The sequence below is a fragment of the Adiantum capillus-veneris genome, chromosome 16 (assembly GCF_014529385.1).
Source record: "Adiantum capillus-veneris isolate H3 chromosome 16, ASM1452938v2, whole genome shotgun sequence".
Classification (NCBI taxonomy): domain Eukaryota; kingdom Viridiplantae; phylum Streptophyta; class Polypodiopsida; order Polypodiales; family Pteridaceae; genus Adiantum; species Adiantum capillus-veneris.
Window position 1 is genome coordinate 139643500 of NC_140946.1, and position 144179 is coordinate 139787678.

Consider the following 144179-nt stretch of genomic DNA (forward strand, 5'->3'; position numbering starts at 1 on the left):
CAAAAAGGCACTAGAAACTCTATTTCCTACTCTCAAACCATCGTTCAAATTTGCAGCTTGTGACCCTGACTGAAAGACAAATCCATTTGGTTGAAAGTGTTCTACCTCACTTGGCAATAATTATGTTCCTTGAGCTATATATAGCCCAAACCCCTAGAGCTAGACCAAGTGGACCCACTTCCATCTATGCATGTCTTGTATTGGCCACCATTTATGCATGCTACTCAAGTTGCAAAACCACACAAATGCCGCATCCAAGCCACCTAGAGTTGTAGCAAACGTAGGACACATTCTACATCCCCAAAAGCATGGAGCTTCATCCCCACATGTTAGATCAACATTTCCCTCATTAATGAATCTTACCACATCTAGCACTCTAATCAACCACCCATCCCAAAACAAGTCATCTTTTGACTAGTCTCAATCTTTCTTACTACTCAAATCATCTTTTGAACTTTCAACTCATGCCAATACTCACCAATTTTAAAAGGGAAATCACCTCCACTCATGAGTGTAGTGCATATTCTCCAATATCAGTTTGAGCTATAGGAGCATGGCACTATAGCCACAACTAGCTACCCAATAGACTGGCGCATGGAAAGCCTCTCTTGGTACTCTCTTCTTTAAAAGTGTTGATGTGGCCTTTCTCAAACATCTACTCCATTTTTCATTCATCTGGAGAATTTTCATCTTGTTTCCAAGCCCTAGCCAAGATACAATGTGTATGGGCTAGGAAAGAGCGCACACTTGAAGAATTGGAACTTGCAGGTTGGAGTGATGTTTTGACAAAATCATCTCTTAATGAAGTTGAACAAAACGAACAGACTTTGCCCATAGTTGAGGCAATTCCCAGTCTCAAAACACCTCATATGCACTAAACCTTTAAAGGATTCCTCATCTATATTGAGAACTTTGAACAAACATTTATTGGTAACTACAGTTGATTATGGTACAGGAAAGGCATCATTGTACATGCTAGTCACTCTTAGTCTGCAATCACGTCACAAGACATTACATTACCTAGTAGTGAAGAGGCCATCCATGCTACCACTATTGCTATTGTTGCTACTTTTGAGAGTTCTCAAGAGGTTGTGAACTCTACAAAGGATGCTCTATTGAGTGATCAGTTCAAATCAACCAAGGAAGCATATGAAGCCATGTTGTTAGGGATTGGGGATGTTGCAAACCAAGGCTTGTCCTTTAAAAAATAAGTGATAAAATCACGAGGCCTACTGACCAAAAAAAAAAGATGAGAAAAGTATAACACATTTGTCTCACTCACCAATATGAGCACAATTATTTTGAATGATTGATCAAAACAAACAAGAAAGAGTTGGGAATTATGGGTAGCCTACAACTTCTATTGCTCTGAATACCCATAGAATATTCTTCATCTTTGTTCCTCGCCTTGCTAGATGAGTAAAACTCCACGGCATCACATGTTTTGAACTCTGCAATTGTACGTAACACTTGAGAAGTATGATGTAGCCAGCTTACACCCGATTTGTTGGTTATTATAAAGTGTACTTCAAGCATTTTAAAAGATCTCCCCCCCCCCCCCCCCCCCCAACTCCATGTAGCAGTTCTGCTCTCTTGGGCTCGTGGTTTGCCCTAGACAACTGCCTTCCCCATCACCTATGCATCATCTCGTCACTCACCCACCCAGCAACTAAGAGGGCCACTTAAGTTATGACGACAAAATTTCTCAAAATTCTTGTCAAACATTTATTTTCAAGAACTGTAGGCACACACTTGAAGATATGAAACCTTTAGGTTTTCTTTTAATCCTTTAAACAACAAAGTATGTCTTCTCAATCTAGTGATAGAGGTATGCCTAACCATCATAAGAGTTTCACTGGTGTCTTTTACCCCAAGGAGACATCTATGTCAAATAGGGGTTATGTTGCAATAAGGCAATGACCATCTAAACATAACCTTGCACATTCATTTAATGAGTGGTAGATCATGTGAACACCCATGCAATAGAATTTACCATGAGGTTATGATATTGCAAATAGAGTTGATGCTGAACAAGGAGGCAATGAGCATGTAGGTAGCCTATAGCTCAATGAAGAAAGAAGTGACGTGACCAATTGGGTGAAAATTAAACAATCCCAATCATTAAATGAATTTAACTTTTGTATGGTCCTATGGACAGATAAGGAAATTAGGGGGAAAATAAACCCTCTTTGCTCTCTCTCTCTCTCTCTCTCTCTCTCTCTCTCTCTCTCTCTCTCTCTCTCTCTCTCTCTCTCTCTCTCTCTCTCACAGACACACACACACACACACACACACATTGTGATGCTATGCAAGGGAGCTATGTATAGGTCCTCAAAACCATAATAAAACCAAAATTATGGAAAAAATACACATGTGAAACCAAGAAAAAGATGGTCCATGGGAGTAACTAATAAATCATCCATGAGGGGTCCCTTCAATTGCAAAGCTAAAAATTAAAGAGAGTGTGGGGTTAGGAGAATTTATATCATTGTAGGAGCATATATATATATATGAAGAGAGAGAGAGAGAGAGAGAGAGAGAGAGAATAAGAAGAAAAGAATTTTTAATGTCGTGGGAAACTATCCCAAGAGACCTCAAAGATCTGTCCGACAACAGTGGAACTCAAGACTTGTTAGTCAAGAGAGAGATGGCCTTATGGAAAAATTTCCTGCACAATCTCTGTTTTCTGTCAATGTCTGCTTGCACATAATATTTTGCACAGTTAGTAGTTAGTGTGTTAGTAGTGAATGAGTGTTTTCTGTCAATATCCGCTTGCACACAGTCTTTACATAGTTAGTGAATAGCTTGTTTTCTGCCAATGTCTGCTTTTACACAGTTGTTTTTAATTTGCATAGTTAGTAGTTAATGTGTTAGATAGTGAATGAGTAAGCAGTTAGTAGAGTAAGTAGCTTCACTGTCAGTTAGTAGTTAGCAGAGTAGTTAGTTGTAGAGGAGATAAGGTTAGGTTAGTTAGGAGAGTAGGTAAAGGTGTAGTGTGTGTGTGGCCCAAAAAGGCCATTGAAATCACGCGCACGGCGAGTGTCTTTAAAAAAAACCAAAAATTAAAGCGTGCGTGTGGTCCACTAAATTTAGGATCGGGATCATCGTTTCCTAAGCCCAAGCCCAGGCCCAGGCCTCAGTCCTCAGCCTTATGATATATACTAGACTCACTCTTATATATATACCCTACCCCCATAAGAGGAAATGAGGGCATGTGGGACAAGTTCCTCAAGTCCTCCACCATCCCCTTCACACTCACCCTTTGGACTTATTAATTCTAGTCCTCTCCTCACCTAAGAGAAGACTAGTTTTAGGATTTCGAGGGTTGTACGTAACCGAATAGGGGGCTGTAAAGCACGGCACGTCCCTCTAGACAAGAGGCTTGTTTTGGGCTATTGCATGCCATATTCTATGGCTTGGTTTAAAAAAGGGACCAAAAATACAAAAAATTGGGTTGTAAACACCTAAAATACTAGGTGAGCGGCCTTCATGAGCACTCACCAACAACTCTAGAGTGTCGAGGTCACATGCACCTACGCTCTGGTCGTGTGCTAGAGGACAAAAACATTGAGTGTCTCTGTTTACACGGGCACTCATTATTCCTCTACCTTAGGCTTTAGGCCCTCAGCGAGAACCCAAGGTAGTACCACTCAGGACCCGCATATTGCGTCCAGTGACTCTTCCTTTGACTATGATGTCATGGAGGGTTACCCAATGCCTAATCCTGATAGCTCAAGCCAAGGCATGCATGCGATGGTCCCACGGTCTGGGCCAAGCGTGCTTAGCCACTTGAAGGAAACCTTTAGTAGAGCCACTCACTCCGAACATGGAACTAACGATGTAAATGAGGGGGGTGGGGAAGTAAATTATCCATTCATGACCAACGTAGACCCTATGCCCTTAGAGAGTGTGCACATGAATACTCCATTCACTGCACCTCCTGACTCTTCAGAGCTATTCCCCTCCAAGGTTATATTACATGATGGTAGAAGCCTTACCGAAGTACAAGAAATTGAGCGGTATATCATTGTGGCTAGGGAAAATGAAATCGAGAGCTTACACAAGGTAGATCAATGAAGAGAGTTAAAATCAAAAGCCCCTATGTCAATATCATTGCTAGGAGAGTAATCAAGTGCTCTTGAATTAGCAACCACTAAGGGTCAACCCATAGAGAGACACATTGCATCTACTTCAAAGGACACCCCTAGCATCTCAATCCTAGATGGAGAGTTCCTAAATGAGAACTGGGAGTAGCAATCAAGTGCTCCTGAATTAGCAACCACTAAGGGTCAACCCATAGAGAGACACATTGCATCTACTTCAAAGGACACCCCTAGCATCTCAATCCTAGATGGAGAGTTCCTAAATGAGAACTGGGAGTACGAACTACAAGTAAAAACACTAACCGACCTATACACAAGTCACACCTATCACGTGGGTTGGTTAGATATCCTAAAATCCACAATGGGTGCTACTAGTGTAGAGGATCAACAACAAAGAGTTTGTGAGGTCATCCATAGGGTCATTGAGCTGGAGAGACATAACAAGGGGATCCACATGCCTTCAACAGGTCTCATGAGATTCTTAGATACAGGGAAGGCTAAACAACCGAACTTATCGCAAATGGAGACTCCTTTAGTAAGTCCAATGGATCCTCCATATGTTGTTTCGCCAGGGGTCTCAGTGCAATCTAAGCCCACAACAGATAGCTTTACCTTTCCAAGTTTAGCTCATCTCTCTCTTGATGACACCACGGCTACCATGCCTACCCCAATGATGGGCATGCCAAGAAACACGTCATGGACCTCATTTTTTAGTAAAGCACCACTACATGGTAGCTCAATGTCGACAACAGCCCCTACAAGTGTGTATCAATCGTATGCACCTATGGGATCCTCGTACTCATGTAGTTCCTACCCCTCCCATTGTTTCAACAACCTATTCTCCACAACCACAACACACGAGCTCTTATTTCCATGGGACCATACCGGCTAGCATTAGCATGTCACATCCGACACTTGCTATGCCTAGGGCCACACATATGAACTTTGGGTCGCCATATGACACAACACCATACCAAACGTGGAAACCAAGGGCTTCCTATGCACCAAGCCCAATGCCAATACCTACTCCACATGTAGTCTCTGGAGAGCCTTCACCTACGGTGCCTGCTCACTTAGGTGACTTGGCAACATTTGCTCAAGCTATCGGTCGATCTATTGTTGAGAATATGCGTAACATGCCTGATAGAGAACCTAGAAGTAAGGCAGTACAAATAGCCAAACTCGCACAGAAATTTAGTGGAGACGGAGATGTGAGAAAGCATATCGAAGTGTTTGAAAAAATATGTGATTCTCTAGGAGAACACAATGACTTGCATAAGAGTATTGCTTTAAGCCTAACCTTAAGTGGAAAGGTTGGGGACTGGTATAGAGCCCTAAGGGTGGAAGAAAAAACAAGTTACCCTACTCTTAGGAGACTGTTTTTGGAAGAATACATACTAGAGGGAGTGCTTTGGGGTGTAGCCTCTCAGCTCCAGAAAGCCCAACGAGAGGAAGGAGAGTCGGTGAGAGACTTTATTAATCGCTTAAAGCATTTGAATTCTCGTTGTAATCCAAATGAGCGCTTCATTAATAATCAATTTCTTGATAGACTCATTAGGGGATTACGACATGAGGATATCTACAATGGCCTAGTCATTAGAGGTATCACCATTTGGGAAGCGGTCACCACCAATGCAATCCACTTGGAGGACAATTTAATGATTCAAGGAGAAAGAGTGTCTATTGAGCCTAAATCTATTAGCTCGCAAGCATCGGGGCATCAACCAATGACCCTAAAGCCTATTGTTAAGGAGCCAAAGATGTTTGAGATGACTTTTCAGATCTAACCAAGGCCATTCAAGAGAGTTTTAGAGACAATTATGCTCCACAAAACAATCATATGTATCCAAGAAGGGAGAGACAATGGTGCTCAATATGCTATGGTCTGCATAGTACCAGTGAATGCCCCACCTCTTGAACAAACATCACAACACATGGTCCCTAGGTCCCAAAATGTTGTTCAAACAACACCCTTATCACCTCCAGTGCTAGGACCTCAACCACCACATCTGAGCACCACTTATGTGAATCAAGTGGGTTGTGAGTCATCTACTGCTTGTTTGGAAGGATGTGAGGAAGATATAGAGCCTAATATTGCCTAAGGGATGGATGCGCTTGAAGAAAGTCCACAATACTACATGGAGGACTATTGGGGACAAGTCAAACCTGTCTATCAAGTAGCTGCTCTTGCTGCAAGAGGCCAAAATATTAATTACACTGCTAAGAGACCACCTCTTCAATACTATGAGTGTGGAGGTCCACATCGTGTGGCTGAGTGTCCTATTAGGCTACAAAATAATGCCACACTAATGCAAACCAATCAAGCGAGCACGTCTACAATGTTGATACTCATGTGTAATCGATGTGGCATAGATCATTTGATTGCCCAATGTCTGAATAATCCAAATGCACCGAAGATCATGCCATTAAACTTGATTGAGGTTACGAAAGGAGCCATCACAAAGTACATCTGTGGTACCCGTAAATGTACTCACACGATCGATGCTCCAAAAACAAAATTATTCTCTTGAATAAAGAGACACGGCATCAATTGCCAAATCTCAAAAGAAGAAGAAAACACGAAGGAAGAGATCGCAAAAAGCAGCAAAGGTAGATCCCAATTCAAAGACCAACATAGGGACTGGTGACGACCCCGTATATATGAACGACGCTGAAGAGGATTCTGATTCAGGTGAAACCATGGAGACCAGAATGACCACTAAGAAAGAAACCAACAAGGAAGATCGTCATGAGCCACAATGGCTAGGATCTAAGAAAAAGATAGGAACTCATCATGGGGAATACACAATAGGGGCACCACCTAGCAAGATATGCGGCTAGGACGCATACATATATACAATGAAACATGCCATGGAAAACAATTTCAAGATCCACGCCCAAATGTGGAATGGGGTGGTCGGAGAATAAGGTGAGAGGAGTGGTGAATTAGTGAGAATGGGCTCGCTACTCGTGCATGTAGTAAGGAAGATAATGAGGTCGGGGAAACTTGCGAGTATGCTCACTTCTCATACAAGAGGTGGCGAATCCGCACACCTCAAGATGGAAGTAGCAAGATGATAGGAATATGAGAGGGAGAGAGAGAGAGAGAGAGTGTGTGTGTGTGTGTGTGTGTGTGTGTGTGTGTGTGTATGGTGGCGAATCCGCACACCTTAACATAAGCAGAAAAAAAATGGCAAGGAACAAGCATATACCATACTCACAATGAGATGTATCCAAAGCGACACAAGGTATGGCACCAAGGTGGAGTGTGTTGATTGCTTGCAAAAGATGAATACAATAGGTAGCGTATGGCAACAAGATGAGAAGGGAACAAGATCGTAGGAGGCATAATGGAGAGATAGGAGTTGATGGCGAGGAATATCATGAGTGTGTCCACCCTTCTTCTTCTTGAAATTGTGCCTTCAACCCTTAATTACAAGTGATGTGGAGGTGTGGTGCTCATCTTTTGTGCATGATGATGGTGATGGTGATGGTGATGGTGATGGTGATGGTGTTGTGATTATGTGATTAGGGTTCATTCTACAAGCATGTATCACAAGAGTGTATATGGATAGGTGTGTGTGTGTGTGTGTGTGTGTGTGTGTGTGTGTGTGTATCGCCCCCCAAGTGAGCTCTCATGGCCTCCTTATATAGGGAAGGAGGAGAGGATTTAGCAATATTTCTAATTGAAGTGAGTGATCCACTCTGGTGACTAGGAAAATGGGGTGCATGTGACTGTGGCTCCCATCTTGTCTCCTCATTATTTAAATACCAGAGTCAATAGAGAGAGAAGAAGAGAGAATGTGGGTAGGATGTAGAGGATAGGAGATATTTACAATAGTCTAGCTTTGGCTAGTCATAAGCTTATTAGGGAGAAAAGAGAGAGGTAAGAAATTTACAAGAGAGGTTGTCGAAGGTGGATAGTTGTTGATGAGGATGGATCCTCCAAAAATGGTGATAGAATCACTCTAGACTAGCCAAGACCTCATTAAAAGATCCTTGTCTCTTGTAATCATGCTTGAAGACTTGTAGAACCATAGCCATTCTAGAGGGAAGAAAATTGGGGATGGCCTGTGGCTGCAAAAGTCTTTTGGTGGTCCCCTTTGAGTGGACTTCTCTCTTGCCTTCAAGTGTAAGCTCCTTCATGTGTATGAAAACATGACCTAGAGTTTTGAAAAGATTGGCAATCATCTAGATGGAGGTATTATTGAAATTTGAAAGTGGGGTTGAGGTTTGAAAATGAAAACTAGTGAATAAAATATTTGGTAGGGTGGAATAATATATATACATGAAAAATATATTAAAAAATACTAAATATATATCATGTAATTTAGAATATATATATTTAATGCTTAAGGTCAAAAGAGAGATCAACAAAGAAAGCTTACTTATTTATGCTACATTGTGATTGATTAGCATAAGTCTTATTTATTTAATAAAGGCTAAAACGTTTGTGAAAAAGGGAAGATAAAATCAAAAGTAACTTATATAATAGGAAATATTTTTGGTAAAAGAGAAAAAAAAAATATGGGGGGTTCCCATGCATGGAAAAGCTTGCCTCACTAAGAGTGAGAGAGATAAATTTAGTTAAGGAGATGAGATTAGATATATATATATATATGTTGGATTAGAGATGAAAGAGAAAACAACAAGAAATCAAGAAAACATCAATGTAGAACACATCTTACTTGACAACCCTTCGGCACCATTATTGATGGAGAGAGAATAAGAGTGGAGAACTACACTTTGATTGAGACACCAAGTGCAAGACCTTCTTTGATTAGATTTTATCTTCCAAGGATAGCGTACAAGAATGGCTAGTCTTCCTCTAGGGGAAAGTGTAGGCTTGGGCTTATGTTAATGGCTAAGTACAATTAGGCATTACTACTCACTCCCTCAAGAATTCCTCTCATCAATGGCTTGAATGCTTGAGTTCTTTTCAAGGAAGAAAAGGTCTCCTTTTATAGGTGAAGGGAATCCCCAAGGGTTTACACAAGAAGAGAGGAGCCAGTGTGAATAGGAATTGGAAAAGTTGGAAATGAGCTGTCCCTGCATGATGTGGGCAGACTGGGGTCCAGTATTTTGATCATATCTCCTCAACCGTGGCTTGAAATAAAAAAGTAAAAATATGGGCAGAAATTTCAGCTCATTAGCTACGATTTTCATTTTAAAATTGTTTTCCAATTCGGATTGGAACCTTGTGTTAAAAAATTATCAAAATAGGGTCCATTTCTGGCAGCAAAAGTCTTCCTGTGGTCCCCTTAGCCTAGACTTTCATTGATTCCAAAGGACACCTCATGCCATATGAAAGCATGACATTGCTCCTTGATAAAGCTTTGTAATCATGCTTGCGATAATGCATTAAAATAAGTGTATCTTTGAAATCATGCCACCTAGTGTCCCACTAGGGTTTGATTCCCTCCTAGTAGCTATTTAAAAAGAAATATAAGAAAAATATGAAAAATACATAGAATATATATATATATATATATATATATATATATATATATATTGGAGTTTACCCTAGATGTAGGATCTAGCTAGGGTGTGAGATGATAATGAGATAGTAGAAATAAGAATCAATGCTTTTTGCCCCAAGTTAAAGAGGCGGAGCTATTGACGCTTTTCCCATAGTATTTTTTTTATGGTAGAGTAAGAATAGGTTACCCTTGAGATAAATAATAGGATGAGATAGAAGGCTTATTATTATACTTAAATATGCATATGTACATTATAGGAAAGATAATTATATATCTAAAAAATTACAAGATAACTATTGTAGGATGCGTTCCCACTATGTACGTGTCACAGCACAACATCCACCCCCTCTAAACCTGCACATCCTCCGGCATGTGCCAACCTCATGGTAACTTGTGAAAGCAATTGTATCCCCTGTCATCCCATGACCTCCTCGAGGATCATATGGGTAACTCAAAAACTTGTATTGTACTAAGCATTGAGATTCTCCGCATCTTTTAATTCCTCTCGGATCAGAAGGAATTGTTATATACATCTGTCTCCAAAACATTTGTAACAAATCTCCATTATGCACAAAATCTTCATGACGTAGAGACATAAGTTCCTCATCCTCCTCTTCAAAAAACACTTCAAGGCTTCCTCTAATATACTTGAAAGATTTTTGAAACTGCACTTCAACCTTCTCACCAACCTCTAAATCCATATGTAGCTCTTTCGCATAGAAGTCTGAATCTGCATCTTCATTCTCAAAAGAATCCTCTTGATAGCCTTTCTCAACATCGAGAGAAACCTCAGAAATATGCATGGTAAACCTCTCATCAATTATCTCACCTTTTACCAAATACCTCTCCAGCTTTACATCATAAAACTTTGCATACCTCTCAAATATGGTGTCTAATTCCCTTTCCAAATCATCCTGGTAGATATGCTCCCGGTCACTTGTAACCGGCTGCTCAAAAACCTCCTTGGAGTTAGTCTCTGACACAATATCTTCACCCCTTCTTCCTTTTTGATCCATCGCTAAATTATCTTCAACTGAATCATGTCTCCACTCATCTAGGGAGAACCCTTCTTCATTACATGACTCTGGTGTTAGCATAGAGCTAGCATCCTCTTCTTGCTTCAAGGCATCACCATGTATACCCTTCCTATCCATAGCAGATAGATGCTCACAAAGTTTCTTGCAATTTATACCCTATGACACAAGATTTAAATCCCTTTTATGCCTCAGATATTGTTTGCATACCTGCAGGCAACCGAAATTCTTAGAACCCTGTATAGTAGGCACTTTATGGCAAGCATCTTCATTTTCATCTTCACACAGATAAGAAATATCACCCCAATCACAGACCATATCCGAAGAGGTTTCTTGCTCTTCTACTCTATCCTCCGATGTCACTTCAACCTGTATAGCATAACCAAACACTTCTCTATCTTTGATTTGTGAATCTTGAAGGTTCATAGCTTCATCCGCAAAACCCCAATCCTCATGCAGAGAATCTGCATCTGTCATTCCTTCCTCTACCATGGAATTGTGAAAGCTTGCTGCATCTAGCTCTAAATAAGGCACAATTTCATGAGTCATCTGCATCACATCTGCTACCCCATATATACAAGACATACATATTACTCTGTCAATGCACTCCTCTTCTTCCACCTCGTCTAGCTGAGGTACTTCACAATGCGCAATGCTACTAGCAGAGCTATACTCACAAAGGAAGAGATTTTCAGTCACCCCCTCTAAATTAGCACTTTTGCAGCTAGGCATATCCATTTGGGTAGTACCACATGCATCAAAATCACATAGGAAAGCATTGATAATGGCTTCTTCATCCTGGTATATGTCTTCAGTATAGGTATCCGGCTCTTCTAAACTTGGTAAAAGTTCCTGGATCTGCTCAAAAGTAGATTGTAGCACATCACTAAGCCGTCTTCCACCTGTTTTCCCTTCACATCCTCTGTCAAAACCATAGCATCCTCATCCTTGTATATACACTCATGTGCATCTCCAAACGAATCAAAAGGAGCGTCCAAATCACCTATCATAGCCGACGAGTTTGCATGATCCTCTAAGTCGCTTTGAGCCGTTTCAGGCGCTTGGATAGCATCATTAGAGTCATTATCTTGAGATACGAAGGTTACAAGACCCAAACGTGCATAAATAGCTTCCACTATGTTTGCTTCATCTGCATACAATAAATTTGCATCTTGCAAAAGATATGCATCTAGTACTGCTTCTAAATTAGCATGTATGGATGTGTTGACACCTGCATGGCTTACAGGAGATACCAACTCTAGCTAGTCACACCCACTTCCACTCTGCTCCATCTCTTGGTCTTGATGTTCCAAGCATACCTGTGTTATAGTTGTAGAAAACTCACCCCAGTTGCTTGCATATACACTTGCATAGTCTTGAACTTGGTGCTTGAAATCATCACTCACAAGTTCAACAAATGCTGCAATCATCCGAGCTTCTGGAATTGCTTGAAGCCTCATCTCTGTCACATAGCACTCAAGATATCCTTCTGGATCATAGCCTTTGAATATATTAAGCTCATTACATACGGATTGCCTAGCGCTTTCAATCGCTTTTTGAATACGGTCTTCTTCTTCAAGCCATTTGCATCTGTCTATAAGCTCTTTCATTTCAGCATATAGCTGCTCCACTTTTGCTAGCCATCTTTATGTACTCTCACCCCGGCTTGTTCGCGTCGGGTTCACCAAAAATATGTCGAGAAATTTACGGTCTTGCCAAGAAAGCACCGGGCTTATGGCTGTGAGAGTTTGTGAGAGAACTCAAACAAAAACTATATGAAAGAGTTAAACCATAGATGCCATGAAGACGAGGGTTTGGAAAGAAGTGCAATCAAAGAAGCCCCACTCTTTCTCTCTTGCACTCACACACGCATCGAAAGAACACAAAAGAGAATGTCAAAACAACACAAAGATGAAAACATCAAGGCTATGGTCATATCGTATCATGGGTAGTATGAAAGGGTTAATAGATGAGTTAATGGCATTCAATCTTGGCTGACCAAATAGGCTACGAATTGTTCTTTGGAAGTGTAGTTTTGTGCTTACCATAATATATATATTTTGTCTAGTGATTGGGATTAATTGTGTGTACAAAACCTCTTGGTTCATAGCAAGATAACTACGCTTACGTCAAAAGAAAAGTTATAGTCTATGAGAGGTAGTATGATGGTATCCGGTGATAGAAGTATTTCATTGAGCCTTTCTGGGCCAAAGAGAAACACTATACGTTGTTGAAAGTGTATTTTACTGCTAATCCATACGTTAATTCTAATAGATCGTACAGAGTGAAAGTGATAGAAATTAGCATCATGTGGGTTATTCATCTTGGATAGTATGTGAGAAATGTAGATATGAGAGAAGTGAAGAGATGAAAAGTTTCCCTCCCAAGCCCTATTCTTGCCCGTAGGCAATAAAGATACTGCAGGGAGAGATATACCTGTAGCAAAGAGAACCTAGAATTTGTAGAGAGAGGATGAATTACTAAGAGTGAGAGAGATAAATTTGGTTAAGGAGATGAGATTAGATATATATATATATATATATTGGATTAGAGATGAAAAAGAAAACAACAAGAAATCAAGAAAACATCAATGTAGAACACATCTTACTTGACAACCCTTCGGCACCATTATTGATGGAGAGAGAAGAAGAGTGGAGAATTCCACTTTGATTGAGACACCAAGTGCAAGACCTTCTTTGATTAGAGTTGATCTTCCAAGGATAGCGTACAAGAATGGCTAGTCTTCCTCTAGGAGAAAGTGTAGGCTTGGGCTTATGTTAATGGCTAAGTACAATTAGGCATTACTACTCACTCCCTCAAGAATTCCTCTCATCAATGGCTTGAATGCTTGAGTTCTTTTCAAGGAAGAAAAGATCCCCTTTTATAGGTGAAGGGAATCCCCAAGGGTTTACACAAGAAGAGAGGAGCCAGTGTGAATAGGAATTGGAAAAGTTGGAAATGAGTTGTCCATGCATGATGTGGGCAGACTGGGGTCCAGTATTTTGATCATATCTCCTCAACCATGGCTCAAAATAAAAAAGTGAAAATATGGGCAAAAACTTCAGCTCATTAGCTACAATTTTTATTTTAAAACCGTTTTCTAATTCGGATTGGAACCTTGTGTAAAAAAATCATCAAAATAGGGTCCATTTCTAGCAGCAAAAGTCTTCCTGTGGTCCTCTTAGCCTAGACTTTCATTTGATTCCAAAGGACACCTCATGCCATATGAAAGCATGACATTGCTCCTTGACAAAGCTTTGTAATTATGCTTGCAATAATGCATTAAAATAAGTGTATCTTTGAAATCATGCCACCTGGTGTCCCACTAGGATTTGATTCCCTCCTAGTAGCTATTTAAAAAGAAATATAAGAAAAATATGAAAAATACATAGAATATATATATATATATATATATATATATATATATATATATATTGGAGTTTACCCTAGATATAGGATCTAGCTAGGGTGTGAGATGATAATGAGATAGTAGAAATAAAGAATCAATGCTTTTTGCCCCAAGTTAAAGAGGCGGAGCTATTGACGCTTTTTCCATAGTATTTTTTTATGGTAAAGTAAGAATAGGTTACCCTTGAGATAAATAATAGGATGAGATAGAAGGCTTATTATTATACTTAAATATGCATATGTACATTATAGGAAAGATAATTATGTATCTAAAAAAATTACAAGATAACTCTTGTAGGATGCGTTCCCACCATGTACGTGTCATAGTATGACAACGTCTATACGAAGAATTTGGGAGATGGGAAATTCATCATCCTAATGTTGTATGTTGATGACATGTTGATTGCAAGTGCTAACATGCAGGACATCAAAGACCTAAAAGAGGATCTGTCTAAATCTTTTTCAATGAAAGATTTAGGTGTTGCAAAGAGGATGCTTGGTATGAATTTATCAAGGGACAGGACGAAGAAGACAATAAAGTTATCTCAAGAGGATTACATCAAGAAAGTACTATAAAGGTTTGCAATGCAAAATGAAAAACCAGTTTTTACACCTTTGGCTGGTCACTTTAAACTAACGAAGGATATGTGTCCAAAGACACAACAGGAGATAGCGTATATGTCTAAAGTTCCATATCCTGCTGCGGTAGGTTCTCTAATGTATGCTATGGTCTGGACAAGGCCATACATTGTACATGCAGTGGGAGTTGTGAGTAGGTTCATGGAAAACCCAGTGGATACTTAGGTATCTAAAAGGGACAACAACAAATGCTTTGTATTTTGGAGGAACTGATATTGTTCGGGTATGCTAATGCAGATATGGCAGGTGACAAAGATACTCGAAGGAGCACTACTGGCTATGTGTTCACGGTTGGAGGCACAGAAGTAAGCTAGGCTTCAAAGCTGCAGAAAGTGGTCTCACTTTCTACCACGGAAGCAGAGTATGTAGCAATGACGGAGGCAAGCAAAGAAATTCTGTGGTTTCACAGATTCTTAGAAGAGCTTGGATTCAAACAAGACAATTGTGTCTTGTACAGTGATAGCCAAAGCGCTATCCATCTTGCGAAGAACTCAGCCTTTCATTCAAGGACAAAGCACATTGAGGTGAGACATCACTTTATACGCACTCTTTTGGAAGAGGGACAGCTAAAGCTAGGAAAGGTGCATACAAGTGAAAATCCTGCAGACATGTTTACAAAGGTGGTCAACAAGGAGAAGTTGAGCTTTTGCTCATCTTCAATCGGCATTCAAGGATAAGAAGCCAAAATGGAAAGCAGTCACAGGTTTGGTTTGGAGATCAGTCTCCTGTTAAGTATGGAGCCTGATTTACCCTTGTAATTTTATGTGGTAAAAGTGCACATTTGTAAGGCCCCCATTATGAGGAGAAGCCATCGTGCGTGAAGGAAAATCACTCACCGGAAACCAAAATTTTCACGGACAAGAATCAGGGGCAAATTTAGAGGCCTCGGGGGCGGAGGCCCCCGAGATTTTCTTTTCGCCGGAATATTATGGCCGGACGGCGGCCGGAAAGTGGTCGGAAAACAACCGGTTGGTTGGCCAGTGGCCGGTAGTCAATGGCCGATGGCCGGTGGTCGCAAGTCAATGGCCGGTGGCCGGTGGTCGAAAGTCAATGGCCGGTGGCCGGTGGCCGAATTCAAAATCGGACTTGTCTTCTCAAGGGAGGCCACACATGGGTGGATTGGAGGGTCCGATTTGGACTTATTCGCACAAGGGCGGCTACACATGGCTGTCTCTCATAAGAGAGGGCAGCCCTTTTGGCCTATAAAAGGAGGCCATTTTTACACACATTTCATAGTGTGAAGTTGATGCAACAAGGTGAGTGTGAGGTGGTGAGAGTGAAGCAAGGCGGGAGCTCTATCAAGGGTTTAATCCCTTTGTAAACTACTTCTTCTTTTGAAGTGTTAAAGCCATTGAGTGGCTGCTTTCTCGTGGACATAGCCCACATTGGGTGAACCACGTATATCGTGTGTACTCTCTCTCTCTCTCTCTCTCTCTACTCTATAATCTATTGTGTGTGAAATCTATCTCTCTCCATTAAGTAATCTACTCAAAAATCTATATAGCTACTGATAGCCGTTTTTCGGCTTTCCATAATTGCCATAGTAAGCTACCTCACCCTACCAAATTCACCTAAACACTATGGCTATCCCTACCATTTCATTGTAAATAGGCGTGTGTGAGTTAGGGGGCTTTTCCCATATCTTTTTAAAATCCTCAGCTAGCTAGTCACTGGGCTAGTTGAGTCAAAAAAATAAATTTAAAAAAAAAAAAATATTATGGCCCATTTGTGTGTAAATATTGCATTATATATATGGCCTAAATATAGAGATTTTTATAATTATTCTGGTATTTTATTTAAATATTTATACTTAGGTGTGTGTTTTATTAAACCTGTGTATGCCTTCTTTCATCCTCTTACACCATAAGTATATTTTTTGCCAATATGTACATACTCTAACCTTATATTTTTCCTTTATACAAATCACTCCCACATTTTCACCCTCACCCTCGTGAAAACAAAAAATTGATTTCTACTCATTGGTCACGTTTATTAATTTATTTACTTGCATACCTTTCCCTCTTTCACCCAAAATAATTCAAAGAGGGACCATATCATATGATTCCAATATCTTTCCATATCCATAACTCCTCCATATTTTTATTATTATTTTTACTCATTATTCTAACACCATGTGCTCATTGAGCTAAAGTCCATGAATAGTCCATACACTAGTCCCACCATGTATATATTTCTTTATTCACCAATAATCCTCCTCCATGCATGGGTCAAGGGCAACTTGAATTCTTTGTATTATAATATGACAAAGGAGGGGCTCACTCTTGGATGCATTGTACAAATTCAACAAAGGAGGGGGCCACTAAAAGACTTTTGCAGGCATAAAAAACAGGCTTTTTGGTGAGAATTTTGGCACCTATCTCCACTCCGAATTTGGAGCGGTGTTCAAAAGAGAAAATGTAGCCCACGCTCTGAATAATCACCTCAAATTTTTTCATGATTTTTGGAGCTACCAGCGGTGAGCTATGATTTTTTGAGTGGACCCCAGTCTGCCCACTTTTCTCATAAGTAGCCCTTAGTCTTCTCTCACCCTTCCACACTTCTACACACACACACACACACACATTCCTCTCAATCCCTCACTCAAACCTGCACCTTCAATGGTTTTTCTCACCTTCTTCACCATTAACCTCCCCTCTTACTTCCATAGCTCTCATATGAGCTCTCCATGTACATACACCATCTCTATGCCTCTCTCTATTATCTTCAAAGTACAATTCCATCTTAACCCTTATATATGTACATAAATTCAGCATGTGTACCATGCTTAACCTCTGCAAATCAAAAGATCTCATCAACGGAATTACCATTTTCATCACGATGATCAACCTTGGCGGCGGTGGCGTAAAGAAGAGAAGACGAAGAAGAAGATCGATAGTCATTTTGAGAACCTACACAAGTAAGTCCAAAACTTCTTCAAGCTTCACCATCACAAGGATTTGCTCACTTCATTCAACCATCTTACTCCAACCATCCACCCCATTCTACCCATTGTAAATATGTCATTAACTTTCTAGTGATTACTAACACTAACCACTAACATACTAACACAAAATAGCATTGACCTAACCATAAAAGACACCTCACCTCAATACATGTACAAAGTAACTCTCTCACTCTCTCTCTCTCTCTCTCTCTCTCTCTCTCTCTCCTTACTTACTTTCACCTTATCTACCATCAATAATGCTCTCTTTTGAGCCCACACCCATGACTCAAGCAGACAAAGAAGGCCCACAATGTTTTGATATTCAAAAAAATCATAATCCTGATTTGTTAGCTTGTAAATTAGGATTTCCAATAATCTTAATGAGGGGTCTCTAACCTATAAATAGGCCCCTCTCCTTCTTGTAAAACAATCTCCAACATCTCACATAGCACCCCAACACTCTATGCGTGAGGAGAGACTTGGGTGTAGCAACCACTTGTGAGCTTCACTCTTGGTGTGAGAGAAGCCTTCAAGCTACACATTGCAAGTGAGAGAGCGTGAGTTCCACAAATCTCAAAACCACTATTGTACATGCTCCTTCATCATTAATAAATTGAGGTTTGGTGCATCAAAGGAGTGATTCGACGTTCAAATCTTCGTCCTTCCATTTGTGCAATACGGTTTGGTGAATTCAAGGTGACTTGTGTATTTTGAGTTTTTTATCGGTTGATCTTGATTTTAGAAAGTGTTTTAGTGTGTTTTTCATTGCCAAATTTTGTCCATTGTAAGAGGGTATTGTGGTGAGAGGTCTCCCACACCCTAAGACAGTGTGTGTGTATTTTGGCAATGTTTAGCAATCACTAAGCATTGAGTGAGTTTTGTACAAGTTCTACGATAGCATCATAACGAACCATCTCCATTTGCAAGTCACAAATAAGGTATTACGCAAGATCCTTTCCTCTCTCTCTTCCCTTTGCTCTAGCTCTCTTTGGTCCATTTCATGTGTGTCTTGGTGTGAGGTTGCTTGTGTGTGTTGTGTGGTGCATCTTCTTGGTTGTGCCAAAATCTCTCTTGCGTCCTAGTTCGCATACCATAACTAGGTGGTGCCCCTATCTTGTTTGGGTTTGGCTGTGGGTTTGCTGTTTTGTTATGCTTGTGGTTGCCCCAGCCCCAATTGAGCAGCACGGGAGCCTTGAGGGGTGTTTAGAGGTCGCCTCTCTTGTTGCCCGCCCCGGACCGCCTCACTACGTCTTATTTCCTAACAACTGGTATCAGAGCAAGGTTTGCTCGTAGCTAAATTATCTCAAGGAAAGGATTCCTTGAATTGAGTGGGAGTTATGGTGGAGGAAGAGAAGCTCAAGATTGAGAAGTTCAACGGCAAAAACTACCAACATTGGAAGATGCAAATTGAAGACTATCTCTACCAGAAGGACCTCTATTTGCCACTAGGCGGTCTTGTGAAGAAGCCCGCAACAATGGTAGATGAAGCATGGATTGTCCTTGATCAAAAGGCACTGGGAACAATCCGGTTAAGCTTGGCATCAACGGTGGCCTTCAATGTTTCAGATATGAAGACCACGGAGGACTTGATGAAGTCACTTGACGACTTCTACGAGAAACCATCGGCATCCAATAAGGTATTTCTTATGAAGCGCTTGTTCAATCTAAAGATGGCAGAGAATGGTTCAGTTGCAGAACACCTAAATGACTTTAACACAAACATAAGTCAACTTCAATCAATGAAAATCAATTTCGATGACGAAGTGCGAGCTCTCCTTATACTATCATCTCTACCGGATAGTTGGGACAGCCTTGTGATGGCTGTAAGTAATTCTATCTCTGGCACAAATACTCTTAAGTTTGATGATGTTGTGGGTGTTCTCCTAAGCGAGGAAATGAGAAGGAGAAGCACAGGAGAATCATCAAGTGCTGCACTATCAGTGGAAACAAGAGGAAGGCCTAAGGAGAGGTTCAAAAACCAAAAGGGTCGTGATCGCTCAAGGCGGAGCAAGTCACGCACAAAGTCAGTTCTTGAATGTTGGAACTGCGGCAAGAAGGGCCACATCAAGAAGGATTGCTGGTCCAAGAAGAAGAAGGAGACAGAGTCTCAAGACAACAAGCCAACATCGGAGGCCAATGTGGCAGGTAAAGTAGAGCAAGATGCTCTAATTCTCTCATTAGACAATGTGTCTAATTCCTGGATAGTAGATTCCGGGGCTTCATTCCATGCGACACCACACAAGCAACATTTCCAAGACTACACCAAAGGTAATTTTGGGTATGTATACTTGGGAGATGATGAAGCTTGTGAGATTGTCGGCAAAGGTACAGTTTCTCTCAAAACTGCTAACGGAAATGAATGGAAGCTTAAAGATGTTAGGCATGTTCCTTCTCTTCGCAAAAATTTGATCTCTACAGGACAATTAGACGATGAAGGTCACAACATTGCATTCGAAAACAAACGATGGAAGATCTCAAAGGGATCTTTGGTGGTTGCCAAAGGAGAAAAAGTTGGTACACTTTACTTGTGTACTGTTAGCACGCAACCTTCAGCTTGTGCAGCAACTACAGAAGTTGACAGTACGGTCTGGCACTACCGACTTGGGCATATGAGTGCCAAAGGAATGCAAATCCTTCAAACAAAGAAGCTTCTACCAGGTTTGAAAGAAGTGGACTTAGAGTTCTGTGAAGATTGTGTTTATGGTAAACAAAAGAGGGTAAAATTTCAAAAATCAGGAAATGAAAGAAAAAATAAAAAACTTGAGTTGGTTCATTCTGATGTTTGGGGTCCTGCAAGTACACCATCACTTGGTGGCTCATTGTACTATGTAACATTCATAGATGATGCGACTAGAAAAACATGGGTTTATGTCATGAAGAATAAATCCGATGTATTTTCCATATTTCAAAGGTGGAAAGCCTTTGTGGAGAATGAAACAGGTACCAAGGTTAAATGCCTCAGATCCGACAATGGAGGTGAATATTGCAGCCAAGCTTTTGAAAGATTTTGTGCTAGCAATGGCATTCGGAGACAAAGGACAACCCCAAGGGCACCTCAACAAAATGGGATTTCAGAAAGGATGAACAGGACAATCATGGAACGAGCACGAAGCATGCAGCTACATGCACGCCTACCGCTTGAGCTTTGGGCGGAAGCTGTAAGTACGTCTGTGTACTTAATCAATCGGTCACCCTCAACGGCATTGGATGGGGGAGTTCCAGAAGTGGCATGGACAGGTAAACCGGTGAATTATGCATTTCTCAAAGTGTTTGGGTGTGAGGCTTTCATGCACATAGATAGAAGCTTAAGATCAAAGCTAGATGCAAAGTCCAAAAAGTGTTTCTTCATTGGCTATGGAGAAGGAGATTTTGGGTATCGCCTATGGAATCCTGAAGATGGTAAAATCTTTAAGGAGTAGGGATGTAATTTTTAACGAACAAAATATGTACAAAGATTACTTGGAAAGAAAACAAACAAAAGAAACAGGTGATGAGTACATGGAGCTTGAGGACGGTGAAGACTCAAGGACTGCAAACGATGAAAATGTGCAACAACGTCAACCAAATGAGGAGCCTCAACCTATTCCCCAAAGATCTACAAGAGCAAGTAGACCTCCAGAAAGGTTTGTTCCTTCCTTCAACCATCTCTTGATCTTAGATTCTGGAGAGCCGGAATCATACGAAGAAGCTATGCAACATGAATCCAAAGAAGAATGGACGAAGAGCATGCAAGTGGAGATGGACTCACTACATCGCAACCAAACATGGGATTTGGTTGAGTTGCCTAAAGGTAAGCGGGCACTTCAAAACAAATGGGTGTACAAGCTGAAGGAAGAAGAAGGTGGGAAGAAAAGGTACAAGTCTAGGCTTGTGGTAAAAGGTTTTTCTCAAAAGAAAGGTATTGACTTCAATGAAATATTTTCTCCTGTTGTAAAAATGAACTCAATTAGGCTTGTCTTAAGCCTTGTGGCTGCTCATGATCTAAATCTCGAGCAAATGGATGTAAATACGGCATTCCCTCACGGTGACTTAGAGGAGGAAATCTACATGCTTCAACCAAAGGGGTATGAAGTAAAAGGTAAGGAGAAAATGGTTTGCAGATTAAAGAAGAGCTTGTATGGTTTAAAGCAAGCATCAAGACAATGGTACTTGAAGTTTGATCGATGGATGTTGGATCATGGATTCACAAGATGCAACTCGAATCACTGCGTCTACACGAAGAATTTGGGAGATGGGAAATTCATCATCCTAATGTTGTATGTTGATGACATGTTGATTGCAAATGCTAACATGCAAGACATCAAAGACCTAAAAGAGGAGCTGTCCAAATCTTTTTCAATGAAAGATTTAGGTGCTGCAAAGAGGATACTTGGTATGAAAATATCAAGGGACAGGACGAAGAAGACAATAAAGCTATCTCAAGAAGATTACATCAAGAAGGTACTAGAAAGGTTTGCAATGCAAAATGCAAAACCAGTTTCTACACCTTTGGCTGGTCATTTTAAACTAATGAAGGATATGTGTCCAAAGACACAAGAGGAGATAGCCTATATGTCTAAAATTCCATATGCTGCAGCGGTAGGTTCTCTAATGTATGCTATGGTCTGGACAAGGCCATACATTGCACATGCAGTGGGAGTTGTGAGTAGGTTCATGGACAACCCAGGTAAAGAGCATTGGCAAGCTGTGAACTGGATACTTAGGTATCTAAAAGGACAACAAAAAATGCTTTGTATTTTGGAGGAACTGATATTTTTCTAGAAGGGTATGCTGATGCAGATATGGCAGGTGACAAAGATACTCGAAGGAGCACTATTGGCTATGTGTTCACGGTTGGAGGCACAGCAGTAAGCTAGGCTTCAAAGCTGCAGAAAGTGGTTTCACTTTCTACCACGGAAGCAGAGTATGTAGCAATGACGGAGGCAAGCAAAGAAATTATGTGGCTTCACAGATTCTTAGAAGATCTTGGATTCAAACAAGACAATTGTGTCTTGTACAGTGATAGCCAAAGCGCTATCCATCTTGCGAAGAACTCAGCCTTTCATTCAAGGACAAAGCACATTGAGATGAGATATCACTTCATACGCACTCTTTTGGAAGAGGGACAGCTAAAGCTAGGAAAGGTGCATACAAGTGAAAATCCTGCAGACATGTTTACAAAGGTGGTCAACAAGGAGAAGTTTAGCTTTTGCTCATCTTCAATCGGCATTCAAGGATAAGAAGCCAAAATGGAAAGCAGTCACAGGTTTGGTTTGGAGATCAGTCTCCAAGTGGCAGATTGTTAAGTATGGAGCCTGATTTACCCTTGTAATTTTCTGTGGTAAAAGTGTACATTTGTAAGGCCCCCATTATGAGGAGAAGCCATCGTGCGTGAAGGAAAATCACTCACCGGAAACCAAAATTTTCATGGACAAGAATCAGGGGCAACTTTAGAGGCCTCAGGGGCGGAGGCCCCCCAGATTTTTTTTCGCCCGAATATTCCTTTTCACCGGAATATTATGGTCGGACGGCGGTCGGAAAGTGGTCGAAAAACAACCGGTTGGTTGGCCGGTGGCCAGTAGTCAATGGCCGATGGCCGGTGGTCGGAAGTCAATGGCCAGTGGCCGATGGTCGGAAGTCAATGGACGGTGGCCGGTGGCCGAATTCAATGGCCGATGGCCGAATTCAAAAGCGGACTTGTCTTCTCATGGGCGGCCACACATGGGCGGATTGGAGGGTCCGATTTGGACTTATTCGCACAAGGGCGGCTACACATGGCTGTCTCTCATAAGAGAGGGCAGCCCTTTTGGCCTATAAAAGGAGGCCATTTCTACACACATTTCATAGTGTGAAGTTGATGCAACAAGGTGAGTGTGAGGTGGTGAGAGTGAAGCAAGGCGGGAGCTCTATCAAGGGTTTAATCCCTTTGTAAACTACTTCTTCTTTTGAAGTGCTAAAGCCATTGAGTGGCTGCTTTCCCGTGGACGTAGCCCACATTGGGTGAACCACGTATATCGTGTGTACTCTCTCTCTCTCTCTCTCTCTCTCTCTCTCTCTCTCTCTCTACTCTACTCTACTCTATAATCTCTTGTGTGTGAAATCTATCTCTCTCCATTAAGTAATCTACTCAAAAATCTATATAGCTACGTCTTATTTTCTAACATCTCCAAGTGGGAGATTGTCAAGTACGGAGCTTGATTTACCCCTTGTAATTTTCTGTGATAAAAATGCACATTTGTAAGGCCCCCATTATGAGGAGAAGCCATCGTGCGTGAAGGAAAATCACTCGCCAGAAACCAAAATTTTCATGGCCAAAATTCAGGGGCAACTTTAGGGGCCTCGGGGGCGATACTTTTTTTTTCTTTCGTAAGAATATTATGGCCGGACGACGGCCGAAAAGTGGTCGGAAAATGACCGGTCGGTTGGTCGGTTTTCTGATGGCCGGTGGCTGGTGGTCGGAAGTCAATGGCCGGTGGCCGGTGGCCAAATTCAAAAGTGGACTTGTCTTCTCAAGGACGGCCACACATGGGCGGATTGAATGGTCCGATTTGGACTTATCTACACAAGGGCGGCTACACATGGCTGCCTCTCATGAGAGAGGGCAGCCCTTTTGGCCTATAAAAGGAGGCCATTTCTACACACATTTCATAGTGTGAAGTTGATGCAACAAGGTGAGTGTGAGGTGGTGAGAGTGAAGCAAGGCAGGAGCTCCGTTAAGGGTATAATCCCTTTGTAAACTACTTCTTGTTTTGAAGTACTACTTCTTTCCCGTGGACGTTACCCACATTGGGTGAACCACGTATATCGTGTGTACTCTCTCTCTGTCTCTACTCTATAATCTCTTGTGTGTGAAGTCTATCTCTCTCCATTAAGTAATCTACTGAAATATCTATTTAGCTACGTCATATTTCCTAACATGAATCTCTAGAGTTGTTGTACTATCCCTCTACTTGATAATACTAAGCCATTGCCCCACTTTCTTGTGTCGCTTCTCCCCATCCCATTCCTCTTCTCTCGTTCTTTGTGTCCATGTCAGTGCTAGCGGAGGTGTGTGCCCGCAGCGTATAGGGTGTTGCAAAGAGGGAAGAATTGGGATGTTGTGTGAGTCAAGAAGGGTGAGTTGAGCTATTGGGATGCATACGAGGTAAGTTGTGATTTTGCAGGGTGGGAGATTATTATTTTGTGTGCCAAGGTTGTTCTATTAGTGCAAATTAGCCAATTTGAAGGTGTTGTTTGAAAGGTTAGGGGTGATGTGGATACCCTAAGCTATAAGGAGGCATTGTACCATGTGTCGGGTGTGTTCCTCATTCCCCCTCTTCAATGGCTTGGGAAAAATCTGGAGGTTTTCGCTTCAGACATTACACCACACACGTTGCCTCAAACTATAAATCTCTCTTCTTATCCGATCGAGGTAACCGAACCCATCCCTACATCCTTGAGCCCATCTTGTTGAGTGCAATCCGCTCCCATTCTCTACGTTGCAAGAAGACAGGACATTGGGGCACTGGCGAGGAATCTCATTGACTTTGCACCTTATGTTCTCATCAAGTGTGAGAGAGTGAGTACCACACACTACTTGAGTGCTCATCTTTTGACCACATTAGGTCCTCTTTTCCCCATATATTCAGCCATGAGCTCTCCCTACATACCTTCCTCTCCCAACCACGATGTGGACTCTCTTATGACCTCCACTCACACCATGTGACATGTTCATTTGGTCCCTTAGGTCGTATTTGACCTCTGAAGATGATAATAGAACTCTCTCTCTCTCTCTCTCTCTCTCTCTCTCTCTCTCTCTCTCTCTCTCTCTCTCTCTCTCTCTCTCTCTCGTGGGAATCGTCCCCCCTCCTTCTCTCTCGTCCCTCCCCCATGGGAACTGCCCTCTTTCTATCACCCAAGTGTGGTAGATTGTTACGCCATTTTCCTCTTGAGATTCTCTTCTTCTTCTTCTTCTTCTTCTTCTCTCTCTCTCTCTCTCTCTCTCTCTCTCTCTCTCTCTCTCTCTCTCTCTCTCTATTGCAGCCATTTTTTGACTTAGTAGAAAGCAGCTCACTCTTTTTCTTCATCCAAACTCTGATTTGGGTGATCTATAGCCTCAATCGAAGAGCACAACGCCCTCTACGTATTGATGTAAAGACAAAAAATTTAAACTTATGAAAGGCGTTTTTGCACCAGCATTTTTGAAGTAAACAGGTCTAAGAAAATTGACTTTCATCTCTTATTTTACATACAATGTCTTTCGGCACTCGCAATGGAGAATGGCATGCTAAGGGTACTTGTTTTTGAGAATGAAAATATCAAGAGGACACTTGAGATGCAAACAACACGTTTGATGCAACTTGAAGAGGAAGTCAAGGAATGTAAACACTCTCTTGTGGACTTGAATGCTTTGAAGGAGCGCATGAGCAAAGTAGAGCATGACCATGTATTGAAAGAGGAGAAATTTGACACCATGAGCAAAGATGTATGCGACATGAAAAATGTATGCACAAACAATTCTGGAGTTGATGAATGTGGTAAGAATGTGGTTTCTAATTCCTAAGTCATGCAAGCTATGGCTCAAAAAAAGAATGTTGAGAATGTGGATGTAGAGGAGTTGAAGGAACGGGAGCAACGCTCCAAGAACATTATTATTTGTGGAATTCCCAAAAAGAAGTTTGAGACGCCTCCTTCTCTTGCCATTGTTATTAAAGATCGGGAGCAAGGAGCTCCTCGCTCGGGAGAACGGTCAATTGTATGCACCATGCCGGATGAGACCAAACGAAATATTATCCTTGATAATAGTTGGATCTATTTCAGGGATACAAAATGTTTTGTATGTGAATATCGCACCATTAATTAACAAACTATGCATTGTAAGACATATGAGGAAAAGAATAATAAAAACAAGGAGATCTCTCACGAAGAAAATGTGCCCAAGGAGGAGGCAAGTCTCTCAAGCAAATAGGAATCGCGACCTATGAGGCCGAGTTACAATTGAAAATATGCTTTTGGATTGCAATGGATATCCATGTAATGAGGGATTTTGCATTGATGAACTAACAAGCAAAGCCGATGTTGTACTTCTTGTTGAAACTTGGGAGCATGATACACAAAGGATTAACAGATTGGAGGATTACAATGTACATTCATTGATGTAGTCAAAGAATCTCAAGCAACAAAGAGAGCAAGGAGGGGTAGCATGTATGGTTAAGAAATAATTGGAAGATTTTGTATCGATTGTGAAAGATGACAAGTAAAAACGCTATGTATGGCTGAAAATTATCACACCAAAAAGAGCACACATTTTTATATAGGGTTGCTACATTCGTCATCATGATTCCCCCTTTTATGCTTGCATAGATAGAGATAATGCATTTTTTGATTTAGAAAAGGACATTGCTTGTTTCAAAGGCAAAGGTGATGTTATTGTATTTAGGGATATGAATGCTCGCACAAAAACATTGCAACATGATACTCAATAATTTGATATGACATACATTTCAAGGGAGTTGGAGTAAGTTCACTTGTATGATCGTACTTCAATAGATGAGAAAGAGCTGGATCATTATGGAAAGGTACTTTTGCACATGTGTAATAGCACAGGTATGCTCATTACCAATGGTGTATCTTTGTGGAGTGGAACCAATGGATTTACATGTAGAAAACATAATGGAGATAGTGTGATTGACTATATGCTACTCTCCGAAGCCATCATGTTTCGCATAAAGAGTTTTATGTTTGGCCAATGGACCCCTAAATCAGATCATTGGACCTTATGTATTGACCTTGCATGTGGAGAAGCAACTAAGCATGATAATCTCAGCCAAAGGGAAGAGAAGTTATCACTATGTATGGATTTCAAACGAGCACCAATGTACATGGAAAGGGTTGAGCAAAAGTTATGGATGAAAAAGCTTCAATATGACGCACCATTGAAAACTAAATGGGAAGCTTTCAAGAAAGTTATTTGTCCTTGTGCCGAAGAATTCTTTGCCATAAAAGCATCTCCATGGTATCAACAAAGATAGATCACACAAAAGGTGGTTTGATAAAGAATTTCATGATGCTCAAAAGTCCTTGATAAAGCTTGATGCAACTATGGACAAATACAACTATCAAAGTCATTTGCATACATACAAGGCATTGATTCAAAATAAGAGAAGAACATGGGAAGTAAAGCAACAACTTTCTCAAGTCCAAGAAAAGGCACCTGCATGTGGAAGATTTTGGAGAAACTTGAGGGGCAAGCGGGTTGAGAATTTTGGTAACTTGAGTCTTGTTGTCACGGCTAGGGACTTGCTACGCGCCGTGTGCGAGCCACAAAGGCTCCTAGCACACAGTCATACAACAGACAAGCTCACAAGAAGAATGGTGTGTCACTCACCTTCCTGCGTAGTTGCGAATGAAGGATTCCCGCGCCGCGAAGAAGAGGGAGACGCCGCTACGCCGCGCTCAACCGCCTCACCGCTGTCGTGCCGCCGTAACGCTCGAACACACACACACACACACACTCTCTCTCTCTCTCTCTCTCTCTCTCTCTCTCTCTCTCTCTCTCTCTCTCTCTCTCTCTCTCTCTCTCTCTCTCACACACACACACACACACACACACACACACACACACACACGTACACACACACACACAAGGAGATGGTGAAGGAGAAGGTGGAGATGGAGCAAGAGCGGCTTCTATTGCACAATGAGAGAACGAGTAAAAATTAGGTTTAGTGGCTTTTATATGAGCTCACCCCATTCACACTTGGACGCTCATACTTAGCCAACTAACTCCTTGAATATTCCAGTTAGAGTGCGCCTGTCATCGGCGATCACCCTTACCTTGTTCCTATTGGTCCGACAAGCTCGGTACCTGACTCTAAACAATACAACGTTTATAGATCATAGGGTGTCCGTGTGCCGTGAGGGTTAACATGCCCCCCTTCCTAATGTAGATTCCGTCCTCGGAAGCTATCCAGTTGAAGCTCGTTCGTCGAGATGGAAGAGCAGTCGACATGGATGTGCGTAGCCTTCTTCAATCACTGCAAAATCAAACAACATTGCCACAGTAATTGCATTCTCATATACAATTAAAAATCATATGCAATTTTAGACAGACAAATTGATTGGTAACAGAATTTTAGACAATTTTTCAGCAATAAACATTAAATTGCAATATAATCAAATGCATAAACAGATGTAAAGGTAAAAAATTAAACAAGTCCGGGGTCGCTAATTTAACGGTCAAAAGGCACTAGAGCTCGACTATTAATACCATGGGTAACTTCTCAATTTTTTCTGGTCAATTAAGTTGTTTAATCGCGAGAGCCAAGTATTTGATGTTCGAGGGCTGACTAGAGGCTATACCTAGAAGACCTTGTAGTTAAGCTACGATAAAAGGAATTTCTCATGAAATCATCGCCTGATTGATTACCTTTTCTTTGACCCCCCAAAGTCTTTTCACATTGATTCAATTTTGATGTGTGTGCTTATTTTGTATGCCTTGGGTTTTTTGCTTTTCAAGGAAAAGCGCCCACACTGGGAACCTCTAGGGCTCTAGTACCATAGGCGATACATGTGAGTGAAGTACCAATTTAAGCAGGTATTTCTCTTCCAGCTTAAAATTTTACATTGTGGTACTTTGATTTTTTGTTTGTTCATTTTCAGCATTTTAATTTTGCAACTTTCGGGGGTCATATAACACTGTTACCCTCCCCAGGCTCATCACATTAGTAAACTCCCTATATAATACTTAAGCTAAAGGTCAATAGGGTTAAGCCCACTAGAAAGCCCTAGTACATTTCACACAATGCTGCCTAAATCGGATTAAGAACCTAAGTAACCATTGCTTATTAGGAAGGCATTCCCCATGGTATTAAGAGAAGATTTCTAATACCTAGCTTGGTCAAACTAGCTTAGTCGGACTGCTTGATTTTTAAACCTAAACAAGTGATTTAGACAAAACATTACATTGAATTAAATGTTTGATACTAAGCAAATGCGCTGAATATTATGCTACCAATCACAATCAAAGCAGACAAACATGGATGCAAAAAGATAAGGGCAATGCTAATGGACATAAAACACCTGTTTGTGTTGATGGTCGCGCTTGATTTGAAGTGTGAATGAGAGAAAGGTTCCATGAAGGACCAAATCCTATCAATAGCAACACGCTCCTGTACACACTAGGAAACAAAAGGAATACCTCCAGGAGGCACATTAGTGGGAAAAGGTACCAACACTTATTGAACACAACAAAAAACATAAGGAACCCTAACCTAATTATTTGCACTCCCCCTAAAGAGTCAAGGGAATAGGATATTGTAGAGGTTGGGGGGAAACCCTAAGGCTAAACCCCTATCCTCGTCGTCGAGATACACAAAGTCATCATCCATGAGACCATATGTGCCATCCGTGTAGTCATGTAAATTTTCTTCTTCATCATAGGTGCCCATGTTTACTAAGAAGGTCACTAGACGCCTATAGTCATCTTGGTCAAAAGGGTAGGCTTGTGCAATGGGAGAAACGCTCTCTACTAAGTATGGATCAGACGTGGTCAAGAGACGTATCAGCCATTCTAACTCCTCAAAATTCCTCTCACATGCTAGCGTACCTATCAAATCCCATTCACATGCAAGCATTGAAAAGACCATGTGAAACATCTGTGAAAAGTAACGAGGGTACCTCTCACCCAAGGCAGGAGTGGATGACTCTAGTGTACTAGCCATATCTGTACACGCAAATAGATGATGGTTAGAGTGCAAATATTACAAGGGTCGTGTTCTTGTGCATAATTTGTTTTTATTATTTTGTGTTATGGCTCTTGCTCTTTTACTTTTTTATCTTGTTTTTGTGAGTATAAGGCTTTATATATACATTCCCTAAGATTGGAGATTGAGAGGTCAGGGAGGAAGGTTGAGAGGGAAGCAAGTGAATGACGGATGTCAGCAAACACTCCCCCCTTCCTTGGGTAGATCATACTTTTTGGAATGATGTCGTCACCTTTTGAAACCAATTGTTCCAAGTTGTTATGGGTAAAGGCTTTAACCAATAGTTTTCGATCACCCTATGTGTTTCATCTAGTTGCAAGGGTGGTAAGGTACTCTCCCATGATTTTATTTGCAACATTGTTGGAGGTGGTGAATCTACAACTGGAGGTGCAAACTCTTTCTTGCTTGTATGGATATGTACAATGGTAGGTGGAGGTTGTGTCGAAGCTTCTATTTCCGTATAGGAACTACATGAAGAGCAAGAAGCTTCATTTGCTTTTCCTGTTCCTGAGCTAGGTGGAACAAATCGTTCTTTCTTTGGTACCCAAACTAGCTCTGGAGCAGGTGTGTCGCATTCCGTGATTTTTTCCTTTCCACGATTTTCAATTTGTTTTGGAACCATAGGATTGGGTTTACATGGGCCCGGTGACAGGTAAGAGTACAATTTACGTTTGGGCACCCAGATTTGATCATTTCCTTTATAGTATCCTTGGGCTTTTAATAGTCGTTTAGGAATCCAGCGCCACGTTTTCTTACATTTCTTGGAGCGAGTGGGACATTTCTTACGAGGCTTCCGTTTTTTAGCATCAGCCATGGTTACTAAAGAAGCTTTAGGGACCCACTTGTATGCTTTATTTGTTATATTAAGATGGTTCTTGTGTGTCTCAAGCTTTCTTTCAACTACATCAGTTGAAGATCTAGAGAGTTGGGCTATGGAGATGTATGGTTCAACCTCCTGGACATGCAATGTCTTGGGTTTTATTTCCTTAGGCAATATCTCAGGGACTATGGCTTGAGTGGTAGGGATAAGAGTTGGTTTTTACGTTGTGACACCCCCAGTCCCCCAATCAATAGTGCATTTGGTGGCTATCATCCACGTGCGTCCTAGGTTTATATTACCCTCCATAGTTCCAGTAGGCATGACCAAAAAGTCTTGAGCTACAATTCCATTGTCATAACTGACAGAAGTGTGCCAGATTCCAAAAACTGTAGTTTTTTTCTTGTTGACACCCTTGACTTGGATAATACTCTCAGATAGAGGTGGCTTCCCTAACTGACACCACACCCCATAGGATAGCAGATTATATTTAGCACCCGTGTCCAATAAGGCGTTATATAGCACTTTTCCATAGGCACTATTTAACTCAATAGGGTATCGTAGAGGTGTGTCAGAGTCCAACCAATCCTCTTCGATTTCCACGTGGAATGCATTTGTGACTCCAAGGTTAGCCTCTCGTTTTTGTCTTATACGGTGTTGTCGCTCCTTAGCCTCATCTTGAGCTTGTATCTTCTTTAACTCGGTTTGTGCTTTGGCGGCCTTCTTTTGATGAATGGCCCGTAGTTCTTCTTGGCTTAAAGGATCATAATATCTTTTGAATTTACTCCCATTGAGGAATCCAATGGTTTCAACTCCATCAAGAGTTACCACACGAAGGGTACCTTGTGGGGTAATTTCACATACTCTATATGGTCCTTTACCAGCATATTTTAACTTTTTCTTCTCTTTACGTACTCCATGCATAAGGACTTTATCACCAACTTTGATGTCCTTGTCCTTCACATGGCGATCAAACCACTTCTTTCTCCTATCCTTTTCCACAAAAGCATTTTGCACAGCCAACTGTCTCTCTTCGTCTAGTTTTTCTAAGATATACAAACGCTCGGTTAAGGGGTTACCATTCCATCCTTCTTGCGAAGCTACCCTAAGACTAGGAATGACAAACTCCCAAGGCATAACCGCTTCTTGGCCGTATACCATTTTGAATGGCGTACAATTAATAGCCACTTTATAAGCAGTACGATAAGCCCATAGAGCATATGTCAACTTCAAATCCCAATCAGTGCGATGAGCTTCTACCGTCTTGGTTAAAATAGAGATTAGAGTCTTGTTGGTGCTCTCGGCTTGTCCATTAGCATGCCGGTAATAAGGTGTAGACTTATGGTGGGATATCATAAACGTCGTGGTAAGCTCTCTTATTACCTCATTTATAAAATGGGTACCATTATCACTAACAATCTCAAAAGGGCAACCAAATCTTGTGATAATGTTCTCAAAAAGAAACTTAGCTGTTGTCCTCGCGTCAGCTTTTTGTGAAGCCTTAGCTTCATCCCACTTTGTTACATAGTCCGTAGCAACTAGAATATATCGAGATTGAGTGTTGTGAGCTGCGGGACTAATTGGACCTACAAAGTCTAAGCCCCATTTTTCAAATGGTTGGGTTACTTTAATAGGATGTAAGGGCATTCTGTCTTTGCGTTGTGTGGTCTTGTAACGTTGGCACTCATCACACCCTTTTGTAAAAAGTGATGCATCCTTAAATAAAGTTGGCCACCAATAGCCTGATTGCAGCACCTTTCTAGCAGTCAGGTCTCCTAAAAAATGTCCTCCTGCTATGCCCATATGTGCTTCTTGCAAGATATACAAATATTCATCCTCGCGGGCACAACGCCTAAGAATATCGTCCTTGCCTAGTCTATACAGAGTTCCGGCAATCAAACAATAGGGTTCACATTCTTTTACTAGCCTTCGAGCGATATCCTTACGAAGTTCCTTGGGTGGAAAACCATTAACTAAAAAGTTAACAATGTTCTCACTCCATTCAGGCATAGTCTCAACTATGATAGGGAAGTATCGGGTAATTCATCATCAACTCCTGTAGGGGCTTCACCATTGGGTATGCGAGACAAATGATCAGCCATGACGTGCCTTTTACCGGGTCTCACTACAATTGTGAAATCAAACTCCAGAAGAATTAACAACCATCGTGTGATTCTTCCTGTGGAGCATGGCTTGTTTACCAGATACAGCAACGCTTGATGATCCACATAAAATACAAACTTGTTTGCCAGAAGGTAGTAGCGAAATTTCTTTACTACATAAACCATTGCTAAACCTTCTCGCTCTGTAGTGGTGTAGTTCCTTTCAGCATCGTTCAATTGACGGCTTGCAAAGCTAATGGGATAGTCCAATTTATGTTCTCCTAGTTGAGTGAGAACACACCCAATAGCAAAGTTTGATGCATCAATATGCACATGGAAAATGACATGCCAGTTAGGTGTCCTTAAAATCGGAGCACTTGCTAGTGTTTTCTTCAATTGTTCATAGGCCTGGTCACACTCTTCAGTCCATTTAAATTCAATGAGAAGCTTGTACAAAGGACGTGCTATCTCAGCGAAAAATAAAATAAACCGTCGATAATAACCCACGTGTCCCATGAACCTTTGAACTCCCTTGTAATTGGTTGGTGGTGGTAACTCTAGAATCACTTTAATTTTGCTCTCATCGGTTGAGATACCATTCTTAGATACTATATGCCCTAAAATAACTCCATGCTTGACCCAAAATTGGCATTTGAACGGGTTCAATGAGATAAGATATAACCTACACTTTTCAAACACCTTCCGCAAAGATGATAGATGTTCTTTCCAAGAAGAGTAAACACAAAGGTCGTCTAAGAAAGCTTCACAAAACTCTCTCAAATATTCTTTAAAAGCAGTGTTTATTAATCGTTGGAATGTAGCAGGGGCATTTGTTAAGCCAAAAGCCATCACACGAAATGCAAACACGCCAAATTCTGTGATGAAGGTAGTTTTAGCTTGGTCCTCTAGCGCTATCGTGATTTGGTTGTAGCCTGAGTACCCATCTAGAAAGCTATAAGCTTCCTTGCATGCAACTCTTTCGAGTACATGTTCGGAATATGGTAGGGGGTAATGGTCTCTTCTAGTAGCTGCATTAACTTTTTTGAGGTCCACGCACACCCTGAGTTTCCCATTCTTTTTTGGCACGATAACTATTGGAGACACCCATTCAGAGTGCTCAATAGGATATATGAACCCACATTTGATAAGCTTTTCTAGTTCTTCTTGAATGATCTTTGCGTACTTAGGATTCATCGGGTACGGTCTTTGTTGTACGGGCTTCGCAGTGCTCATCATAGGGATTGTATGTTGGACCACAGAAGGTGGAACACCTTTCATATCATGGTATGTCCAAGCAAATATGTCCTTGAATTCCTTGAGAAGCTCTTTGAGGACCGCCTCTTCAACTTCTGTGAGGTCTTGGGCAATAAAAACAGGTTTTGATTCTTCACCGGGGTCGGCTAATTCTATTTCTTTAACTATTGCCGGACCATCATAGATTCCATTATTCCCATCGATAGGTATTCTTTGGGCTTTTGTGTACACAACCTTTGCTTCCCCTGTGGTGTAAGATTTGAAATGTTCTGGTGCAGGATGCAAGTCTGTGGATTCTGGTTGTGCTTTGGTCTGTGCTTCTATTTCTGCTTTCTTGTGTTGTTGAGCTAACTCTTGGTTTTGACGCCTCCTTGCAGTGCGGCTCAACTTTGGCTTGTCTATGATCTCTAATTGGGCTATGTCATGGGGTCGTGGTCTACACCACATAACATTTTGGAGATATTCACCCCAATCGTCTACCAATTTTCGATGAGCATCACATGCTCCTATATAACTGAGCCATTCTGCTGAGGATCTCTTCTTTTTTATCCTAGCACGTACATTGGCTCGATATCGACGCCTCTTAAAGTTTTTCTTTTTCTTATTTGAGACCTGCTTTTGATTTGCATTTAGATCTGGCTCACTAAAGGAGTCCTCGTTGGTGTCCTCTTCACTCTCGGAGGAGCTATCATCGGTTGATGTGCTCGGTCCTTCCGAATGTTTTGACTCTGAACTTGCTCCACTCTCTAATTCATGAGATTCAGAATCCGTTTCACTCTGGGAGTCCGTGTCTGAGTCGTGTTGGTCAAAGTCTTCTATTGAGCTATCGGTGTCACTGTCAGATTGGTCTACAATTGCCTTGCCCTTAGAAGATGCATGTATGGCACTTATCATGTTCAGAGGTGCAATTTGTGGTACCTCTTCCCCCTCTGGTGTGACCCAAGTGGTTCCTCTATTTCCCCAAGTATCTATGGTTGCAGCTAGGTGTACCCAGTAACACATCCATGTAAGGAGAATCTTGGCCAATGTTTGTATCCTTCTTACAAGTGTAACAATATTGTAGTGGGGCCGAGTGAACTGTGGTGTCAGAGTGATGATCAATAATGGTTTTACTCCCTGAGGGGTGTACCTTACCAGTCACCAAATCCACTCTAAGGACAGAGTCTTGGAATTGCAAATAGACATGATTTTTAGACCAATCATGAACCATTTGTGCTTCCCTCATGAATGGTCGTCCTAAAATCATTTCATATGACATAAGGTGTTTAGAGAAATCCATTACAATGAACGTATGTCTTACCTTGTGCCCTAGAACTTTGATCTTAAGATCCTTGAGCATCCCCATAGGTTTGTCTATGGTACCATTTGCCATCTTTACCACAATGTTAGTAACACTGAGGCGGGGTTTTCCCATGGATTCCCAACAATCATTTGTAACGATGCTAACTCCCGCACCACCATCAAGAATTCCCTTTATAGTTAATCCCTTGGTAGTGATGGGTAGGGTCGCATTAGACTCGTCGCCTTCAAAATACTGCCCTAATTCGTTAATGGGTACCTCGATCACAGACTCGTGTCCATCTAAGTCAAGTGATTGCACATGATTTTCCTCATCAATCATAATCGAGTCAAGCCTATTTGTTTGCGCAAACTGCGGTAATCCCGTTTGTAGCTCTCCGTTAAGGAATGCTCGAAGTGCAAAGAATAACTCAGGATCTCCATACAGCTTTGCTATGATCGTGGTTCGGACCTCAGAAGACATGAAGTCCACTAGTTTGGCAACATTCATTGGCATTTTGCAGGGTGTAGGTCCTTGACTAGGAACTGGTGAGGATGGAATCTCATATTCCTCAATGGGATCAGGTATTCCTTCGTTAAACATCCTTTCCAACAAGAAAGGTGTATGCTCACTTTCTGATGTCCCGTCCTCACTCCCTTCTTGGATGATACTAGGTATGGCTAACGGTCTATGGTTCATGTGGGGTGGATGAACTTGCGTGGGAAACATTGTGTCATGAATTTTGACATGCATGGGTTCTAGTTCTAGTTTCCTTTGAGTCTCCTCCACTAAACCTCTTAGATGTTTCACCTGCTCAATCTCGTCTACTGGGTTTGGGTACGTCCCAATCTTCTTTTTACAATTCTTCCCTTTTTGCCCCTGCGGTTTATCTTGGGGGTCTTGGATTGGATTTGGAAACACTTGTGGTGTTTTCAGAGGCTCTTTATGGTTTTCTCTTATTCGGTTTTCATTTGGTTCCATGTTACGATTTTCTTTGTCGGTCTTTCCCTTTGTGGTATTGGTTCTAGTCTCCATTGTCTCGATTGAATCTGAATCATCCTCGAGGTCATTCATATACACGGGGTCATCTTCTGTTCCTATGTTTGTTTTGGAACTTGGCTTTGAATTTCCCGTATTCTGCGACCTCTTCCTTCGTGTCTTCTTTTTCTTTGCTTGGATAACTGACGCGGTATCTCTCTCTTCGAGGATATGGCCTGGCCCTTGAAGCATGGACCGTGTAATCGCATAAGCGGGTGCGACGGGTGGTATTGGCGATGTCACACTAGCAATTTTGACCAAATTTAGGGGTGTGATTTTAGGCGCATTTGGGTTATAGGGGCATTGGGCAATCAAGTGATCTATGCCACAACGACTACATGTAAGTATTGGCATTGGAGACATGCTCCCTTGATTCATTTGCATCTGTGCAGCATTCTTTTGCAGCCTAATAGGGCACTCCGCTGCCCGATGTGGTCCACCACACTCATAGCATTGAAGAGGTGGCCTCCTAGCCTGGGTGTTGATATTTTGACCTCTGGATACGAGAGCAGCAGCTTGATAAAACGGCTTGACTTGCCCCCAACAATCTTCCATGTAGTATATAGGACACTCTTCCAATGTATCAAGTCAGGCAATACTAGTGTCTATTTCCTCCTCACAGCCATCTGCATAAGCATTAGATGGCTCGCAACCCACTTGGTTCATAGGGGCGACTCTTGGATGCAGGGGCTTCGGTCCTAGCACAGGAGGTGGTAGCAGTGTAGCTTGTACAACATTTTGAGATCTAGGGACCATGTGTTGCGGTAGTTGCTCAACAGGTGGAGCAGGCATCAATACACGAGCTCGAGGTGCATCCGTCCAGGCTACAGGTGGTCTATTTGCCATCATACGTTTGATCATTAAACAATCCTTAGCTTGGTGACCATACCTACCACATGCGTTGCAAGTTCCATTAAATTTTACTCTAAACGTAGAGCACTCACTAGTGCTATGTGGACCTAAGCAAATGGAACACCATTGTTTCTCCCTTCTTGGATACATGTGACTATTTTGAGGGGGTTGATTATCCTTAAGAGACTCTTGGATTTCCTTGGTGAGGTATGTCAAGAATGTCTCAAATACCTTTGGCTCATTGGCAATGGGCTTTGCAGTCATGGGTTCATACTCAATGGCTTGTGAGCTAGTGGATCTCGTGTCAGTAGACACCCTCATGCCTGCTATCATCAAGTTGTCCTCTAATTGGATTGCATTGGCAGTGACATCTTCCCAGGTTGTGATACCTCTAATCACTAGTCCATTATAGATTCCTTCATTCCTCAACCCTCGAATGAATCGATCAAGCAGTTGGTTATTGTTGAAGCGCTCATTTACAGGGCAGCGAGAGTTTAAGTGCTTTAGACGACTAATGAAGTCCCTTACTGACTCTCCTTCCTTACGTTCGGCCTTCTGTAGCTGAGATGCTACACCCCAAAGCACACCTTCTCGTATGTACTCCTTTAGAAACAACCTTCGAAGGGTAGGGTAGATTGTTTTCTCGTCCACCCTTAGGGTTCTATACCAATCTCCAGCCTTCCCACTTAATGTCAAGCTTAAGGCATTGCACTTATGTAGTTCGTTGCCTTCCCCTAAGGAATCACATACTTGTTCAAACACTTCAATGTGTTTTCTAGCATCTTCGTCCCCATTGAATTTTTGTGTGAGTTTGGCAATTTGTACTGCCTTACTTCTAGGCTCTCTATCAGATGCATGACGCATATTTTCCGCGATAGATCGACCTATGGTTTGAGCAAACGCTGACAAGTCACCTATGTGAGGAGGCAGGGCCGGTGGAGGTACTCTTGGAATCATATGTGGGAGAGGGACGGGTACCGGCCTTGGCATATGTGTGGATGATGCAGGATATGGAACATAACCGGGCATAGGTCCACTCGGATAAGGGCTAGGGAGCGGCACTCGAGGAGCATAAACAAGTGGTACAATTGGAGGTGTGGGGGCCATGTGTGCATAAAGGGCTAGAGGTACATACGGTCGAGGCCCCATATTAGGTACTACGACACTAGGTAGTGGCACTGCGCTAATCGTAGATGTCATCGGTACATTCTCTGTCAGGTCTATCCCTGGAGTGAGCACTGTGTTTTCCTTAATAGAGGGTTGAGCCAAGTTAGGGAAGCTAAAGTTGTCGCTCGGAGGCTCAGATTGCATAGAGACCCCAAGTGAAATGACGTAAGATGGGTCCATGGGACTCATTAGAGGAGTCTCCATTTGTGATAGAGTAGGCTGTTGAGCCTTTCTCGTATCCAAAAATCTCATGGGGCCAGTTGAGAGTATATTTACCCCTCGGTTTTGCCTTTCTGATTGAATAATGTCATGGATAACATTACAGATCATTTTCTGTTGATCTTCGATGCTCGTGGCACTAGAGGTGGATCGTACAATCTCTATCCATCCTACATGGTAGGCGTGGCCAGAGTGTAGATCCGTCAACACCTCAGTGTGGAGGTCGTATGTCCAATGATCATTAATGAACAATCCTTCTAGAGTCGACGTGTTAACGGTTTCTTGTGAGGTAGAAGCAATGTTGCTCCCCGTGGTTTTACTTGTCACCAACGGTACTCTAGAGGGAACTTCTGAAGGAGGCAGCTCAACAGGGCCTTCTTGGTAAGAAGTTGGCAAGATATCCACATGGACACTCTTTGGGGGTGTGGGGTCCACGTGCGATGTGAAAGGAGAGTCCACTTCCCCACCCCCTTCGTGTGCTTCATTTGCATCAGGTTCCGAGCGGGTAGCTCTACCTAATGTTTCCATGAAACGGCTAAACATACTAGTACTAGGCTGTGGAGCTTCGGGAGGTGCATGGCCTTCTCTCTCAGTGTTTTGGGTAGGGTATGCTTCCATGATTTCTGAGTCGGAGGAGGAATCACTAGCGGCTATTTTAGGGTCTTGGGTGGTGCTACCTTGTGTCCCCGCTGAGGGTCTAGAGCCTATCGTGGATGGCTAATGGGTGTCCGTATGAACAGAGGCACCCTCAATATGCTCGTGTTCTAGCACCCGCCCAGAGCGTAAGTGCATGTGCTTTTGATACCCTAAGGTGTCAAAAAGCTGCTCTAGGAGGCCTTGTGACTAGTTTTTTGCGTGTTTTTTATTTGTTTTTTTGCTAGATTTTTTAGAGCGTGTCATGGAATGGGCCGTGTGATAGCTCGAAACGAGCGTATCGCTAGGAGGGACGCGTTGTGCTTTACAGCCCACCGTTTGGTTCTATTTTGCTCCAGAAAATCCCGAAACAGTCTTTTCCTAGCTGGGGAACTAGGCTCCAAATAGCAAGTCCTAGTGTGCAATGAAGGAGAGGAGAGTGTAGGACTTATCCCACATTCCTCACTCCCTCCTTGTGAGTCTAGCCTATATATATATAGGAGTGAGACTACCCTATATCATAAGACAGAGACAGAGCCTGGGCCTGGGCTTGGGCTTGGGATTGGGATTGGGTCAAATGATCCCGACCCCGATCTCACTTTTATACAAACCAACCCGTCCGTTTTTATAACCTCCCCCACTCACGTTTTTTTTTTTCGATTTTTTTTTTTTTTGGGATATTATTTGGTACGCGTTTTGGTGCGCGTTGACCTCACCTAACTATTTACTGTCTCACCTACCTACTGACCTGCTAATCAGTGGTTCACCTAATTACTAACCTACTTAATTAACTAACTGTGCACCTAACTGTGCACAAACCAGAAAACACAGAAAATGCAGAAAATTGAAACTTGACAGAACTGTGCAGTGCAAACCAGAAAATGCAGAAAACGTAGAAACGCAAGAAATGCTAACTGTGTAAGCTGAAATCTGAGCTTAATAGAACTAGCAAAAGAGCTTAACAGAACACAGAAAACTTGAATGCAGTCAACAACATTGTGTCTTTCTCTACTGTTTTTGCATAACAACAATAATCAAACTTAAGCCACGCCTTTCCTACATTAAAAATAGCATCAATACAATTTACAGGTCGCCATTGGAGATTCACGCGCAGCAGCTCCCCGGTAGCGGCGCCAAAAATGTCACGGCTAGGGACTTGCTACGCGCCGTGTGCGAGCCACAAAGGCTCCTAGCACACAGTCATACAACAGACAAGCTCACAAGGAAGAATGGTGTGTCACTCACCTTCCTGCGTAGTTGTGAATGAAGGATTCCCGCGCCGTGAAGAAGAGGGAGACGCCGCTACGCCGCGCTCAACCGCCTCACCGCCGTCGTGCCGCCGCAACGCTAGATCACACACACACTCTCACTCTCTCTCTCTCTCTCTCTCTCTCTCTCTCTCTCTCTCTCTCTCACACACACACACACACACACACACACACACACACAAGGAGATGGTGAAGGAGAAGGTGGAGATGGAGCAAGAGCGGCTTCTATTGCACAATGAGAGAATTAGTAAAAATTAGGTTTAGTGGCTTTTATATGAGCTCACCCCATTCACACTTGGGTGCCCATACTTAGCCAACTAACTCCTTGAATATTCCAGTTAGAGTGCGCTTGTCATCGGCGATCACCCTTACCCTGTTCCTATTGGTCCGACAAGCCCGGTACCTGACTCTAAACAATACAACGTTTATAGATCATAGGGTGTCCGTGTGCCATGAGGGTTAACACTTGTGGATATGTATACACATTGTAGGAAATTATATGAGTAACCAAATGCTGAAAAAATACCATTTTATGGTTCACTCCCATGTAGGCCCTCTTTTTTTACTATTGAGGATGTATGCAGTGGGGCTGAAAAGTTGGCCACTCGCAAAGCGGGAGATCTTCAAGGTATCAAGCTGGAGATTATCAAATGGACGAGAGATTTTACCCATGAGTGGATGTGTGATATGTTCAACCTTGCACTTCAACATGGTATGTCTTCTGATTGGAGTACTAATTGAGTTAATCCTTTGCATGAAGGAGGGGATGTAACGAATGTAAACAACTATCAGACTATAATGATTGGGTCTCTTATGGAAAAGTTGTTTGGGTGCATAATGAAGATGAAATTGAGTGATTGGGTTGAAGAGAATGACAAGCATGCAAAAGGATAAGCGGATTTTTGTCAATGCCATAGCACCATTGATCATCTTGTCACTCTTCGTGTTCTCATGGAGGAAATTCAATTGAAAGGTAAGCAATTGTATTGTTGTTTTGTGGAATTTTAAAAATCCTTTAATAGGATTCCACGTAACAGTTTGTGGAGAAGGATGGAAGAACTTCGAGTGCCAAGTGAGTTTATGCTTGCGGTTTCTCAAATCTCTGAGAAGGTGATGTGTGAATTGCGCATGAAAGAGGAATTTCAAAGATTTTTGTAAGCACTATTGGGTTTAAACAAGGATGTCCATTGTCACCAAGTCTCTTTGGTCTATGCATTGATCAATTGGAACAAATGGTACTTGACTTTATGCAAGAAGGCATTGAAGAGGTCACTATTTGCAATGCGGCAATTGAAGGGGATTGGAGAGCACCACAGACGCAGAGTGAGAGAGAGAGAAGGAGACACACGACACACATATATGGGTGGGGAGACTCAAAGAGTGAGCAGCCCCCTATACACTTATGCTATGTATAAGGTATACAAGTCAATGGGCGCCCAGACTCTGGGCGGCCGGGCAAGGCACAGGCGCCTATACCCCAACAACCTCCCACTTAAAGGCGATTGTGCCTTTAAGCAAGGGAACCTAGTCTAAAGACTAAAAAAGGCGAGATAAAATCGCTCTCAACCCCACTGACTGGCTATGATCGTGTGCATACAACTGTCCTGGTCCCGTGTAAGTCTATACACCACCAAACGTAACGCACACGTACTGCAAGTATGTACGCACTACCTACATATCTCCCTCGTGCACTATGTCATCATCAGCCAACAAATGACTGACAACCCCAACTGCAAATGCTCCCACTGCAGCTGCAATATCCGGTCTCAAGATCAGCATCTCATACATGAGACCACCGAATGCCGATGCAATGCTAGCGGGCCCTGCTAGCTCTATGGAGCATGCATCAACATATATATCCCTGGCAATAGGCATCTTTGATTGACAAGGCACATCAGCCACATTCATCTCCTGACTGTCCGCAAAAGACGTATCAACCTGTCGTGCAACCTCAGAGCAAACCAGTTGCTCTAGGTGTCTGCTGGAAGACATATCCTGCACAACTATATCCCCATGCTCACTGTCGAGCATAGAAAGGAATGACTGCATAATCGCTGACATCTCAACCTCCTCTGCAATCATCCACTGCAAACATGACCACTCAATCTGCTGTCACTCACTAGAGCCCTCATGCTCTAACTCCTTATGCATAGACTTTGCACTATGTCCTCCTGTCGTGACTCACTAGAGCAAGACCACTCTACCTGTCTATCCTACATATAAGTATCTCGCACAACTGACTCTCTGCTTTGCTCAGTCACTAGCAAAGCATGCATGTCTGACTCTGTCACCTCTCTGTGTGACTGCTCAAGTCGTGCCCCAACTGTGTGCACAACGAGCTCACTACTCTGCACTCCATGCAAAACACCATGTAACCCATGAGCAAAAGAGACTGTCCGGGTCTCTCGCTCTCTGTATGGCTGTAACAAGATTGAGACTCGACCATCTCGCACCAGTACTACGTGCAATGGGTACCATGTGCCAACTCTAGCACCTCTCGTAATCACTAGCGAACCCAAATGCAACGCAAAAGATCGCTCAAGCAGTGATACCCGACATCCACTATCCCTGAGCTGACCAACGGAGATCAAACTCATCGTCAAATGGCACATGACTCACATCTCTAAGCACGTACAATGCACCGCTCGGTAATGACAGTCTCACATCTCCTGAACCAGCAATCTCGTGCAGTGACCGATCTGCCAATCGCACACTACCATGCACTCTGCTAGAATAGCTATTGAACCAATCACGATATGGAGTGACATGAAAAGTAGCGTCCCCGTCTAGCACCCACTACAAAAGAAGTGCACTATCCTCAGACGTCAAAAAATCAGGAGTAATACAGGAAGCAAATGTGACCTCATTGTCACTAGGGTACTCAGACTCTGTATCTGATCCTGCAACTGTCAAGTCAACGGAGCCTATAGCATCTATTGCATCCTTGAGACTAGCCTGTCTCCTGTGCTGTCTCATACGACGGAAGCATCACCATTTAATGTGCCTTGTGTGACCACAATGCCAACATCTCAAGTGAACGAGAACGCCGTCTCGCATGAGTCATTGTCCTGGACTCGAAAGTCTCACACATATTGACTACTATAAGTGAATGTCAAAAATAACCAAGAGCTGTAACTCTACTCTAGGTACGGTAGCAATGAAATGCACTCAACTGATCCAAAAGAAGCAACCTGCAGCGAGAAAATGCTCTCAGAAAAAGAGCTCACCAGCACCCACAATGCTCATGCGAATCCACGCATAAAATCTCTTGCAGTAGTCTAACAACACTGTGCTCCACAAATGGCAATGATTCAAATCCCAAATGCAAAGTGTACGAGGATCCTGTAGAGTAAACCAAGCTCCTGTATGGCTATAAAATATGGCTGCAAATCAGCCCCAAAACAGCCCCAAAATTCAGCTCTTAAAACAGCTGCATAAACAAGTCACAAACGTGTCCCAGATCAACCTACAATTGAGCCATACATGGACACCTGCAAAGAGGAAACAATGGCTGAAAATTCAGCGCCCAAATAAGCCCTCAAACCTACCTGTAACTTGTAAACCTGTAGCTGAAACCTGCTGAAAAACCTCAAGCCATTAGTGCTCGAATCCGGCTACCTAGCTCGTAGCCACACAAGCATACATCACAATATTCACTTCTGTGAGTGTGCCAAGATAACTGCACGCCTATCAAATTGTGAGCTAATCACCAAGCCCACGCTGTGCGGTATCGATGCGTACACACGCACAAATCCCCCACCTGCAGAGAACATCGCACGCAAATGCTGAGTGCAACCCGCAATCTCTACCTAGATCGCATAAATGATGCGCATAAAACTCCTGGGAAAATTTCGCCAGAGTTTCGACTGTTTATTTCAGGAAACATATATCCACAAGGTCTTCCCCCTTTTTAACATATAGGGGAGGGAAGGAAACATTGAGTACTCCAATGCAAGCATATGCAAAGCTTAGCAAGAATGATTCTCCCCAGTCTGATGCTGAGAAAGTGAAAATCACAAAGGTGCCATATTCTTTAGTAGTAGGCAATCTTATGTATGCCATGGTAGCCACCTGACTAGACGTTGCATTTTTAGTGGAAGTGGTTAGTAGATTTATGGACAATCCTGGCAAGAAGCACTGGAAAGCAATGAAGCACATTTTGAGATACCTTAACAATACAGCAAGCAAGTGCTTATGCTTTGGGAATAGTGATGTATCCATAGTGGATTACATAGATACGGACTATGCGGGTTGTGTGGATAGATGAAGATCCATATCTGGCTATGTATTCCTACTTGTTGGAGCAACCATGTCATGGAGATTATGTCTCTAGAATTGCACTTCGTCTTCCACCACAGAGGCTATCACAGTTATGGTTGAAATCTCTATTATATTTTTTCATTGAAAATTTTTTTTAGTCCCCTATATGTAATTTTGATGACTTTGTGAATAGGAGATTGAGTTGTTTTTCTTCAAAAAGAATCTTTGACTGGGTAAGTCATGTAAGTGAGTTTTTGGTGGATTGGATGAGTCATGACTGGTTAAGTCATGTGATTGAGTTTTAATGGACTAGATAAGTCATGTGACTGAGTTTCAATGGACTAGATAAGTCATGATTGGTTATGTGATTGAGATTTTAGTGGACTAGATAAGTTTAAGTTTGGAGAATACCTTAGTGTTTTGAGTTATGAGTATGTTACAATTTCTAGTGCTAGCAAGGAAGTTGTATGATTAGCTCATCTCGTGGGAGACCTTGGCATCTATTAGACTCTAGTGCTACATTGTGATAGTCAGAGTGTTATTGCATTAGCAAAGAACCCCATGTTTCACTCCAACTCAAAACACATAGAGGTGAGATATCATGTGATACGGAACATACTAGCTAGCAAGCGCATGAGCTAGTCAAGGTTCATATAGATGACAACCCAGTATGTGATACGGAACATACTGGCTAGAAGCGCATGAGCTAGTCAAGGTTCATACAGATGACAACCCAACAGATGCTCTCATAAAGAACCTAGCCTCATATCAATTTTCACATTGCATTGAGATGATAGGTGTAGGGTGAAGCCATTGGAATGCTTCACGGTTGTACAAGTTGTACAAGTTGTACATACATAGGCCACTTTGGCCACGTTGGCCTTCAAGTAAGAGATTGTTGGAGTCAGGCCAACAAGTAGAACGTCCACTACTAACCCATCTCTAATCGTTAACCTTATTCATTGAAATGCAATAGAATAGAGAGTGCAAGGAAATTCTTATCGTCATTGTGCTCCACCCAAAACCTATGTGCTCCTACTTCTCCCCCTTCCCCGCATGCACGCACGTGCACTTCTCAAGCTAGAGTTCCCCATCAAATGGCCTTTGGTGTTTTGAAAGTCTAGGGGATTTCACAAAGGTGCACAAAGTTGAGTTGAGTAGAGGTTGGGAGAACAGGTTAGCATTACCTATTTTGCAAGCACGTGTCTAGCTCTACACAAAGGTGATTTCACAAAGGTGCACAAAGTTGAGTTGAGCAGAGGTTGGGAGAATAGGTTAGCATTACCTATTTTGCAAGCACCTAACTAGCTCTACACAAAGGAGACCTTCTAGTATGGAGATAAGATGATTTGTATAAAGCATGGTCATATATTTGACAATTGGTTGCATGTAGAAGAGTTGTTGTCTCTCTCAAACCTTTAGACATCTAAGAAGTCACAAACTTCAGAGGGAGGCTACCAAAATTTGGCTTGATCACAATGTTATATCAGCATTTGGCTTGATGGGTGCTGTCTAGCAACCCCACCAGGGATTTATTTGGAGGACTCAATACTTTTGAGTTTTAAGAGGTGACCCAAGCCATAGCGACCATTCAAGACTTCTCAATCCAATTGATCTATATACACAAAGGATAATATGGTCATAACCAAAGCAACATCCTTCAATTAATTAGGACAGTGTTGATAAAGTAGTCTACTAGTCCATCACAATCAATTTTCAGCTATTGGAGGTGAATGTCATGTGATCACAAAAAAGATAGGCAAGAAGACATGCTTTTGCATAAGTTTTCAGTACCCAAAGCCCTAGAACTGTAGCAACTAGAAACAAATCGAGGTCAAACAATTGCATGTAACGCTCACAATAATACACACAAAACAGGTGAGCATAATCAAGGATGCAATGCCCATTGTAAATTTTGATTTTATTTTGTGATGATTGGAACATCCAACAAGATTTTCGATCAGTGGTGGTGTTGTTCTTGGGGGTGCTTTCAAATGCCTATTACACTCTTGCAGCATAGATATTATGGCTCAGGGCTTCATGAGGATTCCTGCTCTTTTGCCCAACCCAGTTTCCCTTCTAGCTGCTATAAATCTATATTTAATAGTTTTATGCAAAATTTTATACCCTTCTTTTCTTCTTTTGAAATAACGTGGTAGGCATGTTTTTTTGTAAGTAAACCAGACAAACAAAAGGATGGGATTTTGCACTGCTTTCAAATTGTTTAAGTGTAAAAAAAAGGACTGTGCACCTTGTTTTTTCACACACTCACCCACTCACTCATGCACACAACAAACAAGCACAAATTCATGTATGCACACAATCGCGTGCCACACACACACTCACAATATAGAGAAGCTTCATCAAACCCTTTCATCGAATATGAAACCCAGAGAAGGAAGCTTGGTTCAAAGAGATAAAAGGAGAGCTTGAAATGGAGAGCTCATTCAGAGATTCTCTCAAATATGCAAGACCAGCCAAAATGTCGCCTTCAAAGCGAATGCTTCATCTACCGTTGAAATACAGGGGTACAAAGTAGACCTCGAAACTGCAACTCGAGCTCACATTCACCATTTATTTCTCAACAGTGAAAAGCTGAGCATCATTAGGCACATTCCTTTTGTTTTCTGCTCCATCACATCCTCCCATTCATGTCTTATATGATCATGTGACATAATTTCCACCACACAAGAATCACCAAGTGACCCTCAAAATCCGCAAAATATTTCATTGACATCACAGTGCTTTTCTGGCATAAGTTATCGCTACATATTCTAGTAATAAGTGCTATTGCTACATATCCTAGTACTAAGCGCTCACCCCGGGAAACATGTGCAAGTACAAAACAAAGAAACAAAATGTGCCACCCTTCCCCTGCCTCCCTCCCTACCAGAGTGTGCAACCGAAGTGAGAAAAGCAAAGCCATGCTAGAGAACATGACAGACAGATGGTGAAGCCAGCAATTTAAAAACTCCAAATGACGGTACAATACAATGGATGTCCAATGAATGAACCTTGGCAATACATAAAAAGTGTGCCAGAAGCAGGTCCGGCAAACCTCTAAAAACACACCAAACCACAGCCAAAAACCCATTAATAGGGCAAAATTAGAAATGGACACAATGCCAGGTACAAACCCTAAATGTGCCTAGAACCCCTATGAGGATGAAAAGGTGGCCAACCAAATTCTCTCTCTCTCAGATGTGTGCACACGCACCAGTGTGTATCTATCTGATGGATGTACACCAGCTCAACACCATGAGATGGGCAGCAGAGGCACCACTAACACAATCTGTCATCGAATTAAAAACCATAGAAATACCACAATTCACACACATTAATATCTGTTTCCTGCACGAGCACTTCAAGCAAAACAAGTGAGCACCACTTGATTTGCGTCTTCTAAGTTTGATTTACTTCAAATATTCTCCCCGTCATTTCAACATGGAACATGAACACCAGAGTATAAGACCATTGAATGTTGGGAGAGGTATCGTTGATCGCTTCAGTTCTATGTCGAGCAAACTCGTTGTATTGCCTCTATCACATCATAAACCAGTACAAAAGAAACCAAAACCAGGGGCCTTCAATGGAGGGCGAGAATATGCAAGAATGTAATTTGTCATGACAGTAAACAAAAGAACTACTCAGTACTTTACACATTCTAAAGTTCAGGAGGAGCTCTCTGCAATAGTTAGATGCATAAGAGAGTTCCTGAAGCATTTGTACTATACTGCAACCCAACGAACAACTCATCAGCACCTTCATATGACCACTCCAATCCAAGTAGAGTGGGCACCTAAAAGAGTATTTAGCAACCCATTTGAACGTGGTTGCGATACCAGAAACAAAAACATTGTTGGCCATACTTCCAGTACAAAAAAGCTAGCACAGAAGGATAACGAGGTGTCCTGAGGGCTCAAAAAAACAGAAGACGCTACTGACAGCCACCATTATGGGGTATTTGGATTTTTGTTCCTTAGCTTTTTGGGCTTGCTTTCTTCAACTTTTTCCTTCTTGTGTGCTTATCCGATACTTCACCATTTGTGGAAGTACCTCGCTTGGTTGTTTCACCTCCAAGACGAATTGTTTGTGTGCTAGCTGGGGTGATATCATCAGTCACCGATGCATACACTGCATCCATATTATCATTATCTTTCCGTGACTCGACCATGCTTTCTGAGGTCAAGCAGATGAAAATTAGGAGGCAGAAAATGGTAAATGGATTTATGAAGAAGAAGGTGAAGATTTACTTTTCACTGAGCATGCCACAAGGCAAGTAAGCCGAGCTTTGGTTTCTGCCTCCATAACAGGGCTTGAATCATCTCCATTCTTAATCAGACGTGTGTCCCAGACACGTACAGAACCATCCGAGGAAGCACTGGCTACTTTGTAAGCCACAGTCTCTGATGCTTTATCTACAGCCCACACACAAAGCCCTCTTACTCTGTTTGTGTGAGCATTCATCACTGCAAAAGCAAGCTCTGCAGTCCGCGTATCCCAGGCCCTAATAGTACGATCCTCTCCGCCAGTAAATAAAAGAACATCCTGGCAAAAAAAAATGAGTTCACTTTTCTTTTTCTAAAAACCTGTACGGCTATATCATCACATTCACATGTGGCTCTTACGGAACTTAAGTGCATAATAATGGTGGAGACCAAAGAGAAGATCAAAATCAATGACAAGGGTTGAGAGCCAATAGGCATCTACTGTCTTTCAAGGCAACACAAGTGAGTTGGCAAAAGGACCAGTATTGTTAATGTTAGCATGTGAGCTTTTGGAAACATGCTTTTGGGAGCATGAAGGTCAATCTCACATGTTGGCATCCTGGCATATCATAAGACATAAGAAGAAAGGTAAAAGCAGATGCACACGTGCAACTGTGTTAACAGTTCCCACTAGATGCATATTATTCTAGATTGGATGGAGAAATCCCAAAAAGTCCCGCAAAAGCTTTATTGCAACAAAGAGAAGTTTGTATTACTTAGTACCGTGGGCCCTTGAGGATGATCGGGTCAGCCTGCCCACAAGGAGCCATACAAATCAAAATATATGTACAAGGACTCCAAGCTCAAGGTTGTCTGTAGGAGTCAGAGAGTGAACCGGGGCAGCCGAGAATAGTGCCAAGTAATCCTGCCCAATGACACTCTTGAGGAACGTAGTGGTGTGTGCCCAGCGTCTGAAGAAAGTGTGGTGAAGCTCCTTTGCTACCTTGGAGAAGCCTGCAAAGAGTGTGAACTAACTCAATCCAGATTGTTAAAATTATGCATCTCATGTGAACGTGCCCACTTCTTAGTTTTTAGTCTATTTATTTTATGTATTTGACATGATTTATTTGGGCTGGGTCAAGCAACTTTCTATGAGAAGTATATAAGAGCCCTAGGGCTATCACTTTCTTCTGATTAGAGTTAATTGAAGCTTTCTCGAGCTTGGCTTGTCTATCTAGTTGCTTTTTGAGTGCTTTCCAGGAAAGCGGATATTTTCCCGTAGGAGTCTATGTTTGCATCACATTTGTGCATGAGATTGCATCCACGGACACCTGGGGAGATTGCATTGTAAATTTAAACCTAATCTGTGCATGAGATTGCAAATTTATCAATCCAAACATTGCATTGTTCATACCATTTTTAAATTTGCCGGGCCGCCCACTCAGCCAACTGCAGACACACACCCCAACTCTGGGCATCCACTCTTCTGTCTAATTCTGGCAGCCAGTCGACCTCTCCCCCCTTTCTTGGCATGCACTCTAAGGCATCAAGCCTCTTCTCTAGACATGATATCAGATTCACCAATTGTAACTTTTTGGTCTCATAGGTCATTGTGGCCTTTTGAAGACGTTAATATAACATTTCATTTCATTTCATTTCTAGGCACCCCCTCTTGGCTGCTAAATTTGGCAGAATCGTCCCCATCCTATTCTCAGCAGGCAGCCAGCGATCTCTGCTATTTTGAGCCCCTCTCTCTAAAAAAGCAACATGCCTAATATTGGCCTCTATTCTCGCAGGCCTCCAGTGCCTATAAAAGCAAGCTGACACCCCCCACCGCAATCTGTGGTCCCAGACTCAAGGCGCCCCTGCTGTGAGAAGAAGCCGATGAGATTCTACTGCGACTACCCAACAAGTTCTCGCTCGAGTCTGCAATCAGAGATTGCTTTCCATGCTGGGAGCAATGGGTGATGATTTGTATATGAGTTCTACCAACGTTGGTTATTGTGTTCATGTTTTGCAGGTCTCGACCTCTAAGAACAGAGGAAGGAGGCTTCGGCCTACGCTAGAGGGATTCTAGAAACGGAATCCGAGACCATTTGCAGAGCTCTAGTGCTCTGAGAGCAAACCAAAGGATTGCTAAGTAAAGAGCTACTCTCTCGAGCTCCTTAAGGGAAGGAAACGGCCATCAAGTCCAAGATTTAGAATGGAGGGGTTTACTCCGGTTCTTGTGTTTGTAAAGAGATTCTCCCCATTAATATAGATTCTCTTTTAATGAAGGAAACGAGGCCATCCCCAATACTATGTCGATCTTCTCTCTCTCTCTCAGATTCTATTTATTTTCAGCCTATTAATTGTTCGTTTACGCTCCCGTTTGTGACAGTGGTATTAGAGACAGGTCATCTCTCCTTCTCTGCAAAGGAGGACGATTCTGAAAAGATACACAAAGAGCCATAACAAGTCAAGGGAGGACCACTGAAGAAGAGCTTTAGCAAGTACAAGCTCAACTTGCAAAGTTGTAGCAACTCCTTACTTTGTAAGATGTCCAGAAGGTTTTGGACGGTCTCAAGAAGCCCCAAGAGAAGGATGTCGATGGGCGTCAGGAAAACGTTGTTGGAGGTAACAACCAGCGAGATAAAAACGAGCAAGGAGGTGTCCAAGTGCACAAGGGATCTCCAGATCAGAACCAAGAGCAAAGGCCAAGAAAAAGAAAACGCTCGCTCTCTTCTAAATGACAATAAAGATATATACCTTCTTAAGTTCAAAATAGTCTGAACTCACAAATTATAAGAGGGAATAAAGAACTCATAAAACTATAAAAGCAAGGGACTCAAGAAAAGAAAAGAGGGAAAAAAAAAGTAAATGACAATAAAGATATCTCTATCTCTTCTTCTATCACGTGCAACCCTATGTGCATGTGACAAGCTATTCCTACTTCTAGGGTTAAGGTAGCCTAGGAAGTGTTTTGGTACCCTTGTGAGGTGCATGTCCAAGCACTTAGAGTAGTTGCATACCCTCTAATTGCACAACCCATAATCACTAGCATTACCTTCAATACCCAGCATGAGCATTTTACAATGCAGAACCCCTTTTTTGCCAAAGTGCACATGAACCACCTTTTTCACTTAAATTATTAATAAGTGACTTTTTTATGCCAAGTCATGGGGAGCTTTGCTCGACCCAGACAGATGCACCTATATAAGTGGCCCATGGGGCGCCATGAAGAGGCAGAAGACACAGGTTGAAGAAGACGAGGGAGTACAGACAAGCAGTGTCCCTCAAGACCGAGTGTAAGGTGTAGCGGAATGAATGTTGTATTTTCTCAAGATTAATGATCTTTATTGCTCAAGGTTCCTTTTAGTTCTTAGGGAAAGAGAGAGCTTTCCGTCTTGTAGAGTGCTATGATCACGAACAAAGTGAGTGGATGTTGTGCGTGCAAATGAATGAGACTGAGAGAAGGAGAGAGAAGAGATACGACACCGAGAGGTTGTAAAACCCTCCTCCAAAGGCCCCACTCTCGTCGGCGAGAGTGGTCTACTTTGATTGCACAAAGGTGTACAATGCGTATGCAATGGACTGATGCAACTTGGACTATGCCGATGATGATGACGGTGGTGACGACGACGACTCGATGGCTGAAATCTGTAGTCTTCTATCTGTTGTTTTTCGGGACTGTTTTGGTGGCTGAAAATCACTGTTTTGGCTGCGTTTTGATGGCTGAAAATGGGGGAGCATCTGCAACCAACTTGGGGTGAATCTGCTACTTTGCTAACTGTTGAAAACCTGCGTTTTCCAATGGCTGAAATCTGCGTTTTTGTCCATGCTGAAAAACACTGGGAAAGCTGAGATCCTGCTAGCGTTTTTGCTATGGAAAACGCTGATGAAGGTTTGGCGTTTTTGCAATGAAAAACGTTGGGCTGAGGGTGGTTTGGGCGATCATGCAAGGGGGGAAATGCGGGGAATCTGATGTGGTAGGAATCGCCAAGGCTGCTGGAAGGTTGGCGATGGTACTGCTAGAAAATGCTAGGTGCTGAGGGGGGGTACTGCTTAGAAGTTGCCTGTTGAGCGGGAAGCTCCTGCTACCTCTTCTGCCAAAAAGTGCTAACTTGGGTTTGCTTATATATTAACTTAGCAAAATTGCCCTACCTACTTTTGTTGGAAAGTCACTTAAAAATAGTAAGTGAAAATCCCAATAAATAGGAAAATAGCACTGGAAAATTCCCCTAACTGATGCTAATGGATTCTGATGGGAATTCCAATGATCATGCTGTGTGCAACCGGAGGATATGCATCTATGCTAAGTGACTGGGCATGCACGATCTACGAATAGACTCACAAAAGTACCAGCTCACTTCTAATCTAACTTGAGTGGACTTGACGGAAACCCTGTTATGGTGTAGCTTGTCCACGGACACATAGGGTTGGGATGTGTCACGTGACATCCCCTCCTTTTCAAAGTGAGGTGCTGGTACCGAACTGTATGGCGTCGAGGGAGATCGCCAACAGCATCCAAAATCCCTGAAGGGACTCTTCGCCGGCCCGCTCTGATGTGTGGGTCGTGCGGTACTTGAACTTCATAAAGGTCTGCAACACTTGCTTCTTTGGGCCACGCCGAAAGCGACACAAAGTCTCCAGAATCTCCTTTCTTGCTTCAACTTCGTCTAGAGTCCGGCTTCTTTCGTCTTCAAGAATCTCCATGGCTGAAAATTCTTGAAACCATCTCCAACACAAAACCATGAACATACCCATTCCATGTAAAGTGAAGGAAAAAAATCTTGTCTTCTCTAAAGACTGTGGATGCAATGTAGATGAACATAGAGACGGAGTGACAACCCATTCATCAAACACATGCAAACAATACGCTCGAATCTTTTCTGTTTGATCGAAATCAATCAACTGTGGAAAATCACAATGGAAATGCCCATGCTTGGTGCTCATACAATCATGTGCTCTTTCGGAAACTGTGTCATGCCAAGGAAGAGACATGGAATGTGACTCCCTCACATACAAACTTTTCAACTTTTCATGAACAATCCGCATACATTCGTGCTCATCCATGATAGAAACGTGCTCAACATACAATATGTCATGCCTAGTAAAAGGGATCACATAACGATGTTGACTAAAATACAGGAAACCTTCACGAATGAAACACTCGAACAATGCGTGCTATCAATCATGCGAACACATAACACTTCCTATGAGGGTTCTTTGGACCAAGGCTCGAGAGCCAAGATCGCTTCTTCGTGATCTATCGAATCTTCTTGTGAGGGATCTGTGGACCTCGACTCGAAAGCCAAGATCGAGTCTTGGTGATTGATTGAATCTACAACGAGGTTAGCTTCGCTAAAAAAAGCATCAACTAACACATCATCCTTGTGAACAATCACATCATCTTCGTGCAAGTCATCATGCTTGTCTTTGTCATCCAAATCATCATGCAAATCATTATCATTCAAATCATCATGCTTCTCATAATCATGCAAATCCTGTGTGTCATGCTATGGAGAAAAAGAGACTGAGAGAGTCTCCTTCTCCTAAATCTTGTCCATCTTGTCTTGCATATTAGCAATGAGAGATGGAGAATGAGCAATGTCCTCTCCATGAATGACAATAGGAGAATCACTTTTGGCATTGAGAGTGATCGTGTTAGTCAGAAAATCCATGAGAGCGTCATTATCACGAAACCATCGAATGCCCAAAATCATATCGCATCCTGAGAGAGGAGAAACAACAAATCTTCTAGTGAAGGCAGTCTGTTTAATTGCAAATAACACATCAAGGCATTCCTCGATGATGAGAGCGTCCATACCAGGACGAAAGCCAGAGACCTCGATAGGAGATCTCGGACTAACTTCGAGACGGGCTCTCTCAACAAGAGAGGAACTGATCACATCATGCATACTACCTGGGTCAAACAATATGACAAAATAGTGCCCCGACGTACGACCATAACACTTAATGAGAGAATCATCAATGGGAGGGTCTTGAGAAACTTTGGGCACAATCATGTTATCATTCATTGCATTGACAGATGTAGTGGGTTCTGTGGGTTCTTTAGATTCATTCGATTCAAGCTTAGGACGTGTTCTTTTTATGTGACACTTAATGTGACAATGAAAACAACGACCTTCCTTAGAATAAGTGCTTTGTTCTTCCGAAGTGATGTAACCTCCTACAATTCCTTGTGCTACTTTTTCATATGGAGTAAGCTTAGGTTTAGCAATTGTGTTAGCCTTACCCTTAGATTCATTGGAAGAATTCTTTGATGAGATACTATTGGAAGATTGGTGAGAAGAGTTATCATTCTTACCGTTCTGAGGGTTCTGAGAAGTCTGCGAGGTACTTGTGGAAGTCTTGTTCTCCTTAGGCTTTCCCTTGTTGTGCTTCATCTCCTGTGTGAGAGCAATCGCTACCGCCTTGTTGAGATCGATTCGATCGAATACCTCGACATCGTACTTGATATACTCATCCAATCCAAAGAGAAAAGCCTCTTTGCGCTCATCATCCGACATGCGTAGTTGGGTGCCTAGCTGCAAAACACGATTAGAGAAAGACATAACCGGCATACCATTTTGCTTGAGAGCGCGCCAATCGTCCTTCAATCATGCAAGGTACTGAGGTGGCATAAACTGCGCCTTGAGCTTGTCTTGGAAATCAGCCCAACTAAAAGAGGGGCGTGAGATTGTCGGCTGCCTCTACGTGCGCGGCTAGTTGTGCCTCTTGCCATGAGTGGTACCAATTAATGGCATCACTGGCAAGGTACATAGCTGCCGTCAATACTTTGCTATTTCCTGTCTTCTTAGTTGTCGCAAAATAAGCATTAAATTGATGCAACCAAGAATGAATAATTGTAGCATCCATCTTACCGTCATACTTACTGAAAATCAACTTTTCTGTAACTGGATGGTTGGAATCCGCATCGTGGCTTGCGCCACTTAACGAACTCCCACGATCTCTGGGTGGTTCGGTCTTCAAGGCTAGGACTTTGGCAATAAATTCTTGATTGCGAAGCTCCCTTTGAGCTTCACGCTCGGCGTCCCTTTTTGCTTTGCGTTCTTTTCGTTCAGCGCGCTCGCGTTCGAGAGCAAGTCGATTTTCTTCTTATTGTGCGGCCAATCTTGCGTTTCTTTCGTCGTGCTCGCGTTCTAAAGCAAGGCGCTTGTCTTCCTGTTTATCCATCATGGCCATGATCTGCTTGATCATTGCCTCCATAGGGTCTGACGTAGATGGCGAAGGGGGAGGGTTGAAGAAATCATCGTCGGGTGGGGACGAGTCTCCGTCGCCTCTCTCATGCTCATCACTTGTATGCGAAGTATCCATTCCGCTTCGGGTGACGACCATGCACTATGATCTTGGGGTCTTAAGCTCGCGAGGAACTTGGGTTCTTGAGGGTCTTGAGGTTCTTGAGGTCCTTGATTTGTGAGAATCTTGGGTTCTTGAGGTTCTTGAGGGTCTTGGGTTCTTGGGGTTCTTGAGGTTTTCTTTCGCTTGCAAATCGCGTTGAGAAAGATCTTCTCTTCACCCGAGTTCTACTCTTTTCTGCGGACGCACCCCTTGGCGGCCTTGCGCTCACACCAAGGTTGCTTTTTCCCACCTCACGTCGATTGGCCGGCCGCTAAGTGCATGGTCCGCTCTCAATGAGTGAAAAGAGACACAAGGGGAGGCTGGACAAGCCCTTCTTTTTTGGGATTCCTGTCACTCTTCAACAAAACACGATTAGGAATCGCCACGCCCAAGTAAACTTGGGTTCGTGCGATCGCAACAAGCAAAAAAATTATTGTGGTTCTTGTGGTTCTTTCCTTGAGTAATGCAGAACGCTTCCAAAGCTCTGATACCAATGTAAGGTGCAGCGGAATGAATGTTGTATTTTCTCAAGATTAGTGATCTTTATTGCTCAAGGTTCCTTTTAGTTCTTAGGGAAAGAGAGAGCTTTCCGTCTTGTAGAGTGCTATGATCACGAACAAAGTGAGTGGATGTTGTGCCTGCAAATGAATGAGACTGAGAGAAGGAGAGAGAAGAGATACGACACCGAGAGGTTGTAAAACCCTCCTCCAAAGGCCCCACTCTCGTCGGCGAGAGTGGTCTACTTTGATTGCACAAAGGTGTACAATGCGTATGCAATGGACTGATGCAACTTGGACTATGCCGATGATGACGACGGTGGTGACGACGACGACTCGATGGCTGAAATCTGTAGTCTTCTATCTGCTGTTTTTCGGGACTGTTCCGGTGGCTGAAAATCACTGTTTTGGCTGCGTTTTGATGGCTGAAAATGGGGGAGCATCTGCAACCAACTTGGGGTGAATCTGCTACTTTGCTAACTGTTGAAAACCTGCGTTTTCCAATGGCTGAAATCTGCGTTTTTGTCCATGCTGAAAAACGTTGGGAAAGTTGAGATCCTGCTGGCGTTTTTGCTATGGAAAACGCTGATGAAGGTCTGGCGTTTTTGCAATGAAAAACGCTGGGCTGAGGGTGCTTTGGGCGATCATGCAAGGGGGGAAATGCGGGGGAATCTGATGTGGTAGGAATCGCCAAGGCTGCTGGAAGGTTAGCGATGGTACTGCTAGAAAATGCTAGGTGCTGAGGGGGGGTACTGCTAAGAAGTTGCCTGTTGAGCGGGTAGCTCCTGCTGCCTCTTCTGCCAGAAAGTGCTAACTTGGGTTTGCTTATATATTAACTTAGCAAAATTGCCCTACCTACTTTTGTTGGAAAGTCACTTAAAAATAATATGTGAAAATCTCAATAATTAGGAAAATAGACTAAATGCACTGGAAAATTCCCCTAACTGATGCTAAGTGACGGCATGCACGGTCTACGAAGGGCATGCACGGTCTACGAATAGGCTCACAAAAGTGCCAGATCACTTCTAATCTAACTTGACTGGACTTGACGGAAACCCTGTTATGGTGTAGCTTGTCCACGGACACATAGGGTTGGGATGTGTCACGTGACACCGAGCATCCTGGTGTTTTCTCAAGCAAGCAGCAAGATCTAGCGTTTTTGCTGACAGAGCATTAGCGTTTTCAGATTTCTACCCCTAGCGTTTTTGCATCAGTAGATCAGCCCTTAGCTTCGCAATACCACACCACTCACGTACCAAATCCTCGCCGGAATCCACTATCGCCATCAGATTCAGCCAGCGTTTTCAGATTCCTGCAGCGTTTTTCAGATTTCAGCCACCAGCGTTTTTGCATAGCCTCGTTGGCGCCGTCATCACCATCATCGTCGCCAGCACAATTGCAGAACTCAGCCCTAGGACAACGCTCAGTTTTCAGCCAGCCTTCAACCTAGCGTTTTTCATTTTTAGCCCTCAGTCTTCATCATTGTCGACATCACCGTCTTCGTCGTCGTCGTCGTCGTCGTCGTCGTCGTCATCGACGTCGACATCGCTCTCGTCAAGTACCACAGCATCTAGAAGCATTGTACCAGACCTTTGTGCAATCTAAAGCAAATACCTCTCTAGCAATAGAGGGGGGGGGCCTTGGAGGGAAGTTTGGGACCCCGTCTAGTGTCGTCTCTTTTCTCTCTCTCTCTCTCTCTCTCTCTCTCTCTCTCTCTCTCTCTCTCTCTCTCTAGCACTCATACACTCATGCACTTTGCACTCACAACTTTCCACTCTCTTGTTTTGGGCATTGCACAATCACTCTCCCTAAGAAAGGAAGGCTCTCCCTTCCTCTAAAGTAAAAGGAACTCATTGTTCACTCATCCTGAGCTTACACCATCATTCACTTCTGTTGCACATTACATTGGTATCAGAGCTCTTGGCAGTGTTCGGTATCATCACTCAAGGAAAGAAGCACAACGAACCACAAGAATTATTTTTGCTTGTTGTGGTCGCACATAACCCAAGACCACTTGCATGTCGATCCCTAATTTGTGTTTTTGAAGAGTGGCAGGTAACCCAGAAAAGAAGGGCTTGTCCAACCTCCCCTCGTTCCTCTTTTCCACTCATTGAGAGCGGACCTTGCACTTAGAGGTAGGCCAATCAACATGAGGTGGGCAAAAGTGTTGCTAAATTGGCTTTATCTGACTAAAAAATAATTCTAAATGAATTATTGGATTTATAAGTGAGGGTTTTCTAGCTTTGTACACCAGGAAAAAAAATTCTATATGAATTATTGGAATTTCAAGTGAGAAGGTTTTCTCACTGGAGACATCCGAGTACAAAGTATTTGTAGTGCATCATTCAAAGAAATAACAGGAGCACTGTGAACACGAATATCTGTAAGACCACCAAGAACGGGTACTTTTGATGCGTCACATTGGATGGGTGACAGGGAGCATCGGGAAGAAGTATTCGACCATCCAGGAACGGACATCTCTGATGCGTCATAGAATGGGTGACATACAGCATCGCGAAGGAGATTGTGCCGTAAGTTCGGTAGGAAAGGACTAGGCCATGAGTATTCCTCATGCGTCACAAGGTGGGTGACGGTGTCACGAGGACGTGGCAACTGTTAACTATGTCACGAGGAAGTGACAACTGCTAACCTTAGTTGTTGGTTTCTTTCCAATGATGTTTGTTTTATTTGAGACCCTCTTTTTAAAGTTGCAAATGGTCAAACATTGTATGGCCAATGTGAACGGTAGTTTCACCCGCAGACGGGAAGTGGGTCGGCACTGGAACTCGTATAGAAGAGGGTGTCTAGGCTCAGGTCAAGATCATGTAGGTCCTCCCGTCGCACTTAGCAAGTTGGTGGATACTAGGAAGTGAACTCAATAAAGGCATAAAGCCAAGGTTGGATCACCAAAAGAAAATACCTGACAATTGGGCCACATTGCATTTTTGAATGCAGTCCCAATGGGGATAGATGGTCAGAAGACCAGTGAGAGCCCAACGGAAGCATCTCCTAAAAATTAGGGAACTGCTATTTTGGGCCAAATGTGTTCGCGTCATTACCTTCGAAATGACAAGGAGAACATTTTAGAACTCTACCGCAAAGTCAACTGGGCAACCAGTCAGGAGATTTTTAGGCGGCAACCAAGAAACGGGAAATGGCTTGTAAACGCGCCAAGTGGCACATTTTTGTGCACTTTCTATAACCGGCCTGTACAACGTAGAGGGCGGTACTATTTCAATTACCTGTTAACTTTACACAAAGCACTGAGCAGGGAAGAGAACACATTTGCGTCCAGCGACTAGAATGTCACTGCGCACACGAGCCGACACCCTGTAGGCCCCAAAGACTGGCGCCCCTTTCGGTATTTCTTTATTCAAATTAAGGTAGACGATCCGACCACTTCGCACAAGCTTTCACAAAGCTGTACAAACCTGGCGAGGGCTGAAAACACAGGTTTTCGACCTGATTTTGGCAACATAATGGCGCAAAAACCCCTGTAGGTCAAAAGCACCTATCTAGGACGGATTCCCTCGCTATCTGGAAGCTTTCTGGTGAGCTGTCACAGAAATTCAGCGGGCTGTAATTCCCTGTTTTTCACTGTCGGGTGCCCAAAAGCCTGTACACACATCCCAAGGCTCTCACGAGGCTCCCCCGGTGTTCCCTTGCAGTTTAGGTGCAAAACCCTAAACCTGCAGAAAAACACAGCAGGCTGTAATTCGCTGTTTCGGATCGTTTTTAGCGGAGCGAACATGCATACGCGTGTCCCAAGGGCTCCCGCACACAATGGGACAGTTCCCCTGTGAATTGGACGAGTTTTCACGCGAGAAAACTCTCCGAACTCGCAATCTTTCGCGATGGAACTGTGCGTACCTGTGAGGGATTAGCAATTACCTAATCCGGTTCCTATTCAAAAGGCTCTTGCCTTGGCAAACGCGCATAAACCCCCAGAACTGTACATGTTCATCTGAGTAGCCCAACTAGTGGGCATAGTAGTCTCGTACGGTCCCGTACATTTTGTACGCGTACGATGATGTGCGGTACTAAACGAACTAAAAAAAATTATGACGTACGATGACGTTATGTACGTTCAAATTTAAAAAAACAAATAATTCTCAAGTCTAAGGGCCTAAGGCTTAGGCCTTAATACTTACTTATAGAAACTTGACATTTGTATAGATTACAAGTTAGTAGTTACAATACTACATAGTACATAGTACAATGTAAAGAGTCAAGACTCAAAGACTAAAGAGAATGAGCATTACATAAACCAAAATGATCATTGAAATTTGATAAGTAGAGACCAAGTGGAGGCTACAAAGTACTCAAAAAGTGACACACCATAATAGAGAGACTAAATAGTAAAGTCACTAGTCACTAGTGCTCTCATCATCTTCCTCATCTTCCTCTTCTGAGCCTTGCTCATCAACATCATCCTCTTCCTCACAAGAGTTGAAGGATGACAGCTCATAATCTCCATCACTAATGAGGTTGCCTTCATCATCATACTCTGGCTCTCGAGGCTCTCTATCCTCCATAGTGATGGCCGCCGCACAAGAGCCGCTTCCGGAGCCTCGCCGCACATAGGTCCTAGGAGCCTCCGTGGGTGTTGTTGATGCTTTGCCTCTACCTCTTGTAGCCCTGGCACCTCTGTCTCTTGTAGCCGATGTAACTCCATGGATGACGACCTTCTTGCGTGATCGTGTGCGAGAAACCCGGCGATCAATCTCCTCAAGCTCCAAGTAGAGCTCACGAAAAATCATTTGCTCCTCAGGGTCTTGCTCTTTATTGACACTCTTTAGAGTGTCAATGGTAAGTGTGAGCTCATCCACGTTGACCTATTTGACATTTACAACATTGGACAATGAAAACATAATTAGTATATTCAAACTAATTAAAGACTAGACTCTAAAGTATAGAAAATGGAGTGAGTAGTGATTATAATTTATAATTTATACCTGTCGAGCCATAGGCATCTCATGCATAGAGCGCAACATGCGTAAATTGGAGCGACAATAGATAAGTCGCTCTAATTGCTTCGTTGAGAGCTTGTTTCGGATTTTGGTGTGGATGAGAGAGTATGCGGACCAATTACGCTCACATGCTCCCGATGAGCAATCCTAAAACACATCAAGAGAGGCATAAGCTATAAGAGACAATAGTTGAAGAGATTAAGCATAAAATGTAAAAGGTTGAGGCTTGTCGCTTACTTGGCCAAGAACCCTCAAAGCGAGTCGTTTGAGAGTAGGTAATTGATAGCCAAAGCTCTCCCACCAAAATAAAGGCTTCACCAAGGATTGCCGCTTCCAACACAAGTTGGAAGTAAATGCGGTGCCTCGTTGGTCGCTATAGTTGATTACCTCTTGGAGAAATGCTCCAATGTCCTCTTCTTTTAGCACCTTAAAGAGGTAATTGTTGCGCTCCTCAATAAGCTCTTGATTTGCAAAGAGTTCGGGCTTCTTGTAAGCCGGATGCAAGAGAGCCACAAAGTAATGGATAGGTCTCTTCATCCAATCCCACCGCTTTGTGATTAGGAGGAGAATGTCGTCTCTCTTGGGAGAGTCCTCGAGGTAATCACTACAAGAAGAGAGAGGAAATGTACTAAGTAGAGAAACAAGCATGTAGAATTTAAATATATAGAGAATGACATATGTAATAATAAATATGTAGTTATACCGTGTTCCATCGGGAGCCCCATCTAGGATTGTAGACTTCTCAATCTCCTTGTAAGCTTCCTCCATGAAGTGCCATAGAAGCCCAATAGTTGCCCCTTCCATGTCGGTCATGCGGAGAGCCTTGTACAAGGGCAAGATCGCAACGACAAGACCCTTAATTTCTTGCCAAAACTCCTCCCGCAAGCAAAGCCGTTGGATGGCTTTTGCATCTTGTTGGGAAGCGGCGGACTCTCCATTCATCCACTCCTTAAACTCATCGGAGACCATGGTCTTTTGTATTTTGTTTTGCACATCATAGAGCCGCTCTAAAAGTAGCCACATGGCGGCAAAGCGAGTGGCCGATGGCTTCTTCAACTCAAGGTCGGAGTAGGTGCGGTAAATGGCAAGCACCCTCACTTTGCCATTGATGAAATTGATGATGGAGAGTGCTTGGTTGAGGATATCTTTCACCCAACCTAGCTCCCCTATGTCTTCAAAGAGAAGGTCAAGGCAATGAGAGGCACATGGAGTCCATACTATGGATGGAAATTCCTTCTCTAGCCTCTTACTCATTGCCTTGCAATTTGAAGCATTGTCGGTAATCACTTGCACGACATGCTCCGCACCAACCTACACAAGAGGCATTTGTGACAAGAAGAGTTAAAACTTAAAAATTAAAACATAGGACTCATTGGCAATTGCTCAAGACATAAAGGCTCGATTTACGGTTTTACCTCAAGAATGGCTTGGCGAATGTGCTTCCAAATGAATGCCCCGGTCACTTTCTTCCCTCTCGAACCCGCATCCACCGCCCGTAAGAAGTACGTGCCAAGAGGACAAGAAACAAGAATGTTGATGATGCCCCTCTTCTTGCGGTCGCTCCATCCGTCGGAGAGGATAGAGCATCCATACTTTGCCCAACCCGCACGTACGGGCTCAAGTGACTTGTCAATCCTTGCCCTCTCTTCATCAAGCTTCTTTGTTCTCATGTCATGGTATGACACACCCGTCCACCCTTCGCATGGACCAACCACCGCAATTGCTATGATCATCCTCTTCCATCGCTCCAACCGAAGAATGTTGAAGGAGAGATTGCATTCAATCACCGTGCGGGCAATCTCTATTTCCGCGATTCTTTGTCTCTCCTTGAGGAAAGACAAGGGGCCGGAGCATCCACCCACCGATTTCGCAAGAGAAGTTTGCTTTGCCGTCTTCAGAGGCCGGCCACCATCACTTGAAGACCCCTTGGATTTCTTGGACTTCTTGGAGGAGTTACTACCATCACATGAGGCCGCGGTGGCACCGGTAGCCATGGACATAGTTGGAGAGGCCTCTTCCTCCGAATCAGAGCTATCAACATCCGGCGACACGAACTCATCCGAGGTGACTCTACCCTTGCGTGTCTTCAATGGAAGATACTTTCTCTTGCATTCCGCAAGGATATCTTCGGGGATATTAGGACATGGCCCCACTTGTCCTCCTATCTTTGTCAAGTGGATGATGAGACGGGTGACGGAAGAGGTCATAGCTTTTGGGCAATATTTGCACCACCACTTGCAAGAGTTTTGCTTGCCCCCCACCCGCTCAAAATATCGGCAATGCTTCTCAAAGGCTTCATGAAGAGGAGGCGGCATTATGTAGTATGTAGCTAGTAGCTACTAGTATGATGTACGATGTATCAATAGATTAGAGAGAGAGAGAGAGAGACCCAAGGAAGCTTGAAGGAGAGACCCGTCACGGTGTCACCCAAGGGACCTTGAAGGAGAGAGATGGTAGACCCAATGGAGACTCGAGAGCTTGAGAGCTTGAAGCTTCAATGGAAGCACATGGAGATGAGAGGGTAGAGCATTGAGAGGCTTAGGGCTAAAGCTTGTAGCTTGTAGTTGTAGGTTGTGTTGGATAACAAAGGGGAAGGGTTGCTTAAATAGGAGAGGAAGAGCATGTGAGGCTTGACATTTGAGCAATGGGCATTGGCCCTTGGGCAATAAGCATGGCAATGTGCCAATGGCCCATGGGCAATAAGCATGGCATTTGGCTTCAAAACTGCCCGCAAACGGCTCCAAAAGGCCTATAAACTGGACGTTGCAAAACGGTCAAAATGCTGCCAACGGTCATAAACTGCCGAAAAAAACAGGCCGGACGGAACGAACGGAACGAACGGGACGGGACGGGTCCGGCCGGACGGAACGAGAGGTTCCGTTCGACGTACGAAAACTACCCTGCTAGTGGGGCATTACCATATGTGCCAAAGGGGAGAGAGAGATGCACGAGAGCAAGTCATCGCGCTACATGAGACAGAGGAGAAGGCAAGCTTTCCATTAAAGCTGTAGACCTGCACCCACTACTCACACACACACTGTAGCTCACTTATGATCAAAAATCAGCCTCCTCTCTCAAATTGGGCGCCCCCTCTTCAGCTGGAAGTAGCAAACTTCCCAGAAGCTACCATGTGTCCAGTTTGCCCCTTTTGAGTTAATTCTCTAGTTCCCACTGACTTATAAAGTTATAAGTGACTTTCCGAGTGGCCCACACTTCATTTGGCACACACAGGCTTCCATACTCATCAGAATTCAGTGCTAACTCGCCCGACCAGTCTCAGACTCCCGATGTGAGAAACCTATTCGGCCGCAGCCGTTTCACACTGGCCATGCAATGTCCACTTGCACCTTTTCAAGGGTCCCGAGGAAACAAGTAAAAATAAAAATAAATTAAAAAATCTAGTACTTATTTACGGAAGGCAACAGGAAAAATACACCTCCTGGTGACACACCCCACCCTTGAAATACTGCAAGCGACCTCGCTTGCATGCCAATAATACATGCGGTATCTGTTGATATCACACATATTCTATGATGGGAATCCAAGATATACATGCTTCCGGAAATGTAGCATTGGACGATTAAACAATCCCACCAACCTGGCTACGACACATATATCAAGCATAGAAGCCTTCTAGTGTACTCTGAAGCACAAACTTCTCTAGCTAAATTCTGTATGGAAAGAGTAGATACAATTTCTTAACTACTCTCTTGAGCATCATGAACCATGCTCTTGCCTTGCTCCAAAAAGTCTACATCAAGTCACTGTGGGTTCCATCTGAAAGGCTTCAAGATACAATTGCAATAGCTGAGGTGAATCAAGCAATTCACACTCTTCCATCCATTTGGCATCCAATGATGGATAGTTCTTGAACTTCACCAAATAGCGTCTTGCAACCTTTCCTCTAACCTTTCTTTCTTTATGTGCCAATATCTGTTCAAGAACAAGGATTTCATCCAATTCTTCCACTTCGGGTTGTTCCTCATCAAGCATATTCTCTGGCACATTACCAACAAAGGGTCTTAGAAGGCTGACATGAAAAGCATTATGTATTTTCCAGCCTTCTGGTAGCTTTAACTTGTAAGCTACATCGCTGATCTTTTCTGAAATCTGAAAAGGACCATAATATCGCATACTGAGCTTAGGAAACAAGCATTCCTTGCCTTTCCTTTTCCTTAACCTGGCCTTTTCAAAGCGCAAAAGCACCCAATCACCAAGTGAAAATACAAGTTCACGACGGTGACGATCAGCAGCTTTCTTTTGCTTAGCTTGAGTCTTCTCAAGAGCAATCTTTATCTTCCTGTATGTTTCATCCATATCTTGCACATACTTGTCTGCCTCAAAAATCTTGTCCTTAGTTTGCAAAATGGGCAGGACTTTCTTTCCTCCTTCCACTATCTCAAATGGTGCCTTACCTGTTGACGTATGCACAGTGTTATTGTAAGCATATTCAACCAATGGAAGATGGTGTTCCCAAGTTGCCTTGTGCTCTGACACATAACATTTGAGCAGGTCCAGAACAGTAGAATTTGCCTCTTCTGACTGTCCATCAGTTTGCGGATGAAACGAAGAAGAGAACTTTAGCGTAGTGCCCATGTTCTCAAACAATGCCTTCCAGAAAAGACTCGTTATACGTGGATCCCTGTCACTGACAATTGACTGAGACATCCCGTGATATTTAAAGATATTGCTCATGAATATCTTGACCATGTGTTCTGGCTTTATCTTCTTCCTCACAGGAATGAAATGGGCCTGCTTACTGAACCTACAAATGATAGTCCAAATCCCATCATTGCATGTTTGCGTCCTTGGAAGATCAAAGATAAAGTCCATTGCTATGCTTTCCACATGGCCTATCTGGGATCGGCAATGGCTGCAACAATCCCGGTTGCTTTTGTCTGTCAAATTTGACTTTTTGGCATACTAAGCATGATCTTACAAATGTGTCAACATCTTGACGCAAAGCTGACCAATAGAAGAATGCCTCAACCCCTTTCACTGTCGCATCAATTCCACGATGCCCAGCATAAGGTGGAGCATAAATTTCCATCAAAATCTTTGGCCGTAACTGTTTAGTAACGCATAACTTTCCATGCATCATGAGAAAGTCATTCTTAAGCATATAGTGCTCATGATGTTGCCCATCAACAAGCTGGTCATAGATCCTTGCAAAATCTCAATCTTCAGCATATTGTGTCTTCATTTCGTCTAGTTCACAATGGTACGGAATTGACACCGCTGAAATTTGGGGCTTTCGTGACAACGCATCAGCCACCACGTTCTTTTTCCCTTGCACATGCACAATCTGAAAATGGAACATTGACAAGATGTTTGCCCATCGCATGTGCTTCTCAGACAACTTCGTCTGTGTGAGAAAATATCGCAAGGTTTGATGATCCGTTTGGACAACAAAATCAGCCCCTAGCAGATAGTGTTTCCAACTAGTGAGAGCATGAATTACTGCCAACAATTCTTTCTTATAGACTTGCAAGTTCCTTTCAGTCTTCAAAAGAATTCTACTCTCATATGCGACTACTCGGCCATTCTGCATTAGAACTGCACCAAGACTATGGCCACACGCATCACACTGAACCACAAAAGGTTTCGAAAAATCTGGAAAAATGATTACCGGATCTGAAGTCAGCTTCTCTTTCAAGTGTTTGAACGCTAAAATTTCCTTGGCTGTCCACTTGAAAGTAACTCCTTTTCCTTGTAGTGCATGGAGTGGAGAAGCAATCTCAGCAAAATTTCGGATGAACCTCCTGTAGTAGGAACATAAGCCTAGAAAGCTTCGAATGTCATGTACGGACTTCAAGTCTGGCCATGACCTAATTGCTTCCACTTTAGCGGGATCCATGCGTACCCTATCCTTTGAAACAATGTGCCCAAGGAAGTGAATCTCTTGCAAAAAGAATTCACTCTTCTTCGCATTAATGAGTAGCCTGTTCTTACGTAACTCATTGAAAACTGCAGTCAAGTGATCCCTATGCTCCTCTTCGGACTTCGAATAGACAATCATGTCATCAAAGAAGGTACCCACGAAGTTTCTATGTGGTCTAAAAATTTTGTCCATCATTCTATTAAACATGGCAAGAGCATTTGTGAGACCAAATGGCGTAACAAGAAACTCATAGAGACCAAATGTTGTCCTGAACGCAGTCTTATGGACATCTTCTGGCCTAATGAGTATTTGATGATACCCACTCTTTAGGTCTATCCTTGTAATCCTTAAGCTGACTCAAAGGAGCCACATTATCATAAACAGGTGCTTGTAACAGTGGTGCTCCATGAGTGTGCATTCCAGCACTCGCATCAACTGTTTTCCCTGTCATATCTGCATTTTGTACGTATGGCTGCGAAAAACCAACCATACCAAATTGTGTTCCAAGCACTCGAAACTGGCCATAGGCACCTTGAAAACCTGGTTGAACACCCATGTTCGCGTACATAGGGTTACCCATGCCTGTTTGCATTGTCCCGAACACATTCCCTGGCATATAACCTGTGGATGGTCTAGCCATAGCTTGAAACACTGAACCACCTCCAAAATAACCAGGATAAGTATTAGGTAATGGAAGGGTCTGACGCACAGCGTGTTCATTACTCCCTTGACCATTCACAAACGGTTCCTGTCCAACTAAAGCAAGCTGCTTTGGATCATTCGACACCGCTAGTTGCTCAACCACATGGGCTTTCCCTCCAGCATCATGAGTCCTCTGCGCATTGGAAATCTCCTTTTCCTGCAACGGCTCAGTCGTCCCCTGTGTAGGAGGCTGAAAACCTTGTGTCGGAGCCTGTAAGAACTCCTGCATCCTTGGGTTGTTAGCCAACTGCTGAAACATGTCCATGCAGCAATGCAGTTGAGTTCTAAACAACCTGTCCTCTTCTTGAAGAGTTGAAGGAACTTTCTCCATGCCATGTGAGGAAGATCCGTCTTCAGGTACTTGGTCTTTCTTCTCTGCCATAACAACAAGCTCTGTGTTGCTTTCACCCACAACAATCCACGCTGCACTTTTTGAAGAAAAAGTGACTATCCCGTCGATGGAACCATATAACCGGCTTGTACAACATAGAGGGCGGTACTATTTCAATTACCTATTAAGTTTACACAGAGCACTGAGAAGGGAAGAGAACACATTTGCGTCTAGCGACTAGAATGTCACTGCGCACACGAGACCGACACCCTGTAGGCCCCAAAGACTGGCGCCCCTTTCGGTATTTCTTTATTCAAATTAAGGTAGACGATCCGACCACTTCGCACAAGCTTTCACAAAGCTGTCAAAACCTGGCGAGGGCTGAAAACGCAGGTTTTCGACTTGATTTTGGTAGCATAACGGCGCAAAAACCCCTGTAGGTCAAAAGCACCTGTCTAGGACGGATTCCCTCGCTATCTGGAAGCTTTCTGGTGAGCTATCACAGAAATTCAGCAGGCTGTAATTCCCTGTTTTTCATTGCCGGGTGCCCAAAAGCCTGTACACACATCCCAAGGCTCTCACAAGGCTCCCCCGGTGTTCCCTTGCAGTTTAGGTGCGAAACCCTAAACCTGCAGAAAAACACAGCAGGCTGTAATTCGCTGTTTCGGATCGTTTTTAGCAGAGCGAACACACCTACGCGTGTCGCAAGGGCTCCCGCACACAATGGGACAGTTCCCCTGTGAATTGGACGAGTTTTCACGCGAGAAAACTCTCCGAACTCGCAATCTTTCACGATGGAACTGTGCGTACCTGTGGGGGATTAGCAATTAGCTAATCTGGTTCTTGTTCAAAAGGCTCTTGCCTTGGCAAACACGCATAAACCCCCAGAACTGTACATGTTCTTCTGAGTAGCCCAACTAGTGGGGCATTACCATATGTGCCAAAGGGGAGAGAGAGATGCACGAGAGCAAGTCATCGCGCTACATGAGACAGAGGAGAAGGCAAGCTTTCCATTAAAGCTGTAGACTTGCACCCACTACTCACACACACACTGTAGCTCACTTATGATCAAAAATCAGCCTCCTCTCTCAAATTGGGAGCCCCCTGGAAGTAGCAAACTCCCCAGAAGCTGCCATGTGTCCAGTTTGCCCCTTTTGAGTTAATTCTCTAGTTCCCACTGACTTATAAAGTTATAAGTGACTTTCCAAGTGGCCCAAACTTCATTTGGCGCACACAAGCTTCCATACTCATCAGAATTCAGTGCTAACTGGCCCGACCAGTCTCAGACTCCCGATGTGAGAAACCTATTCGGCCGCAGCCGTTTCACACTGGCCATGCAATGTCCACTTGTACCTTTTCAAGGGTCCCAGGGAAACAAGTAAAAATAAAAATAAATAAAAATATCTAGTACTTATTTACGGAAGGCAACAGGAAAAATACACCTCCTGGTGACACTTTCCTCATGCATGAAAAAGTGGCGCTGAATTTATAGCTGGGAAGCTCATTTTGCAACTTCCTGTCACAGGTTAAGAGCTATGGAGTACCTGCTTTCCCCTCTATGTACAGTGTGGTGCTAGGAGTGACGACCTGCAGACTACACACTGCTCTCTCACTCCCCTACGTGCAGTTATGTGATGCCCCACAAGAGGGCTCTTCATTTGACTAATGTACAGCTGTGTGGTTTCATGCTTTTGTGCTGAGGCAAGAGCCTCCTTGAGCAGGAACAGGAGTAGCTAACTACTATTCCAAAAGCAAGCACCGGTGAGGGTGATAACCTCACCATACAGGTGCAATTTCAACGCTGATTATGTGCTGTATTTTGACTGTTTTTCAGCCATACGAAGGCCACAACCCTTGGGAATAGTGCCACACTGCTAGAGGGCAGTTCGGGGACTGTTTAGGGCTGAAAACAGGGCAAAAACCAGTAAATATGTCACGTGCACATCTAACCCCATGTGTACGTGGACAAGCTACTTCATGGCATGGGTTCAATTCAGTCAGTTAGCCTAGCTTAGGAAGTGATCTGGCACCTTTGTGAGTCTGTTCGCAGACCGTGCATGTCCAGACACTTAGATTAGATGCATACCCTTTGGTTGCACACAGCATGATCATTAGATTACAGTCAGAACTCTCGGGAGCATTTTTACAGTGCATAGACCTATTTTCCCTATTTTTAACATTTTTCACTTATTATAGTGACTTTTTTTGGGAACTAGGTAGGGCAAATTCAGTAAGTGACTATATAAGAAAAACCTAGAGCTAGCAATTCTGGCAGAAGAGGCAGCACGAACATCTGTTTAACAGGCACCTTCTCAGCAAGACTCCCCCCCATTAGCAAACCTAGCGTTTTTGCACACTACAAACCTAGCGTTTTCAGCCATCCCCAGTCAATGTTTTTGCATTGCAGCAGCCTGGCGACAGTAGGACCAGCATCAACCTAGCGTTTTTCATTTGCAAGACAATCTGGCGACAGCAAGGTAGATTCAGCCCTAGCGTTTTTGGATCATGCAACAACCCTAGCGTTTTGTTGATTCACCGCGACGGAACCACCAGAAGCACCAACGTTTTCAGTTTTCAGCAGTCAGACACCGCAGTAGAAGTCCTGAACCTCGCAGATCTCACCTTCCCGTAGCAGATCCTCGCCACACGGTCAGATTCAGCAATAAGATTTGCAAATTTCAGCCATTAGCGTTTTCAGATTTCAGTCCGTCTCGTCGTCGTCCTCATCGTCGTCGACATCGTCAATAAGTCCAAAGCATTGTAGAGATTTGTGCAATCAATAGTAGACCACTCTCGCCATAGAGAGTGGGACCTTCGGAGGAGGGTTTGACAACATTCCGGTGTCGTATTCTTCTCTCTCTATCTCTCAATCTCATGCACCTTCATTCACAGTGTTCACCACTTTGTTTGTGTCCATTGCACTCTCTCACTAAAGGAACGGAAGGCTTCCGCTACACCTTACAAAATACAACCAGCTAAATTTACTGTTTTTGGGCAGGAATCAGAGGGTTTATACCAGTGGAAGCGAGTTCCAACAGGGGAATTGGTTTTTGGCAAGTATTGGGGCTGTTATGCTGTCGAAATTTTGCAGAAACAAGTGGTATCTAGCTGGATACAGGTAAAGAATTCCCAGGACTCTACTTTGTAATCTACCCTCTTAAAGAATAAAGAAATACCATAAGGGGCGCCAATTTTGGGGCCTACAGGTTGTCGGCGTCTGCTCGGAGCATTCTAGCTTCCAAGTTGTGTGTGTGTTTAAGTGTTAATTTTTGTCGCAGGTTCCCTTTGCAAAGTACTCTCTCTCTCTCTCTCTGTCTAAAGTAAAGCAAAGAATTTCGGGTAAAAGCCAAAGCCTACCGCCCCACGGGCCGGTGTCAAGGTTCCATTGCCAGGACATCAATCACTTTTTCCTCAAAGAGTGAGCCTCGGTTGTTTTGGGTAAAGACACAGAGTACAGGAACGTGGGATTACACTATGGCCGACAAAGGGAAGGGCATTGTGGAAGAGGGTTCCTCTTCAAAGGACACACAGGAAACTCCTATGGTGTTCGAGATTGGCGAGAGCTCACGGCCACGTCAATATGTACCTCCTGTTGATGTGAATGTCCCTCGAGTACAGGGCTTTATGACTGGGCAACTTGAGTATGATGCCTTCAAGACTCAGTTAGTTGCCACGGTGAATGTGTTTTTGCAATTGGTGCGGAACCCAAGGTTTATGGAGTTCTTGCAAGCGCCACCAGTGCTACAGCAAAATAGACAACCTACACCGCGAACAGAGCTTGTTGAGGCTCAAGCCCAAGTACTTCATGTGACTCAGCAAGATAGGGAACACTCGCATGTTGCGGAGTCAGGGGCTCCAAAACAGGTTCCTCCCGTCCTTGAACAAGTGGCTAGAACGCCAATTCCACAGGTTATGCCACTTCAGCCCGCCACCTTTCAGAGCCCGCATGCTGTCTTGAATGGACACGGAACTGGTTGCCAGACAATGCATCCAGTTTTTCCACCACCCACGGTACATCCTAGGTATTTCGGGGGTGGATCTGTGTGGCTGGTTATGCGCCTGAAAGTCAACCGTACATGCCAGTAACAGTGTTTGGGGGTATGCAAGGCATGATGCCTAACCCCATGTATGGTACCATCGGCATGCACCAAGGTTTTAAGTGCAACCAGGGCCAGTTTGGGGTGCCACAGGGTCATTTTGGCATGGCTGGTTTTTCTGGAAAGCAGCCAGATATGGAACCTCTAACGCAAAATGTTACTGGCCAAGATGTGTTGATGATGCCTACTACAGTGCGCATGTTGCAGACTATTCCTTATGACAATTTGGGGGCACTCAAAAAGCCGAAAGCTTACAAAGAAGGTGGTGCAACTGTCACGTGACACATCCCAACCCTATGTGTCCGTGGACAAGCTACACCACAGCAGGGTTCAGTCAGTTCAATCAGTTTAGATTAGCAGTGATCTGGCACTTTTGTGAGTCTATTCGTAGAATGTGCATGCCCAATCACTTAGCATAGATGCATATCCTCCGGTTGCACACAGCATGATCATCAGTATTCCCTTCAGAATCCATCAGCATCAGTTAGGGGAATTTTCCAGTGCATTGAGCCTATTTTCCTATTTATTGGTATTTTCACTTATTATTTTTAAGTGACTTCCAACAAAAGTAGGTAGGGCAATTTTGCTAAGTTAATATATAAGCAAACCCAAGTTAGCACTTTCTGGCAGAAGAGGCAGCAAGAGCTTCCCGCTCAACAGGCAACTTCTCAACAGTACCCCCCCTCAGCAGTAGACCCTCGCCATCCACTCCTTCCCTTTGGCGTTTTCCTCCCAGCCAGCCATCGCCTACAAGTCCACTTGCCTTGCGTTTTCCAACCTCAGCAGATACATCCCAGCCAACGTTTTTCAGCCTTGACAAAAACGCCAGCATCACTTGCAGATTCAGCGTTTTTTCAGCCATGTCAAAAACGCCAGCTCAGCAGTAGCAAAAACACAGAATTCGGCAGTTGGATTCTCGCAGTTTTCAGCCTATGACACAGTAGCAGATCAACCCCTAGACAGTTGCAGATGCTCCCCCATTTTCAGCCATCAAAACGCAGCCAAAACAGTCATTTTCAGCCACTGAAACAATCCCTAAAAACAGCAGATAGAAGACTACAGATTTCAACCATCGAGGAGTCGTCGTCACCACCGTCATCGTCATCGGCATAGTCCCGTTGCATCAGTCCATTGCATACGCATTGTACACCTTTGTGCAATCAAAGTAGACCACTCTCGCCGACGAGAATGGGGCCTTCGGAGGAGGGTTTTACCTCTCGGGTGTCGTATCTCTTCTCTCTCCTTCTCTCAGTCTCATTCACTTGCACGCACAATATCCACTCGCTTTGTCGTGATCATAGCATTCATTGTACACCTTTGTGCAATCAAAGTAGACCACTCTCGCCGACGAGAGTGGGGCCTTCGGAGGAGGGTTTTACCTCTCGGGTGTCGTATCTCTTCTCTCTCCTTCTCTCAGTCTCATTCACTTGCACGCACAATATCCACTCGCTTTGTCGTGATCATAGCATTCTCCATAAGACGGAAAGCTCTCTCTTTCCCTAAGAACTAAAAGGAACCTTGAGCAATAAAGATCACTAATCTTGAGAAAATACAACATTCATTCCGCTGCACCTTACATTGGTATCAGAGCTTTGGAAGTGTTCAGCATTACTCAAGGGAAGAACCACAAGAACCACAAGAATTTTTTTTGCTTATTGCGGTCGCACGAACCCAAGTTCGCTTGGGCATGGCGATTCCTAATCGTGTTTTGTTGAAGAGTGACAAGAATCCCAAGAAAGAAGGGTTTGTCCAACCTCCCCTTGTGTCTCTTTTCACTCATTGAGAGCGGACCGTGCACTTAGCGGCCGGCCAATCGACGTGAGGTGGGAAAAAGCAACCTTGGTGTGAGCGCAAGGCCGCCAAGGGGTGCGCCCGCAGAAAGGAGTAGAACTCGGGTGAAGAGAAGATCCTTCTCCAACGCGATTTGCAAGCGAAAGAACACCTCAAGAACATCAAGAACCCAGGATTCTCACGAATCAACGACCTCAAGAACCTCAAGAACCCAAGTTCCTCGTGAACTTAAGAACCCAAGACTCCCAAGAACCCACAAGAACCCACAAGAAACCACGATTGCAGAATGGTCGTCACCCGAAGCGGCATGGATACTTCCCTTGGAGGTGATGAGCATGAGAGAGGCGAAGAAGAATTTTCCCCATCGGGAGGTTTTTCCGACCCTTCCCCATCTACGACAAAGATTGCACTAACTCTTATGGAGGAGTTGGACCAAGAAAGAGAAGCAAAAAGAAAAGCCTACGAAGAAGACATGGCAGCCATAGAGCGCCGGTACCAAGAAAGAATGGCAGCCATAGCACGTGAGAGCGAGCAAGCACGCTTGGAAGCCAAAGAAAGACAAGCAGAATTTGATCGTGCGAACAAAGCCCTCAAAGAACAGAGCGACCGACAGAACAAAGAGATGTTGTCACAAAAATTCGGAAGCGTAAACTAACGTTTAATTGCACTTCAAATACTCAAGAGAATTAGAGGGAGCGAGAAAACTTGACACTTCATTGGGGACCAGAAGATGGGCTGGTCCCCCCCCATAAAGAGAAAATCTTTATTACTAAGGGAGAATCTTTACAAGCACCGGAACGGGGCGAAAGCCCGTCCTCTATTCTTTCTTGGCCTTTTTCTGCTTCTGACTGAGAGAGTAGAAAAACTGCTCTCTGACTACTGAGAGGATCTATCCTCTTCTGTGAGATTTTGGGAAGCTCTCGTAGGGGAGAGTCTACCTTCCACAAAACTCATCGGAAGCTCTCACGAATGAGGGTCTATCTTCCGCTAACTGTGCCCCTTTGGACGTAATCATTCCTGCAATTAACCAACCACAGAAACATGCCAAACACACACACGCACGATTGCTGTAATTTTCTGCACATGACCAGAAATTGTTACCTGAGCGCGTTCCAATGCCAAAATGGAGGTCCTTTCCGCGATGGAAATGCTCCAAACTTGGTGTATGTGTAGAGTAGGTAGTGGGGAATGAGATTCTAATAAGACTTTGCTGAGATTCACCCTAATACAAGTGATTAGGGGCTGAAAACAGGGAATTTGCAGCAGCTAGACAAGGGAGAAAAAGAGTTTTCCACTGCTTTACACGATGACTTCTCCCAAAGCTGCAAGCAACCATGAGAGGCCTTGTTCTAGGTGATGGGTGCTCAGAGGCTCCACATACACCACAAGGTGCTGCTCTCAAGCTTCAATGGAGAGCTTCACTGCGTAGAGGATGATCAACTTGGGGGGGGGTAGTGCACTGCCAACCTGGCAAGAGGGGGAGGGGCTGCTTTCTTATAGCCTCCCAGAAGAGGGGGCGCTAGCATGAAGAGAGAGAGAGAGAGAGAGATTGCATGGGAAAGTGTGCCAAGTGGCACACTTACTTTAAAACTTTTAAACCATTCAACTTTTGACTTTTAAAAATCCTATGCTAGTTAATGAAATGTGCAATTAAGTGCACAACTACACACATAGATGCAACAAATGAAAACTTGATCTGCTCCCTAGCACATTGCCGTACCAGCAATGCTCTGGCATTACTTGTTCGCACTTGTCCGGCCATTTGGTCCAACGCAAATCTTTTAAGATACTTTTAACTAACTTATCCTAAGGCTGTAAAATAATCAGGCCTTAGGGTTAGTAGTCTAAGGACCCCATCTCATTCCTGTGCTTGCACTAGCGCGCGTAATTTTCTGAGCCTAAAATCTGAGGCTACTGCTTACCCCTTTTCTGAAGACCCGATTTCCCAATCACTAGGGCTTCAGGGTAATTTCTGCTAAGGTCCCTCTGAGGTGTTCTAGCCCGCAATTAGGCTCACCTGAGGCCTTAGAACTGCTAGGTCTATTCTGGTGTGCACACAACTAATTAGATAATTTTTTTCTCGTAAATAAATTAATTATTTACAAAGTCTGACTTAGTTACAGATGTTGCGACTTTTTTCTCAAGTACATGCGTACTTTGCACAGAATCACGAAAAGGAGACTCTCTCCTTCTCCAAAGCATGACACACAAGATTTGCATAATTGTGTAAAGCGTGATGATGATTTGATTGATAATGACTTGCATGATGTTTTGATTGACAATGATAAGCACAATGATTTGGATGACAAAGATAAGCATGATGATTTGGATGACAAAGATAAGCATGACGATTTGCATGATCAAGATGTGATTTCTCACGAGCATGATGATTTGCATAATCAAGATGTGATTTCTCCCAAGCATGATGAGTTGCATGAAGATGATGTGATTGTTCACAAGGATGATGAGTTAGTGAATGCTTTTTCTAGCAAACCTAACCCTGTTGTAGATTCGATCAATCACGAAGAGTCGATCTTGGCTTTTGAGTCGAGGTCCACAGATTCCTCACAAGAAGATTCGATAGATCCCGAGGAACCGATCTTGGCTCTCGAGCCTTGGTCCAACGAACCCTCACAGGAAGTATTGTGTGTTCGCATGATTGATACACATGCATTGTTCGAATGTTTCATTCGTGATCGTTTCCTGTATTTTAGTCAACATCGTTATGTGATCCCTTTTCCTAGGCATGACATACTGTATGTTGAGCACGTTTCTCTCATGGATGAGCATGAATGTATGCGGATTGTTCATGAAAAGCTGAAAAGTTTGTATGTCAGGAAGTCACATTCCATGTCTCTTCATTGGCATGACACAGTTTCCGAACGAGCACATGACACTATGAGCACCAAGCATGGGCACTTCCATTGTGATTTGCTACAGTTGATTGATTTTGATCAAACAGAAAAGATTCGATCTCATTGTTTGCATGTGTTGGATGAAGGGGTTGTCACTCCGTCTATTTGTTCATCTACATTGCATGCACAATCTTTAGAGAAGACAATATTTTTTTCCTTCACTTTACATGGAATGGGTATGTTCATGGTTTTGTGTTGAAAGTGGTTTCAGGAATTTTCAGCCATGGAGATTCTTGAAGACGAAAGAAGCAGGACTCTAGACAAAGTTGAAGCATCGAAGGAGCCACTGAAGACTTTGTGTCGCTTTCGGCGCGGCACAGAGAAGCAAGCGTTGCAAACCTTTATGAAATTTACGTACCGCACGACCCACACATCAGAGTGGGCCGGCGAAGAGTCCCTTCCAGGATTCCGGATGCTGTTGGCGATCTCCCTCGACACCATACAGTTCGGTACCAGTACCTCACTTTGAAAAGGAGGGGACGTCACGTGACACATCCCAACCCTATGTGTCCGTGGATAAGCTCCACCACAGCAAGGTTCAGTCAGTTCCGTCAGTTTAGATTAGCAGTGATCTGGCACTTTTGTGAGTCTATTCGTAGACCGTGCATGCCCAATCACTTAGCATAGATGCATATCCTCCGGTTGCACACAGCATGATCATCAGTATTCCCTTCAGAATCCATCAGCATCAGTTAGGGGAATTTTCCAGTGCATTTAGCCTATTTTCCTATTTATTGGTATTTTCACTTTTATTTTTAAGTGACTTCCAACAAAAGTAGGTAGGGCAATTTTACTAAGTTAATATATAAGCAAACCCAAGTTAGCACTTTCTCGCAGAAGAGGCAACAGGAGCTTCCCGCTCAACAGGCAACTTCTCAGCAGTACCCTCCCTCAGCAGTAGACCCTCGCCATCCACTCCTTCCCTTTGGCGTTTTCCTCCCAGCCAGCCATCGCCTACAAGTCCACTTGCCTTGCGTTTTCCAACCTCAGCAGATACATCCCAGCCAACGTTTTTCAGCCTTGACAAAAACGCCAGCATCACTTGCAGATTCAGCGTTTTTTCAGCCATGTCAAAAACGCCAGCTCAACAGTAGCAAAAACGCAGAATTCAGCAGTTGGATTCTCGCAGTTTTCAACCTATGACACAGTAGCAAATCAGCCCCTAGACGGTTGCAGATGCTCCCCCATTTTCAGCCATCAAAACGCAGCCAAAACAGTCATTTTCAGCCACCAAAACAATCCCGAAAAACAGTAGATAGAAGACTACAGATTTCAGCCATCGAGTCGTCGTCGTCACCACCGTCGTCGTCATCGACATAGTCCCGTTGCATCAGTCCATTGCATACACATTGTACATCTTTGTGCAATCAAAGTAGACCACTCTCGCCGACGAGAGTGGGGCCTTCGGAGGAGGGTTTTACAACCTCTCGGGTGTCGTATCTCTTCCCTCTCCTTCTCTCAGTCTCATTCACTTGCACGCACAATATCCACTCGCTTTGTCGTGATCATAGCATTCTCCATAAGACGGAAAGCTCTCTCTTTCCCTAAGAACTAAAAGGAACCTTGAGCAATAAAGATCACTAATCTTGAGAAAATACAACATTCATTCCGCTGCACCTTACAACAGCTATAAAGTTCAGAACTTTTACTGGCTTCGAGGATAAAGCAAAGACTCTCACTTTCCTCCAGCAATTTGATACAGCTTATGCAGAAGGGAATTTTACAGAGGCTCTAAGGTCAGGAAAGCTGCCACTTTCTTGAAGGAGAATGCGCTTACATGGTGGACAACATTGTTAATGCAAGGACAGGCATCCGCCACTTGGGTCTACTTCAAGCAAATGTTTACATCTGCGTGGCTGTCAAATGAATTTGAAGCCGACGTCATGACAGATTGGCACCAGCTTACTTCGGCTACATGCAAGAGCTTGCTGGAGTACAATCGGAGGTTTTGTAAAGCGTTACTCTCAGTGACCTACAGATTTGTGCCATTGACAGAGCAGATAGAGAAGTATTGTTGTGGGCTGCCTAAAGGGCTTCGGGACTACTGTACCAAGAACAGGGTGGCTACCCTCACGTTAACACTGGTCTTGCCTTGCTGAAAGGAGAGACAGTGGGTTTCCGAGCAACGAGAAAGGAGGGCAGCAAAAGAAAAATTCAGCGAAGAAGCCCTTCATGAAAACGGCTCCTGAAGCGTCACAGGGGTCAGAAAAGGCCACCAAAGATAAAGATTCAGCCGGGACTTCTGGAGCGCAGGCAAAGAAAGAGAAAAGGAAGCCTTTTGTGCGTAAGTCGCTCGAGGAAAAGAAGGTCCTAATGGCTGAAAACAAATGCTTTATATGCGAGCAGCCTGGTCACTTTGCTACCAATTGTCCACAAAGGAAAAGACCAGGTGACTCAGATGATAAAGAAGAACCAAAAGGCAAGAAGCCTAAACCCACGACAGGTTTGGTGCCAGATATGGTGGGTGATAGGTCCAATATAGATGCCAGTGAGTTATGCAAGACATGGGGTCAGTGTGACATGAAACGTTTCGGGGTTTCGTGCGTTTCGGGGTTTCGAGGTTTGTGAAACGTTTCGTTTCGGAGCTTAGAGAAAGCGAAACACGGGTTTCGTTTTACATGTATGTACTCATAATTATACACTGAATATACATACAAAATTCACCTGTCAAGACATGTGAAATACCAAAATCTAGATGTGAGACTTGAGTCACGAGTGAACAAGGTAAGAGCTGAAATTGAAATACCTAGCCAAGCCAAAACCATGATAAATTACAACGACAAAACAAATAACAATGTCTAAACTCATGTTCTCATAACAAGATTCATGACTCAAATCACACCAGCAATTCCTAATACATGATGTGAATCTTGAGTCCTAACCAAAAGACCAATAATACATGAGTTTAAGTTTTGGCCATACTACATAAAATGCCCAAATATCAATAAGAAACTAGCTAGAGTCCTCCTCATAAGGCTTTGTAATGGGTTTAAAAATCCTAAAACACCCATTTTGGGTCAGCCAAGTCAAAAGGGGAGAAAATAAAAACCATCGTCTCGTTTTGCCTGTTTCGCCGAAATGTTTGGATCGTTTTGTCGTTTCGGAGTTTTGGAGGGCCGAAACGCGTTTTTATGTCACAGTGCATGATGGGGTAAAGTTAGAGATCAGACGGCACTCATCTTCTTTGATCCAGGTGCCAAAGCAAACTTTATCTCACCAGAGCTAGCTATGAAGCTGGGCATCAGAGCTGAAGAGATGGGGTACACAGCAAAGGCACGGTTGGCATGTCCTGGCTACTCAGAGAGTGTTACTCCCATTATTGGAAAGCTGTGTCTGCATATTCAATCATATGTGGACACAGAAGAATTTTATATCATGCCATTGGAGGGTGCGATGCGCTACTTGGAAGTCCATGGATGTTCAGAGTACATGGCATGCTGGATGCCTTTGCCAAGACGATCACCCTTTAGCATAGGGCAAAACTCATGTTTTGGATGTAAAGCTCAAAGGGGAGTCTGTCCCTATTGTATCTGCTTCGGCTATCACTTCTGTAGTAAAGAATCATCTTTCTGTGTACTTGGATTTTGCACGTGATGTCTCAAATAGTTGTCAATCAAATTTATTTGTGTTAGATAAAGAAAGGTCAGCATTTTTGCGAGGGTTTAGTAATTGTTTTTCTGATTCATTACCGTCGCAATTGCCGCAAGAGACACCTGAGGACCATCGGATAGATTTGGTGCCAGGGTGTAGCCCACCAAATAGACCTCCCTACAAGGTTAGAGCGGCGCAGCAAAAAGAGATTATGGGCCAGGTTGAGGAGTTATTAGAGAAGGGGCTGATTCAGCCTAGTTCTTCACCTTTTTGCTCCCCAGTGCTCCTAGTGCAGAAAAAGGATGGCTCATGGCACATGTGTATTGATTACCGTGCGCTAAATAAGAATACCATCAAGAATAGGTTTCCTATTCCTAGGATTGATGATATTATCGATCTTTTAGAGGGTGCTGGAATTTTCAGCAAGATAGACCTTAAGAGTGGGTACCATCAGATTCGTATAAGGCTAGAGGATGTACACAAGACTACGTTTAGAACGACATTTGGTCTCTATTGAGTTCTTAGTGATGCCGTTTGGTTTAACAAATGCTCCTGCCACGTCAACAGAATGATGGACAGGATTTTCCGCTCGCATCAATAGTTTGTTGGGACGTTCTTCGATGACATGGTAGTCTATTCGAAGAATGAAGAGGAGCATAGGCGTCACTTGACCATTGTGTTCGAAGAGCTACGCAATCACAAGCTACTTGTCAATCCTAAGAAAAGTGAATTCTTCCTGGAAGAGATCCACTTTCTTGGCCACATAGTCTCAAAGGATGGTGTCAGAATGGATCCCGCAAAGGTTGAAGCTATCAAAACATGGCCAGAGTTGACGACTATGCACGATGTCAGAAGCTTCTTGGGATTGTGCTCCTACTATAGAAGGTTTATCAGGAATTTTGCAGAGATAGCATCACTTCTTCACGCTTTGCAAAAGAAAGAGGTCACTTTCAGATGGACCCAAAAAGAGATTTCAGCTTTTAGTCTCTTAAAGGAAAAGTTGACTTCAGATCCAGTAATTGTTTTGCCAGATCTCAGGAAGTCATTTGTGGTACAGTATGACGTGTGTGGCAATAGCATCGGAGCAGTGCTAATGCAAGATGGACAGGTAGTAGCTTATGAAAGCCGAATTTTGCAAGGGCCAGAGAAGTCTATGCAAGTCTATGAGAAAGAGCTCTTGGCCATGATTCATGCGCTTTCTAGCTGGAAGCACTACCTTTTAGGTGTTGATTTTGTTGTCCAAACAGACCATCAGACCTTGCGATACTTCTTGACACAGTCAAAGTTATCCGAAAAGCATATGCGATGGGCAAACATTCTTTCTACGTTCCACTTTCATATTACGCATGTGGAAGGCAAGAAGAATCTTGTGGCTGATGCGTTATCAAGGAAGCCACAGATTTCAGCTGTGTCAATCCCTAATCATCATGAGTCGGATGACATGAAGGAACAGTATGCTGCTGATGAAGATTTTGCAATGATCTTTGAGCAGTTACAAGAGGGGCAACATCATGAGCACTACTTCCTCAAAGATGGTTTATGATGACGCATGGCAAACTTTGTGTCACTAGGCCAGTGTGACATAAGGTCATGGAAGAGAGTCCCACCGTATGCAGGGCATCGTGGTATTGATGCGACAATTAAAGCGATAGAGACATTCTTCTATTGGCCTATCTTGAGGAGAGATGTGGATACCTTTGTGCGAGCATGCCTGATTTGCCAAAAGGTCAAGTTTGACAGGCAAAAGGCACCAGGGTTGTTACAACCGCTACCGATTCCGGATAAGCCATGGGAAAGCATTGCTATGGACTTTATCTTTGATCTTCCAAGAACGCCAACAAGAAATGATGGTATATGGACCATTATCTGCAGGTTCAGCAAGCAGGCCCATTTTATCCATGTTAGGAAGAAGATAAAATCTGATCAGATGGCACGCTTGTTTATGTACAATGTGTTTTAAGTACCATGGTATGCCACAATCGATTATCAGTGATCGTGATCCTCGCATGACAAGTTTGTTTTGGAGAGGATTGTTTGAGAACACGGACACTACGCTCAAATTCTCTTCTTCGTTTCATCTCCAAATTGATGGACAGTCAGAAGAGGCTAATTCTATTGTCTTAGATCTGCTCAAATGCTTCACAAGCAAGGCACCTTTTGAGATTGTTGAAGGCGGAAAAAAGCTTCTTCCCATTTTTCATACAAAGGACAAGATCTTTGAGGCAGATCAATATGTTAAAAACATGGATGAAATGTACAAGAAAATTAAAGTTGCCTTGGAGAAGACTCAAGCAAAGCAAAAAAAGGCTGCTAATCGTCACCGTCGTGAATTGCTGTTATCACCCGGTGATTGGGTTCTGTTAAGGTTCGAAAAGGCAAGGTTAAAGAAGATGAAGGGCAAGGAACGGCTGTTTCCTAAGCTCAGCGATGTGGTTTACAGGCTGAAATTGCTTGGCGCGTGGAAGATTCATAATGCGTTTCACGTGAGTCTTCTAAGACCCTTCGTGGGTGATGTGCCAGAAGATATGCCAGATGAGCATCAGCCAGAAGTTGAGTAACTTAATGAGATCCTGGTATCTGAACAAGTTTTGGCACATAAGGATAGAAAAGTTAAAAGACAGGTTGCAAGACGCTACTTGGTGAAGTTCGGGAACTATCCACCTATGGATGCAAAGTGGATGGAAGAGCATGAAATGTCAGAGTCACCAAATGTATTTGTCACGTGACACATCCAACCCTATGTGTCCGTGGACAAGCTACATCATGAACAGGGTTCAATTCAATCTAGTCAGTCTAGAATAGGAAGTGATCTGGCACTTTTTTGAGTGTTCGCAGACCGTGCATGTCCAGACACTTAGATTAGATGCATATCCTCTGGTTGCACACCAAGGTTGCATCCGTACATACATACGGATCGTATCAGTATAGTACATCCGTACCGTACATACGGATACGTAGTGCACCGGTGTTTTTTTTTTTTTTTTTTTTGGCCCTATTTCAGGCGCTGGGAGGTATTATCGAAAAACGTCTTAAGCGGCTGAATTTTATACGCTTCTAGTAAGAACACAGTGACACACAGGTACTGTGCAGAGTGCAGTAGACCATTTGGTGCTCCTCTCTTGCAGGTGATTAGTAAGATGCCTCGCAAACCCAACCCAGTGTGGGACACGCACACTCAGGTGATCCGAGTAGTTACTACACCGGGTCAGCAAGGGACGGGTACTCGTCAGTGGCAATGCAAATACTGTGGGGAAAGCAAGACAAGTACTATTACTCGTGTTCTCAAGCAACTTACAGGGATAGGTACTACAAATCATTGCGATGGCTATGAGAAGATTCCACCTCTAATCAAGGAAAACCTAATTCGAGAGCATTTCTCCTCAGCATCGAGTGCACCTTCGAGGGGGTCTTCGATTTCACAGGATGCCTTGCAAGATGCATTACTTGGGAACCTTGGTGACAATCCAAGAGATGGAGGGATGGGTTCTGGCTCTCAGACTAGTGTGCCCTCCAATGTCGGCACTAGTAGGAAAAGAGCTCGTGTAGCAAGGCATGATGAGGAGGACATTGGGGATGAATGGTCTACAGCTCCCACCAATGCACCGAGGCAGAGCACGTTGCCTTCACGCGTAAACTCTCAGTCTTGGGTGAAAGAGAGACAAAAGATAGCAGAGATGGAGATTGCTCACTCTCTTGTAGAGTGAAATATTGCATTCAATGTGCTTCGAACAGATCAATGCAAGAGGATGGTCAGAGCCATTTCTCAGGTTGGCCCCACAGAGTCGTGGACTGGCTTGGATTACAAGAAGTTGCGTACAAGTATGCTAGATGAGCAGAAAGCGGTCATTGACAGAGCAGTCACGCCAGTAAAAGCTGGGTGGCAGACTTTTGGGTGTTCTATCATTTCTGATGGATGAAGTGATGTACGTAGATGCCACATCATCAACATTCTAGTCTCCTCTTGCCTTGGTACGTACTTTTTGAGAGCCGTGGATGCCAGAAAGGCAAGTGAGAAAATCACTGCAGAGTTCATCTACAAACATATTCGTCAGGCCATTCTTGAGGTGGGAAAGGAGAATGTGGTACAGGTAAATTCAATCTCCCCATCTTGCTACTGGCATCTCTTCTCTTTGTGTTTTTTTGTTCTACCTCTACTATTTCAATGTACATTGTTTGGCTACTTGCAGCTTGTTACTGATAATGCTAGCAATTGCAAGGCCATGGGTGATATGGTAGAGAGGGATTTCCCTCGCATTGTGTGGACTCCATGTGCCGCCCATTGCCTAGACTTACTCATGGAGGACATAGGAAAATTGCCATGGGTTCAGCCTATTGTGTCTGAGGCAACGAGGATTACAACTTTTTTCCGCAAGAAGCACCAAGCTCTAGCGATTTTCAGGAGCCACATCACATTGGATATGGTGCGGCCCTCGAAGACCAGGTTTGCATACATGTACCTTGTTCTTCAGAGATTGTACAGGCTGAGGGACCCACTTTTGCAGACTGTTGTGGATCCAAAATGGCGCCTAATGCGCCATGCAGGACAGGAGCCTACCAAGGCCATTCAGAGGAAGGTTCTAGATGAAGCCTTCTGGACATAGGTGCATAGCTTTGCCGTGGCTCTTCAGCCACTCTTTGTTCTCTTGCATGTGACAGATATGGAGGGATCTACCCTTGGTCTAGTATTTCACCTTTTCATGCAGATGAGAGGACACGTTGAGACGTACAAGACACTACCTCTAGAGCGGTAAGTACTAAGAATCATTGATTCATTAGGTTGCTTACCTTGCTTTTTCTGAAATAGAATGTTAGGCAATCTGCCAATCTCACATTCAATGATTGTTCTTTTTGAACTTGCAGACGGAATGACATTCTGGCTATTGTAGTGAGTCAATGGCAGTATATGCGTCGTCCCATTCATGGGATGGCGACTATACTCCATCCCTTCTACAAGAAGCCCGAGCTTTTTGGAAACATGGCCTTGCTGACCCTTCGTTTGGAGTACCTCAATCTCATGTTCAGCGAGGATGAGCAGTTGATCATAGATGGTGAGATGTCAAGCTTCATGAACAACTTGGGTCCTACTTTTATGAGGAGTGTTGCAGTGAGACCCGAGGCTACCAAGCTTCCCCTAAGTTGGTGGCAGAACTATGGAAGTTTAGGTCTTCCACAAATTTGCAAGCTAGCTCTACGTATTCTCTCTCAGGTACTCAAGTTGTAACATGTTTGTGAGTTGTGCCTAAAATGTTGACCTTGTGCACTTTTGTCCTCTAAAGATTTGCACCTCGTGTACATTACTACATTGCCATCAAGATTGTTCAGCTGGCGCTTGTGAGCGCAATTGGAGTGCATATTCCTTGGTGCACACGAAGATCAGGAACAAATTGAGCACGACCCAGCTAGAGAAGTTGGTGTACTGTCGAGCGAACATGAGGCTAGTGCGCTCTTTCCATGCTTTGGAAAATCCCAAGCAGGTTTTAACTTTGTTCCATGCTTCAGTCCGCTAAAGGCTCGTATATAGACTAGGTTGAATTACTTGAAGTATCCTTAATCTTTATGGATTCTTATCAAATGTTGGTGTAGGTGGATCCTACGAAGGTGAAGATGGTTCCAGACCCTACAGTAGAGGAGATAGATACTCGTAACAAAGACGAGCAGGAGATATTGCGAGAGCTTCACAGAGAGTTGGAGTGTGTGGATAGGCGAGTCACCAAGTCACGCGCTCGGGCCTTGAGCATCCCTCTCCAGCAGGAGGCTGCACATCCTGACATCGCACGGCGAGAGAGCATTCGATTGGGAAGCTTCCAGTACGCAAACCTCGGGTTCGAGAGAACCCAGCTGTTCGTCTCCTCCAGACTTCAGAGTAGGGTGATCCACATGAGGATGATGTAGACACACCAAGGGACCCAAGATTTACAGGGCCAGAGTATGATGATGAGGACAATGTCCTCACAGAGGCAGAGATGTCATCCTCATCATCTTCATCGTCCTCTGATGATGATGATGGCTTTTGAGTGTGCGGTTTTTAGTGCTTACTAGTTATTGGAGTCAAGACTTCAGACTTCAGACTTGGATTTATCATTTTCATGATCCACTATGTATTTATTTTGATGCTCTTAGTTTTGTGACCATGGCAGCAAATATCTAATACTATTTGTTTGTAGACATTGATCAATGGTTAGCTAATCTCAGCTTTGCGTTTTCATTGTTCGGTTAGAGTCGTGGACTCCAGTTTTTGGCATTTGTAACGGTGTACTGTTGATTTGCTAGTCTTTATTTGAAGTCTTGGTGAATGCATAAGTAAATGTATAAAGTTCCCCCTATTTTAGGCTTTGTAAAAAAAAGGACAAATTTTTACGTACCTAAAAACTCAACCCATTCTGTACTACGTACCGAATATGTACCGAACACTACGTACCTAACTACCTTGTTGCACACAGCATGACCATCAGATTCCAATCAGATCCCATCAGTAGCATTTTTACAGTGCATAGACCTATTTTCCCTATTTTTGACATTTTTCACTTATTATTTTTAAGTGACTTTTGTTGGAAAGTAGTTAGGCCAAATTGAGTAAGTTTGTATATAAGCAAACCTAGACTAGCACTAATGGGTAGAAGAGGCAGCAGGGGCACCATTGCTCAACAGGCAACTTCTCAGCACAACCCCAAGCCCTAGCATTTTTGCTCCACAGCAACCTGTAACAAACTTGGACACTCCAAGTCAAGAATCAACCACGACAGCACCAAATAACCACTTCAAAACAATTCACAGATCACAATAGATTTGCACTGGCCCGGCGGAGTTCCGTGCCTAGAGATATTGGCCCCAAAGACTGGCGCCCCTTTCAGTATTTCTTTTTGTATTAATCAATCATCAAAGTACAAGAGAGCGGTTAGGGTTTCACTCTCAGACTCTGCGTCCAGATGCTCTGAGAAGTGAGGCCCTCACCACTAATTTAAAGGTTACAAGGGATGCCCAAAAGCAGAGCCCCAAAAGCTTTTAAAATCAAAAGCAATTGCTCTCTCTCTCTCTTAGAGAGTCTTTTCTCTTTTTTATTAAAAAAAAAACAAAAGCAAAATTCGCGTCGCTCATCATTTTCCAAAAAAAAAATAATAATAATAATAATAATAATCCGCCTCCGTGATTTCCGGAATTTAGGGTTTTTGGCAAAAATTAGGGTTTGCAAGAATTTTAGGGTTTCTGGCAGAAATTAGGGTTTCTGTTGTCCGCCACGTCATCACTTTGTGACATACCCCCCTCTTGAAAGCATTGTAATCGACCGCGATTACGCCTGCAAAACCGACAAAAGCCATAAACCGTCTTAGCAGACATCGACTGTTAGTACCTACGTACTAGGAACGCACATCTAGCACATGTACAAAATCGACAGTCACATCACACGACATCACAGGACATCACCAGACATCACAGGACATCACATGACATTCAACATTCATTCGGATCTTAGACCATGATTTATCGGCAATGTAGCTAGCAATCACATCTAGGTCCAATCGGGACCTCATCGATGTCCGATCGACTAACCCCTATTGCAACCATGTCTATTCGAGATCAATCAGACCAAAATGCTGCAGTCATTTCGGCTATCAGTTCCTGCACTCACAAGAAGTCAAGAACAAATCAGTATCATAATCAGGAATTCCATTTCATAAAGTCATCCAGCAGAATACTGTCAGCTCTCAATATCCCTGAAGCTCAAAGAGACATCAGTGACTTTAGAATCAAAATCGAGGCATCTGTTGACAAAGGAGTGGAGTGACTCCCCTCTTGTGCATCCCACTGCACCAGATCTTCGACCAAGCTGAGTTTCTGGGTTCCGTTTGAAGTAGACTATGCTAAACCAAAACATCGAGGTAAAGTTTCACAAATCCGAGGAGTATCTGCTAGGTCCTCCTCCTCCATCCACTTCGCATCAAATGCAGGAAAGTTCTTGAACTTAACCAAGAACCGCCTTCGGACTTTACCTTTCTTCGTATCATTATGTGCCAAAATCTGTTCAGGAACAAGGATCTCCTCGTTTTCTTCCACTTTGGGTTGCTCATCAGGCTCCCCATCATCAGGCACATCACCCTTAACAGGTTTCAAGAGACTCACATGCAATGCATTGTGAATCCTCCAAGTATCTGACAGTTTCAATCGGAAGGAGACATCATTTATTTTGTCAATGATCTGGAAAGGTCCGTAGTATCGCATACTAAGCTTTGGAAAAAGCCTCTCCTTTCCCTTTTTCTTTCTTAGGCGTGCCTTCTCAAAAGTAAGAGCACCCAATCATCCTCCTTCAGTTTCCAGTCGCGACGATGGCGATCCGCTGCCTTTTTCTGTCGTTCTTGAGACTTCTGCAAAGTCTCGCGAACCTTGGCAAAAGCCGTATCCAAATATCGCGAATATTCATCCGCTTCAAATTTCTAATCTTTCGTGCTCAGGAAGGATGGAACCTTCGCAGCAGTTTCAACAATCTCACATGGCATCTTCCCCGTCGAAGAGTGTATCGTGTTATTGTAGGCAAATTCCAACAAAGGTAAGTTTTTTTCCCATTGAGTCTTCTGATGCGAGATACAAGACTTCAATAAATCTAAAATCACTGAATTGGCAATCTCAGATTGCACGTCAGTCTGCAAGTGGAACGATGACGAGAACTGCAACCGCGTGCCAATGTTCTCCCAAATTGCCTTCCAAAACAAACTCATAAATCTAGGGTCTCTGTCGGAGAGAATCGTCTCAGACGTGCCATGTAATCGGAAAATCATCGTGATCATTCTGTATTCTCGAGAGATCAAAAAAAAAAAGAAATCCATTTCAATATTTTCCTAGGCGCGGTTGGGTATGGGTAAAGGCTGTAACAATCCCTGTGCCTTATGCCTGTCAAACTTGACCTTCTGGCATACCAAGCAACTGCGCACAAACTCTTTCACATCCTTCTTCAGTCTCTGCCAAAAGAAATCTCTCTCTACCCCTTTCATGGTGGTAGCAATGCCGCGGTGACCCGTAAAAGATGGACAGTGGCAATCAGTCATAACCTTTTCCCTCAACGGCTGTGTAACGCACAACATAGTCTTTTTCATCAAGTAGCCTTCCTGAAGGGAGTATCCAGCTACTGTCTCCCCATCCCGTATCTATGTGAAAATATCTGCAAAATCTGTATCTGTGGCACACTGATCGACCATATCCTCGAAGCTCCTATGATGTATCGCGGAAATAGCCAGAACCAACGGTTTTCGAGACAAAGCATCTGCCACCACATTCTTCTGTCCCTGCACATGGACAATCTGGAAGTGGAACTGTGACAAGATGTTCACCCACCGCATCTGCTTTTCCGAAAGCTGCTTCTGTGACAAGAAGTAGCGCAAACTCTGATGGTCTGTAAAGACAGTAAAATCCGCTCCGAGTAGGTAATGCCGCCACTGAGTAAGAGCATGGATAACCGCCAAAAGCTCTTTCCCATAGATCTGTGCTGTCATCTGCGGCCTAGAGAACAAATGGCTCTCGTAAGCTATGACATGGCCTTCTTGCATCAAGACCGCACCCAGACTACGACCACAAGCATCACAAAATACTTCAAATGACTTCTGCAAGTCCGGCAAAGTCAAATCTGGTCCTGTAGTGAATTTCTCTTTCAATGTCTGAAAGGCAGTCACCTCTGTGGGTCCCCACGAAAAAGGTACTCCTTTCTGTGTCAAGATATGCAAAGGGGAAGCAACCTCTGCAAACTTTCGTATGAACCGCCTGTAGTACGAACACAGTCCCAAGAAGCTTCTAACTTCCTGGACATTCCTCAAATCGGGCCAATCACGGATAGTCTCTATCTTGGCCGGGTCCATTCGCACTCCTGCTGCTGACACAATGTGTCCCAAAAAGTGTATCTCTAGTAGGAAAAATTCACTTTTCTTTGCATTAATCACTAACGTGTGATCTCGTAATGCCTGAAAGACTTGAAGCAGATGATCTCTGTGTTCTGCCTCATTCTTGGAGAAAACAATGATGTCGTCAAAGAAAGTGCCAACAAATAGCCTGTACTCTCGAAAAATCCTATCCATCATCCGGTTAAATGTCGCAGGAGCATTGGTTAAGCCAAAAGGCATCACCAAAAACTCAAATAACCCAAAAGTCGTCCGAAAAGCTGTCTTGTAGACATCTCCTGGTGCTATCCTGATCTGATGATATCCACTCTTCAAGTCAATCCTGCTAAAGCATGAGGATCCCTGTAACCTGTCGAGTATATCATCGATCCTAGGAATCGGAAATCTGTTCTTGATGGTGATTTCGTTGAGAGTGCTATAATCGATGCACATTCTCCAAGATCCGTCTTTCTTCAAAACCAACAATACTGGAGAGCAATACGGTGAAGTACTAGGTTGGACAAGACCCTTTTCCAAGAGGTCTTTCACTTGGTTCATAATCTCTTCATTCTGTACTCGGCTCACACGATAAGGTGGCCGATTCGGTGGTGTGCTTCCAGATATCAGATCAATGGTATGATCTTCAGGCCCTCTCAAAAGCAATCGGCATGAGCGTGGAGAAAAAAAATCTTGGCGTTCTTTTCTTCAGGTCAAAACATATTCAACCTTTATCCATCGTTCAGTTCTCCCAAAAGAATGAGTAAGAAAACTGAAGTTCATCAAGTACAATCTCTAAGCCCTTCATTTATCAAAGTCGCTTTCTCGGCCCGGTAGTCAACCACGGCGTAGTTCTTGTGGTACCAAGGGATCCCGAGTAGAACGTCACTCACGTGCCCTGAACACCCCTGTCATTGCAAACAAAGTTTGCCAATGCTCGGTGTAATGGCAACATCCCATCCGGGTGCCAGTCGAACTACCTCCGCCTGTGGCGTCAGTCTGTCGGGCGTAGTTCCAAATCGAGCCGCCAATTCCAAGTGAAAAGAAGTTGGCCTTGGCTCCTTCAAAAGAGCTTCCTGATCCTTCACTTTGCCCCGAAAGCGGCAAAGTTTGTACTTTCATTCATTAGATTCGGTGCAGGTCCCACGCCATGTGGTACCAGTTCTACTTTTCTATCTGCCTTTTTTGCCACATTCCTCAGCTGCTCTCGAACCCTCAGACCTGTCGTCGTTTTTATCATTTTGTTCTTTCTGTGCCGTATCAGGGCACTTCGCGGAAATATGTCCATGTTCCCCGCATCCAAAACACTTCCCCTCTCTGATGAAGCGAGCTCTCTCCTCAGGAGTAAGCTTGGGTTGTGCATCCTTTTTCTCTGGGTTGCTCTTTTTCATTCTACTTTCATTCCCAGAAGTCTGTTCGGCTCGTTGTGTCATGGCCTCATCTGTGGGGTAGGTCAGACTGCCAGAGTGAATGGCAAAGCCCCGCTTCGCATGACTCATCAACTCCTGAATAGAAGCCGACTTCTATTCCAAGCAGTGATCTCGGATCTCTGTAGGTAGACCCAAGGTAAACCGCTCAATCTATTCTCTGAATGAGATCTTCTTGAATGAAGAGGCGGGTAGAAAAGAGCTCCAGAATCTTTCACAATAAGAATTCATTGTATCGCTCTTGGTCATCCGGAGATGGTTCCAAGCAGCTCGTATATCTCGCTCAAACTCTTGAGTCAACCAAGAAGAAATAAAAAGTCTCTTGAATTTCAGCCATGTAACTGGCACAGTCTTGCTTAATAGAAGTGTGGACCACCAAGTACGGGCATTCCCCTTAAAGTAAGAGACAGCTCTCCGAATCTTGGAGTGCTCTGAATAGCGTCCTCCCGTGAAAACGATGTCAAACTGCTGTATAAAAGACAAAGCCTTCGAAGCATCTGAGTATCCTGAAAAAGTATCAAACATGATCGAGTGGCCACCTTCCTTAAACTCTCGGACTTTCTTGCTTTTATCTTCGAGAAAGTCATACTGGTTGGCTTTGTAAAAATTCTTCTTGTTCGCATAAAACTTTCCGTCATCGGAATCTGAGCTTTCTGTAGACGAGTCCTCAGTAGAACTGTCAGTCTCTGGGCGAGATGTAGCCTTCTTTGCCTTTTTCTTGCCCGTTCTGAAGCTTTGTGTCTTGCTTCGCTTTTTGCTTTTTTTCTGTCTTCTTCGCTCTAATCCGAGGAGCTAGAAGAACTGTCAGAAGAAGAAGAAGAAGAACTGGGTACTCCTTCAAATCGAACACACTTCTTCCGTTTCTTTGCTTTGTCGAATGTCGACTGACGACCCAAATATCCCGGGAAGTCAGTACCTTTGTTCTGCTTTTTGCCGTGCTTTTTGCCTTTCTTTTGCACGTCGAAAAGCTGAGCAATCCGTGCATCAACCACGTTCTCCAGTTCCTTCTCCGTATATTTCTTGGAGGCAGAAGGTTTCTTGAGAGCGGGTTTCGGGAGTGGTGTTGTGGTTCTCTGCCACTCCATCTGTACCTCTTCCAAAGAGGTCTGGTTCATATATTTTTCCATCTTCGGGTCCTTGGCAAAATTGAGCATCATCATTGTTGCCTCGCTGATCAACTGGCGACGCTCTATCTCTCGCCGCTCCGCCTAAGTAGGCCAAGGCGGGCCATACTCTGCCTGAATCTTCGTTGTGATCCCAGCCCGCATCTCCAGATGCAGAGGGAGTCGACTGATCATTGCCTGAAGCCATAGGTGCCGCGGAAAAAAAAATTCGGAGATCGGATTTCCCGTAGAAGAGAAATCGGCCGTGCTCTGATACCACTGTAACAAACTTGGACACTCCAAGTCAAGAATCAACCGCGACAGCACCAAATAACCACTTCAAAACAATTCACAGATCACAATAGATTTGCACTGGCCCGGCGGAGTTCCGTGCCTAGAGATATTGGCCCCAAAGACTGGCGCCCCTTTCGGTATTTCTTTTTGTATTAATCAATCATCAAAGTACAAGAGAGCGGTTAATGTTTCACTCTCAGACTCTGCGTCCAGATGCTCTGAGAAGTGAGGCCCTCACCACTAATTTAAAGGTTACAAGGGATGCCCAAAAGCAGAGCCCCAAAAGCTTTTAAAATCAAAAGCAATTGCTCTCTCTCTCTCTTAGAGAATCTTTTCTCTTTTATAAAAAAAAAAAACAAAAGCAAAATTCGCTCGCTCATCATTTTCCAAAAAAAAAAAAAAATAATAATAATAATAATCCGCCTCCGCGATTTCCGGAATTTAGGGTTTTTGGCAAAAATTAGGGTTTGCAGGAATTTTAGGGTTTTTGGCAGAAATTAGGGTTTCTGCTGTCCGCCACGTCATCACTTTGTGACACAACCACCTAGCAATTTTGGCCCAAATCAGCCAGCGATTTGCACTTGCAGATTCCGACGATAGCAGAACATCAGATCAGCCTAGCGTTTTGCATTTGCAAGACAACCGGTGACAGATTTGCAGATTCTCAGCCCTAGCGTTTTTGCATCTGCATCATAACCTAGCGTTTTGCAGATTCAACGCAAGGGAACATCAAGAAACCTCAGCGTTTTGAGTTTTCAGCCCTTAGACACCGCAGATCAAGTCCCGAACCTCGCAGATCTCACCTTCTCGCAACAGTTCCTCGCCGCATGGTCAGTTTTCGCAAGGTTTACAGTTTCAGCCCAGAAAACGCAGATTTCAGCATCTGCGTTTTTCAACGCATCGTAGTTGCATCGTCGTCATCGCCGACCCCATCAACATAGAGTCAGAATTCAGCAAATAAAGATTTGCAGATTTCAGCCCTTAGCATTTTCAGATTTCAGCCCGTCTCGTCGTCGACATCGTCGGCAAGTCCAAGCATTGTAGAGATTTGTGCAATCAATAGTAGACCGCTCTCGCCATAGAGAGTGGAGCCTTCGGAGGAGGGTTTTACGTCTCTGGTGTCGTATTTCTCTTCTCTCTCTTTCTCTCAGTCTCATACACTTGCACGCACAGTGTCCATTCACTTTGTTTGTGATCATTCCACTCTATCATTAAGAACGGAAGGCTCTACTCCCATAAGAACGAAAAGGAACCTTGAGCACAGTTCGGAGCACTCATCTTGAGCAAAGTTCAAACATTCATTCCGCTGCACCTTACATTGGTATCAAAGCTTTGGCAGTGTTCTGTATCACTCAAGGAAAGAACCACAAGAATCACAAGAATTTTTTTTGCTTGTTGCGGTCGCACGTAACCCAAGTCCTCTTGGGCGTGTCGATTCCTAATCGTGTTTTTGAAGAGTGACAGGAAACCCAAGAAAGAAGGGCTTGTCCAACCTCCCCTTGTGCCTCTTTTCACTCATTGAGAGCGGACCATGCACTTAGCGGCCGGCCAATCGACGTGAGGTGGGAAAAAGCAACCTTGGTGTGAGCGCAAGGCCGCCAAGGGGTGCACCCGCGGAAAAGAGCAGAACTCGGGTGAAGAGAAGATCTTTCTCTAACACAGATTGCAAGCAAAAGAAAACCTCAAGAACCTCAAGAACCCAAGACCCTCAAGAACCCAAGTTCCTCGTGAACTTAAGAACCCAAGACCACAAGAACCCACGACTTCAGTGGATGGCAGCGATGAAAGCCTAGCCGTTCCCCTAGCCGTTCCCCCGTTCCAAAGCAAGACACATGATTTGCATGATGATTTGAATGACAATGATTTGCATGATGATTTGGATGATAATGATGAGCATGTTGATTTGCATGATGATTTGGATGACATTGACAAGCATGATGATTTGCATGATCAAGATGTGATTTCTCACAAGCATGATGAGTTGCATGAAGAAGATGTGATTGTTCACAAGAAGGATGATGTGTTAGTTGATACTTTCTCTAGTGAAGCTAACCTCGTTGCAGATTCGATCAATCACGAAGGATCAATCTTGGCTCTCGAGCCCAGATCCAAAGAACCTTTACAGGAACTATTTTGTGTTCGCATGATTCATACGCACGCATTGTACGAGTGTTTCATTCGTGATCGTTTCCTGTATTTTAGTCAACGTCTTTGTGTGATCCCTTTTCCTAGGCATGACATATTGTACGTTGAGCACGTTTCACTCATGAATGAGCATGAATGTATGCGGATTGTTCATGAAAAGCTGAAAAGTATGCATTCAAGGAAGTCACATTCCATGTCTCTTCCTTGGCATGACACAGTCGTAGAAAGAGCACATGAAAGTATGCGCACCAAGCATGGGCATTTCCGTTGTGAATTGCCACAGTTGATTGCTTTAGATCATAAGAGAGAGATCCGATTTCATTGTTTGCGTGTGTGTGGTGAACGGTTTGGCACTCCGTCTCTTTGTTCATCTACATTGCATGCACAGTCTTTGAGGAAGACACGATTTTTTCCACTCACTTTATATGAAATAGGTATGTTCATGCTTTTGTGTTGGAAATGGTTTCAGGAATTTTTAGCCATGGAGATTCTTGAAGAAGAAAGAAGCATGACACTCGACGAAGTTGAAGCATCGAAGGAGCTACACAAGACTTTGTGTCGCTTTCGGCACGGCCCAAAGAAGCAAGCATTGCAGACCTTTATGAAGTTCAAGTACCGCACGACCCACACATCAAAGTGGGCCAACGAAGAGTCCCTTCCAGGATTCCGGATGCTATTGGCGATCTCCCTCGACGCCATACAGTTCGGTACCATACCTCACTTTGAAAAGGAGGGGATGTCACATGACACATCCAACCCTATGTGTCCGTGGACAAGCTACAGCATGACCAAGGTTCAGTTCAGCCTAGTCAATCTAGAATAGGAAGTGATCTGGCACTTTTGTGAGTCTGTTCGCAGACCGTGCATGTCCAGACACTTAGATTAGATGCATATCCTCTGGTTGCACACAGCATGACCATCAAATTCCAGTCAGATCCCATCATTAGCATTTTTACAATGCATACGGCGTGGACAAGCTACAGCATGACCAGGGTTCAGTTCAGTCAAGTCAGTCTAGGATAGGAAGTGATCTGGCACTTTTGTGAGTGCTCGCAGACCGTGCATGTCCAGGCACTTAGAGTAGATGCATATCCTCTGGTTGCACACAACATGATCATCAGATTACAATCAAAACCCATCAGTAGCATTTTTACAGTGCATGGACCTATTTTCCCCAATTTTTTGACATTGTTCACTTAAGTGACTTTTGTTGCAAAGTAGGTAGGGCGATTTTGCTAAATTGTATAAATAGAAACCTAGCGCTAGCACTTTTTGGAGAAGAGGCAGCAGGAGCACCTTGCTCAATAAGAAACTTCTCAGCAGAACCCCATCAAAGGACCTAGCGTTTGCAAACTGCAACACCTAGCGTTTTTTGCATCAGATCAGCCAGTGTTTTTGCATGGCAACCACCTGGCGATAGAACCACGGCAGATCAGCCCAAGGTTAGCAGATTTCCACCGCAGGAAGACATTTCAGCCCTAGCGTTTTTGCTTTGGAGAAGAGGAAGCAGGAGCACCTTGCTCAATAGGCAACTTCTCAGCAGAACCCCATCAAAGGACCTAGCGTTTGCAAACTGCAACACCTAGCGTTTTTTGCATCAGATCAGCCAGCGTTTTTGCATGGCAACCTCCTGGCGATAGAACCACGGCAGATCAGCCCAACGTTAGCAGATTTCCACCGCAGGAAGACATTTCAGCCCTAGCGTTTTTGCATCTGCCTGAGACCATCAACGTTTTGCAGATCTTCGCGACAAGACCTCAGTTAGCATCAGCGTTGTCAGTTTTCAGCAGTCAGTATCCGCAGACAGCAAATCCTCACGACTCCACGGACACATAGGGTTGGATGTGTCACGTGACATCCCCTCCTTTTCAAAGTGAGGTACTGGTACCGAACTATATGACGTCGAGGGAGATCGCCAATAGCATCCGGAATCCTGGAAAGGACTCTTCGCCAGCCCACTCTGATGCGTGGGTCATGCGACACAAAGTCTTATGTGGCTCCTTCAATGCTTCGTCTTTGTTCATAGTCATGCGTCTACCTTCGTCAAGAATCTTCGTGGCTGAAAATTCCTGAAACCACTTCCAACACAAAAACATGAACATACCCATTCCATGTAAAGTGGCTGGAAAAATACTACTCTTCTGTAGAGCCTCTGCATGCAATGTAGATGAACAAATAGACGGAGTGCCAACCCGTTCACCACACACACGCAAACAATGAGATCAAATCTTGTGTTTCTGATCTAAATCAATCAATTGTGGCAAAACACAATGGAAATGCCCATGCTAGATGCTCAATCCTTCTTGTGCTCTTTCGGATTCTGTGTCATGCCAAGGAAGAGACATGGAATGTGAATTACTTGAATGCAAACATTTCATCTTTTCATGAATCATCCGCATACATCCGTGCTCATTCACGAGTGAATCGTGTTCAACGTACAATATGTCATGCCTGTGAAAAGGGATCACATAAGGACGGTGACTAAAATACAGGAAAGCATCACGAATGAAACACTCGAACAATGCGTCCTGACTAATCATTCGAACACATAGTACTTCCTGTGGGGGTTCTTTGGACCTAGGCTCGAGAGCCAAGATCAATTCTTCGTGTTTGATCGAATCTTCCTGTGGGGATTCTTTGGACCTGGGCTCGAGAGCCAAGATCGGTTCTTCGTGATTGATCGAATCTGCAATGAGGTTAGCTTCACTAGAGAAGTATCAACTAACACATCATCCTTGTGAACAATCACATCATCTTCATGCAAATCATCATGCTTGTGAGAAAGCACATCTTGATCATCATGCAAATCATTATGCTTGTCCTTATCATCCAAACCATCATGCTCATCATTATCATGCAATTCATCATGCTTGTCATCATGCATATCCTGTGTGTCATGCTTTGGAGAAGAAGAGACTGAGAGAGTCTCCTTTTCCCGAATCCCTTGCATCTGTGCCTGAATTGAGAAAAGAGTCGCAACATTTCTTGCATTCTTGCTTTGTTCTCGCGATCAAATTTTCCTTCTCTTTCGTCGCGCTCACGCGCCATGGCTGTCATTCTGTCTTCATATTTACGCTCAATTTCTGCTTTTCTTGCTTCGCGTTCTAACTTCCTTGCTTCGCGTTCTAACTTGTTGTCCATAAACATGTGCTCCAAGTCCTCCATAGGAGTTAGTGCAATCTGTGGCGTAGATGGGGAAGGAGGAGGGTCAGAAAAACCTCCTGGTGGGGAAAATTCTTCTTCGCCACCTCCATGCTCATCACCTTCATGCAAAGTATCCATTCCGCTTCGGGTGATGACCATCCACTGAGATCTTTGGTTCTTAAGTTCACGACAAACTTGGGTTCTTGTGGATCTTGGTTCTTGAGGTTCTCGAGTTCTAGAGATTCTTCAGGGTCTTGAGGTTCTTGAGGGTCTTCTTTCGCTTGCAATCTGTGTTAGAGAAGGATCTTCTCTTCAACCAAGCTATACTCTTCCTCGCGGGCACACCCCTTGGCGGCCTTGCGCTCACACCAAGGTTGCTTTTCCCACCTCACGTTGATTGGCCGGACGCTAAGTGCACGGTCCGCTTGCAATGAGTGAGAAGAGAGCAAGGGGAGGTTGGACAAGCCCTTCTTTCCTGGGTTTCCTATCACTCTTCAAAAACACGATTAGGAATCGACACGCCCAAGAAGACTTGCGTTACGTGCGACCGCAACAAGCAAAAAAAAATTCTTGTGGTTCTTTCCTTGAGTGATACAGAACATTGCCAAGCTCTAATACCAATGTAAGGTGCAGCGGAAGTGACTGTTGAACTTTGCTAAAGATGAGTGCTCCGAACTGTGCTCAAGGGTTTCTTCTACTTACGGAAGGGAGAGCCTTTCGTTCCTTTAGTGAGAGAGAGCAATGGACACAAACAAAGTGGTGAACACTGTGAATGAAGGTGCTGAGACTGAGAGATAGAGAGAGAAGAATACGACACCAGACAAGTTGTCAAACCCTCCTCCGAAGGCCCCACTCTCTATGGCGAGAGCGGTCTACTTATGATTGCACAAATCTCTACAATGCTTGGACTTGCCAACGATGTCGACGACGATAAGGACGACGAGACTGGCTGAAATCTGAGAATGCGAAGGGCTGAAATCTGCAAATCTTTATCTGCTGAATTCTGACTCTTGGTCGGTGACGATGTCGATGACGACGATGCGACGACGACGCGCCGAAGACGCAGATGCTGAAATCTGCGTTTTCCCGGCTGAAACTGCAAACTACGCTGGATCTGACCGTGCAGCGAGGATCTGCTGCGGGAAGGTGAGATCTGCTAGGTTCGGGGGTTCTATTGCGGGTACTGACTGCTGAAAACTGAAAACATTGATGCTAACTCAGGTCTTGTCGCGAAGATCTGCAAAACGCTGGTGGTCTCAAGCTGATGCAAAAAACGCTAGGGCTGAAATGTCTTCCTACGGTGGAAATCCGCTAATGCTGGGCTGATCTGCTGTGGTTCTCTCGCCAAGTGGTTGCCATGCAAAAACGCTGGCTGATCTGATGCAAAAAACTCTAGGTGTTGCAGTTTGCAAACGCTAGGTCTTCTGATGGGGTTCGGCTGAGAAGTTGCCTGTTGAGCAAGGTGCTCCTGTTGCCTCTTCTCCAGAAAGTGCTAGCGCTAGGTTTCTATTTATACAACTTAGCAAAATTGCCCTACCTACTTTCCAACAAAAGTCACTTAAAAAAATAATAAGTGAAAAATGTCAAAAAATGGGGAAAATACGTCCATGCACTGTAAAAATGCTACTGCTGGGTTTTGATTGTAATTTGATAATCATGTTGTGTGCAACCAGAGGATATGCATCTACTCTAAGTGCCTCGACATGCACGGTTTGCGAACACTCACAAAAGTGCCAGATCACTTCCTATCCTAGACTGACTTGACTGAACTGAACCCTGGTCATGCTCTAGCTTGTCCACGTACTCATACGGTTGGATGTGTCACGTGACAGGACGTCACACTCCTCCAAGGGCATGATGTAGAAGTCCTCCTGTCCTAATGCCCCTGACAATGCAACCGAAGTTTGCCTATGACAGGTATAATGGGAACATCCCATCCTGGTGCCGCTAGTTTCCCTAGCCAGTGGTCCCATTTCATATGGTGTAATCCCAAGTTGAGCCCCCAATTCTGTCGAAATGAAGTTGGCCTTGGCTCCTCCATCCATAGTTACACGGAACGGGAACGGGGAACGGGAACGGGGGGCCCCGGGACGTTTCCGGAACGGGGGGCCCTCGGGGTGGCGGAACGGGAACGGGAACGGAGGCCGGAACGGTAACCTTCAAGGAAAGGGAGAGGGAGAGGGAGAGAGAGCCTTGAGGGAGAGAGTGAGGTAGAGAGCTTGAGAGAGAGAGGGTTTAAATCCCTTCTTTACATAGAAGAGGATGGAAATAACACCCCCCCAAAAGTTCAAAAAAGTCATTTTTTAAAATCTTGGTGTTCCGTGCCCCGTTCCGGCTGCCGTTCCGGTTATGCCTGGGAAGGGAACGGCGTTCCGGTCCCGTTCCCATTTCGAGGAGCCGTCAGGCTTGGGAACGCGTTCCGAGAACGAGAGGGCCCCGTTCCCTGTTACTATGCCTCCATCAAAGAAGATGAGGGCTTCTTGCTCTCGTTCTTTGCCTCACACTCTGCAGAGCTCCGTACTTTCATCGATTTGTATAGGGTCGGTCCCCACAAAATCTGCCACCAGTCCTACTTTTGTCTTTCCTTTCTTTGCTCGCTCCGAGTGCCACTGTCCACCTTTTTGGGGTCATTGCCACATAGAGACCACCTTGAAGGGTGTGGAACGGATCTTCTATTGGTCGAGGCTCAAAAAGAATGTAGACGAGTTTGTTCGCAGTTGTTTAGTATGCCAAAAGGTCAAGTTTGACAGGCATAAGGATTTCATTTTTTTATCTTTCCATGACTCATAGTAAGCATGATGGCATTCGGATAGTCATAACAGGTTTCGTAAACAGGCTCATTTGGTTCCAATCAAGAAGGCACTTAAGCCCAATCATTTGGTAAGTTGTTTGTCTCACAGATATTTCGATAACATTGTATGCCTGAATCTATAGTTTCAGATAGAGATCCCCGTTTTACCAATTTGTTTTGGAGGGCAATCTAGGAGAATATTGGTACACGATTACAATTCTCGTCCTCTTTCCACCCACAGACAAATGGGCAATCGGAGATAGCAAACTCAGTGGTTTTGGACTTGTTAACGTCATACATTTCTGATCGGAAGGCTCAGTGGGAGAGAGATTTGCCTTTGGTGAAGTTTGCCTACAACACAGTACATATGTCTATAGGGAAGGCGCCATTTGAGATTATCGAGGGTGCTAAGAAGATTCCACGTGTTCTAAGCAGATCAATACGTTCAGGATCTGGATATTGCTTTTGCTTATAGGTGCGTGAGGCTCTCGAGAAGCCTCAAGCATGTCATAAGAAGGCAGTGAAATATGTATTCAAAAGAGAGGAGAGATGCAGAGAGGAATCATCGTGCTACATAAGACAGAGAAGAAGGCAAGCTTTCCATTAGAGCTTTGATCACTTTCACCGACTACTCACACAAACAGTAGTCACTTAATAAGTCAAATCAACCCTAAAATAAAGCAAGACACACACATACACACCCAAAAACTACTGCATGGAAAATTGATGACGTGGCAGCAACCGTACGGACGATCTACATTTTACGTTGACATGCCACATGCCAGGTTGTACGGTCTTCTGCGAATTGCATTGGCAGACGGTGACGTGGAAAATTGTATGGCCAGCCCTCTACACAAGCTTTTGGAGACCAGATGCTTTTAAAACTTTATGCTTTTCATGTACTGCTTTTGGATAGGCCCAAGGCCCTTAAATATGTGCCATGGGCTCATTCTTTGGCTTTTCATGTACTACTTTTGGATAGGCCCAAGGGCCTTTATATATGTGCCATGGGCTCATTCTTTGGTATGATGCAGAGGATGGACTACCACCATTGTACTATGTTAAAGCAACATAAAGAAATACCGAAAGGGGCACCAGGGTTTTGGGCCAGTGCTCTCTTGGTGTGGAACTCCATCACTCCCCGTCTCATGTATTGTGCACTCTCTCTCTCAGTTCAGTTGTTATTTGAGTACTTAAAGTTGTCTCGTTTGTTCTTTCTCGTTGGCACGTGGTGCCCTCCCATTACACAAATTTCAATGTCGATCGGCCCAACCATCTCGTGGCTGCCAAGCCTTCACTTCTGCGGGTGAAACTCTCAACCATCAACCGTTTGACACTGCCATGCAATGTCCCGGCATTTGTGATTTCAAAAAGAGGATTCCAAAAATTAAAATAAAATTCAAAGGGAAGAAAATCAACAAATAAGGTTAGTGTTTGTCACAGTCTCGTGACAAAAGCAGTGCCATCCATGACTTTCTCTCACTTTCTCTTGCTCTTTCTTTGGTCCAATTCTGTCACGGGAAAAGGGTGTGAGATGAGGCTATACGTTACCAGGAATCATCGCAAAGAGAATCCACTGTTATGCTTCTTCCATACAAGTCCGTGAAGGGAGGAAAATGCATGCTTTGTGAATGTATTGTCTGGTGGAGATGGTTAAGGGCATGCTTTGCGTGAATGTAAGAAAGGATGTGAATCTGATAGTGACAAGATTTAGTGCATCAAGACATCCGTGAAAATGATTAGCACAATCTATATGTAATTGCTAAATATGTTACAATAATCATTTCTAGGATCCTCGACGAAAAATGTGACTGATGAGTGACTCCTGTCTTGTTCAAGTGTTGGAAGTGGATGGGTACATAAGAGTCAATGTCTAATGAGATAGTTTTTGGCCTTTGTCTGTTTTGCAAGCATAATCGAGGGCGATTACAATTCTTTCAAGAGGGGGGCATGTCACAAGGTAGTGACGTGGCACTGTCAAGGGTTAGGGTTTATTAAAACATAACCTTGGCCAACTTGTCTAAGGGCCCTAGCAAATAAAGAAAATAAAGGGCTGATGTGGCTGGACCTCTCAGCACAATCAGCGAAAACCTGATCAAGCTGGCCTGCAAAATGCGAAAACTGAGGATGTGAGCTCCGTACAGAAGTTTCTCCCCCTGTGTAAAAGGAGTGTCGCAAACTTTATCACCGAGGCAACTTTTCTACCCCCTCATCGGTGCACCACGCATGAAAGCACCTCATATACACTTATTTGCTTTTATCGACACTGAAGGCACACAGTCCCACACGCACTGGCACACCTACGATTCCAAGAGTGGGAGGAGTGCCCCAAATTACTGCAAAACACAACCTCAAACACAAAAGAGAAAAAATAAACATGACAGAAATCAAGTCCCTTTTGTTGCAAAAAAAAAAAGAGAGGTGGAAGAGAGAGAGAGTGTGTGTGTGTGTAGCCTATACCTACGTATCTACGGTTGCTGATACTAACATGAAATGCATACTGCTTCTCCATTCATCTTAATTACCTCTTCTATGAAGCAAGGGGTGTGTGTACCCATTGCCTCGTTCAATTCATACAATTTTTCTAGTTTATGCCCATGTGGCCGTTGTTACAAATTCTGCATTTGGGCTTAGACAAATCAATGCCGTTTGGGCATCTAGAGATAATAGAAATCAACTCCCTTTTGTTGCAAAAAGAAAAGAGAGGTGGAAGAGTGTGTGTGTGTGTGTGTGTGTGTGTGTGTGTGTGTGTGTGTGTGTGTGTAGCCTATACCTGCGTATCTGTAGTTGCCAATACTAACAGGTGGGTGTGTGTGTGTGTGTGTGTAGCCTATGTGCATATCTGCGGTTGCCGATACTAACAAGAAATGTCCTACTGCTTCTCCATTCATCTTAATTACCTCTTCTATGAAGCAGTGGGTGCATGTACCTGCACGTGCATGAACAAATATGAACCCAAGTGAGAGAGAGTGTTTGAGTCACTGCATGTGTGTGGGTCTTCAATGTAGCCCTTCACAAAATAACAACCAAACAAGGCATACCTCTTCTTGAGCCATACAAAGCACCCGTTTCTCATGTGCAAATGTATGCAGGGGACGGCCATCATCGGAACGGTGTATTACGACAGAGCCCTCTATGGCCAGAGCATATGTGCTGCCATTCAGAGGGGAGAATCGAACGAGAGAAGCCTCCGAGAAAAGCTTAGAGGTAAAAGAACGTCGGCCCTTGATAAGATCATACATGTTGAGGTGAGAGTCGCGTCCAACAGAAAGGCAGAGGCGACCTGAGGGATGTATGGAAAGATCTGAAACACCATTTCTGTGGCCCTTCATGGATTTGTACAGAAGCCAAGAGTTTGTATCCCACAAGCACACGAGGCCGTCATCAGAAGCACTCAGCAAGTTGCTCGGATACCAAGCAGAACCGTAGAAAGAGAGCGCCGTGACTGCTCCAGTGTGATGAGTGAGGGTGCCCATATCTGTGTTCGTATTTGTATCGAAGATTTTGATGGTGTCGTCCGCCCCTCCTGTGGCAAGCACGGAGCCCCACGAAGCGATACATTTGATGGGGGCGAGATGAGCAGGGTAGGAGAACACGGGCTGCAGCTGCCCCTTCTTCTTTTCCACCCTCCAACCCCATAGATACCTCTCATACGATCCCGCCACCAGCTTCATTACAAACCCGTCTTAACTCAAGAGAGGAGCATCGACTGTTAGAAGTTCACTAACCCGAGTACTTGCATTGACTGTTGACTCCATTAGGGTCAGAAAAAAATTTGTAGAGACGAAAAAAATTGACCCAAGTTAAAAGACGGATTCACCCTCAATTTAGAAACCTAAAATTTGGAATATGCTTAAGATCTTGCCTTTGTCTCGCGTTGTGATTTGTTGAAAAGTGTATCGGTATTGGCCTTAGTGCCTCTAATGCTTCAAAAAAACTCAAAAAGTGAACTTTTTCAAATGGAGCATTGAAAAAAAATCTAAAAAGTATCAATCTTCTTAGTATATGATTCATCTTTTCATGAGGATTCTGGTGAAATGTTTTGATATTCAAAACAATTAGATTTGCAAAATCTCCCCCAAAAATAAAAAATGATTAGCTTGTCACAAAACATCTCTAAGCTGGCTCCTTTACCTTACTCCTGCTCTTCCATTTTGTCTCAACTCTATTTGGCAATGCTCGAACATGGGTCTTTATTAACAAATGTGTGTCACATGCCTTTGTTCTCAGATGATCAATCAGACAAGGTTGTCCATTGCCTCCCCTTCAGGGATTTCACTAATGTGATCACGATCATGTGATTACGTTAATAACACCAATAATTACACAAAAAAAGACGTGATCGCGTTAATTGTAAACGTGATCCTGATGATGACCTGCAAAAACCAATAAAGCTAGTTAGTCCATCGGGTTTAGTCATTTCTCCTCAAGGCCCGTCGAGCTTTTTTATTTTCCCGATGGGCCTGCTGGGGTAAAGGATGTTGCCCAGTAGGCCCGCCAGGAAAATAAAAAAGGCCGACGGGCGTAAATATATAAAGTAAAACCTCTTCTAACTGTGGCACTTTGACTAGGTAAATCCCTGGGGAATGTATTCGACCGCCGGGTACAATCATCTCCATGTGAATTGACCTAAAGTTATACAGCCACATGTCTTTTTTTTTGGGTCGAACGTGATTTTCAATTCGGTAACCACTTCTAAAAATATTTAAATCCTTCACTGAACATAAAGATACTAAACCAAAACAATTGAGAATTTAGAGAGTCGTGCTCATTGAACGAAGTCATTGGTCCATAAAAAGGTATAAGTTAGTTTTAGAAGATGGGCATATGTAAATGATGAGTCGATAGTCAAGGGTCGGATGCCTTGTACTAGTGTACTAGGTATATAAAGATCATTGAAGTCTTGCACTTTTCACCATCATAGATTTGATTGTCAATGCACAATATGAGAGCTATAATCTTTAATTGGGTGAAAATAGCTTTTATATATTGAATTACATGCATAAGGGGGTTACAATCCTTGATTGGGTACAAGTAGTCTTCAATCGTGTGATTGTATTGAAGATTTCATTGCTTTGTTTTATGCATTGGTTTATATAGGGAGTGCATTATATATTATGAAAGGTTGTTAGTACATGACTTGACCAATCATAGATATTATTGCTTTTATGTGTGTTTTGCAAATAATTATCATTGTTTTAGTGTAGAAGTTGATTATTCTTTGTAGCATTTGAGAATAGATGTGTCTTATTGTTTACAAATCGAAGAGGATGTATAAATAATAATCATATTTATAGTTGCATTGACAAATTTATAGCATTGTTGTATTCATAATGCCGTATAGAGAGTGCATTGCATTGTGTATGTTTGCTCACAATATATGTGATCAATATGTGGATTGACTAGAGTATTGCAAATCTCATAATGTGCAGATTTGAGTACTTTCTTAGTGAATGTTTTTCTAATATATATTGAAAAGAAGAAACACGTTTTTAAAACTGAACATCTAGTTCTTATGCCGTCAGTATTAAATTGAAAGCAATGGAGCAAAATCTCGGAACAAGTGGTACGAAGAAGGCAAAAAATAAAAAAACCCTTGACAAAGAGTCGGATTATGCTCACAACATATGCGGTTGATATATGGAGTGGCAATGCAAATTTTGCTTCACTACAAAATCAAGCAGTGCACCACGTATTGGGGACCATTTTTGGGTTGCATTAAAAAGAATTGTAAGAAATATGAACATCCTCAGGCACCTGCAATTGCAAAGCATGCTTGATATAAAGGGTGGCAAGAGAAAATGAATACATAGCTCTGTTATGGATGCAAGTTAAGAGTAGTCAAAGCCAACTATTAACTATGATGATCCTGTGGTGACACCAACTAACTCTGTTGAACAGTCTGTGCAGGGAGAGAAAAATGTCAAATAGCGTTCCTTTTAAGCGTCACAATGAAGGTGGACTTCGGCAAATGCGTTAAAAATCATTGCATCAAAGCTTTCAAATGGAGTCTCTAGAAGAATCACAAACCGCACTCGCCAAAGCGATTTTGCTCACTAGAAGTGCTCTACTCATGGTAGACAACAATCATTGGAAGGCCGCCTGGGAGAAAATCGGTGAGTTTTGCCCAGGATTTTCATACCCTTCGTATCACATAATACAAAATCATCTCTTGGACAAATGTTACATTGAAGAAAAAGAGTGTGTTTTCAAAATAATACTTGGGAATATTTCGCTTTCAGGATGCACAATTGTGAGTGATGGTTGGTATAATGTTCAAAGAAGACCACTAATCAATGTAATGTTGGTTTGTCCAAGGGAAGAAACATTCATAAAGACGATTGACAGTTTTGGTGCAATTAAAAGTGGCAAATATATTTTTGAGGTCTTGATTAATGTAATTAAAGAAATTGGTGTTGAACATGTCGTTCAAATAGTCATGGAAAATGCAAAGAACTTAAAAAATGCTAGAAAATTAATAAAGTGCGCATTTTTGCCAATGATTGTAATACGCACAACTTAAACTTGGTGTTGAAGGATTGGTACACTAGTGAAGAAACCACATGGTTCGCCAAAATAATTGACACAGCGTGACAAGTTGTAAAATTTATCTTGAAACGACAAAGAGTGATCGATTTTTACAAAACGCGCATGTCAGTGATATTGATAGTTCCTGTTGAAACTTGATTTTGCACACACTTTTATACATTGGAATCACTTCTCCACAATAAGGGTGCGGTGATTGACACTTTCAATTGCACGGCCTTTAATGAATGGCAGCTTGAGCAGAAAGAAAAAGTGAAAGAGAAAATTTTACGTGGGTCCATAAACAAGGCTTCTTGGTGGAGGAGTATAATGGATGAATACCATATAATGTGTTAGGTTTAATGGCCATGTGGCCGACCGTCCATCACTAACTGCCACTAACCTTAAGTGTACAGCTATACACTTGTGTGAGCCACTAACACTAAGTACAATGTGTATTGTGCCTTAGTGCATAAGATAAGAGAAGAAAGAAAGGGGGCACACAGTACGTTGGCACTCCCCCTTCAACCTGTGTGTGTGGCTATGGTGGTGTGTGTGTGAGTGTGTACGTGCGTATTCTTCTTCCATTGTGCTCCCAGCTCCTCCCCTTCATCTTCTATCAGAGCAAAAACGTCTATCATTTTTTGATTTTCCCTTTTGTGAACACTGTCAATATGGTAAGCAAACACTAGCACATCATACACAGTCTTTTGACAAAGAAAGAAAGCCCTTACAGCTTGTGCATAGTGATTTATGTGGGCCTATGCCTTCTAAATCCCATGGCGGTGCGTCTTATTATGTTACATTCATTGACGATGCAACACAACATGTTTGGGTTTATGCCATGAAGTCTAAAGATGAGACTTTTTTTTATTTCAAAAAGTTCTTATCTAGTGTGGAAACTCAGTTTGAACATAAGTTGAAATCTTCACGCTCAGACAATGGTGGAGAATATGTCTCCAAAGAGTTTGCAGATTTCTGTTCAAGTAGGGGAATTAAGCACGAGTTTACAGCTCCTTATACCCCTATACAAAATGGTGTTGCCGAACGAATGGATAGGACCATCCAAGAGAGGATTATGTCTATGCTATCATAGGCTAATTTACCGCAAGCATTTTGGGCTGAAGCATTATACACTGCTGTGTATTTGATCAATAGATCACCACATGTTTCATTACAGTTTCGTGTACCTTTGGAGTTATGGTTAGGACATAAGTTATCTTATGAAAAACTCCGTACGTTTGGCTGCGAAGCTTATGCACATGTACCCAAGGAGTTGCATGCTAAGCTTGACCCTCAACAACGTAGGTTATGCAGATTTATGTCTAACCATGGTAAAAAGCATTGGAATGCTGTCAAGTCGATTCTCAAATACTTGAGTGGCACTGCAGATAGACAGTTATGCTATGGTCGTGGAGAGTCATCCATTCAGGGATTTGTAGACAATGACTATGCAGGCTGTGTTGACAGTCGTAAATCGACAACAGGTTGGATTTACACATTTGTTGGTTCTGCTATTTCTTGGAGATCTGTTCTTCAAGATTGTACATCCATTTCTACCACAGAGGCAAAGTAAGTTGCATTCAGTGAAGCATGCAAAGAAGCTATTTGGCTTGCTTGCCTAGTGAAAGATCTTGGATTGGAGCAGTGTACACCAGTTCTTCATTGTGACAGTCAGAGTGCTATTGCCTTGGCTAAAAATCCAGTGTTTCATTCTAGAACGAAACACATTGATGTGCGTTATCACTTCAGTCGTGAATGCATGGCAAACAAGAGCCTTGATTTAGAGAAGATTCCTACGTCAGAAAACACAGCGGATGCACTCACTAAGAGTCTCTCCAGCCATCAGTTTCAGCATTGTCGTGAGTTGATGGGCATTGGGTGAAGAGTGGTTCTCTTCCATTCTTATAGTCTCCCACATTGGCCATCAAGTGGGAGAATGTTAGGTTTAATGGCCATGTGTCCGACCGCCCATCACTAACTGCCACTAACCCTAAGTGTACAGCTACACACTTGTGTGAGCCACTAACACTAAGTACAATGTGTATTGTGCCTTAGTGCATAAGATAAGAGAATAAAGAAAGGGGGCACACAGTACGTTGGCTCTCCCCCTTCAACCTATGTGTGTGGCTATGGTGGTGTGTGTGTGAGTGTGTGCGTGCATATTCTTCTTTCGTTGTGCTCCCAGCTCCTCCCCTTCATAATGATGCCCGTTATGTTCGTGGTTCGCAACCTTGATTAGAAGGCGCCAAATGTGAGCAAAGTGTGGATGACATGGTGGTCAGTCCAACAAAGTCTTGAAAATCCTGAGGAGCTAAAAGAGTATGTAGTAGAGAAGGAGTGATGACTACCATTCTCTATCAAACAACAAAGAATTTTGGCCAAGTATTTTCATGCAAGATGGAGGAGCGATCATAGTCCACTCCATAGTGCGACTTACATACTCAATCCGGAGTATTGGAATTTAGATCTGATGTCCAATACAGAGGTGGTCATCAATTTCTATCACGTGGTCAACACGTTCTACTCCAATGTTCATGATCGAATTGATTGTATCAAAGAAATGAGTGCATTTGGACTAAAAAAAGGTCTTTTTACGAATGATTTTATACAGTCAATGGCAAAAGAGCAACCTGTATGGAAGTGGTGGATGATGATGGTGGAGAGCATTACTCGACCTTATGTCCCCTTGAAATAAAAGTACGAGCACAATGTGCAACAAACTCAAGTTCGGAGAGAAATTGGAGTATGTACAGGTAAGATTATTAGCAATCACAGCAAAAAAATTGGTGTTCTTCATCAAGCTTGTTTGGGTACCACAAGCTTGTTCTTCATCAGTTATAATATCTTAGAACTGCAATGGACATATAGGAAAATATTCAATATCTTTGACAAAATTTGTTCTTACGATTCAGCATTCTCAAAGATACCACAATTGGCGTATCTTAGTTCGGTCAAATATTATGCAATTGATGCGAAAGTCAAAATTTCAAGACAATTGACTAAAGACATACATATTCAAATATACTTCAAATGACTCAATGAGGTGGACCACCCCAAACCCTAGAAAATAGGCTTCCATTTTGATCGGGGTGGTAAAATACTTCTTCTTGGAAATAGACTTTCCTAGCTGCACTCCAAAAGTCTATCAACATGTCGAATAGAAAACCTAATGCATAAATGTCGCTTGCTTTTGTGTATGCATCCGCATACCGTGGATCATATATTTCTGGAGCAGTCCACGATCGCTTTGCAATCTCTCCTTCCTCCGCTTTCTTCGTCTCCAAAACTGCAAAGTCCGATTAACCGCTCGGATGCAAATAATTATTTGATACGTACTTGGCTGGCGTTCTAAGCATCATGCCCCAATCAATGATGTCGAAGCGAGGTTTATTCGTGCGAGTAAAGTCCAACATTACGTTAAAAGGGTGCAAGGCACTGTGCATTATACTAGCTGAGTGAGCAACCGCAACGCCATCAATTAAAGTGTGTAAGATTGTTGGCATCTTCTCAATCACTGCTTTGATCCATGCAGTCTCTATCTCTGGTAAGTGTTGATTTGCTGGTGGCAGAGACCTCCAGCCGTGTTGTAGCTTGTGCGTGTAGCATCTAAATGCTCTGTGGGCAAATGGCAGGCGGCACATCATGACCCCAAGGTGCCCCCATTTTAGTATGGAAAGATTGTGATCCAGGGAGCCTCGGTGGTAAAGCCAATGCATCTTACAATAAAGGGGTGAAGTGATTGCATTCCTTGCTCTATCTGAAAGCTAGCAAACTTTGACTCACTCCCTCCCTTGTAGAATTTTCCTACATATGTAATGTGTGCTCTGGAAAGAAAGAAATGCCTTTAATGGTGTACAATGTGCATACACCAAAAGAGCCTATTCCAACCCTTGCACCTTCCACCAGGGCCTTGTGGGGAATGCCGATCAGATGAGCACACTTGGCATTCAATGATGTGCGCATGATTGTGCTGGTGCCGTTCGCATCTGATTGGCCACCCACATCCGCTTGTGCATCTTGGGCCATCTTCAATATTTTGGGTAAGGAATCTCGGTCTTGAGCTTTTACCCGCATCATCTTGACCTTCTGCTCCTCCCATAGTTTGTCCCACAGCACTATTTTTTCCATATCGCATGTGGGAGGGAGATCTTCTTTTGAGTCTCGGCAAACAGACTTTCATATTGCCCAACACTATCCTGACCTTGTGGTGGGGGGTCAAATTCTTGGATCCCTGTAGGAAGCAACAACTCATACTGGCCTCCACCTCGCAGTCTACGCTCTGTGTTCTCCCATATAGCGCTAGTGAGGTCTTTAATGAATACGTCACTTATAGTAATTTGTTGTATGCGGTCATCTGCACATGATGATATTGCCAAAATACATTCTTTTTGAATGGCACGCATAATAATTTTCTTTTGATCTTGCATCATTTTTACACTAGACAATAAAAAACTACATATCAAATATTGTTTCATGGGTGCCCTGGCACTCTCACACTAGTTCAGGCAAACCATAACCGTGACTTGAAGACTTCAAAAAATGTGTACGATTATATTGGTACAGATTGAAAACCATTTTCACTTTAACATGTTATGTTTACTCGTGTAAAATGTAGAAAAAACAAGTAACTCTTGAGAAAACCGTTCAGATCAAACAGTACAGGACCCTAAACGTGAATCCTTAATATGATGAATCCTTTCAGCATATTAAGAGAAACCATAAGACATGGGTTCATATTTTTCATGTTGCACTCACACTAGTTCAAACAAACCATACCCGTGACTTAAAGACTTCAAAAAATTGTACAAGATTATATTCATTCAGGTTGATAATCATTTTCACTTTCAAATGCTATGTTTACTTGTGCAAAATGCAATAAAAACAAGTAGCTCGTAAGGAAGTCATCCAGATCCAACAGAACAAGGTAAAAGCCCAAAACATTTTAAAATATTATGATATAACACAAGACGTGAGTTTATATTTTGCATGTTATCACTTCAAAAGAATTTGCCAATAGTAGACATATGCATCGTGATGTACACATCTTTCATTTTGGCTCATTTTAAACCATTGATAGTATACAAACCACTCATAAATTGCAATTTGCAAAGAGCGTCTTGCTCTTTAAAAAGATTAAAATGAATGTCTTACATGCAAAATGTGTGCATATGCTTTTTTAAATTGAAAGTATATTAGCTATTTGTAGACATAGAGAAATAGCATACCGTGAATATTACTTATGTAAATGTAGCATTTAAAATAGCAACAATGATTGATGAATAAAAAATTATTTTGAATATGATCAGATAATATATATTTTCACAAGAACACTTACAAAACAACAATTTTAGACAATTCAAACATTTATATGAAATACTCTTCACGGCCGCGTTACCGACCAAGTATTTCATATACTTAATACTTTAAAAAATGAACTGCATATGCACATACAACTTATATGGCATTTGTACGGCCAGGTCAACTACCTAAACACCACATTTATGCAAAAAAAAATGCTTCTAACAAATGACACTCAATTAGCCGCGTTACCGATCGAGTACCGCCCAAATCGAAAGAGCAATAATGGCTTGCATACGAGCATCATATAGCCACGTTATCGATCTATGCCCATATGTTTTTCTAGAAAGGGGAAGGGAAGTTGACTCACCATAAGGATACTAGAATTGTTGCGTGACCGATGTAGTACCCAGACAATGAGCCAATACTTACCACAAGGACACCAGATTCCCCGCATCACCGAGGTGATGCTTGCGTGGTAAGCATTGTTCCGTAGAGCAGCTTACACACACACACTCACATTGTGTGTTAAGGTACCTTATGACTGTCGTGCAATATGACAAAAGACACGCTATCACACAACGTACACACACACACACAACACACCCATGTCGTGTGGTCAAGTACTTGCTACTACCGCACACTGCGGTGCAGTGCATGCTCCCACACGGCCCCCTATCTCCCTCTCTCCTCTTGTCGTCTCTCTCTCTCTCTCTCTCTCTCTCTCTCTCTCTCTCTCTCTCTCTCTCTCTCTCTCTCTCTCTCTCTCTCTCTCTCTGAGTGGCTCAAGAAATAACACCCAACGGACCCGATCGGGGCCCTATATATTATGTTGCGGACTCGTCGGGCATTAGGGTTTTCTCAACGGGCCTGTAGGGACCCGCATGGAAAATTGTTTTACCTGGCAGGCTTTTTGTGGGTTTCCAAGTTGCTCTCAACCAGCTTTTTTGTGATCATGTTAACTGTGATTATGTAAATATGTTAATAAGACCTTGTGATCACACAAAATTTTAGGTAATTACGTAAATATTAAATCCCTACGAGTCCCTTTCTTTTTATAGTCGATGTGGATGGCCTCAACTATCTAGTCAAAGGTAAGATGGTTGTTGGGTTAATCAAAGGAGCCCCCCTACCAAACTCTAATCAACAACAATGTCTCTTTGTCAATGGCACAAATGCTTTGCTAGCAATGGTGATTCCTCTGTCCTAAACTTATGGAGCTCTATGGCCACCTTCTGCACTACCTTTGTCTCCAAAGTGAACCAAGATAGGCATGTGTTTCTCACTATCACATATCCCCTAATGGTTATTTGACCAGGGATGTAAGGTCATGAAAGATGGAGTGGTTTTCAGATGATCACGGATCCCTTTGGGGTTCAACACCCCTTTCCAAAGCAAGCTTAAGTGGAGGATAGGACTCCAAACTTCACTCGCACGAAGAGTATTGTTCATTAACCATTTTCTGATTGCTTAGGTGTTTTTTTCTTATCGTGATGGAATCCTCCCAGCAATAGCCTCAAGGATATCACCAAGGTGTGCAAGAACTTTCTTGGGGCTAGGGACCCATGCAAAAGAGGGGTTGCTAAACCCAAATGGGAGATTTGTTGCCTTCCCAAGGAAAAGGTTGGATTAGAGATCCATAACATATGCCAATGGCACACAACATTGTGGTCAAACTTGTCATTAGAGCAATCCAATCTCCCTTTGAAGAATGGTCTCTACTCCTCTTTCACAATAGCTCCTCGCTCTCATTGGAGAACCATAGAGGATGGATCGGTCTAACCTAGACCACTATTTTCTTTGGCCCGCATCTCAGGTCGAAAGGCTCTGAACTACTAAGGTCCATTTGGGTTGCTTGTAATAGACACATACCCACCTTGATCACCATATGGGACTCTAGGATCTCGATGATGATCCCCCTAGCTAACTCCCTCGAGTGGCCTTTATGCCCCTATTGTCCCCAATCACTAATAGGCATTAGCAATCGGCTCTTAGGATTCACCACAAAGGAAAAAATGTTGGTTGGGTAGACATTTGGAATAGAAATGGGTGCAAGTGGTATTTTAACTATGACCTACTAGCCCTGTATCCACTAAGACTATGGGAAATCCTCTTGATTCACTCAAGAATTAGTATCTTCCTAGAAGACAAGAGTTGGTAGTTGAACTGCTCAGCATCTGTTTCCTGCAAAGCTTTAGGATGTAATGGTGGATTCTTGCTCAAAAATCCTCAATACCCTCATCATGGTCTCCCCCCCCCCCCCCCCCCCCCCCCCCTGTCACTCTGAATTGTGGGTGGGGACTCTCCCTATACAAAATAGGATGGTGTTTTAAATTCAAAATGCTATGGGGCAAGGCCATCCAACCCAAGAAATCGATGCTCCTCTTGCATATCCTACACAAAGCTATTTACACAAGAGAGAAAAGCCTACACTTGTGGATAGTCCAATGGAATTTGCAGCTATAAAGCAGTGGAGAACCTCCCCACCTCTTCATGATACTATCCTATGTGTGCCACCATCCTCTAGCATCTAATCAAAGTCCTAGGTTGTACCCCCAATTGGAAGCAAATGACTCTAAGAAACTTTGTGCAGATTCTCTCTTTGCGAATCTCACAATGAATATCTTTGGATTATTTGGAAGCAAAGAAACAATAAGTTATAGTATTGATATATCTGCAATGCCCATTTGTGTGTTTTGCCCACCATCATGTATGTCGCATAGTTTGTAAGGCCCCCATATAAGGAGAAGCCAACACTGCACATATATTTGGTGGATTCTAGCTTGCTTGATGATGAGGTCTCTATTTGTGATTGTGGATGGTATGGAGCTAATTTGAGAGCCCCACCTTAGGGCATATGTACATGCCATTAGTACTATGGCTAGTGATCAGTGGTCGGTGGCCATGGGGCACAGCAATATCAAACATGCCCTACACACACACACACACACACACACCAATCTACCACCCAGTTGTTGCACTATATAGGAGCCCATCTCCATGAACTATGGCATCCTATATTGAAGGATAACCAACCCATTTTATCCAACCTACTACTGCAGTTGTTTATATCGCCATTTAATCTCTACCTTGAGAGCACATGGGTCAATGATGCCATCACTTTGTAATAATGATAATCTAAATTTTGATTTTCCATTAATCTACTTTGCATTGTATCTCTCTCTACTCTCCTTGCTACAAGATCCTATTTGTTCTACATTTCTTACAGTTCGAGAGGGCTTACCAAACTCCAAATTTGAGAGTTCTCTTTGGCAATGTTAAGATTGATATTGTTAATATCAATAACCATCAAGAAATGATTTTGAATGGATCGGGTAAAGTGCTCTTGAACTAGGTTGTGGTTGCTATTGGGAGGTAAACACTCTCACTCATGATATACGCAAGGTCAATACATTCTTGGATGCTCTCCAAGCACAAATTGCTAAGTTGACCTGAGTTACGTTGTGGATGTGATTTTTGTATATGCAACACCTCCCTGTATTTGAGTTGTATTTTTCTTTGCTAAATTGGTCTCCTCAAGCACTCTAACCCTGGCATGAATCGGCCCCATTGTAAATCTAGCTCTGCTCACCCCAAGTCCCTCATGTAAATTTTGTAATTATTTCTATTTTCTAATTTGAATTCCAAAGCGCTTACGGTTTTTCTTTTAAGATCCCATTGACGAGACTCCATAGTGATTTTTTATGCACAATTAAATCAAATTGGACAAATGAAATCATTAATGTTGCTCAATATTCCAAAAGTTGAGTGGCCAATACTCTTGTTTGAGAGATTTAACTAAGTTTAATTTTAACAAACGGCAGAGGTTGGAAAGACCTCCCTTTATCCACCCTCTTTTTTATCAAGTTTGAAGTCCTAGCCCCTAGTTCTGAGTTGATGCATTCTTTGTGGGGGGGCTAGAATAGCCACAAACATAATTGGGACTCCCGCAATAGCATCATTATTCCCATGGTGGACACTTTTGGTGTCCCATGGTTGACACTCCAGAGATTTTGTTTTTTTTTTGGGGGGGGGGGGGGGGGGGGAAGTGTTCAAATACAAGCACCTAAAGCTTCACAATAGAGGTCTTAAGATATGGGGAGACTTGTGGGACTCCTCGGAGGGTCAGTGGATCCCATAGTTGGATCTCTCTCTACATTTCAATCTTAGACCGTGTGAGATCCAACTCATCAGGTCTAGATGTGCTCTCTTCCCTTGCCATCTAATATGGACACTCAATAATCAATCCCCCTAACCCACAAGGCTTTTAGATGGAGAAGGGCATTCAAGATTCAACATTCCCCCATCCTCGCTGTTGAACTTCACCTTCCATCCATTTCACTGTTAACAAGAGATGGCTCATTGACAAGGACCAAAAATTTTGGGCATTTGATTTTCAAAGTTTATAAGCTACATGCATGCATCCCAAGAAATCCATCCTTCTCTAGCTCATCATGCACAAGGTTATCTAGAAAGGTTTCAAACTGTTAAAGATGGGTATTTGGCAAGGCATATGTTCCAAATTCATGATTGGGGTATAGGATATCTCCCATATAGTAATAAATTATCCTTTCAAGTGGTCCATTATTCCCCCTTAATCAAAGTGCTAGGATTCCAACCATCTTGGGTAACAATTATTGTTAGGTGAGAGCATCGGTATATTATCTGCCTTTTGGAACAAAGCCCAGTTAGAGTTCTTGTGGAGGCAAAGATATTGTTATGTGTATGAAGGTGCTTATCATACTCCAAGTTCGAGGGTTCTTTTTGGTGTTTTCTTGTAGGATAGTAGCTCTACTTGGTGAAGGAGTACGAGCGGAAGTGCAACGCGAGAGAGAGTGCGAGAAGAATAGCACGACGATATGGTGAACTCGCTCTACTGTAATGTGTAGAGCATAGTGAGTTCTTATTAGGTTTTTACAAAAGAATATGTGTACATACCTGGCGGCCCGCCCACTTACCTGGGCGACCACATTGGGCTTTATACCCCAACAACCTCCCACTTAAAGTCCAATGTGGTACTTTAAGTGTGAGAGAAGCTACTATACAAGCTAATATACAAGAGATGTAGAGAAGTGATGTACTACCCTACACCTAACTGCTTGCGAAAATGTGCAAAGCTCTCTGAGGGAAGTCCTTTTGTAAGTAGATCAGCAGGATTTTCTGTGGTGTGAACTTTGACAAGCTGAAGTTGCTTATCCTTGAGCATTTCCCTGATGAAATGATACTTCACATCCACATGCTTTGTCACTACGTTTGTAGCCTTGAGAAAGCATAAACTTGTGGAATTTATGGTACCATGCCCTCGGTGATTGTTTTAAGCCATAAAGACTCTTTAACAATTGGCATACCCAATCTTCCTTGCCTTTCTCAACAAACCCTTATGGTTGCTGCATGTAAATTTCCACATCTAAATCACCATGCAAGAACGGTGTCTTGACATCCATTTGGTGCAACACCAAATCTAATATGGCAACCAATGCAAGAAAGCATCTCAATGTAGTCATCATGACCACCGGAGAGAAGAATTCATCAAAGTCAATGCCTTGTTCTTGCTTAAAGCCCTTAGCAACAAGCCTTGCTTTGTACTTTGGCTGACTATCATGAGCGGTGATCTTATACCTGTAAACCCATTTACAAGGTAGAGCCTTTTTGCCCTGTGGTAATTTAACTAGCTTCCATGTCTTGTTTTTATGCAGAGCTGTCATCTCTGACTGCATGGCAAATTGCCAATTCTCGCAGTCCTTCATTTGCACTGCTTCCTTGTAACATGAAGGCTCATTGCAATCAGTCAACATGACATAGTTCATAGATGGAACAAACCTATTAGGAGGTCGCGTGACACGTCCAGATCTACGCACAATAGGTGGCTCAGGCTCAGCCACAACCTGTGGTTCCACTCTATCATGTCCTTGCTCCTCTTGAGCCCTGACATTTTGTCTTGCACGTGCAGGTCTATCTTCTTGGAAGACAACTCTTCTAATCTCCTCAACCCTCTCTGGTTTAGAATGATATTTGGATTCATTAAAGTGAACATCATTGCTGCGGACAACCTTTCTGGATTCGGGATCCCAAAGTTTGTACCCCATCTCACCAGAATTACCATAGCCTAGAAAGATGCACTTTCTACTCTTTGGCTCAAGTTTGTTCCTAAATTCCTTTGGAACGTGAGTATATGCCTCACAGCCAAAGACTCTGAGATGCTTGTATGAGGGCATTTTGCTTGACCATACCATCTCTGGCACTGAATCCTTCTGCAAAACCTTGCTAGGAGATCTATTTACAAGATGAACAACTGTTGATACAGCTTCAGCCCAAAACCCATTTGGCAGCTGTGCATTAGACAACATACTTTTGACCTTCTCTTGTATGGTCCTATTCATCCTCTCAGCAACACCATTTTGAGGAGGATTGTAAGGAGCAGTAACTTCACGTTTTATACCTTTTGACTCACAAAAGTCCTGAAAGGCCTTTGAAACATACTCTCCACCATTGTCAGTGCGTAAGCATTTAAGCTTCTTGCCACTCTGATTCTCCACAAGTGTCACAAACGTTTTGAAAACACTAAACGCTTCATCCTTGTACTTGAGAAAGTAAACCCATACTTTCCTCGAGTAATCATCTATAAATGTGATAAAGTAAGAAGCTCCCCCTAGAGATAGGTTAGGCATAGGTCCACACAAATCACTATGAACAAGTGCCAACTGTGTATCTCTTCTACTGCTTCTATGCTTATCTGGCTGTTGTGTTTGCTTACCATACAGACAATGTTCACAGAATTCAAAATCATTAAATGAAAAGCCAGGCAAATAACCAGAACGAGACAAGATTTCCATTCCCTTATTGGACATATGTCCTAACCGGCTATGCCACAAAGAAACGTTCGGCTGCTCGGTTACATTGATTACATTTTTAGAGACATTTGATACATAAATCATGTAAAGTGCTCCAGACTTTACTCCATGTGCTACTGTCATAGAACCCTTGGATATCTTCCACATGTTCTGCCCAAAAGTGGTGACGTAGCCAGCATCATCAAGTAAACCTGTGCTGATCAAGCTCTTTGTAATTGCGGGAACATGTCTCACATTCTTCAGCGTGAAAGAAGAGCCATTCTGAAACTTCAATTGAACATCTCCAACACCTAAGATCTCACATGTCTGCCCATTGCCTAGCCGAACATGATCTTTAGTGGTCACATAAGAGGTAAAACACTCCTTGTTTGGAGACACATGAAGTGATGCCCCTGAGTCTATAATCCAGTCACTCATTGCATTTCCATCAGATGCTGTAAGAAGAGCTGAGTCCATTGTATTCTTCAAGAAGTAGATGTCTCCTGACACTAGACTGTCATCCTCTGCAACAGTGTTTGTCACATTTATTTCTTGAATCTTCACTGAGGACTTGTTCTTCTCACCATGGTCTTCAGCTTTCTCTTTGCCTTTTTCTGCTTTCCATTCTCTGCAGTCTCTTTTCATGTGACCCTTCTTGCCACAATGGTAGCATTCTATGTCACTCTTGCCTTTAGCACTGCGGGACTTGCTACGAGACTGATTCCTCTTTCCACCTTTGTACTTTTCTTTGGTCCTTCCCCTGACAACTAAGGCTGTTCCTTTGCCTTTGTCCATTGTCTTTCTATTGGTTTCTTCAGTAAGCAGACTTCCTTCTACACCTGCTATGTTTAAACCATCTGGAGGTGCAGAATTACTCAAAGCTGTGCGAAAAGTGTCCCAACTTTCCGGCAATGTGATCAATAGGAACATAGCTCTAACAGGTTCATCAGGCTTGACACCTTGAGCTGACAACTGACTATAGATTGTGTTGAATTCATTTAGATGATTGGACATAGGTGTCCCTTCTTTCATCTTCAAGTCAACAAGCTTCTTAAGCCAGTATACCTGTGAAGCTGCACTCTGCTTCTCATAAAGATCACTCAGCTTTAACCATGCTTGATAAGTCGACATCTCGTCTGCTACATTGAAGTAAACGCTTTCTGCCAAAGTCAGCATAATGGTAGAAAGTGCCAATTCATCCATTTCGCTCCATTCATCTTCGTCCATATCTTCTGGTTTTATCCCCTTGAGCTTTATAGGTTTTATCTGCTTCTTTTGTACCAACACGTGCCAAATCTGCTGCTTCCACAATGGGAAATTGGTTCCATCCAGCTTCTTGATATTGTAAAGAGCAGTGTCCTGTGATCCAGCCATAGCTACGCTTCATAGTAGTTTACTTTCCTGGGAAAAATTCGGCAGAGTTTCCCCTGTAAACTGACCTCTGAACCAATATCAACCTGATGAACTAGTGGATGTCGCCTACAGTCTGTGTGTAGATGCGCCCGTGTCGTATGTGACACGCCTCCAAGAACTGTGAGCCGTCCTTCGATGTGTAGACAACCACAAATCAACACTCTGGGAGTGTCGATATCCTCAACACCTGCAGTCGTAGGCCGAAAACCCCAAATTTGCAGAGTCGGATCTGCACCCATTGAGACCACGTAGTCGAAAATGGCCTGCGCAGAACTTTGTCGAAGCCGAACGGTGACCGAGATGACCTCGGAATGAAATTCTAAGCACACCAAGCGCTAGGGGCTGTCCCACAAGATTTGGGGTCGTGTCTTTGCCTGTCGAATTTCACTCCAATCTGAGCTGGTGACTCTAGCCTCCTGCAGTGCTGCCCCGAGCCTCGATCCGAGCTCTGATACCAATTGAAGGAGTACGAGCGGAAGTGCGACACGAGAGAGAGAGTGCGAGAAGAAGAGCACGACGATATGGTGAACTCGCTCTACTATAATGTGTAGAGCATAGTGAGTTCTTATTAGGTTTTTACAAAAGAATATGTGTACATACCTGGCGGCCCGCCCACTTACTTGGGTGACCACATTGGGCTTTATACCCCAACACTTGGGAAAATTCAAAATCTAGCTCAAGAGATGCACCATTTTTTAGGACACCATCCAAATGTATGAGTCACTTAAGATCAAGGCCGAGACATTTCAATTGAAGAAGGGAGCATTCACATGTAGATGATTGGGTCCAAGGAGATTGAAGATCAAGTTCAGAAGGTTATGGAGCAAATCCAACGAGGCCATGCTTTTTTGAAAGGTATTGAGATGGAGCTTGATGCTCTCCCCTCGCAACCGATGTTTTCAATATGTTGTGAATATCCTATCCCCAACATGGGTTTTTTTTTGTAAAATTATGTATGGTTGGATTAGTCTAATCATTTGCATCACCCCCCCCCACCCCCCCCCCCCCCCCCCCCCCACCCACCCACACACACACACACACACACACACACACACACCCATTTTGAGCCTTTGTAAATTTATCACCCATGAGTCTAGTTCTTGGACTCATTCATTGTATTATGTTTTCTCTCTCTAGTTTAATTCAAGGCTTTCTTATGGCAAAAAAATCCATGAACCCTAACGGAGGCTAGCTATGGCTATTCTTTGAGTGAGGTCACATGTCCCATCAAGAGGGATATATCACTTCATTCACATATCCACACTCTCTCTCATGATGAGCAGAATCCCAATGCATGGCACACCTCTCATCCCCTCCCACATAGATCACTCAGGCGAAGTGATTATTCCCTAAGCCACTATGAAAATGCACTTTTCTATGAGGAAGCACTATCCCATGAAGTAGTAACTTCCCTTCCTCAAGTTATTGCTTAGAGACTACAAGCAACCAAGGCCTTTCATCTCAAACTCATCGTGGCAAGACCTCAAAGGCTCCACAAGAGCTAGTAGTGGAAGGTGGCTTCACTCCTCTCTCACTTGCTGCTCACGATGAACAACTACCACCCCAAAGACCTTCAGTGTGCACAAGGCCAGTGTGATGATGGAGGATGCTCATACTAAAGTCAACATGGTAAATCGTTTGTTATTCTCCTTGCATGTGAGATTACAAGGATTCAAAAGGAATCTTGAGGGTTGAGCTATAATAAGCCTGCTAATTGGACCTTTCCCTCCGTAGATGTCCACAAGGATGGATCAAGAACCAACGGGGTTCCTTAGATGTAGAAGGTGAGACTATCAAGGCCCTACCAACACATCATTATCTATTAGTTTTTAAGTCTATTGAAATGTCTTTTAAGAACTTGAGTGTAGGGCATTCCCCTTGATTATTTTATGATGGTCCATGGTGGGGTTAGAGGCAAATGTGACTTTGCTCCGGGTCGAACGTTGTCAAAGTGCGTGCGCCACTGGGGTCGATCGCGAAAGCACCGTTATAAAGCGGGCGGCCACCCTTTGGGTGGCCATGCCCTCAATGGGCTCTTGGTGGCCAATTAACCATCCAATGGGCACCACACTTGGCAAATACGTCAACCAAGCATATGTTAGCACCACATTTAGGACATAATGCTCGTCCAAAACTTGATGTGCTTTCTTAGAGGCAACACATTTGGCATGTATACTTGCTAAGGTACTTCCAAGAATGACATTTCATAAAAAATGATCTTCATGCACTTACTGCCCACCGAAATAGACCCTATTGGGCACCAATATTGACTAAGGCATTGCTCAACTCAACCTTGTTTCCACCAACCCTTAACCAACACTATCATCGCGAATTTAATTTCCCATATCAGTTTCTTGAATAGTACCACATGCATTCAAGATGCAAGTATAAGTGATTGCATTTGATGAAAGACCTTCCCTTCGCATTCAATTAAAGATTTGTTAGTGCTAGCCAGACACTTCCAATCACCACATTAGGCATACATATCAATTATCGTAGTGCTATTGGCAATATATCTTGCTTTCAATGCACTATATGAGATGAAATTCCGCACAAGATTCTCCTCATGCACTTGCTGCACTGTATTCTAGAACCTCTTTGAACCTCAAAAATTCAGCGATGACACACTGACTGGGACAACCAAACTGGTACGGAAGTGGCCCCGAGTGGAACTTAAACTGACAATATCTCGACAATCGGAACTCTGATTGTCGATATGAAAAGACCGATGAGCTCCACAAAGTGAGCACTTTAGGCCCATGCATTCATGTTTGAATTTAGGAAACCTAAAAAGATCAGCTTTAATTGCCTGCAAGCTTTCTTCCTGGCTTCACCTAACTCAATTTGGAGTTGTCTATCAAAAGTTAGAGCACTTTTGGTGAACTGCACTCAAACAGTCTCAAGAGCAGAAGATAGGACTTTTGGATTGTATCTTGGTCTCCAAAAGGTATTTTTAGCTCAAACTTGAGATTTGGGATGTTCTCAAGTCTGTCTACAACATCACCAAGTTAAATACCCCCACTATGCTGAGGTACATGGATCGCGATCCATGTTCCTCTGTCAAAAAAAAAATCCCCAAAATTTTCCAAATCTTGACAGTATGTAGACAAGGTCATATGCAGGCTCTGTACCAATTTTCATCAAATTCTAAAGTTGAGGTACATGGATCGCGAGCCATGTTCAACCACATATGGACTTGATCTCTATGTACACAAGCTAAATCTCAAATCTTTTTGGATTTGTACTTGTTTTGACAGGCCAAATGCTCATTACTTAGTTTGCAGTGCGGTTTTTAGTCTGTCCTTGTTTTGCTCCCTTTTGACCCAAATTTGTTCATTTTTTTTTCAAAACTAGACTTGGGGATATGTTTCCTTGTGTATGCGCTATTGATATGGAATATTTCAGGTTAAGCTGTCACTATGGGTACATGGATCGCGATCCATGTGGAGCCCAAATCGACTTCTCTTGGTACCATTAGAATCAACATGATTAGTAGGTGCTATGGTATTAATTTTTTTCAAAATGGACCTTTGGATTGAAAGTTGGGTCAGTTCTGGCACTTTGTCAGAGTACTTGCTAGTTCAAGGCTTTTGGTTTGGTTTTTGATATCCAAATTCAATTTTGAAAAGACCACTAGACTCCTTGTGATGTTCTCTAGCTATGGTGCAAGTTTGGTATCAGTATGTGACATAGGAACATGGATCGCGATCCATGTACCTCTGTGTCAGATGGTAATGAAACTTGGCACACAACTTGCCCTTGGTCTTTTGATCCCTGCTATATGGTTTTTGTGTGATTTGGATCACTTTAGGTCAAGCAAAAGTAAATTCACAAGTCTGTCACCTTGAACTGTTTTTGCACTTTTGATGAGTTTTTTGGACTTTTTTGACAAAACTCCTTTGGAGACTTTTGTTTACAATGTTCTCTACTACAGGCTAGAAAAGTTTCTATCCAAAAATTTCTCAGGCGTACATGGATCGCGATCCATGTTCCACCACTTTTGAATCTGAATTTTGGTGTGCTGATAGCTTGTGATGTTTGTAGCTTTCTCCACAAAGAATTTCTGGATTTGGATCAGTTTTGCCCAACCAAAACTGACTTCTACAATCTGCAGTGGCAATTTTGACAATGTTCTATTTTTGGCTCTTTTGACCACTTTTTGCAACTTTTTTGCATTTGGTTCTTTTGGGAAAAGTGTTTGTCTATGTCTCAGCTTCCTACTGCTTAAATCTCATCCAAAAATTTTGATGAGGTATATGGATCGCGATCCATGTTTCATCACATTTAAACACCAAATTTGGTCTGATGATTACTTGCAATGTCAGTAGTCTACTCCACCACTTCTTTTTGGATTTGGACAACTTTTTCTCAATCAAAAGTGAGTTTTTCTATTTGTCCTACGATTTTTTGCTATTTGGCAAAATTTTGGTGTTTTAATTAACTTTTTTCAATTTTTTTCTATAGTCTCTTTTAACAAAGTTGTTCCACTAGTTATCAGGGTTATACTTGTCAAATATTAGTCCCAAATGTCAAACAGTACATGGATCGCGATCCATGTTTGACAACATTTTTTCATGAATTTTGTTCTACTGGTTCTCTATTCCCTGCAGAAGCCAAATCTAACCCCTTTTTGAATTTGGATCCCAAAAAGTTGAAAAATCTCAAATTTTGTTTCCACACTGCTTGTTTTGCTATTTTTGCACTAACAGTCAATTTTGATGTGATTTTTGAGTTTCTCTTTCAAGCCAACTTGATCAGAGCAATGTCGCAGTGATGCACGCTGTCACTGATGAGTTTTATGCCAAAATGGTCTCTGAGGTACATGGATCGCGATTCATGTTCCTCCACAGAATTTGGCCATATTTTTCAGTTTGCTTCTAGAGAGTCTGTTGATGCCCTTGATCCACAAATTTTTGAGTTTGGATCACTTTTGAGATCTCTACGATCAAATTTTCAAAATTTCAGAGTTGTGGTCATTTCCGCCAAAATATGGTTCTCATCCTTTTTCCCTTCAATCTTTTAGCCCAAATTTGATGGTGGTGGTTTCTACTTACCCTACTCCTACGTACTGAAATGAAACATGAAACAAAAACAAACTGAACGGTACAAAATAAAGTCAAAACGAAAAACGATACAGCACTCTGAAAGCATAGAGAAAATCAAAGAATGAAATACTTTTGGCTATCTCACTCACAACCCTCTTTACCTCTCGTGAATAAATCTAGCAAGTCCTCGACTTCTAGAGTCTATCAAGCACTAAACCCCGTATCTAGCTGCTTCACTGTTAAAGTGTAAACGGAATGGAGAGACAAATCTTAGAAAAGAACGCTCTAAATACACACTAGGTCACTCACCATCTAGGGATCATATCTCCGGCAACGGCGCCAATGTTAGCGGGTCGTCGTCGACAGATGTCTGTAGCATAGCTATCGGGCATTAACATAATGTCAATACTCAGGGAAGTGACTCGGATGGGGCACGGAGACTCTTTGAGATTGTCATTCTCAAGAATTGAACCTTAACAAGCAGACACAATAACTCAACAAGCAAACCAACACTCAAAGATCAGGGAAATTTGCCTATGTCCTTTCTCACAACTCTAGGTCATCACGCCATTTCGGCACTTGAACGGACTCGAATGCAATAAAACTTTGAGAGGAGGTCTAAGACACCTAGGGACACTATCTTACCAACTCTGGTCGCTATCCAACAAGGTACCGAAATCACTATCCATCATGAAAAAGGTCCTAAAAATTGCAATAGATCAATCCAGAAAGGTCGCCCTATGGTCTAGGAACACTCTCCTATGGTCAAAACGACTAAAAACAATGATTTAAGCACTGAAATATGATGATTAGGCTAACTAACGCATAGTCGTGAACCTCAGCATAACTGACAATGCTTGCATTTGAATGAAAGAGCAAAGAGAGAGGAACGCAATGCAAGTCTCAAAACTGAAAATGGATTACTCAATCATTAGTTGCGATGATTACAAGTTGAAGCAACTTCGTAGCTTGAGCGTATGTTTTTAGAGCTCCTTTCTCTTCTAAAGATAAGCCTTCTTTTTCATTAAGGTTATTGACCTTTCTACCTAAGGATTTCTAAATGGCCAGTCGTGGCCGACTCACATGGACGTTTACAAATATCGTTACAGCATTACAACTCAAGGAATCGATTCACTACTCTGGAATCAGGATTTACACAGACTATTACTACACTAGCTCGGAGAACTAATAGAGTACAAATGTGGTGTCTGACTACGTGTCCGGCCAAGTGGGCGCCCGTTGGGTGAATCCTCAAATACTAACCATATATCCACACAAAAATTTATGGACATCAAACACTTGAAATTAACTCACCAAAACAAACCATAAAACTTATATGAACCACTCATCTAACTCAGGACTCCACATGATACTCCTACTAGATAGCACCCCTATACATATTGTAGCTCATACAAAGAATGGTTAATAACTCACAGTCACAAAGTGATAACAATGATCTAAATACATTTATTAGCATGTATAATCAAGATTTAATTTGTTACCGTAGGCAAAATAACTCTAATAGCAGCAATCCTTGCAGCAAGACCTACAACATCCTCAACATCGCCTACATCCTTAGAACCAGGACGTACATCAATGCCCTGCACAATATTCCAGATGCCCTTTGACACAAGAACGTGTTGCATCATATAAGACCACATAGGGTAATTGCCCCCATCCAACCTGTCCTCAACAACAAACATCTTGAAGAGATCTGTGTTGTTGCCAGCCATGGTAAATGTTGCACCTGATGTGAAAACTGCCCTAAAATAGGAGAAACCAAGCGGGAACAACACGTACTATATAGCACAAACCGTAGAAGACTATAAGGCACCTGTTATGCAAAAATCGGCACTGACAAAAATTTTGCACAAAATGACGAAATTGCCTGTGCAGACCTACCTATAGTGGAAACGGAGGCCGAAATGAGCCCCAATCAAACATTTGAGCATACTAAGCTCCTCGAGCTCACCAAAAATATTTGTCGACCTGCGAACGCTCGCCAAACCTCATTGTAATTGGAGAAAGTGAGCAAGCATGTGCTGGAGCAGCTGGCGACTAAGCCCGGGAGGATGTAACCTGCTCTGATACCAATTGTTGGAATTAGGGTTGCAAAGAAACGCACACAGCTTGGAGAAGACGAAGGAAGCTCAAGGCACACAATAGAGAGTGTGTTACTTAGTGTACAATGTAAAGATAGATAGCCCTAGAGTGATGGACTTATATACAATGCTCCGGGGAAAAAACCTCCTAAAGAGGGAAAAAATGCCCCGACGGTCCTAGTGTGTTCACACACATCACTACCACATGTATATGGTAACATGTACAAAGTGTCAAAGCCATCCTTGGTCTATGTTTGTGTTTTTTCTTGATTTTTGACCAAGGTTGATCATATTATTAGAAACAAAATACAAAAAACTTTTATTTACGAAGTATATACAAGAGTATGGAGTTTTTTTGTCCCTGTCATGACCTGATCCCTGCTTACTTACTTTTTAGGCATTACTTAGCATTTTTAGAAACTCAAATCACAATAAAGCACAACAAGGTTTAAACCAATTGTAAAACAATGCCTGGTAATACATTTAAAACCTTTTGCCTAAGTTTTGCCATTTCGTTTGTCATGTCTCCCCCCTCTCGTGTCTGAGTCCTCCTGGATGAATTGGAAATTATGGGTTTAGGGTGGGTGGAGCCACATTTCTTGGTCCTATTGGAGTAGTGCAACACGTGCGTTGATAGGCATCTGGAAAAATTCGACAAGAGTAGCCGTGTTGATGACTTGCTTGGGCTATTTTGGCTACCGTGCTTAGTGTTTCTACAGTTTCTTTTCTTGCTTATATATTTGATGGTTGTCTTGTGTGTTTACCACTGGAATCCATATCAAAAGCTGATTTTTCTGTGTTTGGCATAATTCTTTTGCTATCTAGACTTGCTTGGTTGACTTGGTTTGTTGTTGCTATGTTGAGTGGTGCTTGGTTAGTTTATTTGGCTTTGTGGATAAATTCAACTTGCTGCGCTTCACAATCCAAATAAACTCTTGTGTTTTCTGAGCTTGAACCAACTTCTTTGGTACCCATATTTTTGTGATTGTATCAGGGGTCTTCGGTATGGGTATGTGGGATGAGACCAATGCCTTTGTCGAATTTTGGGTATTGAGTGATTCTTTTGCATGTATTTCATCTTTCTTGACCCAAAACTACTTTGTGTTGAGGTGTTGCTTTGGTAGCCATCTCTCGCTTTTGTTTGCCTTTTGTTTTGCCGAATTTTTGGTCGGTAATGGTGTGGATGGGGTTGATACCTTCTTGACTTGATGTGTTGGCTTTTGTGTAGACTTTTGGGAATCCATTGCATGGTTCCTGTAGGCAAGGGTTTTATACCCTTGTCAGTAGTCTTTTCGGTTGTTGGATCTGTTACTTTGGCCAATGGAACCGTTTTCCTCTTTGATTTATCCTAAATTTGTACCAGATTGGACTTCCAATTTGTTTGAACATTGTACATCTTTTGCCATGGCTGTCCTAGCAATAGTTTGTGTTGGTTTTGATGGTCTTCTACCACATAGAATTTGTGTGGATAGACATATTTGTTGATTTGAACATACACAATAACCAACTCTAATGCTTTTATCTGGTGGTCAGTATAACTCTGCATTTCCCGTGATATTGTTTCAAGCTCTACATCTTGACCAATTTGCTTATATGAAATGAGAGAAATGATATTTCCTTGGGCTTTGTGTCAAGTAGAGAGATAGTTTCAACTTGGTTAACACCAATCTTGACTTTGATCACTAGGTCCACTCTATCTTCTTCAAATTCATTTATGGAGATGGCATTGATTTGCAATGCTATCCATGTTGTTGTTGTTGTCGTCGCTGTCGTAGAAGACTTTCTTTAGCCCTTCATTCCTTGGCTTCTATTTGTGCTTCTTCCACAACCCGTTGCTTTTCTTTTGTTTGTTGTTTCTTGTTATGCATCCGCTGTAGCATCTCTTGGGTTAGTGGTAGATGATACTTCTTGAGCCTACATCCACTAATCTAGTTAGGCATTTCCTCTCCATCTAATGTCACAAGATTGATGGCACCATTTGGTGATAAATGTTTGATCACAAAGTGTCCCATCCCTCGCTTCTTGAGTTTCTTTGCATCTTGTTTCACGGTATACACCAAGACGTAATCCCCTACTTTAAATTCTTTTGACCACACATGCTTGTCAAAGAACTCCTTTTGACGTCTTTTTTGGGCATAGATAGATGCTATCACTTGAAGAAGTGGCTCATCTAGTTTTTCAAATCATCCAACCTTGATAACAATTCATGACCAGTCTGCTCTAGTAGCTTAGCTACTCTTAGAGTTGTGATTAAGAATTCAATGGGTAGAATGGCATTAAGTCCAAACACCATATTGTAAGGTGTTGTTCCATTGGATGTCTTATAAGCCAACCTATATGCCCACATGGCAGAATGTAACTTTTGGTACCAATCTGTTCGTGATTCCGTCACAACTTTTGTCAATACTGTGAAAAGTCTTTTATTAGTAGCTTCTCCCTGTCCATTGGCTTGTGGATGTTATGGGGCAGACTTATTATGATTAATCATGCATTCATCAAGAAGATTTTCAATAACCTCATTTATGACGTGTGTGCCTTTATCACTGACAATTTCTATGGGCAATCCATATCCTACAAAGACATTTTCATATAGAAAGTGTGTAGTGGTTTTGGCATCCGCCTTTTGTGTGGCTTTTGCTTCAACCCATTTTGTGAGATAGTCCATGGCGACAATGATATATTGGGCATGAGATTTGTAACCGGGTGGTGAGATAGGTCCCACAAAGTCTAAACCCCACTTAGCAAATGCCCGTGCTCTCATCATTGTCCATAATGGAATCTCATATCTTTTTATAGGTACCTTGATACACTTATAATCATCGCATCGTTTAACATATTCATCCGCATCCATGTGTAATGTAGGCCACCATATTCCCGCAGTTAAGACAATTCTAGCTGTCTTTTCTCAAGAAATGTCCTCCACTAATTCCTCCGTGTGCTTGCTCTAAGATAGGAAAATATTCATTTTTAATTGCACATATCCTGAGTTGGTTAACCTTTCCTCTCTTGTAGAGTTGATTTTCAATTAGTGTGAAGGCTCGAGCTTCTATTTCAATGGTCTTTTGTGTGGCCCTTGTGATATTTTCAGGGAATGTCCTTGTTGTTAGGTAATCAACCATATATTGACTCCATTACAAAGCAATTGTAATTAGAAACAATGTGGCATGTTCCACAGGTGGATTGTTTTTGCATGTAGAACAATTTAGAGCATAATTATGTACATCTGCAAACTGCATGCATATCTGGCCAATACACTCCCAGCTGCTTTAAGCGTTGGTGTGTTTTCTTTTGAGAACAATGGAAAGCTGTCTTATACATGGGCTTCCATGAGATAGCACTCATATTCTTCTGGACTAATGCATAGTTGCAATATTCCTTTAGAGCCTAGATGGTACAAAAATCCACCTATTAGCAAAAGTTTTTAGCTTGCCTGATTGTTGTTGCTTATGAGTTTGTTTAGCCTTATCAAAATCTCCACCGTAAGTCAAAAGATTGACTACCTCTTGAGACCACTTTGGAACCATCTCGATGTTGAACACGTAAGCATCGGGTATATCATCATCTACTCCTTCAGGTGCTTCTCCATTGGGTAGTCTAGAGAGATGATCTACTCTTAGGTGTGTTTTCTCATTTTTTACCACAATCATAAAGTCAAACTCAAACAATATGACGAACCAACAAACAATTCTTCTTGTATTGCAATGTTTTCTTACCATATACAAGAGGGCTTGGTGATCTTTGAAGAATACAAATTTGTTGGCCAAAAGATAATGCCTAAATTTCTTCAGGGCATATATCATTCCTAACCCTTCTTGTTCCGTGGTTGTAATTCTTTTCAGCACTGTCCAAAAGTCAACTAGCATAGCAGACTGGGAATTCCATTTTCCTTCTCCTGGTGCCAAGATACAACCTATAGAAAATGCCGAGGCATCAATGTGAACATGGAATATTTTATCCCAATTTGGTGCCTTGAGTATTAGTGCTGATATAAGCACATCCTTTATTTTTGCAAATGACTCCTCACACTTTGTTGTCGAATCAAAGACAACTATCAACCTATACAAGGATTGTGCAGCGACTGCATACCATCGGTAGTATCCACGATGTCCCATGAAAGATTGTACCTATTTGGAATTAGTTGGCCTTGGCATTTCCACAATCACCTTGATCTTGTCAAGATCCCTAGAAATACCATTCTCCGAATGTCCCAATGTTTTGCCTTGTCTTACAATGAAGCAACATTTTTTAGGATTTAGGTAGATTCTATAGGTTCTGCACTTTTTTTCAGATGTTCAATGTGCTCGTCCCTAAGGATAGAGTGATCACAAAGGTCATCCATATATATTTCTAGGTTTATCCGCAAGTATTCTTTGAAAGTGTGCATCATTTGTCTTTGGAATGTGGCTAGTGCATTGATCAAGCCAAAAGGCATTACCCTATAGGTGTAGATTCCCCATTCCTTGGTGAATGCCGTTTTATATTGATCTTCTACCACGATAACCAATTAGTTGTATCCTAAGAACTCCGAACTCGTCTAAGAAAGAGTAGGCTTGTTTGCCAGCCACTCGTTCGAGCACATATTTCATGATTGGTAAGGAATAGTTATCCCTTATGGTTGCAACATTCACTTCTTTAAGATTCACACATACGTGTAACTTCCAATTTTTCTTGGGGACAACCACAATGGGTGATACCCAGTCAATGTGTTCAATCTCATAAACGAATTCTGCGGCCTTAAGGTTATCATTGTGTGTTGAAATATGGATGAATTCACCCCTTTAAGGTCTTTGTATGACCATGAAAAAACATCTCTATACTCCTTGAGGAGCTGTATGAGAAGCTCCTCTTCTTCTGCACTCAAATTCGTTCCTATGTAGACCGGTCTCACAGCCTCTCTAGTTTCCACTAGGTCTACTCATTTTGCATTTTTTGGGCCAACATAGGATTCATTTCCTTTTTTCTCCCTTGTTGGTTGATTATGACTATTGTCTTGCCCTGGATGGTGAATTTGTGATAGTGAGAAGGGACATCTATATTCTCCATCTCTGTGCTCTCTCCTTCCTCACTTTCTATCTCCGTTGTCCATACTTCCTTCAGGGTTCTCTTGAGTTCTTGGTACTTCTTTTTATGCTCAACCTTGGTCCATTTTGGTTTTTGAACTCATCCATCCCTGGGTCTTTTGGTTTCTTTGTTTTGTTTCCTTTTCAGTCTTTTGAGATTGCTTCCTCAAGCTCCTAACACTCCCTTTTGTTTTTGCGTCTTGCGTTTTTGTGAACTGACCTGCAATTTTGTCTTTCACGCAATCTTCTGCCTTTACAAGCATCATAAATTTTAATTTCCTTTTCTCAACATCGAGTTTCTTCTGGCCATGTTCAAGCTTCTTTTCTTCGTATAGTGTTGTTGCCGCCCAGGTTTTTCATTTGGAAAATCATAAAATTTGACATCCGTTATGGTATCTTCTCGATCACTTGGGTTGTTTAAAACATTCATCATGTGCATCTTCATCATACTTGAAACGGTAAGGAGAATTGTAAACAACTTTACCTCTCCATCCTCATCCTATTTCCTATTTAGGGTTCATTCAAGGCTTTTGACTCTCACCCTCTTCCTCAACTACATCGACCATGTAATCTGAGGGGATCACGTCATAGCCATCCTTGTCACAAAACTTTGTTGTGGGACCGTCAGCCACAATGCACACATCTAAAGTTGCTAGAATGTGTTCTCATCCTAAAGGCTTATTCTTATGGAAAGGTCTCTGGGATGTAGTCTTTGTCTTCAAAAACCCTTTCTAAGATGCACTCTTCTCGCTTTAAGCTTCCACACTCTAAAGCTCCGCACATCCATAGTTGCTTGGACTTACCTAACCATGTTGGGAGTTCTGATCCTGCTATAGTAGCTGAATCAAACTTCTCAAACTGCTAATGTAGTTGAATCAAACTCCTCAACTGGTGTTCTGGTTACACCCTTATAACTACGGTCTTTAAAGTTTATCCTGGTTGTTTCCATGTTTCTCATAGGTATATGTGGTCATAATCCAAATCTTGGATCATTTTTACCTGTGTCATGAATGGTCTTCCAATATATGTCGTAGTTGTTTTCTTGCCAAAATCAACTATGGCAAACGTATGCTCATATTCAATTGCACAAGAGGTGACAATTACTTTCTCAAGAAGCCCTAGGGGTTTCTCAATATACCCAACTGCAAGCTGCAGTTTCATTTGTGTTGCTCTCAAAGTTGGTTTCCCCCATTTTTTCCATGTTTCTTTCATAGCAATGGCTACCCCAGCTCCACTGTCAAGAATTTCCATGGTGATGACACCTTGAAATTCCATAGGAAGAGTTGTGTTTCCATCTTCTCCTTCACAATATTCTCCAGTTTTGTTCAATGGTATGGGTCTGGTAGTAAGATGAGGTTTTTCAATTTTTGATTCCCTTTTGAATTTGTGATGAAGGATCCTTTACACCAAACTTTTCCAAACAACTTCCTACCATCATTCACATGTTTGGTCGTATTCATAGCAGCTCAACTAGCGCTATTGTGCATGTCATAGGGGTCAACAAAATATCTATCACCCCCTTGACGGGACTGCAACAACATTTGATTTTGACTCGTGCTCTCCCATATAGGACGATAGTGTTCTTAGTGAATGAGGTTGGCTGTCCATAGATTGTACAAATCCTTGGTTCCCCCAATATGATTGCACTTCCAGATTCATTTGAGATCCAGCCTCAAATTCCTCTATAGGTGGAAGAAACATTCCTCTTTCATCATCGATCTGGTTTACGTGTCTTCTTAGCTCATTGGCTTTGTTGAACTCTCAGACTTGTTTCCATAGTTTGTTAAGGCCATCCCTCTCTGACTTGTTTCCACAGTTCATCAAGACCATCCATCTCTCTATAACCCTCTGGTATAGCTAGGTGAAATCTCTAAGAAGAGTTATCAGTGGTATTCAATACTATCCTTGGTTCTTTTGCTGGGTCCTTAAGCTCTAGTTCATGCTCGTGACTAGGATCTGTTACCATAAACATGTGGTAGTGATGTGTGTGAACACACTTAGGACCGCCGTGGAATTTTTCCCCTCTTTAGGATGTTTTATCCCCCGTGCATTGTATATACGTCCATTCGTTCTAGGGCTATCGATCTTTCCATTGCACACTAAGTAATACACTCTCTGTTGTGTGCCTTGAGCTTCCTTCATCTTCTTCAAGTTGTGTGTGTTTTTCTACAACCCTAATTCCAACAATCGGTATCAAAGCAAGTTGCATCCTCCTGGGCTTAGTCGCGAGAAGCTCCATCACACGCCTGCTCACTTTCTCTGATTTTAGTGATCTTTGGCGAGCATTCATAGGTCGACAAAAGTTTCAAGTGTACTCGTAGACCTTAGTCTGCTCAGAGTTTTGATTCGGGCTCATTTCGACCTCCGTTTCCACTACAGGAGTAATGCACAGGCTATTTCTTCATTTTGTACAAAATTTCTAATAGTGATGTTTTCTACATAACAGGTCCCTTACAATATTATGTCTTGTGCTATATAGCACGTGTTGTTCCCGCTTCGTTTCTCCTCTTTTCGGGTAGTTTTCACATCAGGTGCAACATTTACCATGGCTGACAACAACATAGATGTGTTCAAGATGTTTGCTACTGAGGACAGATTGGATGGGGACAATTACCCTATGTGGGCTTACATGATGTAGTATGTTCTTGTGTCAAAGGGTGTCTGGAATATTGTGTAGGGCATTGATGTATGTCCTGTATCTGAGGATGTAGGCGATGTTGAGGATGTTACAGGTCTTGCTGCAAAGATTGCTGTTGTTAGAGTTGCTTTGCCTACGAAAGAACAAGCTCGTTGGGATGTAAAGAAAGCGCAGGCTCATGTGTTGATTGCATTGTCTGTGAAGCGCACCATTACTCCTCACATTCGTTCAACAAAATCTACAAAACAGGCTTGGGATATTCTAGCAGGACATTATGCAAGCCGCCATTAGGCTAAAATTGCTTTGCTGCATAAAGAGCTGGAATTGAAGATTATGCATGAGGAAGTGATAAGGACACTTTCCTTGCTGGTGTTAAGGATCTCAATGAGCAACTTATTTCTACAAATGAAGTCATTGCGGACAGTTCCTTTGTGCCGACTGTTCTTGATGCCTTACCAGATTCCTACCAGACTTTTGCTAGTACTTGGAGACTTATGACCCAATGAAATCCTGAAGTTGTCAAGCTTGATGCATTATGCACATTGATATTGCAAGAGTCACTTTCCAGAAAAAATAGGACTAGACAGCGTGCAGTTGAACAGGCTTTTATTGCTGCTCAAAGAAAGGGTGGTAACAACAATGTAGCCACTTCTTATGATTCTTCTGCAAGTGGAAAATCACATGTTCCTAATGCTTATGCTGGCAATAATTCATATGGAAATTTTGGTGATAAAGGAAAAAAGAAGATGCATTGCCATTATTGTAAACCTAATGATCACTTGGTTAAGCAGTGTCCTAAGTTGAAGGCCAAACAGGCTAAGAAGAAAGAGGGTGGTTCCACTGCAAATGCTGGTTCCACTACACATGCAGCCATTGTTGAGTCTTTTGTGAAAGGATACCGTGATGCTAATGTTGATGTAGAATGGTCTTTTAGTGTAGAGTGCACTTACAATCACGCTGTCCATGATGCATGCATGTCAGTTGTTGTAGATTCACATGTGTGGTATTTCAAAAGTGGTGCTACAAAGCACATTACCTCACATCGTGAATTGTTCACCTCTCTTTAGTCTGTCCCTCATCGGAATTCAGTCACTTGTGCCAACAATGCTTCTTCTCCTGTTTAGGGAGTTGGAAAGATTGTGCTTACTGCTGCAAATGGTAGTTCTTTCACACTTGTTGATGCACTTTATGTACCTGGGATCAAGAAGAATATTTTTTCTATATCTGCACTTGCTAGACTTGGACTTGTAGTCAAGTTTGTGGATGAAAAATGTACAGTACATGATCTCAGTTTTGGTGATGAAATTGTTGCATCTGGCATATTATGTCGTGGGTTCTATAAGCTCACTTTGTATGACAAGTGTGGACACAATTTTACAAATATAGTTGTGGATTCTAAGGCAATTTCATGCAAAACTTTGGCATGCACGTTTTGGGCATCTGAATTTTGTCAGTTTGCTGCGTTTGCAGAAATATGATATGGTTGCTTCTTTGCCACCTCTTGAAGCACCTCTCAAACATGTTTGTGAAGGCTGTATTTTGGGTAAAATGCAGCGTTCAAAGTTTCCAAAGGATAGGGCCACATGTAGGTTGCAGCTTGTGCATAGTGATGCTTGTGGGCCCATGCAAAATTCGTTCTTGGGCAATTACCTGTACTTTGTGACTTTCATTGATGATTACTCCAGGCATGCATGTGTATTTCCGCTTAAAGCAAAGTCCGAAGTTTTTATGTGCTTCAAACATTTTTTGGCTATGGTTGAAAATGTCTCGAAATGTACTATGGGCACCCTCCATTCCAATCAAGGGGGGGAGTATATGTCTCATGAATTTAATGCATTTATGGCTAGTCATGGGATAAAACACCAATGTATAGTGCCTTATACACCTCAAGAAAATGGTGTTGCTGAGAGGAAAAACATGTCACTTACAAAAATGGCATGATGTATGGTCAAAATTCAAGCTCTACCGCATTCCTTTTGGCTTGACTCCATCATGTATGCCACTTATGTACTAAACAAGTGTCCTACAAAAGCTTTGCAATCTATAACTCCATATGAAGCATGGCATGATAGAAAGACTTCTATTGAGCACAAAAAATTAAATGATAAGGCTGTCAAATGTATTTTTGTTGGTTATATTGCTGAGAGCAAAGGTTACAGGTTGTATCATCCACAAACAAAGCATATTCTGGTTTCATGGGATGTTGTGTTTGTGGAAGATTCTGTTCAGCCCTTGCTGTCATGTACTAGAGACAGTAATGTAAGCTCACAGGATATTCATGACACCTTGTTGCCTCTTTCGGTGGTGGAACTACAAATGTAAATTCCAATGAGACAAATGTACAACCTATGGGGGTTTCTGAAAATGTTATAGATCAGCCTATTACTGATGAATATATATGATGTACTTGATAAGGAAAGGGCTGAAAATGAGCAGGCTAGAGGTATGCCAAAATGGCTAGTGCACACTTTGCATGATAGTAAATTGGATGCACCTTTGTCTAGTCGTACTCGTTCAAGTTCTTGCCATGCATCTTATGCATCAAATTGTTATGCTTTGGCTATGTCTAGCTTACATGATGTTGAGTAACTCTATCTTTTGATGAAGCACTTCAAAAAATTAGATGGCTGCCATGCAATCAGAATATGATGCACTTATAGAAAATGACACATGGACTTTATGTGATTTGCCTCCTAGCAAAAAGGCCATTGGTACAAAGTGGGTTTACAAAGTTGAAACACAATCCGGATGGTGAGGTTGATTGCCATAAGGCTTGACTTGCTGCAAAAGGCTATGCGCAGCAAAAAGGCATAGATTATGAAGAAAATTTTGCTCCCACTTGTCGTATGACTACTGTTCGTTTTCTATGTGCATTGGCAATTCATTTTGGTTGGGATGCACATCAGTCAGACATTGTTACTGATTTCTTGAATGGTGACATATTTGAGGAAGTTTATGTAACACAACCTTGCGGTTTTGTCAAGAAAGGACAAGAGGACAAAGTGTGCAGATGTAAGAAGGCTTTGTATGGGTTGGAGCATTCTCCTCGTGCTTGGTATGAGAAAGTTGACACTCATTTGGTCAAAGGAGGCTTTCATATAGCACTCCAACAGAAAGCACATTGTATGTCAAGCATGAGGGCGCTGTACTTCTCATTGTTGTTCTTTATGTGGATGATTTGCTGATCGGTAGTCCCAATGAGTTTAAGGATGATTTGAATGCTACTTTCAAGATAAAGATTTGGGGATGTTGCATCATTACTTGGGCATACAGTTTAAGTAGTGTGATGGTGGTATTGCCTTGTGTCAGAAAAGTTACATAGAGACAGTTCTATGTAAGTTTGGACTTGAGGGTTGCAACCCAATTGCAACTCCCATGGAAACAGGTTTGAAGATGAGTCTACATGATGCTGGTGATCTTACTGATGTCACTCTTTACCAAACTGCTGTTGGATGCCTCATTTATGTATGCAACATGTAGCCGGATATTCAATTTGCAATCTCACACGTCAGCAGATTTATGCATAGCCCAGGGTCTAAGCATTGGCAAGCTGTCAAGAGGATTTTCCGCTACCTTAGTGGCACTTTACATCTTGGCTTGTTTTATCCCAAGGGGGGATCATTGCCGTCAGAATTACATGCTTTTTCAGAATCAGATTGGGTTGGTTGTTTTGACACGCGAATGTCCACAAATGGTTTTTGTTTCATGCTTGGTAGCTCATGCATATCATGGTTGAGCAAGAAGGAACCTACTGTGGGAAATTCCAATTGTAAGCCTGAGTACAGGGCATCTTCATAGCTACGGTTTAGTGTGTATGGCTCATACGCCTTATGGTTGATTTGAGTGTTGGACAGGACACTGCCAACACAATCTACACTGACAGTCAGAGTGGATTGGCAGTTGCAAGGAACCCAGTTTTTGATGCTCGCACAAAGCACATTGAGGTGCATTAGCACTATGTTAGGGAGAGGCTCTGAGTAGGAGAGATGAGCTTGGCTTATGTGCCAACACAGGACAACCTTGCAGATCTTTTCACAAAGGCATTGTCTCGTGAGAAGTTTGAAGTTTTCCACAAAGCTTTGGGATTACTCCCCTTTGTGGATCGATCATGTTCTTAGTGCATGGCACTTCCCTTTACTCATGTGTTAGCTCTCGTTCACCGCATCACTCCAGGGGGGATTTGTTACCATATACATGTGGTAGTGATGTGTGTGAACACACTTAGGACCGTCGGGGCATTTTTTCCCTCTTTAGGAGGTTTTTCCCCCCGTGCATTGTATATAGGCCCATTCATTCTAGGGCTATTGATCTTTGCATTGCACACTAAGTAAGACACTCTCTGTTGTGTGCCTTGAGATTCCTTCATCTTCTCCAAGCTGTGTGTGTTTTCTTGCAGCCCTAATTTCAAATGGATCTAGCTCTATTTGCTCCTTGTTTGATGGAATTATTGGTGCTGGTGGAACAAGGATCACATCCTCAGGTTTCCCAACAAGAGATTCTGGTGAGGCTTGGGTGATTTGAATCATTTTCTGGCACATTTCAAGCCTTTTCTTTTCTAGCTCCGCCTATGGATATGTCATCCACCTTTGCTCTTCAATTTGTTTTTGAGCTGTGGTTTGTAGGCTTTAAGGAGGGCATCTAATGTTCATTGACCTTTTCTACCAATATGGACCCTCTTGAACTAGTACTCTTGGGTTTCTTAACTATGCTTGGCTCTGGTACTACCTAAAGGGCTCCCTTTTTCTCGTTTGTTTCTCCTTCTAATTTCTTAAGTTTTCCCTTGGTTTGTTTCAACTCGTTGGCTAAGGAAGTTCTTTCACATTCTTTCCTAGCTCTCATTCTAGCTTTCCTAGATTTCCATGTGTTTCGCTGACTTTTTCGCTCAATGTTAGGTGCATCGATTTTTGGTTCTTTGATGATGGGTTCGTCTATCGCTTTTTGGGCTTGGGCTCTTGTAATCACCTGGATTAGTTGTTACCATATACATGTGGTAGTGATGTGTGTGAACACACTAGGATCGTTGGGGCATTTTTTCCCTCTTTAGGAGGTTTTTCCCCCCATGCATTTTATATATGCCCATCACTCTAGGGCTATCTATATTTTCATTGCACACTAAGTAACACACTCTCAGTTGTGTGCCTTGAGCTTCCTTCGTCTTCTCCAAGCTGTGTGCGTTTCTCTGCAATCCTAATTCCAACAATTGGTATTAGAGGAGGTTGTGTCCTCCTTGGCTTAGTCGCCAGCAGCTCTAGCACACGCCTGCTCACTTTCTCTGATTTCTTTGAGCTTTGGCGAGCATTCGCAGGTCGAAAAAAATTTCAAGAGAGCTCCTAGAGCTTAGTCTACTCAAATTTTTGATTCGGGCTCATTTTGACCTCTGTTTCCACTACAGCCACGTCTGCACAGGAAATTTCATCATTTTGTTCAAAATTTTTGTCAGTGCCAATTACTGCATAACAGGTCCCATACAATCAATTGCGGGTTGTGTTATGGGATTGATATTTTACTATTTATTGTACTTTACAGGTGGAAAAGGCTTGACCGATCTAGGCCTATGCGAACAAACATATATATTGTACATTTTATTATTCAAGTGCTCTTTTATGAGCTTTGGCCATTTATGACCGGCCGGCCAGTTTGTACTCAATTTGACCATTCAAGAAATCTATAAATGAAATACGTGCAAGAGGGAAATGGTCACTCTTGCACGGGAGGAGAGGAGAGAAGAAAGACACGAACACTGGGTGCAATCGCTACAGCCGGAGGCGTGGAGTTCCCTGCAAAATAGCAAAATAACACGTCGCAACCATAAAACCGACAAATCCACATACCTGACGAGTCTCGTAGCATAGAATCAAAGCCATACGCACAGAGAGAGAGAGAGACTGTGCGCAAGAGAGTGCCAATCACTGATCTGCTCATGCAACACCCAACAAGTGATCATATTCCACAATTCAAATCAACATTGCAATGCTTCATCAAAATATCAAATATTTCATAAATATATCATCAAAATACCAATTCCATTACATACCCTGGGGTTGAAAGACAATTGTCCTCAATTGTTACCAAAACCAAACTAGTGGGAGTGGTGCCACTGGTAGAGTGGTCAAGTAAGTGGTCTTGCCATTTTTATTAAAGATTTCTTCAAAGGATGGATCATGCAAGAGGCACTTTGTTTACATTTTAGAGTATTTGGCATAGGTTGATCCCTCAATGCCTTGCATGTGGTAAGATGAGGAGGATGCAAGGATGACTTCACACCTACCAAGTGGAAAAGGAGAAATTATTTAGCATGGATATGGATCTACGCCAAGTCGTCAACAACTTTTGCATCCTCAATGCAAAGGTTATGACCAAGTGGGTGGACTTGTGGAAAATGGCAAAGGCAAGGCATTTGCAAGAGAGGGAAGCATGGAAGCAGGCTCATGGAGGTAGGAGGACACCCCAAACTCCTCAACACCTTGCATGTTTCCCATATCTCATTAGTGCCAAGTGGATCCATGAGAGAATGACCAAAGCAAAGGCATGCAAAGAGAACATCACCGACAAAGAATGGGAGTATGTACGAGGTTGTGTACCAAAGGTATATAGCTAATCTATATACTCATTTTCTTTCATTTTATCTTTATAATTAATTGTATAATTTTTTCTCTTGTATATTTCCTTTCCTTTAACTCTATGTGGTCAAAGGGGAAACACTTGTGTACATGCCACATTGAGGAAGAGTATCAAACCACCATGGATTGTGATGTCATGGGCAACTTTGACACAAATGGTGATGAAGCCAGGTACTGTGGGACTGTTGAAAGGATACTAAAGGTCAATTTTAGAACTTTCGTACCTTCATCTTCAAGTGCAAGTGTTTTACAAATGTGTCTAGATGACATGATAATGGGCTCTACATTTTGGAGTCTTGTGTGTATCACACGGGGAGGTATGACAACTTAGTTTTACC

The 144179-nt window shown here is 42.9% G+C and overlaps 3 protein-coding genes across 3 annotated transcripts; all 3 read right to left on the reverse strand.

Annotated features, from left to right (window-relative positions):
• Positions 1-48824: 48824 nt before the first annotated feature.
• LOC147439960 (uncharacterized) lies at positions 48825-106027 on the reverse strand. The gene is made up of 3 exons (XM_086485673.1): positions 105349-106027; positions 49473-49767; positions 48825-49398 (listed from the first exon to the last, which is right to left on the reverse strand). Exons 1-3 carry the CDS (start codon positions 105979-105981, stop codon positions 49199-49201), a joined length of 1128 nt encoding a protein of 375 aa, XP_086341799.1. The 5' UTR covers positions 105982-106027; the 3' UTR covers positions 48825-49198.
• Positions 61536-63502, reverse strand: LOC147439961 (uncharacterized). Its single transcript, XM_086484437.1, has 4 exons — positions 62942-63502; positions 62476-62842; positions 62224-62385; positions 61536-62103 (listed from the first exon to the last, which is right to left on the reverse strand). Exons 1-4 carry the CDS (start codon positions 63490-63492, stop codon positions 61636-61638), a joined length of 1548 nt encoding a protein of 515 aa, XP_086340563.1. The 5' UTR covers positions 63493-63502; the 3' UTR covers positions 61536-61635.
• On the reverse strand, positions 63590-65912 carry LOC147439962 (uncharacterized). Its single transcript, XM_086484436.1, has one exon. The coding sequence runs from the start codon at positions 64551-64553 to the stop codon at positions 63642-63644; it is 912 nt and encodes a 303-aa protein (XP_086340562.1). The 5' UTR covers positions 64554-65912; the 3' UTR covers positions 63590-63641.
• Positions 106028-144179: the final 38152 nt, after the last annotated feature.

Excerpts from the sequence above, each read along its gene's own strand:
- LOC147439961 (XM_086484437.1), bottom strand. The coding sequence starts at position 63,492 with ATGAGTAAGAGGCTAGAGAAGGAATTTCCATCCATAGTATGGACTCCA. Across the intron at positions 62,843-62,941 it reads GGGGCTCCCGATGGAACACG|TGATTACCTCGAGGACTCTC; the intron begins GTATAACTACAT and ends CTCTTCTTGTAG. Across the intron at positions 62,104-62,223 it reads AGATGCCTATGGCTCGACAG|GTCAACGTGGATGAGCTCAC; the intron begins GTATAAATTATA and ends AATGTCAAATAG.
- LOC147439960 (XM_086485673.1), bottom strand. The coding sequence starts at position 105,981 with ATGAAGCTGGTGGCGGGATCGTATGAGAGGTATCTATGGGGTTGGAGG. Across the intron at positions 49,768-105,348 it reads TTTGTATGGCTCAAGAAGAG|GATGTTCTTTTATTTACTGG; the intron begins GTATGCCTTGTT and ends TTTTTTTGCCAG. Across the intron at positions 49,399-49,472 it reads TGTGGCATGCTCAGTGAAAA|AAAGCATGGTCGAGTCACGG; the intron begins GTAAATCTTCAC and ends GCTTGACCTCAG.
- LOC147439962 (XM_086484436.1), bottom strand. The coding sequence starts at position 64,553 with ATGCCGCCTCCTCTTCATGAAGCCTTTGAGAAGCATTGCCGATATTTT.